This window comes from Sinohyriopsis cumingii, chromosome 10 (assembly GCF_028554795.1).
Source record: "Sinohyriopsis cumingii isolate HCF-2022 chromosome 10, ASM2855479v2, whole genome shotgun sequence".
Classification (NCBI taxonomy): Eukaryota; Metazoa; Mollusca; class Bivalvia; order Unionida; family Unionidae; genus Sinohyriopsis; species Sinohyriopsis cumingii.
Window position 1 is genome coordinate 12,267,144 of NC_142970.1, and position 124,313 is coordinate 12,391,456.

General features: G+C 36.8%; 1 protein-coding gene and 1 long non-coding RNA gene across 2 annotated transcripts; one reads left to right on the forward strand and one right to left on the reverse strand.

Annotated features, from left to right (window-relative positions):
• Nucleotides 1–43,327: 43,327 nt before the first annotated feature.
• Nucleotides 43,328–115,046, reverse strand: LOC149789606 (carnosine synthase 1-like). Its single transcript, XM_089971625.1, has 12 exons — nucleotides 114,903–115,046; nucleotides 86,254–86,412; nucleotides 84,119–84,301; nucleotides 81,246–81,431; nucleotides 60,591–60,829; nucleotides 59,349–59,615; nucleotides 58,639–58,819; nucleotides 57,239–57,327; nucleotides 55,483–55,714; nucleotides 52,159–52,421; nucleotides 51,093–51,309; nucleotides 43,328–45,496 (listed from the first exon to the last, which is right to left on the reverse strand). The coding sequence occupies exons 2-12, from the start codon at nucleotides 86,393–86,395 to the stop codon at nucleotides 44,472–44,474; spliced, it is 3,024 nt and encodes a 1,007-aa protein (XP_089827751.1). The 5' UTR covers nucleotides 86,396–86,412; nucleotides 114,903–115,046; the 3' UTR covers nucleotides 43,328–44,471.
• LOC149789607 (uncharacterized) lies at nucleotides 114,257–119,703 on the forward strand. Its single transcript, XR_016423680.1, has 2 exons — nucleotides 114,257–114,392; nucleotides 119,460–119,703. It is a non-coding gene; the product is annotated as an uncharacterized LOC149789607 (long non-coding RNA).
• Nucleotides 119,704–124,313: the final 4,610 nt, after the last annotated feature.

Genomic DNA, 124,313 nt, shown 5'->3' on the forward strand with positions numbered 1-124,313 from the left:
GTCTATTATTACAAGGAAGGAAATTGGTACATTTTGGTTTATAGAAGATGTAGTGAATTTGCTTTCTTCTTTTCTTTTTGTCTATCTAAGTATTCAGTGTTCAACGTATCTGAAGAAGAGATAAAACTACCATATCGTGAACTAAGAGCTGGTCATTTACTTTGTTACCACCACCACACACTCCACCACCATCGACTCTTAATATGGGATTTGAGAATTACTGACGTTAATTCTATCAAATAATTAAATTTCTCTTAATTGCTAATAAAAAATAAATTTAATTGCGAGACGCTACACAATCGTTAACATAATTAATGATAATTATATTAATTGTAATCGAAATTATGCTATGTTTCTTTAATCTCAGTAATATATACATTAAGGATACAAAAAATATTAAAATATCATGACTGACGTTTCGTACCGAAATAAGTTTACCTCATGGTAGATGCGTAGCAAATCCAGATTGTCTCCTGATCAATTTTTACAGAGATGTTTTGTACCTTAAGCTGTTTCACTTCTTGTAGCTAAATTCATGTATTTCCTTCATTTGTGAATTTTATGGGTTTTTCCCCTTCTATTATTTACAAGACAGGGATGTTGGCGGTATGTTGGTTAATGTGTTTCTCTGAGAGGACATTCTACGATGATGCCTTTTTAAACGCTTTCGTGGAGAGGACATTTTACTGACTCAAGTGTGATACTGACCGTTTCAACACGACAAAAGTGCACTCTTTCGGGCCAGGTTTCATCATGAACCGTTTGGTGGAGGGGAATACGGCTTTATTGTCAATATGACACTGCGTTCTGTCAGCAAATTTAATCTACATTGCTTTTAGTAAGAAGAGACAAGTCATTGACAAATTTGCTTCGTTATTATTATTATTATTATTGTTATTATTACTATTATTAAAAATCGTTGATATTTTTAAATTATTACTACAAGTTTCGGTAACAGTATCCATGATTATAGTGAGACTAATTGAATGATACACGTCTCGGTAATAAGATCCCTGATTTAAGTAGTCTAATTTAAAACAACACGTCTGGGTAATATGATCCATGATTTAAGTAGGCTAATTTAAAACTGCACATCTTTGTAATACGATTCACGATTTAAGTAGGCTAATTTAAAACTACACGTCTGTGTAAGACGATCCATGACACAGATGGGCTAATCACAACTTACACGCCTGCCTAATATGATATATGACCTAGGCAGGCTAATTTAAAACTACACGTTTGGGTAACATGATGGATTACTTAGGTGGCTTATTTTAACACTACACGTCTGAGTAATAGTATCCAAGACTTAAGTAAGCTACATGAAAACTGCATTTTGTGTAATATGATCCAAGACTTAGGTGGGCAAATTTAAAACTGCACTTTGTGTAATAGGAGCCAAGACTTAGGTAGGCTAATTGAAAACTCCACTTTTGGTAATAGTATCCAAGACATATGTAGGCTAATTTAAAACTGCACATTTGGTAATAGGATCCAAGACATATGTAGGCTAATTGAAAACTGCACTTTGGGTAATAGGATCCAAGACTTAAGTAGACTAATGTAAAATTGCACTTTGGGTAATAGGATCCAAGTCTTAGGTAGGCTATTTTGAAACTGTAATTTTGGTAATAGTATGCAATACTTAGGTAGGCTAATTTAAAGCTGCACTTTTCGTAATACGATCAAGTCTTAGGTCGGCTAATTAAAAACTGCACTTTTGGTAATAGTATCCAAGACTTAGGTAGGCTATTTTAAAACTGCAATGTTTGGTAATAGTATCCAAGACTTAGGTAGGCTAATTGAAAACTGCACTTTGGGTAATGGTATCCTAGACTTAGGTAGGCTAATTTAAAACTGCACTTTGGGTAATATGATCCAAGACTTAGGTAGGCTAATTTAAAACTGCACTTTGGTAATAGGATCCAAGACATATGTAGGCTAATTGAAAACTGCACATTGGGTAATAGGATCCAAGACTTAGGTAGACTAATGTAAAATTGCACTTTGGGTAATAGGATCCAAGTCTTAGGTAGGCTATTTTAAAACTGCAATTTTGGTAATAGTATGCAATACTTAGGTAGGCTAATTTAAAGCTGCACTTTTCGTAATACGATCAAGACTTAGGTCGGCTAATTAAAAACTGCACTTTTGGTAATAGTATCCAAGACTTATGTAGGCTATTTTAAAACTGCAATATTTGGTAATAGCATCCAAGACTTAGGTAGGCAAATTGAAAACTGCACTTTGGGTAATGGTATCCTAGACTTAGGTAGGTTAATGTAAAACTGCACTTTGGGTAATATGATCCAAGACTTAGGTAGGCCAATTTAAAACTGCACTTTGGGTAATATGATCCTAGACTTAGGTAGGCTAATTTAAAACTGCACTTTGGGTAATATGTTCCAAGACTTAGGTAGGCTAATTTAAAACTGCACTTTGGGTAATATGATCCAAGACTTAGGTAGGCTAATTTAAAACTGCACTTTGGTAATAGGATCCAAGACATATGTAGGCTAATTGAAAACTGCACATTGGGTAATAGGATCCAAGACTTAGGTAGACTAATGTAAAATTGCACTTTGGGTAATAGGATCCAAGTCTTAGGTAGGCTATTTTAAACTGCAATTGTGGTCATAGTATGCAATACTTAGGTAGGCTAATTTAAAGCTGTTCTTTTCGTAATAGGATCAAAGACTTAGGTCAGCTAATTAAAAACTGCACTTTTGGTAATAGTATCCAAGACTTATGTAGGCTATTTTAAAACTGCAATGTTTGGTAATAGCATCCAAGACTTAGGTAGGCAAATTGAAAACTGCACTTTGGGTAATGGTATCCTAGACTTAGGTAGGTTAATGTAAAACTGCACTTTGGGTAATATGATCCAAGACTTAGGTAGGCCAATTTAAAACTGCACTTTGGGTAATATGATCCTAGACTTAGGTAGGCTAATTTAAAACTGCACTTTGGGTAATATGTTCCAAAACTTAGGTAGGCTAATTTAAAACTGCACTTTGGGTAATATGATCCAAGACTTAGGAAGGCTAACTTAAAACTGCACTTTGGGTAATATGATCCAAGATTTAGGTAGGCTAATTTAAAACTGCATCTTGTGTAATGGTATGCAGGACGTAGGTAGGCTAATTTAAAACTGCACTTTGGGTGATATGATTCAAGACTTAGGTAGGCTAATTATTTAAGTTTTTGGTAGGCTAATTTAAAACTGCACGCCTAGGTAATATGCTCCATTATTTAGGAATGCTAATTTAAAACCACACGCCTGGGTAATAGGTTGCATTGCTTAGGAATGCTAATTTAAAACTACACTTTTCGATAATACGATCCGTGATTTATGTTGGCTAATTTAAAGATACACGGCTCGGTAATAGGATTCATGACTTTAGGTATGCTAATTTAAAAATACACGTCTCGGTAATAGGATTCATAACTTTAGGTATGCTAATTTAAAAATAGACGTCTCGATAAAACGATCCGTGATTTATGTTGGCTAATTTAAAGATACACGGCTCGGTAACAGGATTCATGACTTTAGGTATGCTAATTTAAAAATACACGTTTCGGTAATAGGATTCATGACTTTAGGTATGCTAATTTAAAAATAGACTTCTCGGTAATAGGATCCATGATTTAGTTAGGCGAATTTAAAAAAATCATATGACTCAGTAATATGATACATGATTAAGGTAGGCTAGTTAAAAAAATACACGTATCAGTAATATGATTTCATGCAAGTACGAAACGAGAATGTACCAGTTGTTTGTAATAATCACCGTAGGCTATTAAGAGAGAGATAGAGGGAGGATTCGAATACAGTTTAACACATCTAATGCATGGCCGATAAATTCGCTTTCGAATGTGTTTACAATTGACTCTTTAAGTACAGGAACTGCTGGATATGTTCTCAGTTTCCGACGATCTTCTTTCGTTATACAGAATGAACATCTTTCAGAAGCGAAGTAGACGACCAATAAAAAAAACTTACCTGAAATGCTAATATGTTCTACCCAACAACAAAAACAATACACAGATTGAACTGAGACTTACAGACGTTTAAAGCACTGATTTAAAAATAAATATGCCCTTTTAAATTTTATTACATGAAATGGGTCAAATAAAATCGGACAAATTTCAACGCTAAAGTTTGTCATCCATGCCTTTTTGTTACATCCGGTTCAGCAATAATCAATAGATCACTTAAGGCTCCTGATATAAAGAATTTAATAATGTATTAATTTCCAATAAACGCATGAAGGGCTCACGGTACTAATTCAACTCCAACAGTAAACATATGGAAACACTATCGTATTCAAAATTCAATAACTTAAAATTTCTGGGTGCTGATGATGAGACCTATAATTCTGCATGCACATCTAACCTTGGTGCAAGCTTATGTGTGAAGAACACCATATGAGCCGCGGCATTTTGTTTATCTACATGTGTATGAAACACATGTTATTGATTCTGCACCAAATGAATCAGGTGCTACTTTCATTACTGAGTACTCCTGAGTCAAGCCTATAAAAATGCTAAAATTGCATCAGTAGAAATTTGTCTATATTTATTTTAAATTACATATAGGAAAAGCTCTCAAAAGATATTTTTACTAAAATTTTAATTTTCATTATTAACCAATTATGGACCACCAAACCCATAAATACTCTATTATTTGTTCACCCATTTCTAGACTGGTTCACAGTTCTTCCGTATAATTAGTACCGTGTGTCCTGAAGGCATTCAACCAATGTGTTGTAAAGTGTATGATATATATAGTTCATAGTTTTATATTTTTTCAAACCATTTACCGGATAGTTTGTTTTTTGTGTTCCTGATTGACTGGGCAAAAGCAAAACATCTGAATTGCCCAATTAATGTAAATGGTAAAAGCAAATAATTTTTCTAGACATTGTGTTAAGAAGTCTCACACACACACACACACACACACACACACACACACATATATATATATATATATATATATATATATATATATATATATATATATATATATATATATATATAAAGATCACGTTCTTGCTATATTTGTAGATAGTAGGTGGTGGATATTTGTATGTTTATAAGTCACCTATATTTTGTAGATAGTAGGTGGATATTTGTATGTTTATAAGTCACATTACACAATGAAGAAAAATGTCCTAATTAGAGACAAAAAAATTCCACGGGTATAAAGTAACCAAGTGATGGTATAATTAGATATTATGCAGTAATTTCTCAATAATTTCTAACGAAGAAAGCGCCTGGGATACGTACGTGCCTGCCGTTGGTCTTTCCTACTATTTATTTCTACTGTTTGGTATCCAAGTGCAAGCGACATCCTACTTTATGGCGTTCTTCCCTTGACTGCATAGGTCAAAATTTACGTTGCAGCGATATTTTGGAATGTAAAAAGCATGTCATAAGTTTTATTTAGTTAACAGGTGTATGTACTAATAGTACTGTCATTGTTAATCAATCAACCTTTTCTTCTCAAATCAAGTCATAATCCTTGCAGGCAGATTTGTATGACGTCCATAAATACAGGGAACTTTGAAGATAGATGGCTGTGTCATAATCTTTTGTCTAGTGTGCAAACTTCTGAAGTACTATTTTCAGAACATTCAACTTGTTGCTTGCCTCGATGAAGTCGAGAAGATCGACTTTACTACTCCTGATAACAGGGTCGAATCATATAAACACATATACATATGTCATTAGAATAATGTTATTTCTCGAACGGTTATCATCATTCTTACCCAATTCGTTGCTTGTTCTGGAGTCGAATTTTGACAAACTTGGTCAAAACACATTGTAAAGACATTTTAAAACCAAAAATGTTTCTTTTTACCCTAAAATTGTAATTTTTTATAACTAACTTTATAATCTGCCCACTGTTTGCTATTGTTTTAATTAGAATAAATCTACATTGTAAAAGAATTGTAATACTCATTCAACGTTTTATTTAAGTTTTACCTATTTACTAGGCCCGTAAAAGTCACAATTTTATTAAAAAACCCGGGAAAACAATAATGTTACAAAAACCACAAAATCTCTGTCACTCAAATATCTGAATCAATCAGTAGCCTACTAGCATTCCAAGTTTTATAAACAACCATGCGCCACTAACATTCATAAATTTTGCAGAAACGACATACGTCTGACTCGCTAAAAATTAGGATAAGAAAACATTGCCACCAACACTCAATAGTCTGCAGATGAAGAGTAGAGTATTAACACTCATGATTGTAAGAAACGCCACAGTCAACATATCATTCCTAAATGGTTATTTATACGGCTTCTATTTTCAAATTTCACCGTACATTTTCAAACGTATCCTCGTTTAAAAGCCCTTAATAAAACATCACCTTGCGACCTATGTCGTCTTGGAGTTATTACACTCCTCAAATGGAAAAGAATCAATAAAAGGCTGAATGATTACAAAAGATCACGAGGTCACCGTATAAAAACAGGACTGAAACAATGACGTGAAGTCCTAACCTCGTAGTAATTGGATTGTTTTTCTTTAATATAGTCTGTAAATTTGAAACAAAAAATAATCAGGGCAACATGACCTATAAATAGGCGTCATGCTCCGATGATATCAAGGTTCGAACTACTGTCATGAAGTTATACATGGCGTTAAGTGGATAGCTTACATCAATAGTTCTTGCTGGAGGCTACAATTCTGTTTGTGCAATATACATCGATCGGTTCATCTGGTGGTACACTACATGGTTAATAATTTAAGAAGTGTTTTGTCCTATTTTATTAAATCGCTGACTTCGATAAATAAATGACACACATGTATGGCGATAGGACGTGCCATTGATAGGAATCATAATATACGCGAATTAAGCTTTTCACCTGACAAAAAGGCTGAAAATATACACGGTACAAAGTATTCATGTATTTTCTCAGCGGTATTCTCCACCACATAATGTTACGTTCCACGTCAATTAATTTACCACGAAATAAAGGAAAATGTACCACTGTCAGAACGACTACCACGACGCACTATTTAAAAACTCATATAGTATGACATAAACTTACACGGACTCTGAAACGTGTAATATTATGATAATATCAGATCAATTAAGTATAACCATTAATTATTCAGTTTCCAAATTTACGTAGTTTAATGTTAATTATTTGGAATAAGATTTTCAATTTTATGTGATAACAAAAATACAAAATGCTGCCGATTTAGAGCACACAACTAATATACCAGTGTGAGTTCTTGATCCGTCACAGACAAAGTATGGCCTCGAGCAATCTTTAGAACCATAACTTTGTTTCTGTGAACTTTTGAACATACCTAATTTCCACTCTTATAAGATGTGGTTTTGGTCCATGTTCGGGAAAGTGCATTCACGTAAATCAGTGTTTACAGCGTGATACCATGTTGGATTTTGACGTTTGAAGTAATCAATGTCAAATCAGTCGTTTGCAAACTTTTGAGTTACGTTTTATGGGCTATATTTGATATGTGTATTTCGAGAAAAAAATATTTGTTAGGTTTTATGGGCAATATATCAATATATATTTGGAACAAATCGTGCACGGAGAAGTAGATGAAGAATACGCAATAAAATATTGTTGTACACTTACACAAAACGACAAATACGTTAAAATCTAGTACCATTATAAGGAAAGCAGTTGATGAATACAGCTATTTAATAGTATTATTCATCGCATATACGTACTATTTTATGCACATGTAGATATTCAGTGAATATGTGTAATTAGCGTCAGCTATCAATTCTTACGTAAAGTGTGTCTGCTAATATTTTGCCAAAAGCCAATATTTTCTAATTCTCTACTTCGTACTTATAATATACACACACACACACACACACATATATATATATATATATATATATATATATATATATATATATATATATATATATATATATATATATATATATATATATATATATATATATATATCCATCCATCCATCCAAACATACATGCATGCATAAATCCATACATACATGCGTGCGTGCGTGCGTGCGTACGTACGTACATACATGCATACATACATACAAACATACATACATACATAGATACATACATACATTTTGAAGTCATTTACGTTTCTTGTGTTCCTGTTGTAAGTCTGCAGACTATTTTATGTTGTACTTAGATATTATTTCGAGAGGACCAATATTTTGGGGGGAATGTGCTGTGGAAGTAGAACGTGCTTATTATTTGGACTATAATATTATTCTGGAACTGTTATTCATACATCTATACATACAGCGAAATCATATTCAAGAAATCAACAGTATGCTACTTTTAAACGTCTTCCTTCTGTTACGGATTTGAAACCAACGTCATATCAAGAAACCCAACTTTTGGACGTAAGTATCTACTCAGTATGATGAAATTGTAATTTGCACGATACAAAGTTTCCTTAATTGATTTTGTCAACTATAATATAAATATAGTACTACATATATGGCCAGAATGTTGCTTGATGCGAAAGTAATAATATCTAACTGAAGGATATTACATGTGCATTAAATTTATCTTCCAGCTAGAAGAAGTAGTGCGCACATTTAATCCATGATATGCCAAATGAGAGTTCTGAGTGCAATGTGGTGTTCTCAGGTACACTTCCAATCTCAGAATGGAATACTGTTGCCAGTCTTTGCTGACTTTATCAACACTATCGGAAGTAATTGAGGCTTGCTGTCCTGTATGCTTTGGTGCCTTGCTTTTCTCTGAATGTAAGATTATGGCCTTTCCTGGGGTGAGTCGGGTATATGTCCTGGCTCCATCTCTCTCTAAAAGAGGCGTTTGTCGCTCTGAGTGACCTGGAGCGTGGGTGATCATTGTTTTGCAGCTCGCTAAAGACATTCCTAAATTTCATTCAAACGTTTGTCGAGTGCATCTCAGCTTATCTATCTTTTAATACTCACATTTGTTGTGTATCTGGAGAGTGGCAATGGTACCTGGTCCTCACTTTCTACATGTCAAGAGTCAAATTCCTTCTCTATATTGTTGGACGTGAAAAGAGCTGTAAATGCCAAAAAGTTTTCATCGCATCAAGCTGTCAGTCTCAGTGCATCCAAGTATACGTTTTAGTTCCTCATCGGACCATGATTGGCGATGGTATATCATTCACTCTCAGCGTTTCTAACTGACTTTGTTGTTTGTGGTTGCTTGCCACGCCTTACCCGCCTGACCTCGATGGCGAAAACTATCTGTGATGTAATATCGCGCCTATAATCTGGGTTATCGCTTGTATATCTTCGCCTCCTCCTCCTCCATCAGCTCGCTAAGGATGCCATACTACACCTGATGACAGGTACATTCCTTTACCGTAAACCCTGCTAAAACCCACCGAATGTTCTCAATTTCTATTAAATTGGTTGGTGTTGCGTGACGTAGTAAAAAGATATGCAAGATGAATTAAAACCCACAGTTTAAAACCGTGGATGCAACTTGCGAATTGATCGCTAACGGAATTATTTATTTCTGTTTTTATTGGGGGTTATTGTCGTGTTTTTGTTTAATGATTGCGTCATATGTGTCTGGAAGAGATAGGTCAGCTTATAATTATAGCATTTTGCACATAGTTTCATGCAGGTTACGTCATATGTGTCTGGAAGAGATATGTCAGCTTATAATTATAGCATTTTGCACATAGTTTCATGCAGGTTACTTCATTATTGGCTGAACTGAATTCAAGAGACCGGAATTATTGTCAAAATTAGTGATGTATCAATGCAGAGTAGCTTAGCATGTCTATTATTGCATTACGACCACAAACATGAAAATATATTTCTTTTCCAACAATGCTGTAATTCCTGAGTCCATTACATGTCGAAATAATTAACGTTGTAGTTAATAAAAAGGTGAAACACGTGATAGATTATAGTATGACCTCTTTACAACCATATATAACATTGGAGATATATAAAATATATCAGTATGTACATTAGCAACTCGTACAAGAGATACGAGAGACTCAAATATCAAATATGTATTATAAACATTATTAGTGAATCTATATAACATATTTAAAACATAGTCGCAGATTTTGGCAATTCTAAATTATATATGGGGGGTTGAAAATAAAAATACACACTTTAATTCCTCTGTCGTGTTCATAAAAGAATTGTCAAAATTATTATTTTATGTAAAACAGTCAGAATTGTAGATCTGTATATCAAGCGGGAAACATAAGATAACATGTATTTTACTTTCTACACTCTCAGAACTATTGCAACATGTCCGTTGTATTAGATAACATCCCCAATCACCCTGTTTTAAGTTGTAATGGGACTATGCCACATGAAATGGGTGAAAGTCACTTCTACATTTAAACGGAAAGATTGTTATACCTGCAATTAAGTATCATAAGCTGTTTCAACTAATTTATATATACGTAGTTTTTCCCTTCTTTCGAATCCTTCATTTTCCTAAACATCTTCTTTTTCATATTGTATAAAAGGCCGTTACATAAAATAAACAAGGAAAAATATTTTCCTCTAACCAATATTCGTTGTACTATTGTACCATTAAATGTTAGTTTAAAAGAAGTTTTTAATTAACATTTTTACACCTTCTGACACATGTTGTACTGGAACACACACAAATATAATTTGACATTTATGCAAAGTATTGTCTTCATTTTATGCTGCATGCTGAAATAGCACAGTTTCAGACTAAAGGAGACTGCTTGAATATTGTTACCTGCCACACAGATGAAATGAGAACCCATTTCACGCACAGGAAAACAATACTTACAGTTGATGACATAAAAGGCATTTTACAAAGAATCTACAGCCAAGATGGATCAAACGACAAAACATTAGAGGATGATACAAATGATTCTTTCGAAGTATTTCTACAAAACGGTATGGTAATGTTTGACTTTCATGTCATATAGTTTTCAAAAAACATTTTGGCAAAAATAGTTTCAGATTTAAGTAGAAAGTTATGAAATCAAATGATTTCTATAAATGCAAATAATTTGAGAACTGTTTTGACATCATATTCATTAAGTGCCATGTCTTAAACTACTTTCGCTACAATTCATTACAACTAACACTCATGAAGACCTATACAAATCATTTGGATACCTAAAATTTACATTCGTTCTTGTCAAACGTTTCAGCTAAAGTGACGCTCTGCGATTTACTTGCGTTCTAGACGGCCGCCAGAGAGATCCTGATTTTAGGATTCCATAAAATGTTTACGATCGAATTCGTGAAAAATGCAATGCAACTGTATGTAGCACACACATTTTGCTGACTTGCTGACTTATTTAATTTCTTTTGACAGGACATAATTTGTATTGCTTTTATATATTATTTTCCCCAATTTTTTGCAGGTTTAGGTATACAAGAAATTTCATGATAGGCTTCTTATTTGCATTGATATAAATATTTTCCTTCCAACATTTAAGCTTTACTAATGTAATTGATGATACGTAGTCTCTTAAGGTTACTGTGTGTTCAGAAGGCATAGATATTATTGCTTTCCATGATGTAAATCGACACTTAAAGGTTCATATTCTTCTTTGATTATTTTTGGCAAGTTGAAGTCAGCAAGATCAATTCACATTCTTTCCTTGCAACGTTTATGCTTCTTTTATATAGTTAATAATGACTTCTTTCTTTATTTATATTCAAAATAGGTGACTGTTCTTTCTTAAAGTGTAAATGGACACATCCGAGTATTTTATAAGCCAAATGTAATCATCTGTATGCATCGTTGCCTTGCAAATTTTATGTTTCAGGTTTGTCTTTGATGCCTTGTTTCGATTGATATTATTTTGTGTTCAAAATATCAGAAATCTATATTTTAAGGTTTAAATTTACATAATATAGCCTATGTTATTTTGTTTTAATTGTTTGGCCCTTGAAGTGAAACAAAGGTTCTGTAATTTGATGTCTACCTGCATCAGTATACATTGTTTGCTTGCAACTGTTATGCCTCATTTGTATAGTTGATCTAACTTGTCTCTTGCATTTGTTGTTTGCTCACAAGATGTTAATGTTGTTATTAGTGAGTAAATAGAGACATAAGTATATTGGTATGTGCTGATAATATGCATATTGACGGAATCAAATTATCAATTGTCTTTTTATTTGCATCAATACTAAAAATTATTGAACATCGATTCAGTTTTTGTTTTGATTGTCTAAATATTGGGCTATAATTACTGCTGCACAATGATTATTTTGCATCTAGAAAAAAAAATGTGTGCGTGTGTGATTTGGATTTTAGACGTAGCTTAAACAGATGCAGTAATGTCGGTGCGATGTCTGCAGTTTTTCAGTTCATAGTGATGTCTAGCACTTTGGCATTTAGCATCGTGTCCCTTCCAATCACTTTATTCTGACACCAGGCCTACCAGTCTTAACAGTAACCACTTAATGTTGAGTGCCAACCGATGCATTAAATGAAAAATAGTAGTAACTTTCAGTTACATATGCACGCGGTTAGCTGTGGATAATATCCCTTCGTAACCCATATGTTTGAAAACATCTATCCAAAATACAATGCCCAACTCTCAGATACTGCGCCACCATCAGTATATTCTCTACAAACGCTTGGCTATGTGTCAATGGTTGGGCAGTGTGTTTAATAACTCTTTATAGTGACCGCACCTACTCTCATTGACACACAATCCTGTGGCTACAAATTTTATGAAAAGGATATTGATCTGAAACATTAGCATGTGAATTGTCGTTTACAGTAACAATGTACACATTGATGAATAACTCACGGAAGGATCACCATCCTAATAAATATTTCTAAAAGCAGTAGTTCTATAAGTATATAGGCGCAACCTAAAATAGAAATTGTATATTGCAACGATTAACGTTTTCCTAACACTGTATGAGATTATAAGAACAACACCAGATTGGTTGAATATGTGCGCTCAAATCAATATCATAAAGGGACATTGTAATTTTACATTGATGACGTTGATTTCTTCAGAATGTTTGAAGTATTTGAGTTCTTCAAAATTATGAATGAGTGTAATTTCCCTTCCATTTCTAAATTATGTTTGGCATATCTTTTGAAGCCAATACATGTTGCTGCTCTCTAAATATCTGGCAATAAAATACAAAATGGTGTATTCGGTACGAACTTATTCTCTAATTCTTCTAGGTATGGTGTTACAATATTGTCCGAGAACCAAAGTGCACGATAATATTAATTTAGCAGAAGCATACTTCAAATACACAAGATCGTTAAAATTAATAGAATTTTTCTCACAGTCATGTATATGTTCACAATATGAAAGTAGTTTTCATCTACAAAATAAGACCTTTTTCAATAAAAAAAGAAACATCATTTACACCTTCTAGTGGATGAGATAGTTATCTCAATTTTTATATCGAATCAACTATAAAAAAAATTTTTTTTTTTTTTTATATCGAATCAACTGGGGCCCCGAGTGGCCGAGTGGTCTAAAGCGCTCGCCGTTACGGATCACTGCCATCTCACCTCTGTCTGCGTGAGTTCGAGTCCAGCCTCGGCTAACGTTGGTACGTGAGAAAGCCTGCCAGTAGCTTCTCGTGGGTCGGTGGTTCTTCCCTGGGTTTTCCAGGGTTCTTCCTCCACCAATTATACTGGCCGCCATGTATAGCCTATCTTGTGCTGAAAATGGCGTTAAACCCTACAACAACAACTACAACAACAACATATCGAATCAACTAAACAAGAAATTTTAAAAATACACTCCTACAAAAAAACATTTTACAAACACCTCTAAAGAAGAAGACGAAAGCATTATTATTAAAAAGCTGATAAGTATAACAGCAAAGTAATGCTGAAAAATCAGGATAATATTAAAGAAGTAGAAAGACGATTAAATGATGAAGAATACTATACATAATTTTCATATAATCCTTCTGATGAAATTGAATAAAAAATAAGCAAATGTATTAATCAAATCTCTATGCACAATTGCTCCATATATGATGAACATGAAAATATTTTATATTGTACCAAAATTACAAAAAATGGTTGATAAGTCCCAACCTTTAGGATATCGAAGTCGACCCATTGTTTCTACATATAACTCAATTACAAATAATATATCGCAATATATTGATCACAATTTACAACCACTGATGAAATCACTACCTTCATATGTCAGAGATACCTTTGATTTCATTATCAAATTGAAATCTTTACCAAAACTAACTGAAAATTCATTCCGAGTTACACTTGATGTGGTTTCACTCTACACGAATATACAACACAACGATGGCATCGAAACACGTAAATATAATCTTGAAGAAAACGAATATAAGTATAAACTATCAAAAGTACATGTTTGAGATTTAATAAAACTTGTGCTCGAAAATAACGTTTTTCAATTTGCTAATACAAACTATCTCCAAAAAGTGGGAATAGCAATAGGTAGTCCTATGGCACCTGCTTGTGCATCTTTATTTATAGGAAAATTAGAAAATGATTTTCTAAATAAATGCCTCTTAAAACCAGATGTATGGTTAAGAATTTTAGACGATATCTTTATGATTTGGAGTTAGTCATTAAAAGACCTTTATTATTTTATAGACAGTTTAAACAAATTACATCCAACAATAAAATTTACATTCAATGTGTCTAAAACTAAAGTATCATTTTTGGACGTAGATGTCGTGAAAAATGAAAATAATGACATCACTACCATGGTTCATGTTATAAACATAAATATTCATCAATATGTTGAATATTCTTCATGCCATCCTAAATCATGTAAAAACGGGATACCATATAGTCAAGCAAAAAGATATAGTATAATTATTTCGGATGACGCTGTTTGAAATCATATTTGATAGAGTTAGGTAAGCATTTTTAAATAGAAATTACCCTAGTGTCATCATTAATACTTCTTTCCAAAAAGTATTTTCTCTTACACAACTTGAATCTTTTCAATGTAAAATCAAACGTGGAAATGAAGATATCATTTCTTTTGTTATTGAATAAAATCCAGGTTTGCCTAATATAGGTAAGCTTATCAATAAATATTGTTATTTGTTAAAATTATCATGTAAAGCAAGTGTTAAATCGCTACACGAAAGGAAACCCACACTTGCTTATAAAAGGACTAAAATCTTAAAGATTTCCTTAACTAATTCTTAATTAGAAAAAAACATCATATAATATAGGATCACCAACTATATGTAATGGACCTAGATGTTCGCACTGTTCTTTTATTAATGAAAATACTTCTTTCAATAGTAATAATACTAAAGAAACTTTTAATATGCGTCGTGGTATTAATTGTGCAACATCAAATGTTATTTATTTGATCACATGCACAAAAGTGGCATTCAATATATTGGACAAACCAGTCAACAAATATTTAAACGTATGAACCAACATAGATCATCCAAAAAATTATATCGATCAATCGTTTTCATCACATGTTGCCGCACATTTTAACAAAAGTGTCCATACTTTGCAAGATTTTTCCTTTCAACCTATTGCTGAAGCTGATCTTAATACGGTATATCCAAAAGGTCGAAATTCAAAAACACTAAACGAGATCCATTAATCCTTTTTTCAATTATGTCCCCTGTTTACAATTAGTTAAGAATATTATTTTTATATTATTCTACTTTGCAGAATAACTTAATCAGTGAAAGCATAAACTAATATCATAACAATAAGTTTACCAATTCTTTAAAAATGAAAGTGCATTTTGAAATTAATTCTTAATACATTATGAATAATTATTTATAAAATACTTGAGAGTAAGTATTATGCACATCATAAGTTTTATTATATAAATTGAACATTCGTCAATAATATATCAAGATATAAAATATTATGATTTTTATCTGTATTTTTAATTTTTAAAATTTAATTTTGTATATTTTTATATTATTTGTTGGTATTTTGGTGGGGGGTTGTCTTTTGTCAACTTTTTTTCTTTATTTTATTTTTATTAAGAGGTTATTGTTAGCACTGGTCAAACTAGTGTCAGAATAATGTGACTGGGTAGGACATCATGCTACATGTCTGCGGCAAGAAGCCCCACTGATATACATTACTTTAAACTGCGACACTGCAGACATCGTATCGATATGACTGGAAAATTGTTAGAGCTACGTTAAAAATCTAAACCATACATACACTTCTACCTATATAATAACATGGCACTGTCCCCCACGGCTTCGTCGTGTCAGAATACGAATATAAACCAGCAGCAGAGGGGGCGAATCGGACATTTTGTCCAATCGTTATTTTGCTTAATTATTACTTTCTGCACTCAACGATCTAGTGTCGTCAGCGCCTGGTAAAAAAAAAACGACGACGTCGTTGGGGGATCGTCCAAACGTCATTTGGTTTAATTAACACCTTCTGCGCGTCGATCCCCAGCGTCGTCAGCGTCCGGTAAGCACGTCGACGACCGCGTCGATGTCATTGCCCCCTCTGCTGCTAAGTGGTTATTTACAATGAAAATTATTTACAACTAACCGAATATTTGGTCAAGTCCGATACGATATCGTGTCCGAGGATCATGTAAATTTATCGTTACAAATCCATGTGGGGTCGACTGAGCATGACTAAAAAAGTTTCGAAAAACATTAAAGTCCATGTCACCGCCGCACCATGTCTGCCAAATATTTCGTAGCGTGTGTGTATCAACGCCGTTGAACACAGCAAGAATATTACAGTTGTCTCTAATTACTTTTGGAATCTGAGTGTATCGTTGAGTGACATATATCACGTCAGTGTTTTTATGCCTGCCTCTGGAAAATATCCTAGCTGGGTTTTTTGATTGTCTAACATAACATCATCGTACACGACTAGATTGTTAACGTCGCCATCAATATCATCAATACCCGGTGCATCATTGATATCCGTAATAAACTCAATAACATTTTTTTTAGCGATCGCTGATGCATTCTCGTTGAAATCTTTCAACACCTCGTAGCATCGTTGATCATCTACGCTAGGAGCAACCAAATACAACTTATCCCACTTCATCCATCTCATTATTAAATTGAGTAACAATTGCGTCTTGCCGGATCCAGATGGTCCGATGATAATCATCCGGATCGAGTTTGGTAACGCTGCAACATGCTTAACTGGTTCTCTTGTTTTAGTCGCCGAAAAATCAATTATATTCATATCTCTATACATAAATTATGGATCTATATTGTGTGAAGTGTAGAGTACGTACTGGCACAAATGATATGACAACCGCTACAACAAGAAATAACAGATCGGCCCTTACTGGCAAGTGTGTACAATGCGGTACAAAGAAATTTAGATTTATTTCTATTAGACCCGGAGATGTTTTAAAAAAAAGCGAGGAGGTGACATCGCAGCCAAATTGGCAAAACTCCCCGGAACACCGTGGGCAAAGTATCCAGGAGAAAAACACCTCCCAGGATATAACTACTGTGGCCCCGGAACACGATTAGATATTAGACTCGATGATCAAAATCAGCCCAAATCCGGTGAGTATCCAATAAACGCTATCGATAAGGCGTGTCATGCTCATGATGTTGCTTACAAAAGTAGCGATCTGCAACAGCGTCATATCGCGGATGTAAAATTAATTCACGCATTAAATGCTATTCCTGATAAATCCGTCAAAGAAAAATTGGCCTCATGGTTGGTAAAATCGGCTATGAAAGGTAAATTAATGATTGGAAGCGGAGCTTCTGGCGCTGGTAATTGAAAACGATAGCGTTTATAATAACAACATGGAATCCATCTATTATTCTCCGAGAGGATACTGGAAGGGGAAGGCCGCAATTGGTAAGCTTGCAAGCGCTGCAAAGGTAACAAAGACCACTGCGGCTAATTGGTTATCCAAACAGGCTATATGGCAAATCTATCTACCACCGCCTAAACAAATCAACTTCTCGCGCTTTGATGTCAGCGTACCTAATGAAGTTCATCAGGCTGATATACTATTTTTGCCGCATGACAACGGTTACAAATACGCGCTAACCGTAGTTGATGTTGCGAGTCGATACAAACAAGCGGAGCCGTTAAAAACAAAGTCGGCAACTGAAGTAGCCGCTGCGTTTGAAAGAATTTATCGAAGAGGCCCTCTGCGCTGGCCAAATCTATTACAAGTTGATCCCGGTAGTGAATTTCGCGGCGCTGTTTTATCAACGCTGAAACATCATAGCGTCGCGATACGACGAGGTCATACTGCGCTACATCGTGATCAGGCAATTGTTGAACGATTCAATCGGACTCTCGCTGAACGGTTATTTGGATATCAATACGCGAAGGAATTCATCCAAGAAAAACGATCTCGTGAATGGGTTAAAAGGTTGCCAGGCGTAATTGCAGCGTTAAATAACGAGATTACCCGAGCAATCAACATGAAGCCCAGCGACGCGATTAAATACGAGTATATACCCAAAAGATCAAAAATAAATAGCGTTTCCAAGCCGATTCTTGGCGATGTCACTGTTAGATATCTATATGAACCAGGAGAGCTTGAAGGCGGTAAAAAAAGAGCTACTGATCCTATTTGGAGTGTTACCACACATAACATATCAACGATAACACGATCAACTGGTAGACCACCGATCTATAGACTGGATTCAACTGCTCCTCAGCGCGGATTTACACGCGAGCAACTACAAGTGATACCTAACGATACTCAATTGCCCCCACGTGGTCTTAACTAGCGCCGTTGCGTCTATTACACTCAAGACAGGTCAACCTCACATTGTTTTTGACATGACCGAGACTGTTATCGATCCTATCCACGGTAAATTGGCGAGTGTCTTTATCCGAATAACGCCAACTCATTATACAATTGCAACTCGCGCAGTGATTATTCTGTTGTTGTCGTAGCGAGATTATTAATTCGGCATCAATATCAAAACGCCGCTGTTTTTTTTTATCCTGTTGGCGGTAACCCGAGAGTTTTCTATCAATGACGCTTGCATCGATGGTGACTTTGTCGCCGGCTTCGTCGGTGGCTTCGTCAATAACAATTCTTCGAAGCTGATTTATCCTTCGTACTCTGGACACTGCAAGATAGACTAGATTCGACCATTCGATGCGATTATCAACTATCCAAACAATTGTGTCCGTGATGGTTAGTCCCTGCGAGGAATGTATTGTTGTTGCGTATCCTAGCGTCCACGGGGATTTATCAGCACGTAGCGCGTCCTCGACGACACCGATATCAACGAGCACGATATCATTCAGCACGAGAATTTGTTTTTCTGTCCGGCCTGGAATTTCAACTTCAATGTTCTGCCGCCGTGTGTCCGCGGGTCTATAACATAACGGCACTGGACGCGTTGGAAACTTTTCCTTATGCAACGTAAACAACTTCCGCTGAAGTGTGTCTCTGACTATCTTTCTACTCGCTACAATCAAATCGTTTGGTCTCCATGTTTCCCAGAATTCATTTAACGGCGTTTCCGGAATCACCTCGCGGATTATTTCACATTGAATTCTATCCGGCTGTAATCTGATTAATTTTTTAACCTCGCGCAGTTGTTCATCAAGTGCTCGGTAATCAGTATCGGTTTCTTCATAATAGTCCACGAACCCGCTCAACCAATCATGTGGACCCTCGCCGACAAATGGTGGTGGTTGGCCATGGTCCCCACACATGATTACCGCTGTATTCGCGCGCAACAACCACTCAAGAAACATTTGTAAAGTATCTAACGAAACAGTACATATCTCATCCCAGATGATAATGTCGGGAATAAATTTTTCACCCATTCGATCAGGAGTCCACTCACCGCCGCTGTATCGAAAAAAGCTGTGATAAGTAACGGCGTCAACATTTCGTTGTTTTATCTCTCGCGCTAGTCTATGGGTCGGTGTAAGCACGATTATACTTGCCCGCGTTCGAAATAATTCAATTGCCCGAGTCGTCTTTCCTGACCCGCCACAGCCGCTTAAATAAACCGTCTTGTGTCTACAAATTGGATCAGAACACGATGGTGCATTAGACCATTCTGACAATTTATCACCGCGTAAGTAGTTGTTTTCAACGGTGACATCTGCTGACGGGGAATAATCGCGTCGTATTTCATTTTTAATTCTCCATGTACCCCAACTCTCGTCCGGACTAGTAAACTCGGCTACGTTTCCCTTATACGCTACGTCAACATAAAACGAATCAACGGCTACTCTAACCGCGGTATCGGGGAATCTATTTATCATCGAGAATAAATTGATAGCGGCATAACCCAGCATAGACGCCCTCAAATGTGGATACGCCGGGCTGTCTCCATCGCTGTAGGTAACAACTGTACCCAACCTCGTTCCATTGGACAAGAAAGCTGTTTTGCAGTTCACGTATCTATTTTTTGCCACTGCGTCCTTGATTACGAAATCATATTCTGCGTCATCTATAATCAGCCGTGAGCAATATCGTTTGTAGTCGTGGTTTTTTCCACCTTGTGTGAACTTACCGATTATTCTTCTACCGAGATCTTTTGCCTCGCGGTTTCGTTGGTTAAATATCCTCCTGGACCATTCGATGATATATTCCTCGTCGGCATCAATGTTTTTTCTGGACTCGTCAATTATGCTATCTAGACGCTCCGGTTCTGGTAACCAGACTTCAGTCTGTGCCCGGTATGATATAATCGCGTCACTGACAATCAACGAAACTAGCATGCTACAATCAATCATATACCGTAGCAGCGCTATTGGCAGCCACTTCTTTTCAGCCATGTGTCTACCGATCCAAATATAGCAACAGCGATGGAGTCCTGCCGCGAATTCAAATGATACTATGCGAGCGAATCCGGTTAAATCAAAATCAGGCAGTGGTCCATTAATAGCAACACGAGTCATTTCATGTCTGGGGTGTCCAAATCGTTTGAAATACTCAGCGGCGGATCCATACCCGAGAAAACTCGCTGGATAACAGGCAACCATATCAACCGAGATCATAGCGTCGCGGTTGTATTCAGTGTTCCATAATCCACCGTGATAATACTCCAAACAACTGGATTGTACATCCGGCAGAAATTCCTTGCGCGTTGGTCTCCACGCATTTTTCCTTGCTGCAACATGAGCTACAACCGATGGAATCGTAAAACAATTTGTTAGCAGTTGTTCATCATGCTCCTCAAATTCTATGGCGGTTTTTTTCATCCTGTTGTGAAATGCTTCAGTGCGATATAATTCGCCGTTTGGTCTTACAAACTGATCAAAGGTATCCGCATCGTTTTCAGCGCTGCGAAGTAACCACACTGATACAGGGTCGTTTTTACACAAGTAGGCAATAGCATCAAATAGTTTCCTCTCCGCGAGAAAACCATCCCTGGAGAATTGTTCTCCCAGGAATTCTTCGGGTATATACTTTACTGTTCTATCCCGTGGAAATATTGTGATCGCGGGCGTCCATGCGTGTTCGTTATGATCAATAATTTTGATTGGGGCTCCCTTCGATTTATACTTCGATTCGTATAATACTTCACCGGTTATCGTTGTAACGGTTATTGGAAATCTCAACGACGTTTCTAATCTCGCTATGTCGCTGATGGTTGCTCCACGCTCTTTTACGGTTAGTTCCCACTGGTTGATTTTGCTACGTCGTAAATCAGTCAATTTGTTTCCTCGACATGCATTTGTAAAATGCTCTATTATTCGTTCTGCTACACAATTTATCCCAGTTGACTGTTTCATTGGTTTCAGTTTTCCGATATCAGGTTTCTTATTTAACGGGTATATTCCATAAACAACTGCTGTTTCAGGATACGCTCGTTCATAGTATGGTTTGTCAATTCCGGTTAACAACCCCGGCTTGGAGTCGCGGCTAACAGTGACTGTTTTCTTGTCGCTGAGAACTGGTTCAAATTTATCACGTATGATCCAATCACCTGATTCCACCCGGACAATGAATTTTACTCTGAAGAAATACTTTTTACCGTCAAGTTGTGATATTATCATTGCTGCGCGGTTGTCGTTCATGGTAGCATCAACAACGCCATCAATTCGAAATGTTGACCAACTATGAGATGCACCATCACGCTTGAATTCACCGATACAATCGCGTATTTTACTCAACAGGGTTTTATCGTTTATTAACGCTTTTGGTGTGTCCTTGAGGACTCTATCGAGATTAAACCTAATATTTTTCCAGGGTTTAATTACTGCTAACCTCTCAAACTCATCCATATAATTAAAACAAGTATTTAAATAAAAGAATATAGTATAATGAATAAATGCAAATGGTTGATGATTGGGTCGATAACCCCGTGCAATAAATCATGTAGAGGTGAATTCTGCGGGTATCATTTACAAAGCGTTCGTAATGGTTCTCTTGGCCCCCTCCCGTGCTTGGTTTGTCACGTTGGTGTAAGAGGAAAATCGCAGTTGTGTATTAATTGTGGCGGAAAGCGATACAGGGAACTAAAACGCTATTACGATAAACGAATAAAAAACGCCGTCATTGACCCCACCGCCGACTTCGTCATCAAAACCCCCCAAGACTACATTGAAAGGTTTATAATTAAACCAAATAATAAATTAGACAAGTAGTATTATTATATAAATGGACCAAGAATTTCAGCCGCATCCCCTGCTCGTCAATTACGAGGCATCTCGCGACGGTATTGTTAGAAACCGCAGACTGAAGAAGCCGGTTGGATGGAAAAACAATCACGGGTATTTAATGTTTACTGCTGGAGGGAAAAAATATCTCTGTCACAGAATCATCTATGAATGTTTCCACGGATTGATCAAAGATAGTCTCGTTATTGATCACATTGATTCTAATTATCAAAATAACAGACTGTGTAATCTGCAAGCTATCTCTCAGAGTGAAAATATTAAAAAAGGCCAGACTGGTAAGTACTCAAAAGCAGCAAGGGGCGTCAAATCATTTGATACGTCAACGCACGAGGAAAAAATATTTCAGTCAATGAATGAGGCAGGAAAATATTTTGACATTTGTAGCGCCTCAGTACGATTTGTTGCAGAACGAGTATATCAAACAGCTTTCTCAAGTAAAAACGGACATAGAATTCAATTTTCATATTTGAAGGGGGATAACTCGTGAGGGTATGACGAAGTCACCATGATAGAGTTATGCTGTCACGTGATTTGCAAATAGTCGTCTGTTTCAATGTAAATAAGTTACCTATGCGCGTTCACCTGGAACGCATTACGTGCTTATATTTTTTAAAAACTCGTTATTTGTTAGGTGCGGTCCGTAGTCCAATGCAAACATGTTTGACTATGAAACTCGAGTCAACAATTTACGGGTTCGCGCCTCGCAGCGGGCAATTGCCTGGCGGGAAACGGTCAGATGTTTTTTTTTTCTATATAATTGGGGGGGAGGGGATAAAACCCCCTTCGTTGAAGTTCAAAACGAACCAAAACGCAGCCCACACTATCATTCATAGTGTGCGCGGTTGGTTTTTTCCAACTACGCAACCATGATTGATTTTCATGGGTTGCGTTTTGGTTTGGTTGAGTGCAAACCACGCCCCCGTCATTGTTTGTACTGTCCATAATTAAGTATATGTATATGCCTGCAATCTGCCACAACACTCGAGTGGAGATTTACGGCATTGTACTGTCCATAATTAAGTATATGTATATGCCTGCAATCTGCCACAACACTCGAGTGGAGATTTACGGCATTGTACTGTCCATGTATGCCTGCAATCTGCCACAACACTCGAGTGGAGATTTACGGCATTGTACTGTCCATACAAAAAACGGGGTCAAAAATGACCCCCAATAATTTTATTAAACTTTAAACCTAGATTTTAATAAAATTTTTGATATTAGAAATAAGATGTTTATAAGAATATGGATTTCCAAGACATCAATAATATATTAACTGAGATTTCAAAATTAAAAAATCAAGGAATTGTATTATCTGATAGGCTCAACAGCGAGGAAATATTATCCGATTATGAGGCTATAAACGAACAATCGAAGCGAGGGCGTTTTACGCTAGCCCGCGAGTATTCTTTTATAAAACGATTACAACATACAATTAATGAGAACCTGTATGGCAATGACGTAAGCGTATTCATTGGGTTATTCACTGCCGTTGAAACAATACGAAAAAAACTCGGGCAGCTTTATGAAAAACGCCGCGAGATCTCTAGTAAGATTAAAAACATTAGGAGGATCATAGACGAAACCCCTGTGGGGAGCCTCAGCTTGAAGTTACCTGTGCCCACGTCGCGTGACGAAGTCGGCATACAAATGTAACATTATATATATGTGATGTACACAATGACACGATATATTTCTGCCACCATGGAAAGACCCGGCGGAAAATTTTATTTGAAATTGCAGATCAATTTACAATAATGGTAGGTGAATCACTTACTACTCGGCTAGCCAGAGAGCGGCTAGCAGCGCTTATAAAGTTTATACCGTTACGAGACAGAGTGAGAGAGAAACTTCAAACGCGACAACAAATGCAAACTGATTTTGCTGTTGGAAGTGAACAGTTATTTGCCCCGGTAACTAAAGCGACTAAGGATGTTACGGCGGTAACTGTACCCGTTCTTGGTGCGCTTGAAAAGATAGCGGCAGAGACAAAACAAACAAAAAGGTCTTTAGAAACACTCCCTGCAAAAATAGCGGCTGCTACAACACGGAGGCCACCACCACTCGCTATAACCGAACCACAAGAACCTTATGTTACAATGGCCGACGAGGAAGAACTAGGCGCTACTGCGAAAGAACCAGAAGAAGAAATACCAGAAGAAGAAATACCAGAAGAAGAAATACCGGAAGAAAAAGAGGGGAATATACCCCGTATTGTACTCAAGAAGAGCACAATAGATCAAATTAGAGGCTTCAGCAACAGGGAAGAATTAATTAATTTTACTGCCAACAATTTTGCTAAGAGCATACGAGATAAGAAGCATATCAATAGCGGTTACGAGAAAAATATAAAGTCGTTAAAGGACTGGGCAAGAATAGTGTATTTAGCAAGTAAACATAAAGATGCATTACCACATCGTAGTAAATCCGATTACGACGCATTCCACAAGGAAGTTAAGAGTATAACACCAAAAAAAGGAAAAGGATACTCTGTTGGTAAAGAATCCTACGGCGTTACCTGTCCTAATAGTGTTTTCAGTGATATATCACGGCTGGAAGTACTAATCGGAGGAAAACGAGCCGGAAATAACTCTACGGAAATAATCAATGAGGCCGCTGATATTTGCAAGCGTTTATTTGCAGGCGGTATTATGGACATTAATGCATATCGAACGCTCATAGACGAGCTCGTGGATGATTAAAAAAATTATAAAATTATAAAATTATCGTTTTTGTTAATTTTTTGACCGTTTTTTGACTGTTTTTGGCCATTTTTTGACTGTTTTTGGCCATTTTTTGACTGTTTTTGACCGTTTTTTGACTGTTTTTGGCCATTTTTTGAGGGCAAAAACCCAAGGAAATCATTTAGAGAAAATCGATGTTTTTCTGAAAAATCGAGAAAAAAACGACTATAGGCAACAAAAAACGACCAAAAATGACTAGAAATCAAGAAAAAACCAGAAAAAAACCGGATTTTTATCGAGGGCAAAAACCCAAGGAAATTTTGATAAAATTTATTCCGGTTTTCCACACGGCGGTGGGAAGGGGGTCAATCACTAATTGGAAAACTGGTGTTTTTAATAAGGATGATCATACACTACAACCATGATAAACCAGTACTCGTCTACGTGGTAAACTCGCGATTGCCTGTTTACCGCGCGTACTATGGAGATGGTCTCGGTAGCACCATTGCGGGGTTATTTACAAGAATGGCTCCAAAAGTAGCGCCGTTAGCCAAACAATTAGGAATGAAGGCTATTGATGTTATTCGTGATAAGGGAATCAGCGCTATTGGAGATGTTGCCGGAAAGGCGCTTTCAGCCGCGCGGAACAAACTAATGTCGTTGGTGAAATCCAAGAGATTTTCAAGAAAAAAACAGATGCCATCAACGACAGTGATGCCCGCAAATGTCAGTAAAGTAATAAATAACGCCGTGGAAGAAAAATTAGAGTCGTTGGCGACGACTCAGTCGTTGGCGGCGACTCCGTCGTTGGCGACTTCGCCATCCGCCGATGCGGCAACCAACGCGCTCATGAACGCGATAGCGGGAAGTGGTCTACGACGAAAAAATCGCAATTGAAAACATCAACATGATAAATAATAGAATGTTTGCGCGAACCGCTGACCCCGCGTTTGATATGGACGCCCCAGTGCGCAGGGATGATTCTGTCCGTGATTATCAATATTATTCTTATTATGCAGCGCAACCCGACCTACGATCGCGAATTGAACTTCAAGTCCAAGATACCAGTAAATATTTTTTGCCGTGTGAAGCGTTTATCGAAATTGAGGGAGAACTCGTGACAAATGCCGCCGATAATGCACCATACGCAGATGACCATCGTGTTCGAGTTGGCTTCGTCAACAACGGTATCATGGCGTTATTTGAGAGCGCCAGATATCTTATTGACGGGCGAGAAATTGAATCAATAGAACGCGAGGTTGATGTTGCAACGACGATAATTGGGTTGGCGAGATACTCGGATGATTATACAAGATCGGCGGGCCCATCTATGATGTTTGCGAAGGACACCACCAATAACGCTGACCATATTCAGTACATCAACGTACTGGCGGAAAGAGATACCGCAGTTGACCCACAGGCTGAAGCAAATAACCCAGACCGCAGAGCAAGACCAGGCGCTAATTTCAATATTATAAAAAGCACCAACAATGATTACAATCTAGGATTCGCAGCACGAGTAGGAATGTTGCAAGGACCACGCCGACAGTTTTCATGCTCGATTCCACTCCATCACATATTTGGATTCTGCAGAAATGTTAGAAAAGTCATCTATGGGGCTAAGCATACAATCGCGCTGACGCGAAGGGGCGATGATAACAATGCAATATGGCATGCTGCTGGCGTCGCTGCCGGTAAAGTCATTTTAACTAAAATGGCATTGTGGATGCCGGTGCTGACTCCATCAGTTACCACGGAAGCACGATTGCTAGCATATATGGAACAGGGAGGGAAATCGTTGTTGAGTTGGCTAGCGGTAACAACTGATGCTAAAGAGGATAACGTCGCCGATACGTTTACATGGCACCTGGCATCAAAACAGGGTGTTTCAGCCCCGCGTCATATATTCATAGCGCTACAGAATAGGGAACGATTGGGCAGTCAAGAACGCAGCCATATGATATTTGATCAATTAGGAGTCAGGGATGTTTCGCTGAGAATAAACGGACAACAGGAACCATCCGAGGATATACAGCTTAATTACGGCGACAACCATATCGCACGTGTGTATCATCGATTGCTGTCATATATGGGTCGTGATCAAAACGTTGACACTGGTTTGCAAATATCACAACTTGATTTTAAAAACCTGTATCCGATTTATTATTTTTCGCTGGAACATCTTGATTTAACGAGACAATCCGTCGTTGATATACACTTCCGAGCTCGTATAGCCCCGGCTGGTGCCAATTATAGAGCGGTTGCTGTCATTCTCAGCGATAAATCAATGCTGCTAGAAGGCGTTGGTGGACGAATGAGAATCGTTGATGCGCCAGTGGAAAACATGTAATTGAAAGCACAAAACGCGTTTACAATAAAATGTCGTATAGTGTCGTCAGTGTAGAGTTGACTGATGGTCAAGTCAAGAAATTACGATCAAAGTCGGCTAAACAATGCGGAACCACAATAACGCTGAAGCCGTCGCAGATGGCGGGTGGTAATCATAAGATATCGTTGACGGCGCGTCAAATAAAACATTTCAATGATGCGATGAAGAATAAAAAGGGTGTTCAAATAGATTTTTCAGCCGCAGCAATTAAAAACATGGAAAAGACCGGTGGGATATTTCCGCTGTTAGCTGCGATTCCAGCGTTGATTGCCGCGGCCGCACCAGCAGTGGCTAAGGCGGCGGCGTTAGGAGCCGTTGGTACCGCGGCGGGGATGGCATTGAAGAAGGCAACCGGGAAAGGCTACAAAAAAAAACGACCCGTGGCCGGAAAGGGTCTAAGACTACCGGGAACCTCGTATTCATGGTACTCGGGAAAGGGTCTAAGACTACCGGGAACCGTTTATTGACTCGGGAGTCTATGACTCCTGAGTCAATGACTCCAATGTCTAATTTTGATTTAATAGACGCCGCAAACGCGCTAGCGATAAAAAACTTCAGAGGTGTTTTTATGAGGGATCAATTACCGGCGGCACCAAGAAATATTGAAACCGGCATAATTAACCTCGATGGGTCCTCCGGAGCGGGAACTCATTGGGTTGCGTACGCGATTGATCCGCGTGCGATCGTCTATTTTGATTCATACGGGTTAGCTCCGCCGAAAGAGTTCATGCGGTATATCCGGGCGTGTTCAGCCCCGGCGTGTTCAGCCCGGGTTTTTTATTCCACGCTGCCAACGCAGCGATTAAGTGACCCACCGATATGTGGCCGTGAGGTATTGAACGTACTCGCGGCGATTTCATCATCGCGGAAACCACCTCATGTGGTTGTAAACGAATACACTAGTGGGGTCGTAGAAGCTCAACGGATTTTAGAGAATAACATTTACAATAATAATGATTGATATCTGGGGGCGACCGGTTTCGGCGCTGAAAGAATCCACGGAAACGACCGCCGCCGACATAAAAAAACTAATTGAGGATGAAATCGCTGATATGTTGAATCTAACAAGTGTTGACCCGGGCGAAATAGTTGTATTTCAAGACCGCCAGGGTAAATTGAAATCCGGTAATGTGTCACTGAATGACGTTTTAATACGACAGCGTGATGCCGCCGAGGACACTATCGCGCTGTATACCAGCGACGGACGACTCAAACCGGGTGAATCCATCTTGACGATAAATGGAAAAATAAGTACACTTGGCGACAATTATATAACCATGTCAAATTTGTTAAAAGGTTTACGTAGTGAAATTAACTTGCATGAAGAACAGCTCAGGTTGACGCTAACGCATTTCGTCGATGTACAAGACATTATCAATAGTTTTTTTCGGGGACCCCCGACGGCAACCGAACTGAATTTTGTAATGATAAAAAATGCTATTTCGGATCTTATGACGCTGCCGGGCCAATTTACCTCGTTACGAAAAAATGTTAACAGGATCGATGACAACTTTGATAAATTCTTTGGTAAAAAAAATACCAAGCCGGATGAGATCACAATAACTATAAATGATATCACTGCGTATAGACAGGAAATAGAAACAATCAAAACTGATGTTGCAACGAACAAAAAGAGTGTAGACTCGCATGAACGGGAAATAGAAACAATCGGCGCTAATGTTGCAACGATCATAAATAATGTAGACTCGCATGGACGGAAAATAGAAACAATCAAAACTGATGTTACAACGATCATAAATAATATGGACGCACATACACAGGAAATAGGAACAATCAAAACTGATATTGAAGCGAACAAAAAGAGTGTGGACGCGCATACACAGGAAATAGGAACAATCAAAACTGATATTGAAGCGAACAAAAAAAATGTAGACGCGTATTGGCGGGGAATAGGATTAATCAAAACTGATGTTGCAGCGAACAAAAAAGGTATAGACGTGCATACATATGAAATAGAAACAATCAAACTTGATGTTGCGGCGAACAAAAAAAGTATGACCGAGAATACACGGGAAATAGAAACAATCAAAACTAATGTTGTAACGATCATAAATAATGTAGACGCGCATAGACAGAGAATAGAAACAATTAACACTAATGCTATAGCGAGCAAAAAAAGTATAGACGTACATGAAGGGGAAATAGAAGTACTCAAAATTAATGTTATAGCGAACAAAAAAAGTATAGACACGCATATACAGGAAATAAATACACTCATTACTAGGGTTGCAGCGAACAAAAAAGATGTGGACACGCATATACAGGAAATAGGAACGATTAAAACTGATGTTGAAGCGATTAAAGACGGACTACCGAGAGTAGCAGAGCAATTCGAAAAAATAAAAATCCCTCATGAGAACATCATCAACACAGTATACACAATTCGGCATGGATCATTCGATTGGACTCCTACACAGAATACAGTAAATATTACCGCAACTGTTAAGGGTATTTATCGATTGACACTGGTTTCAATGATGCAGTTTAATATATTATCGTCGAGTTCATCCGGGTTTAACAATACAATATCAACAATTATAGACAGGAACGCAACTGAACAGTTTACAATTTATGCCGTTGATAGAAATCTAGCCCGGGCAAACATTACATGGTACGTGGAATTTGCAGCGAATCTAAGTAATTAAAAACACTAGCTCTTTTAAAATAAAAATGACCACCAAGGAAGTTGAATCAGAGGTATCACCGACGTCACATCAATATCGATTCGATACCGCAAAAGAATTTTCCGCGAACTTGAAAACGCTTTCCGAACAATACCGTGTAAAAATAAAAAAATACCGTCGTAAAATAACCGCCATCGACGCGGTCGTGTACTCGGTGTCGGGTATAATAGCTGGCGCCGGTGTTATTTTATCCACGGTGACCACGATAACCCCGATCGCTGTTCCAATCGCTGTCTCCGCAATGACAACAGTTGCTGGAGTTGCCAACGCAATCACTAGGAAGATATCATCGTGTTTTCAGAAAAAACTCAACGAGTATACAGTAAAACATCAAATAGTATCCGACGCATACTCGAAATTATCCGGGTTGATCTCGTTATCGATTGATAATTTGTTCGTATCCGATGTTGAATTCTCCACGATGGTCCAGTTGTATAGCTCCGCGATGTCAAAAATCGAGGATTTTCAACTGGAAGCCGGAACCACCTGGTTGTTGAAATTAGACACTAAAGACAACGAATAATAATAATGTCGCTGAACCCCGAAGGGTTTCAATTACTTCAGCGGATCGCGGAGAACACCACTCCGGTACAAACACATATGATATCGATAACATCAACGAAACCCGAATTCAGTGTAAACTTTCCATCACCGGTTCCAGTAAAGGAAATAGCACTGGCAAAATTGCGAGTATATCACAGTTGGCCTAATATCCGAGCGGACGCATTTAACGGACAACAACCTAATAACTCGCTGGTTTTTGCACGGACAAATAAACCCGATGGGACCCCAGACTGGGAGGAGGTTACAATACCAACTGGGTCATACCAAATAGAGCAAATCAATAAAGAATTTCAACGCAGGATAAAATCGATCACAGGAAAGGAATCAAAAATCGCTATTACGGTTCATGAACCGACGTTATCGTCGACGATTGAAATAAGCACACCGGGGTATATGGTTGATATTTATAACAGTTCAATAAGAACCATACTAGGATGGCCTGAGAATCCACCCGCGGACACCCCCCCATCAACTATCCTCAGACACGATAACGGAGATGGTGGTAGGCATATTGCTCCATACAACGTAAATATTGCATCGGTGATAGCGATTAATCTAGTGTGTGATGCTATCGAAGGAAGTTACCAGGTAGATACCAAGCAATCAAATCAGGCTCAACAGGGATATATCCTTTATTCGTTTTCACCAACAGCCCCTCCGGGATTTTTAATCGTTGAGAGTCCGATTAATCCGGTCTATATGCGATGCCATGATCGGTTTTTAACGAGAATTAATTTTAAAATTACCGATCAGTCAAATAACCTAATTGATCTGCAAGAGGAGGAGTTAGTGATCACTCTGTTTGTAAGATCATAAAGACTTTCATTGTAAATAACCACTTAGCAGCAGAGGGGGCAATGACATCGACGCGGTCGTCGACGTGCTTACCGGACGCTGACGACGCTGGGGATCGACGCGCAGAAGGTGTTAATTAAACCAAATGACGTTTGGACGATCCCCCAACGACGTCGTCGTTTTTTTTTTACCAGGCGCTGACGACACTAGATCGTTGAGTGCAGAAAGTAATAATTAAGCAAAATAACGATTGGACAAAATGTCCGATTCGCCCCCTCTGCTGCTAAACCCCCTTATATAAATATTATACTAGCCATCTGTTTAAGGAAAAATATATAAAACTACTTACTAGCGTCAAATACGTTAATGATGGCAAAATATACTAATAATCAAGTTTGCCTAAATTTTTCATTTCCTCCACGGCTTCCATAAACTTGCATTATCCAAAACAAATCATAAGGAACCTTATTTAAGTGACATGATCACCGTTAAAACATTATAATACGTATACTAGCCGTATAGAAAGAATGAAAAAGTATATTTACCTCATACCGACATTTCAATCAAGCTTTAAAAGCAGAAGGAATAGTTACTATTGAACCAGTTTCTTATCCGTTCATTAAGGGTAGCCTTTTTGTAAATTTTTCAAAGTCACGTGCCTAATGACAGAGACGTGTAAATAACGCGATGATGCGATGGAGCGATGAAATTACCATCGCTCTATTGCATCGTTCCATCGGTTCATCACATCGATTCATCTAACCATCGCATCGCTTGATCACTCCATCGTGTAGTATTTCACCAAGCGATGGAGCCATGAAGCGATGCGATGGAGTGATGTTCATTTTATTGCTTCATCGCATCGCTTATCGCTCCATTGAATCATAGGCATTTTGAATAATCTACAAATCTCATGACTTTTAGCCAATTTACAAAATGGCGTCCCTTGATGAATGGAGAAGAATCTGCTTCAAGAATAATCATTTCCACACGGATATAATTTTGTTTTTCAAGCTTGAAAGATGTGTGGGCGTGAGGTAAATATATTTTATCAATCTTCTGCATAAACTAATTAATGGAGATTTAAAGGTTTGCATGAAAGTTCAATAAGCTTCATAATGATCCTTTCTCTTGCGGTGGTTATTAAGCAATTAACTTCTTTTGGTGATCAGTATAAATTCTATTTCTCACCTTTATATATATATATATATATATATATATATATATATATATATATATATATATATATATATATATATATATATTTGTGTGTGTGTGTTAATTGAGTAATTTAGTAGTAAACGTAAGCCATGAATATGCTGTGAACTTTAAGGCGGAAAGAAGGATCGCAGCAAGGTTCATGGATATCGAAGAATGTAACAGAGGCTATTTTCTCGACATGGAATATCCAAAGGGAGGTAATACTCGCAATGATACTTCTTGTCTTTATTACAAATCAGAAGTCTACATACAATACTCTATTATTACTGTCTTTTTATTACATGTATGAAATACCCCTTTGACAACTCGTGTGTTAAGGAGTATTTCCATTGCAATATACAGGCTGTGTATTCCTGGATAGCAAATCAAATAATCTAATTCAACGTTGAATACATCACTAAAAATGTGTCAAATTGTTAGAACAAAACAGTATATGTGTCGTATGCAAGGACGGTGAGCTAACATTTATGTTGGATAACTAAATATCACTCAGACACTAGAGCAAGATAGTCAGTTAAAAATGAGCTTATTGCAAAAAGGGACAAAGCTATGTAGTACATAATGATGGCTATGTCACGAATATAAGACAAGGATTTGAAATTCATTGTGCTCTTTGTTTGTGAGATGATTCTTCCCTTGCAACGAAATGGATTTTGGTCCCATTGCTAAAGAATACATATAGATTACATTAGAACATCTGAGAACTATCTTTAAACTGAATGGAATGTTTCATATCATTGCAAGGTCCTGGAAGTAATTATGACTTGTTGCAATGATGAATATGTATGCCATCAATGTGAATACGATTAAATTATTTTAAATCTCTTTGAGATGAATAATGCGTATCTCTTAGAAGTTTGCAAATAACGATTTGCGGCTTATAGAATCTTCGTCATCTAATAGAATCATCGGGTCAAGTAGCAGAAAATGACAAAGTTGAGACAAGCCAGAGCAAAAATGTGGGAAATAGGCGTCATAAATGGATATTCTCCGTGACAAGTTATTAATAAAAATGAAACAGAGAAAAATATTCTAGTTTAGATGGATTATTAAAATTTAGCTGGTTATAGAAGGTTAATCTTGATAGGTTAAGCGAAACTAAATTGTTTGTTTCCAAGACGAAATTCAACGTTTGAAGTTATTTTCCCTTCGAAATTCGATAGTCCCAAGTTGTTCTGTTAAAAGAAAAGACTGAGGGACTTCGAAGAAATTAGCAACTTTTGTTCTCGTTTGATAACTCGTACAACATACATTATTCTTAAAGAGCTAGTCTCAAAAGGGCAGAACTATTGCTCACAATCTCATTCAATATCTTCATTAATGTAAGGTTATAATTATTTGTAAAATTTATTCATCTTAAATTCATTCTTCAATTAATCGTTCATTCGTCTTGAATGTTATATGGCTCGTTTATTGTAAGAATGGCATATAATATTTTAACGATAATGTGTATCGTAGTAATTTCATGCATTGCTCTGATACGAATTGTGAGAATTAATTTATCTGTTTTAAGTGATATATTATGTATGCTAAGAATCGTTTTTCTATGTCTGGAAATAGATATAAATTAATAAGTACTACAGTTTAGACAAGACGTGAAGTCCGTTATTTCATGTGTGTAATTTTGTTGTGAATGGTATCTAAGAGATCTAGTTATGTCATGGTTCAGATAGGAATGCAAGAATCCGCGAGAAGAGACATTGATGTTACGATAACATTGTAGTGTCTGTATCAGGTTGTAAACTGGCCATATTATCTTAGTTCTATTGAATCATGATAAGACAATATCTGACGTAAAATGTGTGAGGATAGTATTCGATTCAAAAATAAAAATCTTGACAAATATTTCGGTTGCGTATTATATATTATTTGGAAGGAAAATATATCCATATTTGTACTGCACAGTGGAAAAGATGGCAGTTTGCAACCAATTTAAGGTTGATGACTCGAATAGGATGGACAGTAAGAGAGAGAGAGATGGGAAAAGAAATATGACAACGTCATATGACCAGTCACTAGCAGTGATTTGAAGGGAACAGAAACTACCATGTTATGCTGACATGCCGGCAGTTTGAAAGACCTAATTGAACAAATGAGTTACTTGACTTTACCCCTTGTTCTAACTGCGTTATTTTGCCAATTAGCGATCTAATGGCATAGACATAGTGAAATCACTTCTTACCATACATGGTATATATAATTTAAGATATATAAATAAATCTCACAATTAGTATCAGAGTAATGCATGAAATCTTTATAATACATCAGTTCTATTACATGTAAAACAACTAAATCAAAACTAATTCATATAATATATGTGTCATGTAACATTTGACACAACGCATGCAAACAATTACTTCTGAACCAAACGAAAAATTGATGAATGAATTTCAAATGAATAAATTCGATAATTAATTACAAACGTACATCAGTGAACCAATAGTATATACAACTGAGACTAACCTTGTGCTTTTTCCAGATTTGTATATTTACATGAAGTCGAATCTGTAATTTCGTGTCCCTCACTTTCCGATGCGCGTTCCTTGAGCAATTTATCGAGAAAAGAACTTGATACTAATTCTCAAAGCTAAATTCTAACTTGCCTCAGAAAGTTTGCCTGATTATTTTTGAGGGCAGAATTTCATAAAAGCCTGAACTCCGTCTGGGACCCCAAACCCATCGTTTAACTTAGTCAATCAGGATTACCTTCTAAACCGCCAAAAAATATAATCACTGCAATAAAAGTAAGAAATAGGTTCTCAATACTGCCTTTATTATAATTATTCTTTAAAGTGTCATTTTATGACATATTTTTCAAATGCCAAATGGTTTCCTAACATTTTCTCTGGTTTGTCTCAATTCTTGTCATTTTCCGCTTTGACCTTACGGTAACATTGGCCTCCCCCATGTTAATGTCCGTTATCAAACGGACTCTAATTAAAATTTTAGTTTTATAAGTTTGCAATTACCTATTTAACGATATTTCGTCTTTTTTCATTGCATGGTGGTGCTCCGATGAAAACAGGCTCTCTAAATTGTGTTGCTCAACGTATAATGGAGCATTTTGTGCTTGATTGCAAATTAGCAAACCAAAACCCCTCAATTGCACTTAGCGATTCAGCAATTGCAATAGAAAAAGAAAAATATAACAAGTACCCAAGATATAAGAGATAACCAACGTATTTCAACCTAGTCGCTGTCACTTCCATTTGCTGTGTTTTTTAGATCAGATAAATTTGTCGGCTGCCATCTTGTAGGGTCGCCCCCATCCCACCTACCTCCCGTAAAATATCGTTAGCGTACTCTCATTGGCCTATGAATAGATTGATAAGTCAACATTACTTGGCTAAAACAAGATTTTTAGCCCCCACTTTGCAACAGGAGGCCGTGAAGAGGGGCTTCCCTAAAAATAGGTCACCATTTTGAGGGTATGCCAAACCCACCCACCCTCACCATTGCTACTCAACGACTTTATACTGCATAGCTTTAAATGAAACATATATTTCAGAAACTACTAAGATACTTTTCTACAAGGTGAATTATAATAAACGACAAAAACCTGAAATCCTATCAGGACATTGTTTGCGTTGAAGTTTCCCCGTCTTCTTAATCCAAGATGCGGCAGGTGCCGCTTGAAATATCGATAACTGTTAAAAAGTGCAGTTGATAATCATAACCTCAGCTACTGGACTCATTACATAAACACATAGAAAAATTGTTGCGAAAATTAGGAAAGCAAGGTCCGTCATCTAGAAGATCCTTCCATCCACCCTCAAGGCCCGTCATCTAGAAGATCCTTCCATCCACCCTCAAGGTCCGTCATCTAGAAGATCCTTCCATCCACCCTCAAGGCCCGGTTGACCTCTGACTGCTCAGTTATACAAAATATCAACACGAGTCTGTGTTACTTAAGGAGAAATCTATCCAACAATTTTCATAACTGTACATTACTTAAAACTAAAGTTATCCTGCAAAATCAAAAGTGTGAACGGAAGCACATACGCCAGGCGGCAAACGGGTCACTATTTATGCGAAATGAAAATGGCTAGTGAAATCAGAGCTCATTTATATTTCACTAAACAGATGTTTGCCCTCTCTTCTTGAAAACTTTTCCCCTCTCCCCATTCGGTTTACGAATACAAAACCCCGAAAATAAATGTAAGCTAATCATCTGCTTAATATAAAATTATTGTAATCTCCAGTTATGGTCTCGAAGAGACAAGTTACTCATAATCAAGACCTTTAGTGTTTAATACCCACCCCCACCAAAAGTAATACAGTGTCGAAAGGAGAATCATGTGTGAGCCTCTTCACCTTACATGTAAGCCTTTAATCTCTAACAAACATTTATTATTTCATAACAATATTGAAGAGATAGATTTACCTCATAACTACATCCTTTCCATCTTTACAGGCATTATTTTTTTGCGTGCATGAATAGCTATTGTTGATCAAGCTTCTTATTCATTCATCACGGATCGCCTTTTTGTAAATTAGACAAAAGTCACGTGATGTTGGGTGACAACATGAACCGTAATGAAGGTATATCCCAGTATTAAAACCGTAAAAAATGTATTTACTATAATAAATACCAGAAGAAAAGTAATTACCGGAATAATTGTGTAATATCATAATAAAACGAAGGTTTAGGATTTAATTCTTATCCATTTTTAAAGGAAATTGAGTAATGCTTGCAACTCACGTATTTGTAGTCAATATTTAATTTAAATTACATATTGATTACAGTAGGTACAGTCTAATGACTTGTTTAAAAATCTGACATTAAGTGCACTTTGTGGCAAAGTTGTTGTTGTTGTAGGATTGAACGCCATTTTATTTTATTTTCAAATTATGTTAAACCACATATATAATAATAGACTGCATTTAAAAGGCAATGAATCATTAAATTGATCAGACCATTCTAGTCAGATACAACTCATGGTAAAATTTGTTGTACGGTGTCACTGGAATAAGATGGCGTATATTTGTCAGCATATCCATTCTCTTCTGTATTGTGTTTTGCACATTTTAGTAACGTCACTTTGTATACCTGCAATGTGCTTTAAACTAATCACATGGCATATTTTGCTGCTTAACCTTTCACACTTTTATACATATTCTTAAACGAAGATATATAACTAAAATGCCTAACTCTGCATAATCGAAAACTATATATTCAAATACATACAAGTAAAAGGTATAACACCATGCACTACGATGAAACATCTAGAAGATTACACCATCCACTTCGATTTTATCCTAACAACTACATACATTAATTTTGAATAGTACTAATTCGCTAAACAATACATTACGACATGTTGATAATTCAGCTATACATGGAAAATTAAATGTATGCTAAGTTAAACGCACATAATAATTTATGAATATTACGACACCTAGTTAGAAACTGAGACAGATTCGATCGAAGATATTTTACTTCATAAGCCTTTGTTAAAATCTCGTCCGCAAGTCATAGAATTCCCTTTTCCGCCCTTTTAACGAGAGCGCAACTTCAGTTCTCGGAGCGCAGTCTAGTGTTTCCAACTTCCCTACGTCTGCTTTCGCCAATCTCCAAGACAATACACTGATCCGATCACAATGGATGTAATAGAATAATGACTGGCTACGAGAGAAACCCACCAAACTTCGATGATCTTAGTTCCGATTGGATATATGTTGTCTGTTTGAAAACGGTATGTGGGTAGTATCACTAAGGTGTTACAATATCAGGTTTCCGGCCTCTAAACCTAAACCGACCAGTCACATCACTGTTAAGTGCAGCAAGCAGAGGAAGTAACCGCGAATTTTTCCGTAATGCAATGGCTAATTAACGGACAGGTAGTTTGTTTCAGTATCGGTCTAAAGTCGCAATATTATATAACACGTATTTGACATTACACAAACTACTTTGAATTACGAATTCTATCAGAAGATGTTTATAAACATGAATTGTTAGCAAAATTTTCTCACACAACGTGTGTGTGTGTGTGTGTGTGTGATTTGGATTTTTAACGTATCTTTAACAATTTGTCTGTCATATCGCTATGATCTCTGCAATGTGGCTCGTTATAAGTGATCTTTAGCACTGAGGTATCATGCCGCAGACATATAGCATGATGCCCCACCCAGTCACATTAACCTGACACCAAGCCGACCAGCCCAAACACTAACCTCTTAATGCTGAGCGCCTAGCTAGACAGCTGTTAGTACCACTTTCATGTTTTTGGGATCACTCGGCCCGGGTTCAAACACTCGACCTACCGCATCCCAGGCGGCCGTTATAACCACAAGGCCACTGGCTGACTTAAAAAAGCGATAGAACTGGGTTGACCTAATCTGTCGAAGCAAATTACATCTTTGTTAAATTATATACTATTTGAGCCAATCTGAAAATAACGAATGTTCGTTTCAGCATTGCATCTCAGCGGGTTTGTCTTAGTGGTCAAGGAACGAATGTTAAATAGCTTCAGAAAGTAGCAAATCACATTTATTTAAATTCCTTTAAAAAAGCACTTTAACGGTAGATCTCCCTTATCTTTACAGAGTCTAAGTAAGGATTCCAACATGGGAGTTGACAATATTGTTTAGATTTGTATCTGGCAATCCAGTGGGAACAGAAAAATACAAGACGTCTAAACACCTAAACTCCACAAGTTGAGGACATCGACTGAGTATGTGTATGTTGAGTACAAGTTGAAGACATCAACTGAGTATGTTTCTTTTAAGTACAATTTGAAAGACATCGGCTGAGCATGTTTCTGTGGTGTTTGTGTCAATACTCCTCTGATGGGATGTATTTTCTCCCTGGTTATGTCGCTTGCATAAGAAAAGGTTATACAGGGTATAGTCTCTAGCGGATCAGTTCTTGACACTGAGCTCTCCTTCTCTATAGACGGGTCTTCCATCACCTAAGACATCAAGAACAATAGATCTTGCACGTTTCTAAGACATTTTCTCCACTACTATCCATTAAGACATCCTTTCGCTGAAATTGATATATTTAGGCTGAATGGAAAATCTGTTTACAAGTTACTATATTAGGCGGATCCCATCGCTGTCACCAAATATAGGAGACACATGTGCGAGCGATCTCTAACTCGAACCAGGGATATCCTAGCCCTAGACAGGTGCACGAGCTTCCAAGACATTTTAACAAATGCGTTAAACATGCTTATAGGCAAAGAGATAAAGATGTAAAAACTTTCAAGATGTTCTATTATATATATATATATATATATATATATATATATATATATATATATATATATATATATATATATACATATATAATAAGCAACATGTAACTAGGGGTGATAAGAGTCATCATATATGAAGAGGTCCCTGGTGTATATTCTTGGCGCTGACAAACATTTTCCTGATGTGAGTAGTTAACAAATACCATCACGATCTCATATCAGACTGTAACTTCTCGAAATCGAAACTCTGAGGGCCACAACATTTTATCTGAATTGAGAAGTTGTCGGTTTACCGATATCGTATGTAAAAATATGTCTTCTTCTTGTGATGAAGAATAGAGAGAGACGGAGACAGAATGTAATTGTGACAGTATAAATGTCAGTGTCTATAAGAGTGCACAAAACAAAGTATACTGTTCTTTTCTTGTAAAAGAAAAATATATTTAATGAAGAATTTTAGAAACAATATGCTGTCCTTCAGACAATAATATCCTGTGGCATTAATAAATACATTTTTTCCACATTAATAAAAACAGTCCTCGTCATAAGACGTCTGAGGAATTAGATAATGTTATAATTTTTTATACGTCCATCTAAATTATGAATAGTCCGCCACCGCTCCGGTGGCCTAAGTGGGTATAGCGTCCGCCTCGGATGTGAGAGGTCGTGGTATCGAACCCCGGCCGAGTAATACCACAGACTTACAAAAAGTGCACTAACAGTTGCCTCGCTTGGCGCTCAGCAATAAGTGGTTAGTGTTATGACTGGTCGGCATTGTGTCAGATGACGTGACTGGTTGGGACAAGATGCTTCATGTCTGCGGCCTGATCCTCCAGTGCTAAATATCACTATAACCTGCCATACTGCCAACATCGTAACGATATAACTGAAAGAAATGCTAAAGCTACGTTAAAAATACTAGTCACACACACGCATGAATAGCTTGCCAGAATGTTTAAATGTTTTGTAAAAATCACGACAGTTCACAAGCCTGGTGTAATGATGGCTTGAAAGACTTCGCTTCAGGTATCGTGCCGTCGTCAAGCAACGCTCATGCTTTACAATACATGTAAAAGACGTAAATCTGCAGGTCAGTCACTGAGTCAGTGTGACATTCAGGTTGCTGATTTCTCGGCCACTATCGGCGAAAGATTAAATGAGAGGCCATATACCCTGTTAATAAAATCCTGATATTTACTTTACGAAACAAGCAAACAATCATACCCACTAAATAAAATCCTTATATTTCCATAAAGAAACATGCAATAATTGTTTACTAATTATGTATGCGAAATGAATATCATTAGTCACAATAATATACTACATAAAAATAGTCCTTCTGGAATGGCTTACCTACAAGAATTTAGTCAATGATAATTCGCCGTAAACTGTGAATCTCTGGTATGGTGCTAAGACATCAGTTATACATATTATAACTACTTTTCAGTCGGCGTCTGTGTCAGGTATTGTTCTAATTATGCGAGTCTGTCTGACGTAGTATATATATATATATATATATATATATATATATATATATATATATATATATATATATATATATATATATATATATATATATATATATATATATATATATATATATATATATTAGTTTTTGGCGTTAAGTGAAAGCAAGGATCAAAATTTGCTTCGATATATCTGAGTTACGGTCTTTCAGTTTGCTGGGAACAATTACGACATTAAAAAAGGAAGAATGATGCACTAAAAATTATTCCGTCTTGAAGATATTAAAATATACTGCCATTTTGGTTTTGAGGATTTTCGCTGTATACATGTGTGTGATTGTTGGTTTATACGTTCGTATGTGTGTTGAAATCCCGGTAGTGTCTCCTGTGCACAAATGTTGTTTTGTGTAGATGGAGATAGTGATTTCCTTCAACAGTTTGTTTTCGAAATAAGTCTTGACTGTTAAATTGTGCTTTCATGAATGTGTCAAATGGATTTTATGAACCTCAAACAAGCAATGGCTTCGTATCCTAATACTTAATATCAAAAGCAAAACTGACGTGACATACATATTTAGCATCGTAGCCAAGTGCACACTGCATACTCCTTGTTTTTCATACGTTCGTATCGTGCCTTATAACCTGTCATTAGTATGAGAGTCACGATATCATTCATATGGTGCTCAATGAGGATTATCTCATCCTATTACTATCCAACATCAATCACAATTCTCGAGAATTCTCGTACTCAGTTCACATAGTCTTCTGTTCAGATAGTATTGGTGTGTATCAGCGAAGCATAGTAAAACATCTGGTTTTGGTAGAATAAATTCCACTTCTGATGTATGGTCCCTAGTGGTTTTACTTGGTTGACATTCTAAAATGATTGTAAATTGTAAATTGTCTTATCCAAGGAAACAACATGTCAGCTAACTTTAGATGCTCTTCTAACCAACACCAGGAATCCCGACCTCCAATTATTTCTTAAATCATTTTGTATTATTCCAACCGTGTCTAAATATGTCAACGAGTCCTTTGTTTCAAAAGCAATATATATATATATATATATATATATATATATATATATATATATATATATATATATATATATATATATATATATATATATATATATATATATATCTGTGTGTATTTTCCTCACCTAGACTGGTACTTTCTATATTACTATTTTATATCTGTTTCCCAGGTATACTTTAGAAAATATTGTTTTTAATTCCTAAGTTTTGAATATATCTTTTCATAAATTCATTCGTTATAGCAAATGCTTCTTTTCTATGTCTAATATTTAAAATTATCCTCTTTTCTTGTTTTTTTCAACAGGAAAACCTGTTTACTAATTCCAAACTTGTACGTTTCAAAGTCAATATATTGGCTTACTTTCCTTAATGTTTCTTTCCTTACAGAGACGGTACATTAGAAACAAACCATTCTGATTAAAACGAAAGCGAAGTTACTGACTACTATTTCTAACAGCACTGAATTCCATTAACATGTAAAGGCCTTGTTAAGTGTGGCCTTCATAATCTTAAGACGCTCACACATATCGGAAGCAATATATATTAATCAATACGTGTAATGTCTGTATAACCCATGTTGATATTATAATTTTTGTTTTTTCTGATATTGTTTTCGACATCCAAATGGAACAAATGAATGTGAAAATAACGCGCAAGTGAAATACAAAACCCTGAATATCACGTAGCAGATTAAAAAAATAATCTGAGCAAAAAAAGTAATGAAAGACACGAAAATAATAACCTGATTATTTTAATGTGTAAGACAAAGCCAACCACGCAAACAAAGTGAGAGAAAAAACATTTTATGACACTGCTGGCAATCTGTCAGCAGTATATTTTTCTTCTTTATATAAATTATAATATGCATTACATATCAAATTATACAGATTCAATTCCACCATAAGCGTTGTAGGCACATGAGTTCAAGTCATATAAACAGATTAAAACAGATCTTTTTGTCGTTGGGTTTAACGGCATTTTTCAGCACAAGATAGGCTACACGTGGCGGCCAGTTTATCTGGTGAAGGAATAACCCTGGAAAACACCGAGAAGAACCACCAACCCATGAGAAGCTACTGGCAAGCTGTCTCACGTACCCACGTTAGCCGAGCCTGAGACTCAAATCCACGCCGACAGAGGCGAGATGGCAGTGATCCGGAACGGTGAGCGCTTCAGACTACTCGGCTACTCAAGAGCTCCCTCAAAAATATGTACCTAGATGCAAGATTACTTCTCAGCACACTCTTAAAGGTACCGGCGTGATATATAGATGAATTTAATCCAGTTCCCACATTTATCGAAACTAAAATCAGAAATACAAACTTTCAAATAGTAACATGTTCAGCCCACTCGATGCAAGATAATTTCTTTAATCATGAAGCTCTTGCTTATTATCGAACTCGTGCAACATCTTGATAATAGATACATGTTTCCATGATTAATAAAACGTATTCATAAATATGACATCTATGATGGTAACAAGCTCAGCAAATCCAACGCAGGATCAGTATCTAATACGTGTCTATTTTTATAATATAAGGTGGTTTTTATTCTTTCTCATCCTGTCCGATAACCACTGTCAACCACTAAAATACCAACCCGGTTGTAAGGTATTGCAAAACTTTTGCATACAAGATTAATGAATGAAGATGATAATGTCATCACCCTAATAATATTCTATATGAAACTACCAATTAAACAGCAAAGTACAATTTTTTATGTCTCTACATACATTCAAAAAATACAAAACACGATATTAAGTGCATAATATTCAAAGCGCTACGAATATTTTGTATCTAACTCTAAGCCTAAAATAACTGTTAATTTCATAAAAATTCTGTATAAAATAAGAGAAAGATTCTTATGAAAATTTTCTGATCTATATGCTCCAGAAATCCTCCAGGAAACTGTTAACATTATAGTCAGGATGGACTATATTTAGATCCTCAGCGATTTCCATAAGATTTTGTCGGGCTGTAGGGAGATCCTCCGCCATCACAGCAACATTTGCAAACGGCTCCTCAAAACCACCTGCACGAACCGCAGCATGATGGTCGAATAGGTTGAAGTGAATTTTTCCAGCAGCCTCTAAATCCAACCTTTTGGATATATAGTATGGGTCTTGAATAATGTGTCTATGCAATGAAGGGACGCACATGATTCCCATCATCTGTCCTCTTGGCAGTCGATCTGGTATATACGGTTTAATTCCACAGGCGATCTCGAATGCAGACATCAGCAAGTCTATTCCATAGATTTTTCTGATCCAGTCCCTGTGATAGAAGCCACCCATCCTGCCGTTCACCTCAATCAGTTTTGGACCAGTAGCTTCCATCTTAAATTCCACATTAAAAACACCGTTCTTCAGACCAAGCTCTAAGCAGCATTGGTAAGCGGCTATAATAAGTTGTCGTTGTTTGTCATAAGGAAGCGCACTTGGCATACAAGCGGCAGTCTCGGTGAAGGTCTTACCTCTTGTTGGACCATTGTCTGAGACAAAGGCACCAGCCAGCCTTCTTCCATGGAGAATGACATCTACATCATGCTCTGTACCCGTAAGATACTCCATAACCATCAAGGTGTTTCCATGACCAAGTCCAATGCCAGAGTAATCTTCAGGTTTCTGTAGAACAGCACGAATGTCCTTATATTTCTCTGCCATTTCATCAGCATTTCTCACTAGTGTGACACCAACCGCTCTGGATCCATATTCCAATTTCATGATCAAAGGGAACTTTCGTACCTTCTGAATATTGTCGATGTCTGCTTGAGACCTCAGTGGCAAGAACCATGATGTGTAGAGGTTCATTAATGGCCAGTGCGGGCTGCTGCCAGGCACTTTATTCAGGACAGCCAGTGTGTCGCTCTTACTTTTGGCGCTCAACGCTCCTTTCTCGGTCGACCCTTGCAAGATAACAGAATATAAAAATCGAATATTGTATGAAAAATAAAAAGACTTCGATAAATTGCTTTGCTTAAATGCTAAAGAACCCTAAGGTATGTATCAACTATGTATAGCTCTGCTACCAATGAATGAGATCACTTATGAATCTATTATAAAAGGTATACGTTGTGTATTAACAGATCTCAAAGCAAATATGTTGCAATCTTCCAGTATTATTATTCGTATATTTTACGTAAACAGTAATATATAAAAACCAGAAATGATTTGCTTATTTAAAAGTAAAAGTAAAATTGCTCAACTTTGTGCAGAATGGTTAGAAAGGCAGTAAGAAACCTTGTTTGGATGGAAAGCATTTATCTGGTGGTTTATGATTCTGCGAAAATACCCTATGACCCTAACATTGGGAAAACCTTCTACTATCTCTAAAATCAGGTGATCGCGGTACAACGAAATATTATGTTGTTCTTGTCTATATTTCTTAATGACTAAGTAACAAAAGTTTTCCCAACTCGCACATAGGTTAAGCAGCTACGATTATCAGGATTACATTAAGAGATATTTGCATTAGCGGGCAGGTGTGTGCGGGTTTTACAAGCATTAAAAGGGGTAAGTACTAATCAAATTGATTTATCCTTTGAATATATTATTCCCAACAGGGCCTTTCGAAAACATAAAAGGATGAAGCAGCACTTATCAACTTAAGTCTATCATCGTCACCTTTAGGGGACACTTTTTTCCCAATATGAAAGTAAAGCATATTCCTGATACATAATCAGCAAATTTGACAGTAACAGAAACCAAGTAAAATCACCGGACGAACCCTGAAAATATGTTGACTTCCAACGTGTCTGATGAAGTTATGGGTTGCATCCACCAGACTGGATTGAACTATTGTCTTTGCAATGTCAGATTACGCAGACATTAGCTTGAGAAGGTTGACCGTGCGTGCCAGCTAACTCCATTTATCATATCCCAGATCAGCTTTATTTCCGTTCGACCATGTGTTTTGCAGAGATGGTTCTGATTTCATGAGTGAAGATTTTTAAGTTGCGTCTTGATATGATGTAATCATGGAATATGACAAATATATAACTCACATTAACCATTATCCCATGGGTTAGGTGTTTATATATCCCTTTTCCAGCTTGATAGACAAAAAAAAAAGAGACGTTGCCGAATTATATTTCATTTTTTCGTCAGCTTAACGTGGTGCTTGAGCCCGTGGAATGTATTTGGCATCAAAAACCTACCTAGACTAATCCATGGAGGAGAGGGTACAGATCAACTCGCACTGATTTTCAGTTGACGGAAGCCTGCTAATCCATATGAAGCCTGCTTACAACAACTCGGATGGTGGAACCAGTTGATTTTATATGTAGATATCTATAATCCAATGAAAAGGCATTAACTTTTTCACCCTACGTGTCGAAGCTACAGCTACCCAGAAGCATGTTTCATAGTCCAGTGTCAAGGATGAGAGCTCTAAGAAACCATATCGATTTCAAATAGCCATGTGAGCTGCCACGACAAATTCCATTCGCGGGAGACAGATTGACCGAATTGGGTCTATTCAGTTCATTATTTGCTAATATCTCTGATACACAATTATTGTAAAATATATCCGTGATGCCTAAATGCACCTTGGAACGTTTATTGCGGGCAGCAGCATCGGGTATTGCTAGATGTTAATTTGCGCTAGGATGTGTGTATATGATCATGGTAGTATCCGACAGTTAATATATACACTGACAGCAAATTCTCATATTGTACTAAATGCCTATCAGATCCTGAGGTCACCATTTGGAACCTATGTGTGGTCATATATTTGTTGAGTTGGTTGCCCTCTCTGACAAGTCTACAATTGCCGTTAGCAATAAGTACGAGAAATAGTCTGGAGGCAGTCTGGGTTATGTGACAGATCGACTACCATCTTGTCAAGTAGCGACTACAAGATACATTTTTAATTAAATTCTGCATTCTGCTGATTGGAGGACAAGTCTCTCACGGAAGTCCAAAAGGGAGAGAGTTGATAACTGACATTTTAAGCCCCGTTAATATAACTTCGGTGATTCGTCCATTCTCGGAAAAATGGCGAACCAGGCAATTCGAAAAATAAGGAAGCCTTGCTCCCATGGAAAAACTATAGGCGTGAAAGGCAAGATGAAGCTACAGTTTGTGAATGCCTGTTTACGTTCTTCCTTATTTTTCCACCAAACAGCAACGGCGTTCCTAATGTATCCGTCCTAAGGGTCAATGAATAATGCGGCTTTAGGTTTGACATGCGCGGGCAGACCTCTCGTGTCATGAGATCAAACTTAGCCGAAGACGTCTGGGTCTCTGCCGCCAGTGATGCACTGCCCTGTTAATCGCCCTAACAATGCAAGCAGTAGATTCCCATGCACCATAGCTTCATGTTTTAGGTAAGTCGAAAAATTACAATTGTACCCAAAACTAGCCTCGAGAAGGTAGCATTTATAATTAATTTAGAAGGGGTCTGAAATAAAGATTTGTCCAACTTAGGACACAGAGGATTTTATTTTAGACTACACGCCCTACTCAATTACTAGTTTGATGTCCAGATTCAGGAATCGCCATGATGGTATGTGTGGCAAAACGGACGGACGGGTTACAAGTTCCTCGCATTTCCGCATGGCAAGAAGGGGGCGACTAGACCTGTTGGTCGGCAGCCGGAACAGCATTATTCACACTTGTCTGAAGACCCCGAAATAACGCTCATGAATGGAGGGAATTATGCCCACTAGACTAACTAAAATTCAAAAAAATGAAGAACAATCTCATGCAAATTCCAGGTAACCATTGACAACTAAGAGTTACAACGTCGAAGAGATTTACCTGAGTCAAGCAACTGAATAGGCGCATATTTTACTAATTGCCGCATCTGCCACGCCGAAAAAACCCGTGGAGAAAAGTTTGGTGACAATTCCCAACGCCTTCCTCTTCCAGCTACAGTTGGTCCAACGTAATGGGCTCAGTGGAGAGTAAGTTTCGATGGAAGAGGGAAAATTAAAGTGTCAAGACGACTTCTGGTGCAAAGTTAGTATCTGACGTTCTGTATTTTATTCATTGTGTGTAACTGCAAATGAACATTTGGTACAAGTAAGGCATGTTCCATGTGTGTCCTCAGTTGTTTATGCCCCTTGCATATTATGCATTTCGGAGACATCAATTAAAGATTTTCTGAAAGACAAGACTGTCGAAAAGTTTTGAACAAGTAACAAAGGGAAACCATTCAATCGCACAATTAATCAACGCTTATAAATACCAGAGGTGTGCTTGATAACTTACAATATTTGACACCCACAATAAACTTTTGCAAAACATGGTCAGACAAACAAAATACCCACAACTGCGAGCAATTCCTATTCACATCAAGAAAGGCCATTTAAAAAGTATCGCAGCATGGAGTTTATACACACGTATAAACCAAGTTTGTCGACAGATTCTAAATAATTCATGAGATTAATTTAAATCAAATGAGAATTACGCGAACCGAAGCATTCCACTAAAAACTGGTAAAAAACGTAGCCACTTATGGGCCGGGAAAGGTAAAGTGAAAAGTTTGGAAGAGTGCTTACATTCGTCTAATAGAATATGGAATATAGACAAGAAATATTTCGAATTTAATCGACCGCTAGATCAAACCATCTTCCTCGTGTTATTACTATCTCGTCTGGGAATATATTAATTGGATAATGTGATGGAGTTACTTCTTTCTGCTCAAGATTACAATTGTTTTAAAGTAGTGTAAATATGGTATATAATAACAAAAGTGATGTCTGTATTAGTTCTTCATATATCTAAAATAAAAAAGAATTAATTTCATTGCAGAGACGTATATATAAAAAATTCCAACAAACGTTGAATGTTCATATCAAGTCTAAGCTTGTTCGCATGAAATCGCTGTAGATCAAATACCCTTTCCTAGCAAAGCACTAATATCTAATTGTATGATGATCACTCAGTGGTGCATCATATAGAATAGTATTTAGTGCATTAAGATAACTGAAGACCGAATAGATTAATCGATATTCATGAAAAATATTCAATGCAATGAAGTTTACATCGAATCGCTCATAATTTAGTAAATTCGAATGCGGCATATATCATTCATTCTTCACTTATATTCGTAACAATGCATATTTGTACATTTTTTAAGACTGCTATATTGTACTACAGTCCACGTCTAGAATGACATGTGGCTAAATTATTTCTCCACAGTTGTATATTAGATTAGTATCTAACTTAATATGACATTCATCTTAATTTACTTCGCTGATTGCACCTGCCTTTCTGGTTTTTGTTTCTTGTTCAAACTGATGAAATGACTGTACGACATTGCACACGAACACCATCACATCAATACAAGGACGGACGCCTTCGAAGGGGTGAATGATACATCCCTCTCTGGTAGGCATGCGCCATTTTGATATTTATATCAAATGATTACACATATACTACATTATGTTATGTATCTTTAATTTAATTGTTTGTTTGTTAGTTTAATTTTTAATTCAATTACATGTTATTGTAATGTAACGTTGTATGCTGAACTTGTCCTTGTCCAAAATTGAGTTCATCTCAGCTTGACCTGACTGATATTTTTAATTTCATTAATGTAAACAACTAACAATAGGTTTATTATTTTATATGTGTTTGAGCTTATTATCGGGGCTATTATTCAGGTAAACAAAGAAGGAGTAAATATGTTGATCAGGGTCAGGGTTTAGGAGATTTCTAAGTGCATTTTTTAGCATACTGTGTTTGTAAAAAATCAAGATTCATTAATTCATTCTAGAAGGTTATTTTCCATTAGGTAATGGTTGTTTTTAGAAAATCCTAATCTTGACCTGAGGTTAAGCAGAGAACTATATTATCTTTTTACAGTGAAGATTTTACCAGTCTTGCTTTAAAATCTAACACTTTAAATTGTACTATGTTGTGACCAGTTTACGCTGAATTTTATTTTCTTCAGACATTATTAAATTCAACCGATTATTTTTTCTGAAAATACAAATGTGCTCTGATAAAATTCTTGGATAAAGATATTCATTAAAATTCATACTGAATTTAAACTTGGAATACTATTTCTGTGATTCAACAAGAGACTGATGACACATCAGCACTTCGCAGAACATAACAGACACTTCATCGCCTTCAATTTTAAATCGTTTTTGGACTTGAACTGAGTTTTATTCAGGACTCTTTATTATTAGGACATTTGTCTTTAATTTTTTGATATTTTTTTATTAATTAGCAATACCGTAATTTCTTTTTTTTTCTTTTCATTTTTCACTTTGCATTCTAGTAAAATAAATTATTTGTTAAAGTTTACAAAGCTTGTTGTCTTCGTTCTTTTCTGTTACTTATTTTAAGAGCATAGACTGGTGAAAATACTTATGGAGTAACCCTACAATAATCAATGGCGAACAATTTTAAAATATGTGATACAATTCGTACTTGAAAATAATGTTTAACACTTTATGATTTCATGAATAATTAGATCCGAGTTGTCACCTCAGGCAAATAATAAATCGCATTAATGTATCATAAAGCAATATCCTGTAAGATCCTTACCTGGTAAATTAAGAAGATGGCACAACCTTGCGACCAATGGGACGCAGTCTTCCCAGAACGTGAGGCAGCCATCAAGCTTGATCTTGTTTTTCCTTATGTAATTGAAGATCTTCATGGCATGCTGGTCATCCTGAGTATGATCCGAGAAGTCAAAACGGATGAACTCATCAACATCGTCTTTAGCGAAATGATTTGGATCAGACTCAACCAGCATGACCTGCATAAAAAACTACGTTTGATCCATTTATTCTTAAAGATTGGACTAAGGTACATAACGAAAATTAAATAACATATCATTTTCTCACTTTTTGGACCAAATATCTTTAAAAGCATGATCGCTCTTCCACAACTTTCTATCATTTTCAGCTATGTCGAGTTAAGGAAAAAGATACATATTTCTCCATGTAACAACAGAAATATCACATGCGATTCAGCAGTACCAGTCAGTTAGCTTTATTGCTTCAATATTCATCCGCGCATTTGCTTTTAAATCGTCAGTCTTTGGGATTGCGCATTACAACTAGTTTGAACAAAATTTTTAGAACACTAATGATCATCCACAGCCACTTACATATCAACCTAACCAATTTAGAGAGACAACACTCATCCTTCATAATTGTGAAGGGATATTATTTTGAATTGTCGAGTGCGCTTAAGATAGTTTACTCAGTTTGCAATAACAACGTGCACTCTATTCATGGTAAACGCACGTACTAGTTTCTAACAGACAACAAGATCACAGTACAGAGAAAAATGGTTATTATCCCAACTGTTAAAATTTGAGAACCTATATCAGACAATACGGACTGCTGGTGAGATGAATAACGTAAAGTGACTTTTATTTTTAGTTTCAAGTATACTTTATATTATTAACATCAGATTTCGTCTTGGTAAATATGAGGTAAATAAACATCGGTGCTTTTACTGCCAAGTTTAAAACCATGACACCATATCAACAGCAGACTTAATGGGCAAACAACAATGCTGCCGTAGATGTTCTGTCTGGATTTCTAAATACATCTCTGACTGCCTATGAAGCGGTTGATGAAAATCTAGGGCTACTTGCCTTTATACCCATTTCCTCAGCAGCTGGCCAGACGAAATGCTTGCTGTAATCACCCCCTCCAACAACAAGCACCCACTTTCCGACCATCAGGAAATTAACAGACCTTGCTATCATGGTCTCTACATACGGTCCAACTGTTATCGCCTTCATCTTGGGATAAAAGGTTTCGAATGTGTGGCAGTTGATGGTGCAGTCATGGCTATTTACCTCAATGCAGACAGGAGTAAGAACACCATTGCGATTGGCAATTACAAAGTCAATACCTAAAATTACAATTCGAGTAAGTAAATTTGCAAAAATGTAAAATTGAAAGAACATCGATGTTCGACATATAGACGGTATTTTTCATTCAGACAACACGAATATTTAAAGACAGAGTTAGCTAAGATTATTGTTCAGAGTTGACAGAGACAATAAAAAGTTTTGAACTTGATGCTGACATCACCTTATAGTTTTACAGCAGTAGCACAGGAAATTTTGTGTATATAATTTACATTTTTATTAATGAACATTTGAGGACAGGATGCACGTATTTGTCCTGTCGCGTTTATTCAGGGCTATGAAATAATTTAATAGTGAGGTTAATCTAAAATATGAACGGAAGCACGGGCATATTAATCTAGACTATGAACAGAAGCACGGGCAGATTAATCTAGACTATAAACCGAAGCACGGGCAGATTAATCTAGACTATGAATGGAAGTACGGGCATATTAATCTAGACTATGAACGGAAGCACGGGCATATTAATCGAGACTATGAATGGAAGCACGGGCAGATTAATCTAGACTATGAACGGAAGCACGGGCATATTAATCTTGACTATGAATGGAAGCACGGGCATATTAATCAAGACTATGAATGGAAGCACGGGCATATTAAACTAGACTATGAACGGAAGCACGGGCATATTAATCTAGACTATGAATGGAAGCACGGGCAGATTAATCTAGACTATGAACGGAAGCACGGGCATATTAATCTAGACTATGAATGGAAGCACGGGCAGATTAATCTAGACTATGAACGGAAGCACGGGCATATTAATCTAGACTATGAATGGAAGCACGGGCAGATTAATCTAGACTATGAATGGAAGCACGGGCAGATTAATCTAGACTATGAATGGATGCACGGGCAGATTAATCTAGACTATGAACGGAAGCACGGGCAGATTAATCTAGACTATGAATGGAAGCACGGGCAGATTAATCTAGACTATGAACGGAAGCACGGGCATATTAATCTAGACTATGAATGGAAGCACGGGCAGATTAATCTAGACTATGAACGGAAGCACGGGCATATTAATCTAGACTATGAATGGAAGCACGGGCATATTAATCTAGACTATGAATGGAAGCACGGGCATATTAATCAAGACTATGAACGGAAGCACGGGCAGATTAATCTAGACTATGAATGGAAGCACGGGCATATTAATCTAGACTATGAATGGAAGCACGGGCATATTAATCAAGACTATGAACGGAAGCACGGGCAGATTAATCTAGACTATGAACGGAAGCACGGGCAGATTAATCTAGACTATGAATGGAAGCACGGGCATATTAATCAAGACTATGAACGGAAGCACGAGCAGATGCCCATGCACATGAACGCCAAAATGATATTTACGTCCAAGCATCCAACAAGGCAGACTCAACCATAAAAGACAGCAAACGATGGTATTATTTGCAACTGATTGCCATAGATCTTAAATAGAGTCTATAAGATTCAGGTTAAAAATCGTTCTTCTTGTCCCCACAGCTATATGCATCCACACTCCAAGTAAGAATCCTCTTCTAGATACCAGATTAGTAATTTCTTAGTAAGTAAAAGTAATATGGTTTCTTGTATTGGACTCGTACATGGTGTGGGGATGCATATAGCTGATGGGACAGGAAGAACGATTTTTAACCTGTGCAGCGGATATTGTTGCGTTAGACGACTTTTAAACAGTTCCTTTTGTAAGTTCTCGGGTTTATTTCAACCGCCACCAGGTGCCAAAACCACCCTCACTGGTTCAATTGTAGAGGCTGAAACTCAGATAACGTAGCTGAAGTAGCAAGAGATTTCTACATAAAGGTTAGAAAGGTGTATGCCAAATATATTCATCACGAATGCATCTTATAAGGATCTGCATTCGACAGAAATGCAACTGCAAATACATCAAATTAGCCGTTTAAGTAGAAATGTTTGCTTCGATATTCTGTCACACTTTCTTGCTGCTCTAAATTCCTTTAATATTGATGAATTTGAGTGTTTTGCCTTGTGCATACAGGGGACAAGCAGCAATTTTCTAATGAATATATTATATAAATCCATTTTCATCCGTTTTCTAAGCCTACATGCCAGACAGCTTGATGCACAGACGTATGATAGAGTCTGCATGCAAACAAGCCGTTTGACCGATGGTGCATTGCGTGTAAGAATAATGTTTTGACAGTATAAGACGCATTCATGATGAATATATTTGGGATGCATTATATCTACTGAATATACCTTATGTAGAAATTGCAGTGAAGTATCCCCCGATGCATCATCGGTCAATCATCTTAAAAGAATGTAAGCATGCAGACTCTGTCATATGTCTGCGCATCAAGCTATGGCTGGCATATTGGCTAGGAAAAGCGGATGAAACAATGGATTTATAGTATCTTCATTAGAAAACTACCGATTGTCCATTATCAATATTAAAGGCATTTAGAGCAAAAGAAAGAGTGACAGTATATCCAAACAAACAATTCTACTTACAATGCTGATTTAGATGTATTTGCAGTTGCATTTCTGCTGAATGCAGATCATTATAACACGCATTTGCAATGAACATATTTGGTATGCACCTTTGCAACCTTTTGTAGAAATTTCCTTGCTACTGCAGTGAAGTTATCTGAGTGTTCAACGTCTACGACTGAACAAGTGAGCGTGGTTTAGGTACCTGTTAGTGGTGGACATAACACCGAAAACATACGAAAGGAACGGTCTAAAAGTCGTCCAACGCAACAATTGTACCTGCACAGGTAAATTTTGACTCGGGAAGATGGCATTAACATATATAAAAAATTGAGAGTCATCAGTTGTACAGAATAATTTGTCCAAATGCGAATTTCATGCACACTTTGGTTCAAGCACGAATGGTTTGATATTGGTAAATATTGATTGCAGCTTTTTACATCTGTATTTTATTGACTGTATGCGTTATATCTACGCTACTATATATATATATATATATATATATATATATATATATATATATATATATATATATATATATATATATTCGTTCTACTTTGTTTTCTTCTAGACTTTAGTGCAACGTACCAATAATATCAGTCTGGGCAAGAAGACCCCCTCTTTCCGAAGTGTCAAGGTCACTCTCGTATGACATGATACTGTCAAGAATAGCGGCAGATGCTTCTTTGACATCTTTTTCAAACTGGTCTATTTCGTCTTCGTCAGTCACACCATATGCAATCAGAGTGGTTCTCAGTGGCTGCAAAATCGCAGTGGTATCTGTTACTGGTTCTTCTACGAAAGCAATCCCGCAGTTGATCTATAGGTAAAAGAGGGCAAATATTTAATATAGCCTTTCGATTGGTCTTTTCCTTTGTCAATCTGGAAGGTCTGCCATCGTGACAACCATAGAAATAAGTACTGGGATTATATGGAGGAAGTTGAAGCAGTATTTACGGATGAAGGTAATGAATGGTCTTGATTTATAAAGTATTTCCACAAAACAGCAAATTGTAAATAGTTTAGGACTAAATGATGAATAGAATTATGCAAGCAAAATAACTTGACTGTATAGTATATTGAGGAATCATGTGTATTCAGTATCACTTAAGGACGAGAATTAATCATACTGAGTAGATATCAACTGTATACATGAAATATGTGAAGTGATCTGGTGTGTGTTCTAATGAATGTATGACTATTGTGAGCAGGAAACTTTCATATAATGGTGACTGCTGCTAACGGTAGTTTTATTTCAGGAGATTACGATGCCAACAGCCTGGCTAAAAAGCATTTGTTTTACACGAACAAAGTAGAAAGCAGCGGGATCTAATTCACTCAGTAGTGAACTATTATTATCTGCATCAAACAATGACTCTAATAGAATGTCATTGTGAGAAAACTACATTTCCATTTAGTTCCAGCTAAAAATTGTAAGACATCTTCTGCTGAAAGCCCCATATCAAAATGACTGTCAATTCAAGAGCAGTATCTGGACAATTCCTACAAGATGGCTTCAGGTGCAGCCACAGTGGATGTTCATTCGAAACGAGTCTCTTTTTGCTCTAACAAGAGATCAGACGAATTCTTTCAGTGGAAACCTCATGTTGATTTGACCATCAATTTAGGAGTAGTGATAACAAGACGAGGAATGGCATGTAAAGATTTCTAGCTGTTGTTTGTTTTGTTTTTGGCGACCATGCTTGATACTTTAGAGGCACCATTTTCATGTATGACTAACTAGACTATTGCATGAATGTGTATATAAAGTTTCATATCAATCCTTCAAGCAGATTAGGAGGGATAGCGTTAAGTTATATGGTAAGCGACAGACGAATGACGACGGAAGAAAGAGAAACCCAAAACCTCTTTTTATCTTTGACGTGTAAAGCTAAAATAAAACCTTCAAATATTTGATGTACTTTTGTATGATCCTATTTTAATCACAAGCTCGTAGAGAGACAATAAAGCATGTAAATTACATTTGTCAGGAAAAGTGACTGCCCATGATTGACTTCCCAAAATCTGACAGTCCTCAACCTTTCTTATCAAGTCGAGAATTAAATGTCAATTATAATTAGTCGCCATTGAAAACTATATTTTGAACTAATTTTGATCGCAAGGCACAAGGTGGAAGAGGAAGGAGGTATTGACAAAATCGTATGATTTTTCCTGGAACATCTCATTTGGAGCACTGTGCCAGAGATAAATCACTAAACATGTCAAATCTGTCTGTTTCCTACATCTCTGAAGTCATATCGCGACAAGACGGAAATGACTGTGTGCTGTTCTAATTGCCGTTTCCCCCGAATCTGGGCTCGACAAAGATTGAACAGAAGCTCACATTTGTCGTCACAGGTGTATCGTCACTTCTTCGACATACAGTTGATCTGAGATGAACAGCACAGCTTTCTGTGCATCCCCATCTAGGAACTGAAAAACAAAAGGACATATATGATTGTTGTGTGAATATCACGTTTAAATGTCTTTACAAAATATATAGCGCTCTGTCGACATTTGTCCATTTTCGCACCTTGTACCATTAGTGTTCAGATAAAGGAATGTATTATATTTCCCGATACATTGGCAAATGGATAGTCTTTGTCCGCTGATCTGTCCGTATGTTTCTCTGACCAGCTTTTAATAACGACTACAATCCTAAACCGTATGCTGAATAATCTACAAACATGCTTCTTATGTTTCCATCAAGCGATCGTCAGTAAGACTGGTATACATTTTGGATCCCTCTCCTAGGATCACATGGATACGGTGAATGGTCAAATATAACTACTAGCAACCACGCTGAGGTTGTTTAGAATATCTTAAAGAAACTGCGACTGCAACAAATCTAAATTTGTCTCCAAACCCCCCCCCCCACAAACAAAAATATGCTGATGTCACAGATGAAGGTATCATCCTTCTGATGGGGTGGTCGATATAATAGCTTCTCCCATAAGATTCATAATTGATTCTGTATTTGGATGTTCACTTAGTACATCCATACTAGTTCTTTTCCACTTTTCTCTTTGCCTTTTAATTTTAGCAGAATGGCTGACCAGGTGTTCTCAGCTTACAAACCTCACATGCTGCAAGGAGAAGATGGCTTACATTTTGTACACTCCAGGCACAATTTGTGCATGTCGCCCCTTGCTTTGGATTTCTTACATTTACAATCCAGTGCCACGAGTCAAAAAGTGGAAGGGAAATCAAAATAGACATCTGTATCAACAAAACATAGATAATGTTTTTGCCCAACTGATGAAATTTAAAAGAGTGAAATTATCATACGTCTAATGTGACAATGTTACGAATGTTGATTGGAATACCCTATAATTGTTTTCTTTTTCTAAAAATATTTAACTTTTGTGGAAATCCATAGCAAATCATAATAACCAGCTTTCGGTTTGCTGCTACCACCTGCCAAGAGTGATGGATGGGTATAAACATGTTATAAATGAACATATATATATATATATATATATATATATATATATATATATATATATATATATATATATATATATATATATATATATATATATATATATATATATATATTATATTTATCGGAAGAGCATACATACTATTTTAACACATTTTTTGTTGTGATCCACGAACCATGGTCATACAGGGTCAGCCAGGAGTGGACCGAAGAGTGGGATAGTGATGATGAAAAAGAAAAACCTTGGTAATTTTCGAGAGATGAATCTCTTGTATTGTAGTGTACGTGCTGCCTCTACTTACCCTTGGAGGTTTTGATGGGTTTGATGGTCTCAATGAATGTTTCCACCAGCACAGCGTCTCCTTGATCAATCAGGGTAAAGAATTCGAGGATTACTTGGATGATTTCTTCGCGGTTATGAATCCAATGGTACGTCACACCGTTACTAGCATGCCACATGATTCCAGAGGGTTTCACCACAATCTTAATAATGAAAAAGATACGATATGCTGGTTGTGTATTTATTTTATTATTAAAAAATGACAGAAAATTAAAGTGGTGGAAATTGAAGATTTCCAGTACGTAATGCTTGCAGAAGAAAACCAAATAAGAAAAACACTTCACTAGTGGGTATCTTCTATTGTGGAAAAGTAAAGGATAAACAAATTGAAGGATTTTTATATATTCCCAACCTCGCTAAACGTTCCAGAACTGCTATTGAAATTTAAAATAATGGGTCTAACCATTTTACCAAGGATATTGTCGAAGTATGTCTTTGGGGATAAATAAGAAATATGAAAAATATGACTCTGATAAATTGTAATTTACCAGCAAAGATACTATTTTCTCCGGATAGCTGCCTTATATCGAGCCCTAAATAACCCATAATCAGAAAACTCTATATCCATCAACAATTTGGATGTATTGTCGTAACAGCATATCAGCAAAAAGGTCAAACCTTAAATCACTCTTCATTTGCTTGCATTATCTGCCAAACAAATAATTTTCTTACCATTTTCACTTCTTTTCTAACACATCTATCCAGGAATTTATTGACTTCTACATCTACGATCTCTTCTAAGTTTGTTTTCTTCTCATCTATATGAACAACACGGATATCTGGTTCTTGCTTTGGATAAACAGTATCTGAGTTGTAAGCGAATGCCACAGTCTCCGGAAAAGCTAGTCCTAGCTCAGACACGATGCTGCGAGTCCATAGTTTGTCGTCCACCAGTTTTGTTAATTTCAGGGAGCTACTCATTGGGCAGTCAAGATATGCCTGTGTTATAGGAAGAACAAACTTGAAGGTATGTCAACATATGCCTGTGTTATAGGAGGAACAAACTTGAAGGTAAGTTAAGATATGCATGTGTTATAGATAGAACATACTTGAAGGTAAGTCAAGATATGCCTGTGTTATAGGTAGAACAAACTTGACAGTAACTCAAGATATGTCTGTGTTACAGGTAGAACAAACTTGAAGGTAAATCAAGATATGTCTGTGTTATAGGTAGAACAAACTTGAAGGTACGTCAAGATATGCCTGTGTTATAGGTAGAACAAACTTGAAAGTAACTCAAGATATGTCTGTGTTACAGGTAGAACAAACATGAAGGTCAGTCAAGATATCCCTGTGTTATAGGTAGAACAAACTTGAATGGAAGTCAAGATATGCCTGTGTTATAGGTAGAACAAACTTGAAGGGAAGTCAAGATTATGTATCAATTATACTTCCTGGGCGAGCCAAATAGATCTGTACTATGTTGTAAACAGACGATACGAGTTGCTTGGAAATTCGTGTGTTAAATTGTTGTACACATTTGAATGCATACAATGTATGCCCCAGGATGTAGCCAATACCCCGTTAAGAATCGGGTTAAATATTGAAATGTTCATAAATAATTGTAAAATGATTCAAAATCATGCTAATGCTCCTTTAGAGTAATTTAGGTATAAAAGCCGTTCTCAGCTTTTTCTGACTGCTGCGACAAAGCCTGATGTATGTACAATACGAAGTTCACAAGACTGTCTCGATACTTTGGCAGGTGCAACGTTAGACTGAACCCTCGATATAAATTCCGGGTCATTAACTCATGGCCGCGTTCTAGAGAATTATGGGAGTTGCATTGCAGGGATTACAGTGATATACATGTTTCTTTTCGAATCGAAATTCTTAAGTATTTACAGTGACATACAAAGAATGACTTAAATCAAAAGTGCATAATTTTAAAACTAAAGAAAGTAAAAAACTTACCTCGACTTCTTTGCCATCATGTCTTTGTCCATTCGTACAAGCCCTGGTGAAGAAGTTGACAAAGTAAGTGACTCTGCGTGGAGGATCATAGGTCTCCAAGACAGATTGACCACCAACACCAAAAGCAATTGCCTTGTGGACGTAAAGCGAATAAAAGCCATCCTTCGTCTCAGATTTCCTCTTCGACAGCCAGGTAGTTGACAAGACCAGGAGCATGTTACCGGGACATTGATTGCCACCTATGTAATGTTTGAATATTATGGGTTTATAAGTATATACAGATAGTTACATATATATAGCGCCACCTGGTTACAGAAAGCAGTTTACTAACGAAATAATGGTTAATTCCTGCCTTAAGCTGCCATGTGAATATATCGACATCGACGGCTGTGTGCATGCAAATTAAGTTTTGTTTGATGAGGAATGCGTTGTGAAAGGTAATACAATGTGAATCGATGTGTAAACATTTCAGATATCGCGTGAACTTACCGCCTTTCAGTTATTTGGGCAGTAAACTTCAGGAGTGTCAATAGATCCAATTTGAAATTGATTATGTTTTAACATAGAGGGTCAAACATTTCGTTTGCTGGTTGTTGGAAAAAGTATTTGTGTAGCAGAAATGTAAACTGGCCATTGTGCCAGTGTTGTATTTAGCTCCTTCTCTACCTCCGTTATATTTGACTGTAAATGAAAGCTTCCTATAAATAAACAAAGCTAATTTATGACGAGAAATACAACTTATATTCGTTCTTGTTTGATTCAATGAACAAAACATCATCTTCAAAACGTGTAAGGGAAGGCGACATTTTGGTTCATCTATTAGTATGACATAGATTCATGAAATTTCTTTTCATTCATTTCATTATATCGTCATCATAGGCCTTTCACATATATCAACTGTCTGTCCAGCAACCGGTTAAGCTAGATATTGTTTACATTCTGAATAATTGTTTCTTAGCTGAATTAAATAAGCTGACTTAACAGAGAATTAGCCCTCTGTTTTGCAGTCGTATGTAAGCAACTCGCGCTCGGCAGTGAACCCCAGATCCCAGGAAGAATTAAGGTTACCTGCAGTTGCATAATTATATGCTATATTGTGTACACCGAAGGTGATGACGTAGAAAACAACCACCCTATAAAATCAGCACCAAATTAATGTGTGTCTTGGTGCACAAGCCTACCTAACACGTGATTTTTGTTTATTTTCATATTGGGGATTACGGATGTAGGCTTATCTTTAACAGACAGTGAAACTGACTTTGTAGGATCAAGGAAAACAAACAATATAGAGAATTATGTCATAGTACGTGCAATTTCATATGTGTGATATCATAACGTGTTACATATTATTTTGTGTGATTCTGATTGGTCCAAATAAGCCCACGAACTTATTATGCAGTATTCTCTTTACTGATTGGCTGCGATAGTGGGAAAACATTTTTAACCCGGCCATCTCGAATTCTTTATTTGACTGAACATTTTGGCGGCCTTTTTTTATTCGAGTCACGAAAGGGAATTGGAAAAAATGGTATTGTCTGTCTTAATATGGCCACTTTACCTCCACTGAGGCTTGTTATGTCATGTGTAACATATCATCACATGAAACATGGCATAAAACCCCAAGACAAGAAAAACAACGCCAAGTAGAACTAAGGGTATTGCTCAGTTGAAAGCCGGCGTTTGGAGTGGGGATGGAAGGGCGGTATACCTCTGACATGGAATACACAAACGTTATTTAAATATTAAGTTATAAAAGTAAATAAACTCAACTCTGTTCACAGAAGGATGTGGACATAAACCGGTCCCCCAACGGACAGAACTATATCCAACCACAGCATATTTACGTAGACACATGTCCAGGACAAGTGACTTTGGAAAGTTATTTATCATGGCTACTATTTTTTTTTCTAGTTGATATTTTCTTGTACTTTCCAGTATCTAATGCCTATAATGTCATCAAATGGCAACCTATCTAATCATGTGAAATGTGTTGTCATCCGTACATGCAGTTTTTGTGTTTAGAATCACTATGTTCATTCTAATATTTCCTTGCCTATATGCCTATTATAATGGTTATTTTTTAATTGTTTAAATCATTAAACGTTAAAGAATTCTTATATTTTGTACTTGACACCCGATTCTCTGTTACATACACGTACAAGCATAATGGAAGTGAATTTTTCCTAGACATAGATGGAAATAAACGGAAACGGTATTGCAAACTCTGTCAAACTGAAGGAAAATTTATATTTCTACTCTGCTGAAATATATTAGATTTTGTTGCATCTAATACGATTAAAGGATGTTTTAGACAAATTACTCTAGGTCGGCATGCCAACGTTGAAATAGCGGCGGATAGTATGCCCACTTCGTGACAAACGATTAGACTGTTATTAATGTTAGCCGATCCAATATAATTTGCCTAGTACATTCACAAATCACATCAGATGTTCAAAAAGAAATTTGATACTCAGGACGATTAAACGTTGTTGATCCTAAAGATTCATCTTATCGGTCACTTTCTTTAACATTTTCTGGATGTACTCCAACGGTGACAAAGAGTATATTGATCTTGAGACGGCTGTTTCTATGAGATCTGTTAGGATCGAGACTCCGGCAAAGCAGTCAAATTATTACTGATTCGGTTCTCTTTATTGTATTGGCTTTCTTAATTGTATTCCACTCAAGATGAATAAGGTCACATTTTGCATGCGAATATCTGTTTTGCGCCGATGTTTGGAAAATCAAATTTTGGGACGCCATATTGAAACGTAGCAAGACACAATTCCTGACCGTGCGTTGTTAATAAGACCGTAACGATTTTAGCAAAACCAAACATATCTTGATACGAAAGCGGACGGAATCGAAAAACCGGGTGCATAAATTCTGCGAATAAATAAACTTTGGTCATTTCGTTTTTCAAAAACAATAAATATCATGAAGAATGATGACTAAACCATACAACTAGTGGACAATATAATTTTCCAAGGTGGTTGTTGTTGTTGTTCCAGGGTTTAACGCCATTTTGCAGCACAAGATAGGATATACATGGCGGCCAGTATAAATGGTGGAGGAAGAACCCTGGAAAACCCAGGGAAGAATCACCGACCCACGAGAAGCTACTGGCAGGCTTTCCCACGTACCCACGCTAGCCGAGCCTTGGACTCGAACCCACGCAGACAGAGGTGAGATGGCAGTGATCCGGAACGGTGAGCGCTTTAGACCACTCGGCCACTCGGGGCCCCATTTTTTCCAAGGTCATTTGTACTCTCCAAAATGAATGCCCCATAAAGTTTCATGCCAAGAAAACAGTTTAAATAAAGGGAATCCTTGCAAAAAACTAAACTCTAACAGGTGCAAAGGATGATGTCATGCCAAGAGAATAGTTTAAATAAAGAGAATCATTGCAAAAACTTAAATCTGACGGGTACACAGGATGATGTCATCCAAATATTGATCACAATATCGCACCACAATTTGCATGTATGGCGAATATTTCTAGACCGTAAAATAGAGGTCACAGTGACTAAATGATACACCAAACAACATGTTACTAGCTTATAGTTCTTTGTAGGCAATAATAACTCATAAAATGCGGTTTTGTCTGGATTTGTGAAGCTTAACAACATTTTTTAGCAATATATGGCAATCCATCCATAGCAATCTGTATATTTTGGGAAAACCTCGCGAAAGACCAACCACCCACAGGAAGCTACTACTTTATTATATACGTACAATGTCGATCCGAGAGCAGCAGGGAAGTTCTACAGACCAGACGTTCCAGACCAAATAAACCTTCCTACGAGAACTTTCTCCGTAGAAGCCTCAGAAAGCCAAAATAAACCTTCCTACGAAAAATAATTTGCGTAAATTCGTTACTGATTGCAATTTTTGTGTGTAAATTTCGATGATTTTAGACAAGGAAAACGGGGGGGGGGGAATTTATTCTGGTGTCGATGAAGTTTGCAAAGTTTGGCTGCCAAGTCTCATGAATAAATTTGATCAAGACCGATTCGATATCTACTACGCGGATCATGAAGATTAATCGTGATAAAACCATGCGGTGTTGCCTGGGCGCGGCTGAATAAATTTTTGAATTTGGTTATGTCCATGTCGCCATTGCACCAAGTCTGATGAATATTTCTCAGCGTGTGAGTATCAACGCCATTGAAAACCGACAAAATGTTACAATTGTCTCTGATAACTTTAGGAATTTGCGTATATCGCTGCGTCACGTAAATCACATCGGTGTTCTTGTGTCGGCCACGCGAGAATATCCTAGCCGGATTAGTTTGCTTATCCAACATAACATCATCGAATACGACAAGATTATTAACATCGCCATCTAAATTTTCCACAGATGGAGCTTCATTGATGTCTGTGATGAATTCGATTGTGCATTCGTCGGTATTGTCGCTAAATTCTTTTAACACTTGATAACAACGCTGATCATCAACGGACGGCGCAACCAAATACAATTTGTCCCATTTTAGCCATCGCATTATCAAATTTAGCAACAGCTGCGTCTTTCCAGAACCAGACGGGCCAATAATTATCATCCTTATCGAATTTGGTAACACCGCGTTGTGTTTCACCTGCTCGCGTTTCTTCGTGGCGGAAAAATCAATTACATTCATGTTACTAGAATACATGGATCTATATTGTGTTAAGTGTCGCACGCGCACATCTACGATAAATCCAACCGAAATCGTCACACGCAATAACAGGAACGCAATTGCAGGAGAATGCGAAGTTTGTAATACACGCAAGTTCAGATTTGTAAAAAAAAAAATAGAAGAACCGGAGGAGACATTACCGCCTCCATGAAAAATCTACCTGGGTTGCCTTGGGCGAAATATCCCGGAGAGAAGCATCTGCCAGGATACAATTACTGCGGACCCGGAACAAGGCTCGATATAAGACTCAACGATAATAATCAACCAAATCCCGGTGAAGATCCAGTAAACGCCATCGATAACGCGTGTTACTATCACGATCTTGCGTATCGCAGCGGAGATTTACAACAAAGACATCTCGCTGATATCAGGCTAATTCACGTAATAGACGCGATTCCTGACAAAAAATTCAAAGAAAAATTGGCAACCTGGTTGATAAAAGGCGCGATGAAAGGTAAATTAGTATTCGGCGCTGGTAAATAATAATGGAGCAAATATATTATTCTCCGCGAGGATTCTGGCGAGAAAAATCAGCAATAGCCAAACTCGCCAAGGCCGCTAAAGTAAAACAATCCGTTGCTGAATCGTGGCTATCGAAACAGGCAGTCTGGCAAATATATCTCCCCCCGCCTAAGAAAATACCTTACGCGAGTTTCTCTGTCAGTATCCCTAATGAAGTCCATCAGGCTGATTTAATGTTTCTTCCTCACGATACCGTCGACGGAGTCACATACAAATACGTATTGACGGTTGTTGATATCTCAAGCAGATACAAGGAGGCTGAGCCGTTATCGAATAAAACAGCAACGGAAATTTCAAAAACTTTTGAGAAAATTTACTCGCGATCTCCGCTGACCTGGCCGAAGCTTCTTCAGATTGATCCAGGACGAGAATTCCTCGGCGCGGTTACTTCATTGATGAAGAAGAATAATGTTAAAATCCGACGTGGTATAGTTGGTGTTCATCGCAATCAGGCTATCGTTGAAAGATTCAATAAAACACTAGCGGAACGATTATTCGGATATCAGTACGCGCGTGAATTCATCCAAGATAATCGATCTCATGATTGGGTATCGAGATTGCCTCATGTGATTAACGCGCTAAATAATGAAGTAACTCGAATAATAGCAATGAAACCTGCAATTGCGATTACAAAAACAAATATACCCCTAAAGCGAGATTCCGCAATTCCGCCTGTGCTAGGTAGCGTCACGGTCAGGTATTTATATAAAGAAGGCGAGGCCGAGGGAGGAAGAAAAAGAGCAACAGATCCAAATTGGAGCGTTACAACACACAAAATATCAGCCGTAACAAGATCATCAGGAAGACCAGCAATTTATTTCCTAGATTCGCTAGCGCCACAACGCGGATTTACCAAGGAGGAATTACAAATAATACCGAAAGATACTCAACTACCACCAGCGTCATTAATGTGAAATCGAATTCTACCTAACTGAGATAATTTTCTTACTCTTGACACGGCCAAATATACCAAATTTGACCAGGAAATTCTATCATCGACGATCCAAACTTGACCATCCACGGTTAATCCCTGCGATGAGTGTATCGTTGTTGCATAGCCTAATTTCCATGGCGATCTTTCTGCGTTTATCGCGTCATTGACAAGATTAATATCAACAAGAATAATATCGTTCAGTACCAAGATCTTTTCCTCTCCGCAGGGTAAAGTAACACTGATATTTTGTTTCCTGGTATCAGCGGGCCTGTAACACAACGGCACCTGCAGCGTTGTAAATTTCTCGTAATGAAGCTTGAATAGCATTTCCTGAATAATATCACGAACAATTTTCCTACTAGCAACGATCAGATGATCGGGACGCCACAAATTTAGAAAAATATCCATCGGAGTCTCGTCGATTATTCTTCTCATCACGTCACATTGAAACTTATTCGGTTGTAATCGAATTATTTTCTTAAATTCAGTCAGTAAAATATCATCGGATCTATAATCAGCGTCGATTTCCTCATAATAGTCAACGAAATTCCTGAGCCATTCGTGAGGAGATTCACCATCAATAGGATCAGGCTGGCCGTGATCTCCGCACATTATCACGGCGGTATTTTTCTCCTCCAGCCAGGTTAGGAATGATTTTAATACAACTAAATTTACTGTGCAAATTTCATCAAATATTATAATTTTGTTGATATATTTGTTTCCCATGCGAGCCGAATCCCATAATCCACCGCTGTATTTGAAATAACTATGATACGTACCAGAATCAACGCCGCGTTGCCTTATTTCTCGCGCTAATCTGTGAGTTGGAGTCAGCACTATCATATCAGATTTCGCAAATAAATTTATCGCTCGCGTTGTTTTCCCGCTACCACCAGGACCATTCATGTAAACGAATTTACTACGTGAAATCGGGTCAAATGCGGATGCAGCCATCGATATTTCCTCGCATTTATCTCGATGAAATTTATCGCAATCTTCGACATCGGCGTCCTCACAGTAATCTAGAATATTCTCGTTTTTTATCCGCCAAGTCCCCCAAGAGCCATCGGCGATTAAATTATCCAGCCTATACTGGTATTTCTTATCGATATAAAACGAGTCTGTTGCGACCCTTACCGCGATATCAGAAAATTTATTTATCATCGACAGTAAATTTATACTAACATAAGCGAGCATCGAAGACCTCAAATGCGTATACTGCGCTGATTCTCCGTCGAGGTAACTAATTACGGTACCTAACTTTACTCCATCAATAATAATATTCTCTCTGTTGCAGAATATTCCTCGCGATACTGTATCAGCGATAATAAAGTCCATTTCGGCGTCGTTGATAAATAACCTAGCGTGTCGGTGTTTATGATCAACGGATCCTCCTTGAGTAAATTTGCCAATTATTTTTCTTCCAATATCTTTCGCGTTTTCACAATCCGTCGGCAACCACACCTCAGTTTGTTTCCTGTATGATATAATTGCCTCACTCACCGTCAACGATATTAACATTGACGAATCCAGCATATATCTCAACAACACCGTGGGAACCCAACGACGCTGCGATAAATGCCGACCAAACCAAATATAACAAATTTTATGTAAATTTTCAGCAAACTCGAATGAAGTGACACAAGCGAATCCGGTCATGACAAAATCAGGCAACGGTCCGTTAATTGCAACTCTCGTCATCTCGCTGGTGGGATGGCCGAATTTAGCAAAATAACCGGCACAATCACCATATCCAAGGAAACTTCCAGGATAGCACGCGCTCATATCAACGGATATCATGTCTTCGAAATAATATTTGGTATTCCACAATCCGCCATGGCCGTATTCGATACAGCTAAGTTGAATATCAGCGAGGTATTCGTTCCTTGTAGGTTTCCACGAATTTCTTTCTCTGGCAGCATGAGCAGCAACAGATGGAACCGTAAAACAATTCGTTAATAACTGATCGGGATTTGACGAATATTTCACCGCGATATTTTTCATAGATTCATGCAATTTTTCATCTCGGTAAATATCTCCGCGCGGCAATATAAATTGATCGTATTTTTCTTCGCTCGAGAATAACCAAACTGATATTGGATCAGACGCGGCTAATATTTTGATATATCGGAACATGGCATCGGAATTGTCTTTTGCGCCTTCCACGGGATAAAATTTAACAGCGCGATCTCGCGGGAATATCATTACCGATTGCGACCACGCATGTGAATTATGATCAATAATTTCGATTGGAACTCCTCGAGATCTATACGGAGACGAGTATAATATTTCTCCCGATAGCGTTTTCACGGTAATAGGAAATTTAAGTTTCTTGCTCAACACAGCAACATCGTCAATCGATGCGCCATCAACAACAGTCTTCGCCCATGAATTAATTTTATTCAATCTCAACTGAGTCAATCCAGATCCACGACGGGCGTTTTTCATATGCTCGATAACACGCTCAGCCACGCAGTTTATCATCGGTGATTCTTTCATCGCAGGTAGATTTTTCATGTCAGGATTATTATTTAGCCGATAAATTCCATAGACAACAGCGCTAGATGGATACGCCCTAGCATAATAAGGACCGTCAATTCCCAATAATAATCCCGGCTTCGAATTTTTATCAAAAATAACATTTTTCTTACCGCCACGCACGGGATCTCGTTTATCGCGAATAATCCAAGTGTCGTCAGGCATTTGTGCAATAAATTTTATTCCAAAGATAAATCGCTCTTCGTTGTGTTCGAATTTTATATGCTCGATTATCTTCTTGGCCCGTTCCAGATTCATCGTAGCATCAACGGAGTTAGTTTTCCATGTCGACCAAGTGTGAATTGCTCCATCATCGAGGAATTCTCTCTTCGCGCGATCAACCTCAGGAATGATATATTCTGCCTCATCAAGATCAAATGTATCCATTATTATATTTTAGACAAATATCTAAATTATAATATGCAATGCAAATGGATACCAATCGGATCAACAAAATCATGCGACAAATCCTGCAGAGGCGAATATTGTGGCGCTCACATATATGCGATTCGACGAGGCAGTAAAGGACCACAGCGATGTTTAGTTTGTCAAGTTGGCACGCGAGGAAAGACACGGTTGTGTTTGTCCTGTGGAGGAAAGAATTATCGAGAATTGCTCAGATATTACAAAAAGAAATATTCGGCTAATGTGGTTATGTGAGAAAGCTTGCCAGTAGCTTCTCGTGGGTCGGTGGTTCTTTCCGGGGTTTTTCCGGGTTCTTCCTCCACCATTAATACTGGCCGCCATGTATAGCCTATCTTGTGCTGAAAAATGGCGTTAAACCCTACAACAACAACAACAACAACAAAAAGAAATCTTCCTCGATAATAACATGCGAAGAAGATTATATTAATCGATTCAAGGCAAATTACGATTTAGACAGATAAATATTATATAATGGAAATGAAATCAACGATTCCTCCAGCAACAATGACATGCGAGTATAAATCTCATCCAATCATTGAGGGGTACGAGGCATCATCGGATGGTGTCGTTAGGCATATCAAAACGAAGAATCCTGTTGGTTTTGTTAGTAATTCGGGGTATCTTAATTTCACCATCAGTAAAAATAATAAAAGAAGAAAAACGAATTATATTTCTCACAGATTTGTTTTCGAGTGTTATCACGGACTCATCAAGGATAATTTGGTCATCGATCATATTGACGGAAATAAACTCAATAATAAACTATCCAATCTACGCGCAGTGTCTCAGAGTGAAAATTGCATCTTTGGTAATTCTGGTAAATATCCGAAGTATGCGAAGGCGGTCAAATCGATAAATCAAACAACAGGTGAGGAGATGATATTCACGTCGATGACTGCAGCTGCGAAATATTATGAAATTAATTCAGCATCGGTGCAATTTGCAGTAGAAAGAATAAGAGCGACTTTTTCCTACAATTTTGACACTTGGCTCAAATTTTCCTATATACCAATAATATTCGATTCGGAAAGTGACGAAGAAAAATAATTGAATATTAACAGAATTAATATAACATGAACGAACAAACCATAAGCAACATCATCGAAGCTATCGATGACCTGAGAAATAAAAAAATAAATCTTCCCTCGGAGTTGGACGCGAATAAAATCCGATCCGAATTCGAGACGATTATTCAAGGAAAACTTGAATATAAATACACGCTACCATCGGAATACAAATTAATAAAGAAAATCCAAATCGCGATGTATCAATCACTTTCGACAGTCAGCGATGATCGCGTCGAGGATTTTGTTAAATTATCGACGCTAGTAGAGAAAGCTAGATTGATTTTATCAGAAGCATACGAGTCAAGAAAAATTACAAGCTCGCGCGTCAGACAACTGAAAAAACTTGTCGATGAGAGCAAAGCCAAGGAAATTTCTTCCTGAAGATAATTCCGCAACAAAAATTAAAAAAATATATTAATTTTGAAAATTTCCCTGGATTTTATTTATTTTTTTGGCTCATTTTTCCCTGGCAGACAGATTTACGATTTTACCAGCAGATTGATACTAAGCGTTTCTCCGCGTATATCAAGCAAATTTCCATTCTGATCTGTTAGTTTGAAATTTATCCTTGACAACAATCGATTATGACATCGCAGGTAAAACGGATTAACCGGCTCTTTTATTATCAAATAACCCGGAGAGACGCTAGGTGAAAACGAATACAAGATAAAACCCTGCTGCGCCTGATTTGACTCTGACGAATCAACATTATAGCTGCCTTCGACAACATCCGCGTGAAGATAAATCGCGATAACTTCTGTTATATTAACGATACCTGGCGAGATATGCCGCCCGCCTTTGGTCGGATCATTATCATGTCTGAGAAACAGCGTTAATTGTTTTTTCTCTGTCCACGCGGCATGTAATTTCGGAAATAACTCATCGATGGTATCAGTTACAGATTTTCTCATTTTATCAACATCATAATCGGGAAATTTGAAATTTGGTAGCGTTTCCTCGGTTAAACCAAATACTCTCATGAATTTTTGTTTTTCTCCTGAATTTCTGATCAACTCGAATTTGCTAATAGGAAGAACATAATCGGCAATTGATATATCGTCGACTATCGCCTGAATAAACATACCATGATAATATTCAACATCATTCGCGAGGTGATTTAAAATTTTCACGCGTCCGATAATTTCGCTACATGAGCCTGATTTATTTAAGATGCATTCATGAAAAGATTCCCGCAATAAATTTAAATATAATTTATGTTCTTGATTAAATTCGTTGATGGTTTTTCTTATTGAGATGCCTTCTATGGGGAATATTTTCCAGTTAATGCGGGTAGCTTCGAAGATTTTCACACCGGGGGAAATTTTAGGAAGAACCAACCACGAGAGAATTTTTTCATTCCTAAAAGTAAAAGCGAACGTTAACATGTTAAGTTTGTGGATGTTCACGTAGCTGATGGCAGCGTCGATTAGAGACTTGTGTTTGATATCTCCGTACCATCCTTCGTCGGTGGTAAAATCTTCCTTTTTTGGTTCCGGTTGCTCTGGAGGAGCTTCCTCGTGCCAACCTGGAATAATAAAATCTGGTTTTTCTGGTTTTGCCAGAGGCGCGATTTCGGGCCAACCTAATATAGACCTAATCGACGATTGGTAAATATCTACCATGTACGGTGATTTAACTTCTATCATCGATGACAGCGTTGGATCGTGCGCAGATATTTTTATTCCCGGATTAGCATCGCCGGTTATATTTGATATTCTGGTGGTAAATTCCTTACCTAGTTGCTCAATTTCGTAACTGCCTGTTGGTATGCCAACGACGATCCAATCAGGTGTTCCATCGGGTTTGTTTTTGTTGGCAAAAACAAGCGAATTGTTTGATAATAATTTGCCAAATGATTTCGATCTAACATTGGGCCAGCTGTTATAGACCCGCAATTGTGTTAACGCAATTTCCTTGGCGCTAATTGGCGTTGGAAAATTAATACTAAATTCAGGCTTGGTTGAGCTTAACGATATTAACGTCGTTGTCGGTGGTGTCGTGTTTGTCACGATCTGGGCTAGTTCGGACATTATTAATATTCATTTGTTCAATCTCCGAGTAAATACTTATCATTGCCGAAAATTCTAGATCGGAGATAACGCCGTCATTGAGACCCTCGGAAAGTAACGATGATAATTTCGAATACGCGTCGTTGACCTTGGATAGTTTGTTTTTGTATAATGATAATTTCTCACTCGCGCACGAGGATATCTTTTTCGCTACGATATTGAGAACACCAGCGATTGTCGTTGTTGACGAGATTATTATCGTTACTACGATTGGCGCGATTGTTGTTACCGCGGATAAAATTATTCCAGCACCGGCAACTACCGCGGATACCGCGTACACGGCAATATTAATGGTAACTAATCTTCGTTGGTATTTTTTTATTTTTGTTTGATACTCGTCGAGGAGTTTTTTTAGCGAATCCTGCCATAACCGCGCCTGATTGTAACGGTAATCCGATGCGGTCATTTATTAGTTATTTATCTAACCAATTCCTTGGTAAAATAGACTTTCCTTTTTCAAATGGTCGGGGTTCTCTATCTCGGCAACTTTAACTGGCTCGGGTTTCTCTATCTCGGCAACTGCGACTGGTTGGGGTTGACCAATCACGTCCCAACCAGATAAATATTCGAAAATTGTAAAATAATACACTGATCCCGTGGTGGTTCTATCCGGTGGCGTTAGTTTAAAAGTTTCAGTGTTATTTTCATCCATGGAAATAACGAAAAATCCAGGATAGTATTCATGAATTTCATAATGATCGGTCGTCACGTTAAATTTTGTTGAACTCGAAATAATATATACTCGATATACACCCCGAATTGGCGCGGTAAAGTTAAAAGAATCATTATCGGGTGTCCAGGTAATATTTTGTGCCCTCAACACAAATGATGCATGGTAGGGAATATTTTTTGTTATTACAATCTTTGGTATGCGAATTAGCGCTAATATTGGAATATCCAACGGTGATATTTTTGTGTTGATTTCGTCGACGCTTGTTGTTGCATCGAGAAATTTCGCGTTGATATTTTGAATTTCTCCGTTGTACACTGATGTATCAACTTTTTCGTTTACGATTTGGCGTACCGCGGAGGTTTCCTCGGATATTTTAGTAACATCTTCGCTGATTTTTTTTGTTTTCTCGCTGAGGTCATAGTGTGATGTTTTATCAACTTTTTCGGTTACGATTTGGCGTACCGCGTTAATATCGTCATTGATGGATTTTGTTTTCTCGTCGTGTGATGTTTTATCGACTTTTTCGTTTACGATTTGGCGTACCGCGTTAATTTCATCGTTAATTTTAGTAATATCCTCGTCGATTTTTCTTGTTTTCTCGCTGAGATCGTTATGTGATGTTCTATCGGCTTTTTGAAATATTAATGCACGTGACGCTTCAATATCTTTGTTGATTTGGGCGATATCCTCATTGATTTTTCTTGTTTTCTCGCTGAGATCGTTATGTGATGTTCTATCGGTTTTTTGAAATATTAATGCACGTGACGCTTCAATATCTTTGTTGATTTTAGTAATATCCTCGTCGATTTTTCTTGTTTTCTCGCTGAGATCGTTATGTGATGTTCTATCGGCTTTTTGAAATATTAATGCACGTGCCGATTCAATATCTTTGTTGATTTGGGCGATATCCTCATTAATGAATTTTATTTTCTCGCTGAGATCGTTATGTGATGTTCTATCGGATTTTTGAAATATTAATGCACGTGACGCTTCAATATCTTTGTTGATTTGGGCGATATCCTCATTGATTTTTCTTGTTTTTTCACTGAGATCGTTATGTGATGTTCTATCGGCTTTTTGAAATATTAATGCACGTGCCGATTCAATATCTTTGTTAATTTGGGCGATATCCTCATTGATTTTTCTTGTTTTTTCACTGAGATCGTTATGTGATGTTCTATCGATTTTCTGACCCATCGCGGTATTTATTTTGGTAATTTCCTCGTTGATGGATTTTACTTTCTCGCTGAGGTCGTTATGTGATGTTCTATCGGTTTTTTGAAATATTAATGCACGTGCCGATTCAATATCTTTGTTGATTTGGGCGATATCTTCGTTGATTTTCTTTGTTTTCTCGATGAGATCGCCGTGTGTAGTTGAGGAGGTATCGATGATTTTTTTTATATCCTCGTCGAGTTTTTTATTGAGATTTTTTTATACCTCGTCGAGTTTTTTAAGATCGTTAGTTAGCTTGTTAAATCTTTTTGTCACTCTGTCCTGAAGATCGTCGTGTAATGCTTTATCGGCCTTTAGCAGCATCGCCGCTGATAACTCCTTGTCGGATTTTTCCACATCCGCGATATTAGCCTTTAGTGGCAATACCGCTAATAGATCGGTAATATCAGCAATAGATTTTAATACCATCTCCGATTGACGAGTAAACTGACTGATATGACCATTATATTCTTCTCGCTTGATTATATCAGTTATTTTGACATTGCTGGTTTGTAATCGCCCTTCGGTATTTTGAAAAACAGCAACTTCGCCAGGGTCCACCTCTGACAGCGATAGAAGATTGTTAATATCGCTCTTGGTTGCAAATTTTGATAGATCAACGTCAGTCACTTCTGTTTTTTCCTTCCTGAAGAGGGATCTACCGTAAATATCAACCATGATATTTATCTATGGCATATTCAAATACAATTTTGTGATACGGACCGGTTGATTTTGAAATCGCATCGAGGACGTTAATTGACTCCGGGCCGCATATCGGTGGATCCGCTAATGTTTGTGTTGGAAACGTCGAATACCAAATCGGAAGTCTCAGCGAAGACACGTAGTTGATAAATTCATTTGGCGGTGCTAATCCATATGAGTCAAAATAAACGACTTCGCGAGGATTAATCGCGTAGGCAACCCAATGCGTGCCAGGGCCGGTATTTTTATCGAGATTTATTATTCCTGTCTCGGTAGGGTTTGGTTTTTCTGGTAGTTGATCCCGCATAAATACGCCTCTGAAAAATTTTATTTTTTTATTCTTTGCTTCGTTGATTAGATCTAAATTTGAATAGGCCGTGCTAATCTTAGGCCGGATCCGTATTGGGGGCGTCTTAGATAAAGGCCGTTCCCCTTTTTTTTTACCGTATCTCCCTCCGGTAATTTTACTTGTTAATGCGGAACCTAATTGGGAACCTATACCTGTTAGCGCACCTAATCCTAGTGTCTTTCCAATCATCGGAAGAAACATTTTCGCTAGCCCCAATAAAGGAACAATTCCGCCTGTTTTGACCATGTCTCTGATGGCGCCTATTGAGAGATTCACATGAACGCCGGAATTTAATGATTTGGCCTTGGTAAATCGTTCACGCTGACCTCTAGTTAGCGATAGTTTGTTAGGCCCACCATGAATTTGATCGTTTTTCAGTGTTAAATTCAAACCGCTTCGCCTTGCTGTTGCTGTTTGGAGTTTTTTTATCTGACCCGGGGTCAGAGTTACACTGACGTGTTCGTATGGCATATTAATAACCGCTTAGTCTAAATCTGGAATTTGTCACATGTTTTCAACAGGAGCATCGATGACTCTCATTCTGCCGCTGATGCCTTCCAAGATCATTGTTCTATCACTGAGGATTACCGCGATGGCTCTTGCTGCTCCGGCTGTGTTAATTCTAGCTTTGAAATGGATATCAACGACGGATTGTTTTACCAAATCGAGATGCTCCAGGGAAAAGTAATAGATGGGATAGCGAGTATTAAAATCCAACTGTGATATTTGCAATCCGGTATCGATATTTTGATCGCGACCCATGAAACTTAGCAAGCGATGATACGCTCGGGCAGTCGAGTAATTTTCAAAATCAATCGATATTTCCTCCGATGGTTCTTGCTGGCCGTTTATCCTTAGTGAAACGTTTGTTGCATCGAAATTATCAAATATCATGTGACTGTGATTTTGATCGTATCTATTTGCGTTTTGAAGAGCAACGAAGATGTGCCTAGGTGCCGAAACTCCCTGTTGTGACGCAATTCGCCAGGTAAATATTCCGTTGATATTAACATCGCAGGAGTCGGTCATTGTTGTCAACCAGGACATGACGGATTTTCCACCTTGATTCATGAATGATAATAATTTTTCTTCCTCGAGCATCGATGGAACTATCGCTGGCATCCACAGGGTAAATTTAGTTAGGATTACCTTGCCTGCATCACCAGGATCTCGCCAGATGGCTTTGTTACTGCCAGCAGCGTCTCGAACGAAAGTTATCGTGTGTTTTGCTCCGTAGATAACTTTTCTGAAATGCCTGCAAAATCCAAAAATGTGAGATAGCGGAATTGCACAGGAAAATCTTCGTTCATCTCCCCTTAGCATAGCTTTTCTCGTGGCAAATCCAAGGTTGTAATTGTTATTTGGGGCGATCATTACAGGGGCGTTGGTGACGTAAGCATCTCCAACGAGATTTCTCGGCCTACCGATATCATACGGTAAATGTTCAGGTTCATCGGAATTATCCTTGGCGAACATCATACTAGGACCGGCTGACCTGGTAAAATCATCCGAGTATCTCGCTAGGCCTATAATCGTCGTTGCTATATCAACGTTGTCCGTAATTGATTCGATCTCTCTTCCGTCGATCATGTAAGTGACGCTCTTGAATAATGCCATGATGCCGTTGTTGACAAACCCAATACCAAAATTTAGATCGTAGTTGGTATTATCTTCTTTTACAATTCTCCCAACAACCTCGATATATGCCTCAGATGGAAGAAAATACCTTGTTGTATCGTGGACTTGAATTTCCAAGCGATTATTTGTATTTGGGTCAACTGCATCGTACGAGAAATACTGGAAATCCCGCACGGATGTGTCTCTACCCACAGGCTCGTCCATGTCAAACACTTCATTTGACACTTGTGCGAACATTTATTATTAAGAATATCATCTAAAACGAAGACCACTGCCTGAAATGAAGCTTGTGTTTACTAGATTTGTCTTAGCAATTTTCTTTGCTAGATTTGTGTTAGCAACTTCCTGCGCTAGATTTGTCTTAGCAACTTCCTGCGCTATATTTGTATTAGCAACTTCCTGCGCTAGATCGTTTATTTTTTTATTTGCTGCGTCGTTTATGGCTTTGCTGATTTCGGGTGGCATTTCTCTGGTGCTAGGTAATTTGACGGGTTGTTTTTTGCGCATTAAATTTAATATTTTACTTTTGACAACATTGAAGCCTTTACTGGCTAAATTACCGATACCAGAAATGGCAGTCTCGCCGATCTTTCCTATTGCTTTTAACCCGAGCTGTTTGATCACGGGTCCAATTTTAGGTATTATTCGCGTAAAAAGACTTCCAATGATATCGCCGAATCCATTGCCGTGTATATATCTGTATACAGGTAATCTAGAGTTTACTACGCGGACCTGTTTGGGTCTGCGCTGATGTTTATGAACAATCATGTTATTTCAATTGTGTTGTTTTAATCGATGAGCTCATCGACAAGTTCCTTGTAAATGTGAGAGTTAATGACACCACCGCGGAATAATCGCTGACAAATATCTGAGGCCTCGTTGATTACTTCGCGAGAGTTATTTCCTGCTCGTTTTCCTCCGATTAATACCTCGAGGCGAGACACATCGTTGACAACACTGTCAGGGCAAACGGTATATCCGCTTCCTGTTTTTGGTTTTGGAAGTGACGATAGCGATTGCGCGTCCTCGAATTCTTCCTCTTTGCTAAATTCTCTTACAGCTTTTTGAAATTTTTTGAATCCGGGACTATCAGAATCTATTTTCTCTCTCCTTGCGGCAAAATACACAGCGGGAACCCATTCCTCGGGGGTATATTTTTCAAAGGATGCGGGACGTAAATATTTGCCTTTTTCATTGTAACCGTATTTGGCAATTTCAATCAGGTTGCCTTGATTTAATTTTCCAATTCCAGTATACGTAAAATCATCGGCGGGATTTCTTCCAACGAGATTAGAAAATTCCATCGGTTCAGTAATCGGTGTATTTGCATAAGACTCAAAACGAACAAAATCCGGATCATCTATCCTGGCCTGAGATTTATCAAATTTTAATCGGTATATTGCCTTATACCATTTTTCTCGTGAATTATAAAAATTTGATCCCTCTTCCGTTAAATATTGATATCTTTCATTGAAACTGCGCCTTGCAAAATATCCGAGTTCTTCAAGTTCATTAAATTTAATTACGGACAATTTTATATTCATTTCGAGAATACCTTGTTCTCTAAATTTATTTTTTATATTTGCGACAGGATCGATTTCTTTTTTCTTCTTTTTTTTTCTAATTTTTGAAATTTCTTCTGATCCTTCTTCTTCTTGCGCTTGTTCTTCTTCTTGTGCTTGTTCTTCTTCTTGTTCTTGTTCTTCTTCTTCTTCTTGTTTCGCTTGTTGTTCTTCCCTTAATTCCTCCAAATACCGCTCCATCTTATCTTCTCGTTGTGTTTGTGCTTGTTCTTGTTCTCGTTGTGCTTGTGCTCGTGCTTGTGCTTGTTCTTGTTCTCGTTGTGCTTGTGCTCGTGCTTGTGCTTGTGCTTGTATTTGTGCTTGTGTTTGTGCTTGTTGTGCTTGTGCTTGTGCTCGTGCTTGTGCTTGTGCTTGTGCTCGTGTTTGTGCTCGTATTTGTGTTTGTACTATTCGCTCCGGCAACAATCGAGTGTGTTGCTCGATATCCTGTGTCATGGGAATAAGTCCGCGCTTCCTAAGTTCCTTTTCTTCCTTTTTGTCACCGTATGCGACTTGTTCGATCGCTCCAGTGACTGGACTCAACAACTTTGACGATATCTCGGTAATTCCATATTGCGTGTCTTCGTAATCACGAACCTTTTTCTTAAATAATTGTTTTGCCGGGATAAGTTTCCTTACTGCCGCTAATTCTTCTCGCGCTAATCTGGCAGAATGAGGTTCTCCAACTCTACTAGCTTTCCGACTCATATTATTTTCAACTATATTGTTTTAATGTGAGGTAAAATTAGGATCAGCAGCCAAACTTTGCAAACTTCATCGACACCAGAATAAATTTCCCCCCCCCCCCCCGTTTTCCTTGTCTAAAATCATCGAAATTTACACACAAAAATTGCAATCAGTAACGAATTTACGCAAATTATTTTTCGTAGGAAGGTTTATTTTGGCTTTCTGAGGCTTCTACGGAGAAAGTTCTCGTAGGAAGGTTTATTTGGTCTGGAACGTCTGGTCTGTAAAACTTCCCTGCTGCTATCCGAGACTCGAACTCGAGTGGACAGATGTGAGATATGTGAGTGATCTTTAAGGACGAACGACTTAGAACAGTCTGCTATCCGGGGCCGATTTCTCAGCAACGCATATCCCAGGTAAGGGAGGAAATTTTCTCAATCACGAAAATCCGTAATCACCAGGGCAAATATAATACATGGTTCTTAGTGAGTGTACTTGGTTGGGGACTCTGGAAGGACTATTTTTGCACGATTTCTCGTACTCATACTCTTCGTGGATATGTCCAGTACATATTCGGGGAGGATGAAGAGAGACAACAGCTGATTAGTTGACACACACTGAAGGAGCCAATCAGCTGCACCATTATGATTGGGCTGGATTGGGACTCCTGATTTCCCTCAGTTACGTACATGCAATTGAAACATAGCTTGTTCTTTGCATTGGTAGTACGCAAAACAGCAAGCTGTGATCCGAATCAAAGGTCGAAGAGATTTATTGATAAGAATTTAATAAATTGGTAATTTACTACATGGTTGTAGAACTTTTTCAAACTTCCATGAACACAATTAAACACACAACTTAAGGTACGTGGCTTAGTTTTTTGTCAGATCTTTTAAAATCGCAAAACGCCTCAGTGACGAAAACTAGTTAAGGATTTGATTTATTATTTCACACCGTTTAACAGAGTATTCTAACAGTGATCAATTATTATCATTTCAAACACGCTATCAATCAACATATACAGTTCTCTCGGCTGGAACAATGCATTGAAAATTTCAATTTATGTGTAAATTGCTCATATAGTTTGCTTATAAGCACTAAACATGGATTATCGTAAGCTTTCATACCCATTTCACCAGATTAGTAATTATGAACTGATGTATAATTTTATTCAGAGAATGACACAAAGTTCATACAAAGTAACTAATATATGAAGCGTAGGCATCTCTGTTAACTTTAGTGCTAACGGCAGGCAGATGGGTATCATTTGGCTAGAATTCCTTCGCAGTCCGGTTAATATACAGGGCCGGCCGTAGGCCGATTGGACCATTTAGACCATTCGGACCTCGCGCTCAAAGGGGCCCGACACGTTAGTAATTTTTAAAAATATATCTATAGAAAGTAATTTTAAAGCTAAGAGAGAAACTTCTAAGGTCAATATGATATGATTTAGAAGCTTTTTTCGAAATGTCGTGTTCAAAGGGGGTTCCAGGCGTAAATTCAGGGGTCACCGCCAAAATGATCCAAATCGGGTGCCACGTTTACCAATGCCCGTGCTGTTAACATATGCAAACTAGATACAAATTTATAAAATAACCTTCAGTTAGAGTGGACATGCATTCCACAGGGGAAGAGAGCATACAGATGGTAATATCATCCTTTGACGCAGTCCTTGGCTGACTTGTTCTATCCACAGTTTCGGGATATCCAGTCTCGTATAACATATACTGTAGGGACTCGTAGTACTTCATGACGTATTTGTCCTCAGGTGGGATGGGCATGCCTATAAAAAAAAAAACATATGTAACAGACGGAATGTTTCTTTCATTTAAAATAATTGATGACAGGTCGATAAACACTATAATGTATGACGTATATGACAACCACAATTACTAAACTAAGCAAAAGTCTGTTTTAGCGTGTACATTTTTTCCGCTAGGAAGGAACCAAGATACAGTTAAAACTAACAAGATTCGCCGAAACTGTCAGCTGATTGGACACATGCACGTGTTACTTACTGGCGCTTTCAGGGGCGGATTTGCAAGTTTGACATCATAAGAAGATTTATATATTAAAGACGATTGCAGAGACGATATTTAATTATCGCAGATGAAATATAATAGTCGAAACCGCATCTTATAGAAAATACATGGCTTTATTTGAATCATTTCTTTATGCAGCCGTCGTAGATCGCTGCCATTGCTGTTTAATAAATCGCCGAGCACGCGCAGGATAGGTTCTGTATAGTACATCCGTACGGACACATATAATTTATACAATTGCAGTTCATCAAGGATTTTGGATAAATATTTTCATAAATTATTTTGCCTTGATTTTAATTTATATTTTTGTTGTAAGTAAATTATTATTTAGCCATAAATGTATAGTCTCAAAACAAGTTAGGGTGCCCCAACAGTTTTCTTCTCTTCCATCCCAGTTCATGAATCAACACAAGGCAGAACAGAGAGTGATTGAGGACAGTACCACAACTTAAAGCTTGCAAGATCTTATAGTCGAATATATACCGGTAATGTCCTAACAGTTCCCCAGGAAGATTACAAGGTAGACAATACAAACCCAGAATCATCTACTTTACCAGACGACAGTGTTTTCTTCCAACAGTTGTGGCCTCACTGGAAAGACTGTAATTACCGTTAAAGATACATGGAACAAGGACACAGCAGAATGTCATCAAAAGCAAGGATGTGGAACTAATTAACACATCCTTGCAGAAACCAGCAGAGCGTACGCGTACGCGAACTATCACCGGGATTATGTAAGAAATTAATGCTAGAATAACCATGACCAACCAAACAGGGAAGCAGTCAAGGCTCATGTCGCCACCAATCGCACCTCCCACCAAGGAGATCAATGCCAGTCGCAAAGGAGAAAGGAATGACCACAACATGAGGAGATCATGAGGATACTTAAAGCAGGAATAGTTTTATTTTAAAGTCTGGTTTCTTTTTCGGTAACTGATGACAGTTCGTGAAACACTATATTGTTTGACGTATGAGATTAGCACAATTACTACACAACACACAACTTTTTAGCATTACATTTGTCAGATGTGAAGACAAAAGTTAGTGCAAAGGCTTGTAAGGGTCTCCGCCTCTACCAGCTGATTACACACTGTGAGCACTTGTACGCGTGGTTTGCAAGTTTGACATGACACAAGGAGAAATTTGATAGATCGGTGGTGATTGCGGAGATAAAATGTGGCTACCGCAGATGAGATGCAATATTTGCAACCGCTTCTATTAGAAATTACTGGGCTTCGTTTGATACATGACTGTTTTTAGCCTTCGCAGATCTCTGCCATTACTGTTGATAGCTCACTGACCATGCGCATGATAGATCCTGTATGGTACACCTGTATGGAGGGCAATATTAGTTACGAAACTGCGGTTCAGCATCAGATGTTGGATAAAATTTCAAAAAAGTATTTTCCCATGATATTTTATATTAGTTCACCGAATGTGTACGTTTAGTTGTAAATAATTATCCTTTTTTGCATAGATTTCTAGCCGCAATACGAGTCAGGGTTTTCCACAAATTTCCCTACTTTTACAATATCCTAAAATTGTCCAACGGTATTCCAACTTTCAATAGTTTATCATTAAATTCCAACACTACGATATTTAAGGCCCTGGATAGTTCGAATCGGAAGCCAGCCATCCGGTGCGCAAGCACAGAAATTACTGAGTATTTGTAATCCGACTTCCTTGTGTACGTATAGAAAAAATTTAACAGGTTTAAGAGTCAATGTAGCAAGACATTGTTATCTACTTTACTTTTAGATTTCAATTATGATTATATTTTAGTCAGTGTTTATTCTCTACCTCATTAATAACTTTCACTATTTATCAAATTGTAATACACATATAGCTAATACTATAAATTCAGTATTTAAGTGTAGAACTTCAACAAATAGGATGTAAGTGTGTGTGGTTCTTGTATTAAATTTTGAATGAAGAAGTATCATACGGGCAAATTGTTACACATGCATATTTTCTCCAACGTTTATTCTTGGCAATACAAAAGTTAACTGTTCCGCAGTATGTATTCCTGGAAAGTTTAGCTAGGTGGTTAAAAATGAGACAGCTTGAACTTGAAAAGAAACGAGGTTTTTAAGCGGGTTGTTTTCTTGCAAATTGAATGAGCATTGATAGGAATGTTGTAGTTCGCTTTATATATTGCATCTAATAGGATTGTATATCAGGTTAGGAAAATAAATATAATGTGTTAATTATTGTTAAGTAATATGTATGTATGTATGTATGTATGTATGTATGTATGTATGTATGTGTGTGTGTCTGTGAGTGTGTGTGAGAGAGAGAAGAAACAAGCTTTCAACTGATGCTCATGTTTAAATTCTGTATTTGCCTAGAGTAGCAAAGGTGACAGTTGTAGTATTCGTAGCAAAAAGAGTAACGGTGACCTTAGCAGTAGCGGTTGTGGTGTTGTTACCTTCACGGAAGGGTCCAAGATTTACATTGGTTGACCATTCCTTATATGACCCAGTCCAGGTGCTGTACCTTTCAGGTGTTGATGTAATTTGAATGGTGTTCAGCAACTGCCTCTCGTCCTTATTTTCAATAGCCTCATCAGCATTGTTTTTGTCATCGGGATCGAACTTCATTTCGCAAGAGACTGAATGTAAAGAAAAACTAAACCGTTTAATGACTTGGCGTTTAATGCCAATTACAAACCTGAAAGAGTGTGCGATAAGCATAAAAGTGTGATCATAGACGAATATACACCAATAATGTTATAAAGTAAGGGGGCCGCTCCGGTTACCTAGTGGTTAGAGCGTCCGCCTCGGGAGGTCTTTGGTTTGAACCCGGCCAAGTCATACCAAAGACTTATTAAAATGGTACTAACAGCTTCCTCGTTTGGCGCTTTTGTTAGGACTGGTCGGGCTGGTGTCAGGATAATGTGAATGGGTGAGACATGCTGCTACATGTCTGCGGCATGATGTTTCAGTGCTAGACATCACTATAAAATGCCACACTGTAGACATCGTAGCGATATGATTGAATTTGTTTTTAAAGCTATGTTAAAAATCCAAATCACACATACACACATAAAGGAAGGGAGAGGACTGCACCCCCATCAAGTTAAAAAGAGGTCAGAAAGTATCACAGTGTTTCCTCAATAAAATGTCTCATGAAACCCATGACCAAATCAATTGTATAAGGTAAACTTAGAGTAAAGGATGCTTTTACAGAGACTGCGTCATATGGTCGGTTCTTTATACTTCTGTATAACTAGTTTTAATTAAAGAAGTAAAACTGAGTTTAAAACATGATCGTAGCGATACACGTAATACTTAAATACAGTATATGGCCCCAACCCCGTAATTGCAAGGGCCACACCATACTAAGGAGCCATGATGAAGGAAGGAGTTTTATAGCAGGTGTCATAATATAAGATGAAGTTTTATAGTAGGGGTATGATATATTAAGGAGCGTTATAAGAGGCGTAATGATATACTGCGGAGCTTTACAGGACTGACCATGATATACTGAGAACCTTTATGGAACTGACCATGAGACACGGAGGAGCTTTATAGAACGGGCCATGATAGAATAAGGAGCTTTATAGGAATGACCAAGATATACTGAAAAGCGTTATAGGACTGACCATGATATGCGGAGAAGCTTTATAGGACAGACCATGATATACGGATGAGCTATATGGCACTGACTATGATATACAGAGGAGCTTTATAGGACATACCATGATATACTGAGGAGCTTTATAGGACTGACCATGATATACGGAAGTTTTATAGGTCAGACAATGATATACCGAAGAGTTTTATGGCCTTGGCTATGATGCACAGAGGAGCTTTATGGTACTGACCATGATATATTGAATAGCTTTATATGATTGACCATGATATACTGAAGAGCTTTATAGGACTGACCATGATATACTGAGGAACTTTATGAGACTGACCATGTTATACGGAAGAGTTTTATAGGACAGACAATGATATACCGAAGAGTTTGATGGCCCTGGCTATGATGCATAGAGGAGCTTTATGGCACTGACCATGATATACTGAAGAGCTTTATAGGACTGACCATGATATACTGAGGAACTTTATGAGACTGACCATGATATACGGAAGAGTTTTATAGGACAGACAATGATATACCGAAGGGTTTGATGGCCCTGGCTATGATGCATAGAGGAGCTTTATGGCACTGACCATGATATACTGAATAGCTTTATATGATTGACCATGATATACTGAATAGCTTTATATGATTGACCATGATATACTGAAGAGCTTTATAGGACTGACCATGATATACTGAAGAGCTTTATAGGACTGACCATGATATACTGAGGAACTTTATGAGACTGACCATGATAAACTGAAAATATTTATAGGACTGACCTTGATATATGGAGGAGCTTTATAGGACAGACCATGATATATGGAGGAGCTTTATAGGACAGACCATGAGAAATTGAGGACCTTTGTGGGACTGATCATTATATACTGAGGAGCTTTATAAGACTGACCGTGATATACTGAGGAGTTTCATACTTAAGAATATTATAGTGAGGACCACAGTACAGTAATATACCTGATTCAATGGAGACCACTGTTTGATGTATTGGAAAAGACAGGTTCTCGGGCAAATAAGGCTCATGTAGGACCTTCGCTGCCGCCTTTCCCTCTAGTTCTGGCGGCCTTTCGTAATTAGCATCAGCGACTTTAACGTCCATCTTGTCAGACTGCTTTCCTAAATTAAATTATAAACAAAACGTTTATAACAAAATGAAACTGATCTGGTAAGATTTACCCACGATGAATTTTCATGTAATTGCGGACTGCGCATAATGTGTTGACAGATCACGGGCTACACGATTTTTTATATGATCATATAAAACCAACAACATATGATCCGATCTTATTGTCCCTATGCAAGGGAGATATGGGTGTTTAATGTTGACTGTTGTACATGATGTGGGTGGAAACAAATGATTATTTCTTAAGCAGTGCGGGAGGTCGTGGGTTCGATCCCCGGCTGAGTCATATCGAAGACTTATAAAAATGGTACTAACAGCTACCGACTTTGCGCTCAGCATGAAGAGGTTAGTGTTAGGACTGGTCGACCTGGTGTCAGGATAATGTGACTGGGTGGGACATCATGCTACATGTATGGGGCATGATGCCCCATGGCTAGACATTATTATAAACTGCCACGCTGCAGACATCGTACCGATGTGACTGAAAAATTGTTAAAACTGCGTTAAAAATCCAAATCACACACACACACACACACACACACACACACACAAACACACACACACACACACACATTTTTTAAGCATACCAATGAGGAGTGTATTATATCGCCTGTGAATTGTTATGATGTTTCTTTCGCATGATGTTTCTTTCGCATTAAGAAAAGCAGAATCACTCAGGGTACTATGGCAAAAGTTTTCACCCCTGTATTGATGTTGTATGGTACGTGTTAGTTAAATTGTTGTTGTTGTTGTTGTTGTTGGGTTTAACGCCATTTTTCAGCACATGGTAGGCTATACATGGCGGCCAGTATTAATGGTGGAGGAAGAACCCGGGAAAACCCCAGAAAGAACCACCGACCCACGAGAAGTTACTGGCAAGCTTTCTCACATACCCACATTGGCTGAATCCGAGACTCGAACCGCCGCAGACAGAGGTGAGATGTGATCCGTAACGAAGAGCGCTTTAGACCACTCGGCCACTGGGGGCCCGTTAGTTAAATAAATGGATTTATGTTGAAGATGTGCGACCCTTTAATTTCCGTATTTAAGCTCTTGCTTTTCCAGCAATTCTAAGCAATTCATCACAGATTTTTTTTATTGTAGACATATCATCATAATAAATATGAAATATCTATGTTCTATAAATCTGCTTTGAGCAAGAGACCAAAGTGAGTAGATATTGCTCGCATGGCATGTTTAACCCATCGCATGATATGGTCACCAAACAATATCTGTATCTATGCTGCATTGCAAACCAACATTTTTTCGTCCAAAATCGAACAAAAGTATGTGTTGTACTGTTAAAGTTGTAAATTCTGTTACGAGGGGTTTTCTTCGACAAAGTTGTGTGAAAGTTCAACTATTTTTCTTAATACGCCCATGTATAATAATGGATAGGCATCCTTTTTATACATGTAATAGATCTTTAAGCTCTGAAAATTATGTCAGATATGGTCAAATTCTCGTGAGCTGCAATTATTATTATTAGTATTAGTAGTAGTAGTAGTAGTAGTATTGTTGTTGTTGTTGATAATGGTAATAAGATTAGTATTGTTGTTGCTGCTGTTAATAATGATAATAATAATAATAATAGCAATAATAGTAGTAATAGTAGTTGTATTAGTAATAGTAGTGGTGGTAGTATTAGTAGAAGTAGTAGTAGTAGTAGTAATATCATAATCATTATATTTATCATTATGACTTTAAATCAATTTCATCAGCATTGCAATCTATACATGTATAGATGACAGTGTTTGTATATTGTTGTTTAAGAAGGCAAACGTTTTAGTTCGTGGACTTGCAGCATACCTGAAAGAAAATGCCCCCCCCCCCAAGAATGTATATGGAAGTAAAGATAATTATACAAAAGGACTACAGTGTGGCTATGCCTAACCCAAGACAGACCAACGTTAGTGTCTACCAACCACTATCCCACCAATACCCACCCAAACTGAACGTGGTCAATTCTTAACAACGGAGCAAGATATTGCAAGAATGGAGATGATAAACAAAATATTTTACGTTCTCTCCAAGTCGTTTGTAAGGAGCCATCAAAATAACATATAAATTCAAAGCTAACTTAAATTGGCACTCAAGCTGGAACCAACGATTCTCTTGAAAAGATGCAAAAGAGATTGAAACAAAATATTTCAAAAGTGGCTGCAGATTTTCTAAATGACTTTAAAAAATTTGTGGAGAACTGTTTTATTTTTTACGGTAGGCAGGAAAAACGTTTTAAGCAAACCTAATCTATAAACTTGATGCAGAACATACAAAAATCAGAGAGGAAAATAAAAAAGTATGTTGCATAGTTATATCTGTTAGAACGATATATTGTTTATATCCCACAATTGTTAGCATTTAAATACAAGGTGACCGCTTTGTTATTCGTAGATGATGAGCACATTTGTTTTGTAAGCTATGAATCCTAGGCGCTTTGCCACTGTAACATGTCTTCGTTTATATAAAGAACCTGTTTTACTCAACTCTCAGGTCAAAATATCGTCATATTGATAGTTGTCTTTTTATTATTATTATTATTATTATTATTATTATCCGTTGATGTAGTAGTAGTAGTATAAACGGCAAGTAATAGTATACCCAGGCAGGGGTGACGGGCAAAACTGATAGACGGCAAGCCACTTACATCGCTCAAAGAGAGTAAAATGTGGTTCCGAACGTTACTCACGTGTTAGAATTATATTTGTGTACACAGGCGATGCATTTCCAACACGTACAAAATTTTTCAAATCTCTTGTAATTATCACTGTAATGAGACTAACAAAAATAGATATATAAGCAGAACGCGAATCAGGCTTTCTGTTAGTGATTTATACATTGATTATGCTTGAGTGTCTTGTTCACAATGGTAAGTTTTTGGTTGTCGCATATAGGAGAAACTGCTATGTTGCCTATCGTCCAGGTTAAATAGGCAGAATTTCGTCTGCTAGTGACCGTATTAACGCTCTCAAAACATAAGACTTCGCTAATGGAATTAATAGGGCTTCAGAAGTTTTAAATTTGCTTTAGCAATATCGAAAATGAAAGAGTGTTGTTGTTGTTGTTGTTGTAGGGTTTAACGCCATTTTTCAGCACAAGATAGGCTATACATGGCGGCCAGTATAACTGATGGAGGAAGAACCCTGGAAAACCCAGGGAAGAACCACCGACCCACAAAATGAAAGAGTGAAACATCGCCATATCTCCCATCTGCGTCATTGTGTTTATTCATATTACCCCTGCATCTGACACCAATAAACTTTCACAGAAATCTTTAACGTTATTGATCATAAAGAGGTAAAATAGGAAATACATGACTGTATTTTCCAGTGTTGAATACCCGTGTAGAGCAGATGTATCCCACTTCGCACGTGACCTTTATCGTGACTCGTCGGCCGTTTGACCATCTACATGATGTACACAGTGTAGCGGACAATGTCCATCCTCGTTTTTTTGTGGGTTTTTTTTTCATCATATTCACCATGAACATTAATTGCAACACATTTACGTACTAACAAGAGCAGTGGTTAACGATAAGCGTCCCGCGAACATGCTACATCGTACGTGTACGAATTTCGAGTCGTAAAGGTCGGTGTGTGTGTGTGTGTGTGTGTGTGTGTGTGTTGGATTTTTTAACGTAGCTTTAACAAGTTTTCAGTCATATTGTTATGATCTCTACAGTATGACAGTTTATGGTGATAACTAGTACTAGGGCATCATGCTGCATACATGTAGCATCTTGTCCCAACCAGTCACATTATCATAACACCAGGTCGACCAGTCCTAACCCTGACCTCTCAACGCTGAACACCTAGCTGATAGTACCAATTTGGAATGACATGGTCGGGATTCGAACCCTCGACCTCCCGCATCCGAGGAGGACACTCTAACCACCAGGCCATGTGAGCGGTAGATAACATTGTAAGCTCTTATTCTCATTATTGTTTCTCAAGAGTACATCAATTCTAGACCAAAGATGAATCATTGACTGTTTGATTAATTTATTTTATTTTTTTGTTGCCTCGGAAAATCTTATGGATACGGTTGGATTTTATCTTTTACCTGTTTACATTTGTATTACTGCGCAAGCAAGCTGAAATATATCATTAGGACGCTGTGTGTGTGTGTGATTTGAATTTTTAACGTAGCTTAAACAATTTTTCTGTCATACCGCTACGATGCCTGCAGCCAATGTGGGTATGTGAGAAAGCTTGCCAGTAGCTTCTCGTGGGTCGGTGGTTCTTTCCGGGATTTTCCCGGGTTCTTCCTCCACCAATAATACTGGCCGCCATGTATAGCCTATCGTGTGCTGAACAATGGCGTTAAACCCTACAACAACAACAACAACAACAACGATGCCTGAAGTGTGACAGTTTATAGTGATGTCTAGCACTGGGGCATCATGCCGCATACATGTAGCATGATGTCCCACCCAGCCACATTATCCTGACACCAGGCCGACCAGTCCTAACACTAACCCCTTAATATATATTTCAATTGTTTGTCAGTTTTATTTTTTTTAATTGTATATTACATGATATTGTAATGTAAATTTATTCTCTAGAGATGATCCTTTTTTCAGAAAATAGTTTGACCTTGACTGTTCGCTTGATAAACACCAGGTGTTGATCTTAATCATGACCTTGATTCAAAATGTGTAGCAACCACGTAAACAAGTTCTATTTGTTATTTTAAAATGATTGGTTGTTGTCAAGGTCATGACTGGATTACGTGTTGAAGATGTAAACAAGTTTGTTTTATATTTCTATGAGTAAAATGATTGGTTTTCGTCAGGTCATGCTGGGTAGACGTGATCTTTAACAAGTACTTTATTTCTATAAGCTTTTAGAACATGATCACGTGATCCCTTGTTTACGTTTAGAAGATGATATAACATTTGTTTTGGAGAATTATTCTCAGTAGAAGCTAGGCTGTCACACTGGAAGCTGAATCTTGTGCTGTTTGGAGTTAGATCAAATTACTTGGATTGGAATTATTTCAAATTACTTGGATTCAAAAGGATTAATTCTGCTTATTTTCTGGAAAATATGTGTGCACATGTAAACTTGTTGAACAAGGACAGTTTTTTTTATAAAAATGTATTCAGCTATCAGAAGCCGGAGTGATAATTCTTGTTTCTACATTAACTGTAGAATTCAACACTACAAATTTCACCATACGTCATCGTCTTCCATCTTGGACTCTTCGTCTGGATTCGAACTTGAAATCAGTAGAACATTTTGTTCGTGGATTATTCTTGGATTATTTTTGGATTTGATTCTATAAAACCGTAAGTTCATATTTTTTCATTTTTACAGAATTTTTCCAGGGAATTAAATTATTTTATTTTTCAAAACTTGTTGTTTTCACTATTTCTTGTGTTACTGTTTATTCGAGCCTAAATACGTGACATAAGAATATATATATATATATATATATATATATATATATATATATATATATATATATATATATATATATATATGCAAATACTCTAGAACTCTCAAAGCCATTCTGTGATTCCATGCAGGTCTGTAATATCAGCAATTTGTAACGAAATATCTTCAATAGTATTTTAGGTACGATTTCTTGCTTTTAAACACTGTTTATAATAAGAAATTGTCTTTTAGTAATGTTGTACTCAACTCTCTGATGGCTACGTATTTTTGTGTCCTGATATACACAAACATGCACACACACACACACACACAAACATATATATATATATATATATATATATATATATATATATATATATATATATATATATATATATATATATATATATATATTAGTATACCTGAGTTATTGGGGGGGGGCGGTAGCTCGTTTGGTAGAGTGTCGGACCCATAATCGATACCCACATACAAGTCTACTAATTATGATTTAAACGATTTAATTCAATATTTGTCTGTGATGTCGTTCAAAATGCGACGTTGAACCGATTTTCGTTGGTCGTTCAAAGAGGATGGGGGTCAGTATGAACGAAGTGAAAAACAACCCGAGACATTTTGTCATCGACTTCTTTGTATTCTTCCAAGCATAAATGTCTATGCATGTATATGATAACACTGAAAAACTTTTCAACATTGCACACTATTCTAAACTGCCACTGATCCTGTGAGTCGCGTGGTAAGATGTCGAGTAGCATGGCGGGAAGTTCGTTTGCCCCGTCAGAATAACAGGTAAGGATTTTTATGTGGACTTACTGACTGGAAAAAAGAGAATTAGTGAAATGCAGTATTTTTCACGGTATGTATTTTTTTTTTTTTTGTTTTATTTGACAAATGATAATAGTTCGATTTTCGACAAATGTTTCTATCAGCATGACTCGATCTGGATCAGTGTAAACAAATGTGGTTATGGCGTCAATGAGATATGCGTTCTCCGAGAACTGAGTTTACGCATCAAACAATGTCTGAAAGCGCCATATAACGTATACGTAACACATAATCAGTGATAACGAACTCTGTTAGGAAGGTTTTATTTAATCATTCTTTTAAAATGTCACTTATGAATTCAGTCAGTGGAGTATACAAATCAATGTTTCTTTCGCATGAAACTGTGTTCAGCTATATGTAGAACAACAGATCCGAATTTAAATGCAAGCAATTTATCAGTTAATAATTTAGTGGTAAAACCAGAAGAATGGCTTCTAAATAGATGACATCATTTTTGTTTGATACAATTACTCCCTCAGTGTAGCCTTAACTGCCCTGAGTCACCTAAATACCATGGTTTACTCTTGACCGATTATCCACTGTTTTGTACTGTATTGTGCCATTTCATAAGTCTATCCTAAATCTGAATAGCAGAAACAGACGACAAATTTTGACATTTGCTTTCTGTTTCTGTGAACAAGGTCGTTGAGGAACATTGACCAGAACTGACAAAGTTTATTACAAAAATGCATATCCGGTCGACGCAGTCGTGTCATCTTCGCTAGCCAATTCCCGATAAGTTAACCCATTCTTCACCTTGGCAGAGCGATCAGCTCTTTCTGTGCATCCAATCAAAATGAAGTTGTTCAAATTTGAATAATGTTTCTACATCATCGAGACAAGGGGAGCACACAAATGGAATTGACTCAACTAAGTAATTTTCCACTGACAGTCCGCGTTTGTACAAATACATCCTTTCGTTCAAATCGCTTCCGTGGCACGTAGTCATGACTTTGATATTAAAGTTACAGGCATCCTTTTGAAGTCAGTTGTATCCACCATTTTCCGCAGATGCACCGCTGATACAAGCTATTGGTTAGTTGACATTACATACTAAGGGAGGCAACTCATGAGATCCACTAGAAATCGTTAGGACAAAGCACTAAAATATCAATCTGATCGATCCACCAAGGTGTATATAGGGTTAAAATATCGGAACCTTGGTTAGAGAAGATCCAACTGTGTATGAATTTTACATTATGAATGAGCCAAATTGCGACGAGCTAGCTCCGATGCGAGACGGAAATTTAAATTGTGTAGCGACTGCGTCGTTCAAACATTTAAACAATGCTTTTTTTAAAATAAGAATTAAGCGAGTTACGACATGAAAAGATTTAGCAATGTGAGTCTAATGTTAGAAAATGTGGTACGACAATGGAGTACTCTGCTGTGCTTGAAAAGGGTATTAGTTATCAAAAGAATCACAAAAGAAATGCTGTACAGCAAGAAAAATTATCGAAAATGATGGTTATGCATTGGTCTTTCAAATACAACGGAGACGCGAATTTGATATATTTTTCTCGTCTGGAACATGTCTTAGTCCGACGGTATACACGATGAACATACGGTCTGTTGCACACAGATGTGTAAACGATGATCAAAAGCAATACAATGAAATCGCAAAGCAGTCTTTTACAACCGCATTAGGCGCGTCATGGACAACAGAAAGAATAAATACATAACTAGTCGCCAAGGCTAAAATCATTTCTTGTAGCTGTCGTACTACAGTCTTGCATAGAATACGGTCATGGATTTCTTCGGCACACAGAACACAATATCAATGACGTCATTAGTTTTGACACAGTTGGTTATTACCCTACCACTTTTCACGGACAAGGAAAGTGTCAACCTCACCATTGCACGGTTTGGTCCTCATACGCTTGATCTCGTTCGAGGTTCCATCAACGGACATAAGTCTGACTTAAATCTTACAAAATTTGCTCAAATCGCACGGTTTGAGTTTTCGCCAAACTGCCGTCCAGCCATTATTGCGTGGTTTGGACGTCAATATATTAATCCGTCAGTGAATGATTATGTAATTAATAAGTAATTAAAAACAAATACGGTTAAGACAGCAATGTTAACTTGATTTCTAGGCCACATCGAGTTGTCAGCATAAGAGGCCTGAAGTGTCGAGTTATGTTCCGGATTTTCTAATGCTGTCAACAAGACGTCATGTAGTAATCAATATCTAGTAACTATCATAATAATGTGACGTCTATGTATTATTTTTTAGTCTATTAATAAAATCCCCAAAAGCAATTAAAGAAAAAAATCTTGCTTGTAATTTGACCCGTTCTGAAATTAACTTCTTAAGTCATAAACTGAATTTCGTCTATTGTGAAGAGCAGACATGCGCATGAACATTATTTTTATTTGTGGGGGTTCCCGTCTGATCTTTACAGACCATTCGGGTTGACCCCCACCCCCCATTGTTACAAATACCGGAAGGCTTATATTGTATTGCATTAACCGAAGGTTTATCTGTATGTTGAGATACAATATACACATGTAGTGTGTTTGTTCTTTTTATCTATTCATGAGCATTTATGTGCTGTGATTATATTATTGTATATATTTATATATATTTATATTATTTTTAAGTTTTTATTTTATTCTTTTGATTCCTTTGATTTTTTATTTTATTTTTTATTTTATTTTTTTTGAATTTCAGATTACAATTTGCGATTTAGTATCTCTATTGCATATTCAGTTGTGTCGAGTTCTTCATTAAATGTCAGTTTATATTCTTCTCTAATTTTCCTTTTCCTTTCACTTTCCTCAGAGGTAGATAGCGATAAATCACTTTGTGCATCACAATGTGAGGATCTCCTTATTTTCTTCTTTTTCTTTTTCTTTTTCTTTGTTTGTTCCATCTGTTTCTGAGCTTGTTGTGCTGCCATTAGAGACTGTCCAGTTTTTTGTTTAAGTTTATTCCTTAATTCTTGTTATTTCTGCTCTTTTTCTTATTCTTGTTTTTGTTGCTGTTCCTTTCGTTGTTTCTCGTTAAGTTCTCGGAGTACTGATATATTGTTTGATTGGTTGCTTGATTCGTCTTGTTGGATTGTTGGTTCCATTCTTTGTTGGTTTTGTCTAGCCGTCCCTTTACTTTGTGTCGGTGAGTGTTTACCCTTTCCTTTACTCCATGGTTTAGGGACTGGTGCCACCTCTTGCTGCGTTTTCTTAAGCTGTGTGATAGTTGTAGATACCCCTTCTATGTTTTGTGTTACTAGACATTTCCAAGGGGTATGCCCTACTTTCCCACATTTTTTACATTCCCTTAGATATATACATCCTTTGTACCATGTTCTGAATGGGAATCCATGAAGAAAAAATAAACTTTCTTTATTGTCCTAAGTTTGTCTCTGTCGATTCTTACTCTATTTTTGATGGCGTATCCTGGGTGAGTGTCCATTCTTGCATTTGTCACTTTAATTGAAAACTTTCTCTCAAATTTTTCCACTATAGCTCCGAGTGGTATCTCGAGTGGAATATCAGATATATGGATTTCTGCTGTTCGTTTCCTTATCTTTCTTAGGAAGTGATTTTGGTTTCACATCATTTAGAGTGATATCTCCGCACTCTATTTTCCCCGTATGGTAATACAGGTGTATTCCCTTTTGGTCTTAATATGTAGGCCTCTTCTCCTCTCCTATTTAAAGAGTCCATGAGGTCAATTAATGATTTGTTCATTATTGTGATAAGCGTCAGTATTTTCGCCATGCTAGGTCTTCTATCTGGTTCTATTTCTCCCAAATGTATCTCTTGTGCACCGGATTTGTATGTACATTCAAGAAAATTGCCTTCCTCTGTTTCTCTCCTTCATGTTTCAAAGTACTTTTCTAGTTCTGTCACTTTTCTATATCTCGACATCTTGTTGCTGCACGTGCAAATTGTGAGTTCTGTTCAAGTTGAATATTTTTTTTGTCTTCACAAAATTATTTCTTCTTCAATTTTGTAGTTTTAGTATTCTCATAGTTTCAGTTCTTCCATTCTGTGAAGTAGTTGCAACTTGGATTTTCAACACGTTATCGCCTTTTTGGCACCCTTGCTCCCACTTGCTTGCGTAGGCGGCATTGTACTGTGCTGTACTACCGATTTTTACGAACGAAGCGTGTATAACTAACTAGGCACTCATCTTCACTGCTATAATTTTTAATAACACGAGTCCTTCGAAACATGGGGCCATGAGACCACCAATACATCTGATTTACAGTGGACTTTGCATCGCAACGACGACATTATTTTAAAAGTTGTTTTCAGCAGGATTGGATAAATTGCTGAAAATTTACTGATGTGGATTAGTTAAAAATAATGCTACTCGTTTCTGTGTTTGAATGACAAGTGAAGCTTCGACATAGCATCTTCAGCTGCAAGTAGGGAGCCACGAAGGAAACATAGTTTCAGCCTTAATTGAGAGTATGGTAACATGGGATCAGAAAATGACAATATCGTTTTCCTTCTTTTGGGGTTTGACGCTATGGTTGCTGCTCATTCATGGGATGAAAATGTATAGATATGTACTAAAAGTACAAATGAATCATAAAACAAGTTGCGCTTCATACACTATTGCGTGACATAGCTTCGAGAGAAAGATCAAACAAAAGATATTGGACTAAAAGTAATTGATACATGTAACGTTGGAGTCACCGATCGCATGAGTGACTCCGGACGAGCAGTTGTAGGCCCTGACGAGCTAGATGTTCGTGACTGTACATGCGCCGGTAAATTATTTCGATTGCACTTGTGAGAAAATTTCTTCGCGATGCACATGTACATTACATTTCACGATGCTTTTAAACCTCAATACACAAAACTATAAGCTCCAGTGCTCACGTACTTTAGCTGTAAAATGATCACGATGATCAAAAGATTCGACAATGATCCGAACAGAACAGAATAGAGTACAATTGTTTTGATCTGGCGTATGCAAAAATGTACATATGCAATAAAATGTATGATCCATATACAATACAGCGTTGCGTTAATGAATGAAAGGATAATGGCGATACAAACTTTTGTGCACACAAAACCTGAGAGAGAGAGAGAGAGAGAGAGAGAGAGAGAGAGAGAGAGAGGGTGAGAGTTGTTGTTGTTGTGGAGTTTAACGCCATTTGTCAGCACACGATAGGCTATACATGGCGGCTAGTATTAATCGTGGAAGAAGAACCCGGGAACACCCCAGAAAGAACCACCGACCCACTAGAAGCTACTGGAAAGCTTTCTCACATACCTACATTGTCCGAATCCGAGACTCAAACCCACGCAGACAGAGGTGAGATGGCATTGATCCGTAAGGGAAAGCTCTTTTGACCACTCGGCCACTCGGGTCCCCCAGAGGGTGAGAGAGAGCGAGTACTAGACAGTGTGAGAAGATAATCTAGATGGAATGCATTATATACGTATTGATCAAAGTATTTTATTTTCTTCATTTTTTTAAATTAGTTTCTATATGCTTGTTTCTTCCAATAAGAGGGATCAATATATGATTTTTAAGTGCGATCTAAACAGAACAGATGAAGACAAAATGATATTCATCTTCGATCTCATCATATGTATTACCTACATGTCAACCAGTCTCGATATTCAATGGGTGTGATGAAACCCATCATTTACTTGAAGCCTTTATGTGGCTGGCATTATCAATTGTTTCTTAAATAAGAAGCAGTTTCTAACATATGAACTCCAAGCAGAATTATATATTTTTGTCCTTGGCTAAAAAGCAGTAAAACGCATCATGTATGTACTGAATTAGGTTGATACCGGAATTCACCAAATTCTGATATCAATAGTACCGTTTTCGCGTTAGAAAACCCAGTTTTTATAATTATTTATCTCTAGTCGGTAAACATTAATTGGTACACTTTCCGAACAATTTAATTATTTGGGTTTAGCAAACTGAACCGCTTATTAATGATGCGCACATATCTATTTAGGTTAAGTAGATAACTGCCCAGCTCTCCATATAAAAACCAATTGTTCCTGGAGAGTTTAACGCTTTTGACCGCTTGCAGTATTTTCTAGGTACTCGTTCTATAGTGTTTGCTCTGAAATTTCCCAAGAATGAAACTTCCCAAGACTAAGCAAACAAAGCACACATTGTATTCATTGGACACTGTAAATTATTAGTAGTGTTTTAACACCTTATTAAGCAAACATCTCTGTAGCAGATCGAAACGAGATTCTGTTAGTAAAAACAAGTCCCAAATAATTCAGATTATTCCTAAAGTCTAGTAATGCGTTATCATGCTTAAATTATACATCTAGTATTCTGACTATTTTGTTAGAAAAGGTAGAAATCATAACTTTTGTTTAATCAATATTTACAAATGTATTCCATGCACTTAACTTATTTAAGTATGCTTGTGTGGACCATCGCATACTCCTGAAGATATCACAGCATCAATATATATATATATATATATATATATATATATATATATATATATATATATATATATATATATATATATATATATATACCCGCCTCTATACCTAATTGTAATGTGAACTGATATAAAGGGCAAACATAAGTGGAGACAGTGTCTCTCCTGGTAGAAGCCCAAGAGAACAATCGAATAGTCTGAGTGCGTGTTTCAGTACACATGATTGTATTGAAGTGTCTGTAAATATTGTTAACATTTTCTCAGTCACTCTTCGTTTTAGTACTTTATGCCACATATTTGTCCTTTTCCATATAATCAAAATACTTTTGAAAATCAATAAAGAAACAGAAAAAAAGGATTTTCATTTCATCAAGTACCTTTTTAATAAAAACAAATTAATATAAAAATGGCGTCTACTGTACTAGTATTCTTTTAAGACCAAATTGTTCATCAGCAATAATATCATATTTAATTATGCAAGTGGACATTCTTTATTTAAGATGCAAGTGGTAACCATTTTATACACTTAAGCAATGTTATCCTTCAATAATTATTTGTATCGGATGGATTACCTTTTATCAAAGTTGGCATAATAAGATAACTGCTCCATGTTTGATGGATAAATACGCTGCAAAATATATTAAAGTTTTCAGCATGCATCTGATAAAAGTCGATATGACTTTAAACGTATTAATTCAAAAATGTGCTTAATTTTTTATAACATTTTCAATGGCAGAACTAACGTCTTTATCTGTAATAAAAGCTTCCAATTCTGTAGATATGTGTTCTCATACATTCCCACCTATCCATTCGTCTTGTAATTTTATATACTTTGCTCTAATTGACCGGTATTGATTTCTAATAAAGCTACTGAGTTTCTTAAAGTGTTAATGTAAATCACAGAAGTCATTCAAATGATTGTTAAATTGTATGGGGCTTTTAACGAGACACTATTTCGTATTATTAAATTGGTTCAGACTTTTAGCGAGATGCTATTTCGTATTATTAAACTAGTTCAGACTTTTAACGAGAAACTATTTCGTTTTTCGTACAAAATGCGTCGTTTTGCTCTATTGTAGAGTAACGTACTTGTTCAGCAGAAATCTTTGTATTATTTTTCTTCATATGCAATTTTTTCTATTTACGTTTGTTTTGAAGGAATATTAATTAACCAAAGCAATTTTGTATAGTATTTATTTTCCTTACATTCATCATTAGACCAAAGCGAATTATCAATATACAAACATTAAATTTCCCATCCTGAAAATGCCAATATTTTTTCAAAATAGCTATTTACATTTACAACGTAGATGCTTATATTTTTTCATCGACTGATTTCTGGTCTATGATTCCATCTGTACCACTATTACAGCGTTATTCCAATTCAACAATGTCTCGTTGTAGCCTTATATATCAGCAAAGAATACGGTTTTAAAATCTGGACCCCTTATATGTTTTATCATTTTAAATTGCACATAATTCCGCTGACTAACTGCGGGCTGATCAAAGATAATTGACCATGATTTGGAAATTCTGTAAAACTACCTACTCTGAAGATTTAAGGAAGGAAAATCAAATCATAATCAATTGTTCTTTCTTCATTTGTCCTGAAATATGCGTACCTACATCGTCACATAACCTATCATTTGGAATCGGGTCACAATTAATACTTCCGGCTCAGTACCCACGAATGTAGTTCTAGTCTATTTTTAGGACATTTTTTTCCTCTCTCATTTTGGTGGTGATAGAAGAGTTTTATTTATGCATTTTTGGTAGGGATTTAAAGGTAACTGTTTATTCTTGAGCTCATGGTGTCGTTGTCTGTGTGTACTTCGGCGACAATGCACAGTGAGTAATAAGGCCTTGGTGATGATTCGGAAGTGAAATCTGTTTTCTGTTTACATGCTGCTATGTTGACAGTCCAGCATCTCAAAAAAGAGCAGGTCAACCTTTGACAAGAACTTCACTGTAAAGTTATCTTCGAAGGTATTTTAGATTAACATATGATTTGCATTGATTGTCATACAGTGGAAAGATCAGTATTGCGAAACAAATGTAGAGAACATAGAGTAAAATGAATTGTGTTATATGTTCTTTTACAACGTTAATACCAGTATTCTTACGTAACACTAATATGGGATTTCCAAAACTGTTGCTATTTTGGTCATGATTAGCACGAGGAATTGGAATGTCGGTGGTATTTATCTCGTCATGCATCATGACGCTAGAGTCATTTCCTACGTAAACTTCCTTTAGACCAGTCCTACTACTAAGATCACCTACTGCAACTGTTGCCATATTAGTGTAATGAATCACTTTTCATGTGCAGTTTTTTAAAAAAAATCTAAATGAGGAAAATTATGTATTGGTGACTTTTCACGTGGAATATAAACAAAGAAAACATGTACATATCGGCTTCAAAAACAAAGTAACCCTTGTCAGATCAAACTGTTTTTGTTTTCTTTAAATGATCCTGCACGTACGTGAGAAAATTAATATCAATATCTAATAGTCCATATGGTCATTGGAGAAACAAACAAGAACCTGTCTATGCTTACCAAAATTTAGCCGCGTACATCGTGCCGTCAGAATATATGGAACACACAATTAATAAGCTAGCGTCAGCGTTAATTACAACGCAGGTACAATATCCATTTGCACCTCACACACTTTGTTATCCTAATGGAGGAGGAGTATCTGGTACAACCACGGGAGCAATCGAATTATTTCGTTGTTGTGATGTAATGTTGTTGTTGTTGTTGTTGTTGTGGGGTTTAACGCCATTTTTTCAGCACAGGATAGGCTATGTATGGCGGCCAGTATTAATGGTGGAGGAAGAACCCCGGAAAACCCCGAGAAGAACCACCGACCCACGAGAAGCTACTGGCAAGCTTACTCACATACCCACATTGGCCGAATCCTAGACTCGAACCCACGCAGACAGAGGTGAGATGGCAGTGATCCGTAACGGAGAACGCTTTAGACCACTCGGCCACTCGGGGCCCCTTGTGATATAACGTCTTGCCACAAAATGTGTACACCCACACAGACATCGCTATTTCTTTCGATGAAAAGAGCAAACACATGTTCCTAGTATGGTCATCTAGGATCAAATTAGTACTGCCAGTCAAGACATTAGAATTGGTTATTACGTGGCTTCGTCAAAAAGACGTTGGCTTGATTACTTGTGGTGACGAAGGACAACCAAAACCAATCACAAACTAAGATATCTACGATGATTGCCGAGACAAGATGAGGCACTGAAACAGTTATAAAAGTGTATGCCTCTACAAAAGGACTTCAGACGTGTACGGACATGCGTTACTTTATTCGAAGATCCCCCATGGAGGAATTAATTAAACAAAACTTTGCCGTTATCTCATGTCATACCAGTCTTGATAAATTTCAACAAAAGTAATTTAGGCTTCATCGATAAAACCTCCCAACTACGCTATTTCAGGTGTTATATCATCAAGATACCAACGAAAATCCCTGCAGCAGACCAAACATAGATTCTAGTGCTCGCGGACCATGTACACGTCGTCGTAGACTCGGTTTAAAAGCGATTGCGTCTTACAATTCGAATCTTGGTTAAACATTTAGGTTACATAACGCACATGGGTTAACCATACCAAATCCTTTGCGTATCTGGATCGTCGAAGATTGTATCGAGTGTCATACCTCGTGTATCTTGCTGAATCCCACAAGGAATATATGTTACAGCTGCGCAGAATTATCCTTGAGGCGTAATCCCAATTCACAAGCAGATCGAACGGATGAAGCCGATCGATAAGACAATAATACTGTTTTGTGAGAATCCTGCGATGATTCGTACACATATTGGAAAACAGGTATTATCAAATCGTCGGTACACTTTGCCTATAGTGTGTGCAGTTTAATATTTTTTTATATTATAGTACGGAAACATATCACTTTATGTGACAGTGACTGGTCCAGATAAGCCCATGAAAGTAATGGTTGGCTGCGATACTAGGAAAGCTTTTTCAACACCGATTTTCTGGAATCGTTTGTTTTCAATGAACATTTTGGCGGCCATTTTTCGACTCTAGTAACGAAAGAAATTTGGGGAAATAGTCATCATTGAATATAGCCAATTTACCACCAGATGAAATTGTTATGTCATGTATAACATATGATAAAATGAAAAATGGCTAAAACCCAAAGACAAAAACAACAACAACAAGTAAAACTAATGATATTGCTCAGTTGATAGTGGATGTGTGGACGGGGGTGTCAGACCTGTAGCATGGAATCTATTCAAGCGTGCTGTAAATGTTAAACAAAAAAGTACGTAGACGTACTTCTGTTCACAGAATAATGTGGACATAAAGCGGTCCCCAAACAAACAAGTTTATCCAACCACTGCATATTTACGCGGTATATATGCGATGCAACTCCGACTCTTAATGAAATTATTTTACATATTCTGTGTCTTCTGTTCCAAATCAAGTACTGTAAATATCCGATCACAAATACATTACAGTAAATATGGGAATTTCTGCATCCGGTAAACCTCCTTTCACGTGAATATTGCAACAATGTGATGTTTAGCTGTGAAAGAGACACTAGGTTACGTAAACATGGATCGTCTAACGCGTAATGCGTCAAACAATGCGACATGACGCTCATTGGACGTTCTGGGTTGAAATATGATTTTATCTGTGTAAAATGTTATGTTTATTCGAAATGACGCTTGTTCTTTGACTTATAGTTTGTAAGAAAAGTATAATCTACTTTTAAACGCTAATACTAGTTCAACTTTTTGGGACTATTTTTTACGCACAAACAATGAAAGGTGCAACGTCTGTCAGAATGAACGAAATTATTCGTTCTTCTTTCAATCTAAATAATTTCCACTGAAATAAAAACTATTTCATAAAAAGAATCACAAATGGGTAATGATTTGATATTAAAGTTTTGAAACTCGTTACCAGTTTCAGATCTGTATTTCGTTCAAACGCGCTGACGCAGAACATAAACTGGTCATTGGTCTGAAAGTCGACGACGTTATTACGTTGCCGCAAAATAGGGGCCCCCAGTAGCCGAGTTGTCTAATGCGATCACCGTTCAGGATCACTGCCATCTCACCTCTGCCTGCGTGGGTTCGAGTCTCAGGCTCGGCTAACGGGGGTACGTGAGAATGACTGCCAGTAGCTTCTCGTGGATCGGTGGTTCTTCCCGGGTTTTTTCCAGGGTTCTTCATCCATCAGTTATACTGGCCGCCATGTATCTTGTGCTGAAAATGGCGTTAAACCCTACAACAACAACAACAACAACAGCAACAACAACGTTGGAGCATCGTCAAAATAATCATTGTGTCAAATGTAATAGTGAACTTGCATGAAATTCTACATCTGGATAATTTAGGCAGTTTACCGTGGACAGCATTGAAGGACACACGTTATTAATTATATGGAAAAATAGGTACTAATTATATGGAAAAATGGGAACCAGCCTGGAAATGGGTGAACATAAAATAGAGTATATGTGGGTTTGGCTGGCCAGGATTGGCTAATAATGTAAATTATGTTTTAGGAAAAAGAATCTTTTGAGAGTTTATCGTAGTTGCAAGTGAAATAAATAGGCATTGTTTTATTTATGGAATTTTAGTCCTTCAACAGTCTTTCAACAGTCTTGAATTTGCAACATTCATTACTAAAATTAGCACCTGACTTGGTGCGGAATTGAAAGTACATGTTTCAAACACATGCATGTCCAGAAAATGCCTCAGCCCATATCCTTTCATCTACACAGAAGCTGGCATCCAGGTTTCTTCTATACAGATAAATATAGGTTTGATCATGAAACTGAGAAATTTTAAGTCATTGAATTTTTAATATCTTGGTGTTTGCATTGGTTTACTATGGTAACTGAATTAGTACCTTGAGACTTGAAAGCCAACGAAGTGGTTATTGTGTATCCACGGAAACGGCCTATGAGGTTTCTATTCCGATCCACTAGAGGATTGACTGAGCTGATCGCGCAAGATAATATGTTACAGTGTATTATTACTACGACTTGACAGGTGCGATATCTTATTTGTAGTTAGGCTGCAAATAGGACCAGTAGATCCCCTCACTCCAAGTCGAGCTTTCAAGGTGCTATGTCCTAGTTCAGATTCATTTTTTTCGAATTCCTTACAATTGGATGTTGGCGGTAAATGTCGATGCGAAAGTAACGATTCTATTCATTTTTGTTTTCTTTCAGCTGGTATTAACCCGGTCGTGCGTGGAAATTCAATATTTAATGCCGATATAACCGCGGAAACCCTTGTTACTCACTTGGGAGATTTATCATCCGGCTACCTTAACATTTATGCGCCTATTGATGTCCTCAGTAACCATTCCGCAAATGTAGGGTAAAATCTTTCAACGATGTCTTGATCACGATGAAAACTGATATGTTCACGATGAATCTATACTTGATGTTGTTTCGTCAGCGTCAAGACTGCACTGAGAAATTCTTTGCCAAGATCCACCAGCAAAAGTTTTGGCCACGTTAGTGGTACGCACGTTTGAATAGTCTGAGATACTGATTTAATCTTTAGACCTTAGTGGATCGGCTTCATTATATCAAAATGCGCAAATAACGACCTTTACTGCGTTTGTTGTTCTTTATAGATTGCTTCTGACGAGATCGTGTTCGAAATTCCTAATATCTGACTGTTAGATTTCATTTGAGCGTTTTAACAATAAACCCCATCCATATATATATATAATTATTTAGTCTTGTAGTTGGCATTGTATTAGACAACACTGAACATTTTTATATCATTTTAAACTGTCTTTATATATTTTAATATTTCTTCTTGCGTTATACTCGGCTATGAAATATAAGCACATTTGTATTGACTATCAATTCATCACCTAAATTCACAGTGGCGGGGAGGGGTCGTGGTTTATATTTATCGGCAAAGTCCAGCGAAGCAAATAAACCCTTTATCGAGGATAATAGCGTGTTGGAAAGCTTTCCATAAATCACTAGCGACAAGGTGCCCTTGGTATCCAAAAAATTTAGCTACATAACCGTTTGTTGTGAAATTGTATTTGCCTCTGTGGTTGTAAATCTGCTTAAAATAGACCTAAGTTGTTCAAGGGCAAGTTAAATATTTCTCGCAGGTGAACGGTATTTTACAATAATGTGTCACTACATATATCCTTTATGGAAAATTCTACTGTAAAATAAATGTTGCAAATAAGTGTGTATGGATGCATGAGTAGAATTAGGGTATAGAATTTAGTCTTTTAGCAATCGGTTTGTGTATAAAGGGTAGATAATTTAGGCAAATTACACAAGCTGACGACAAGATTAACTCAACATCAGGCCTGGGACAATTTACGGAAATGCTTTTTTGACATCTGCTGATTTAATTGATACATCGATCGAGGTCAGCCACAGTGCATGGGAGTCAGCTGGTGGTTATATAGAGAGAGAGAGATGTGTGCGTGTGTTATGTACAGAGAGACAGAGATGTGTGTGTGTGTGTGTGTGTGTGTGTTATACACAGAGGTGTGTGCGTGTGTGTGGGTGGGTGATTTGGATTTTTAACTTAGTTTAACAATTTTTCAGCCATAACGCTACGATGTCGGCAGTGTGGCAGTTTTATAGTTATGTCCAGCATTGATGCATCATGTTGCCGCAGACATGTAGCATCATGTCCCACCCAGTCACATTATCCTGACACCAGGACAACCAATCCTAACACTAACCTCTTAATGCTGAGTGCCAAGCAAGGCAGCTGTTAGTACCATTTTTAGAAGTCTTTGGTATGACTCGGCCAGGGTTCGAACCCTCGACCTCCGACCTGAGGGATAGTTCACGATTAAGCTGGATACTCGCTTTATTCATCTGGACACACGCTTTATTCATCGGGAAACTCGCTTGTCAGCTTGATACTCGCTTTGCTGTACTCAATACTACATTGTTTTATCTAAGGTTTCTTATGTCGCGGTCTTTTAATCTATCCAACTCCTACCAAACAAACTTTTGTTTGAAAATATGAAGAAGAAAAAAAAAAGACCATAAGACCTACTTGGAACTTACTGGTCTTAGTATTTAAGTTGTTGTTGTTGTTGCTGGGTTTAACGCCATTTTTCAGCACAGTATAGGCTATACATGGCGGCCGGTATAAATGGGAGAGGAATAACCCGGATAAACCTCGGAAAGAACCACCGACCCACGAGAAGCTACTGGCAAGCTAGTATTTAAGTAAACGTATTAATGTTGCTGTAAAATAAAAGTACATTTGCCTCAAAGGATACAAAAACACGATCATTGGTGTGAATAGCATCTGTGAATAATATGCATTTATTTGTTTTTTTTTTAAAATAACGAATGAACGGAAAGCATACAAATTATAGAATTACCTACCGTAAGAATAAACAAGAAAGGTAGTGCCTCTTCATGTATTGTTAACTTTGAGGTAAACAACCGCGTTATCGCGTCGTAGGAAGACGATCTCTTTCAGTCACAATTCAGTGTGTATTCGTGTTCTATTTGAAGGTCATTGTCAACACTGCCGTTATTACACGGTATACATTTGAATATTCTCACTCATCATATATGGTGTTTCGCTCATCATTTATAATTTAACATTTGTCTTCTATGGTTGTTAATTTCGTGTGTAGGGTTTATTGATTATCACGTATGGTTTAGCTGTTGTTGTGTACGGTTTCTCGTTTATTATGCATAACGTACATTTGCTGACTAAATGCTTGCACTATAACATTCTCTATCTCTCTCATCTACCCACTCACACACCGAATGTTATTTGATATGTCCAGCCATTTACTTAGAATCCTGGCCACTGGCCGCGCAATTTCACATTTATCGCATCGGAATTAACCCCAACAAAACATAAATTGTGGCCATAATGTCTGAGTTATTCCTTGTACATGCGAAGCAGGCGAGACATTCATAATTCAACACAAAAGATCTGTTGATTCATTGTTGGCACAAAGCATCCGTTTATAAGCCTGGAAGAAGTGCAACTCCAGTAAGGAAACACACGCCATCTTTGCTACTTTCTGAATGTACCTCCTCTATTATTGTGGTTAAAGCGTCCGCCTCTAATGCGGGAGGTCCCAGGTTCAAACCCCGGCCGAGTCATACCAAAGACTTATAAAAAGGGTACTAACAGCTGCCTCGCTTGGCGCTTAGCATTAAGAGGTTAGTTTTATGACTGGTCGCCTGGTGTCAGGATAACGTGACTGGGTGAGACATGATGCTACATGTCTGCGGCATGGTGTCCCAGTGATAATCACTATAAACTGCCACACTGCAGACATAGTAGCGATATGAATGAACAGTTGTTAAAGCTACGTTAAAAATCCAAACCACACACACACACACACACTATCCTTGTGCTTATTCGCTTAAATTTTGTGATCGTAAGACGAGACATGCAAATCACACTGTTCAACAAACATTAGGGCTTTATGTATATCGTTAAGCTATTGTCATCATACGATACACCTTAAAGAATACTAGTAAACATTGCATACTTTTCAGTCTCATCATACGATAAACCTTAAAGAATACTAGTAAACCCTGCATACTTTTCAGTCTCATCATACGATACACCTTAAAGAATACTAGTAAACATTGCATGCTTTTCAGTCTCATCATACGATAAACCTTAAGAATACTAGCAAATATTGCATACTTTTCAGTCTCATCATACGATAAACCTTAAAGAATACTAGTAAACACTGCATACTTTTCAGTTTATAACTAAGTACACCTTACTGATTCGCAAAAGAAAGAAAAAAAGAAAGACTGTCATAAATACAGGAAAAGGACTTGACCGTAATGGTTTGAGTCTCTCTCTCTCTCTCTCTCTCTCTCTCTCTACCTCTCAGGACATAAGTAAAGATGAATATATAATAAATTTACTTTTGACTTATTTTGTGAAAATTGTGCAATATAATCAGAACGTAAAGAACGATATTTCTTTTACTGGTATCCATTTGCTAATGTGTGACTTATATGTATTCGACTAGTCAGCAAATATGTCACCAATACTATCAGTAAAGAAACTGAATGTGCTTCAATGTTCTTATCATTGATTTGACTTAAATTCTTTCTCCATCTCATGCACACACACACACACACACACACACACACACACACACACACACACGAACGCACATACATACATACATACATACATGACACACCGACTTACAGGGACCTCGTTTGTAAGTCAAACACGCGCTACTCGTTGCCACTGCTTGAACTTGGCTTTATACAAGTTGCTGAATTTTTAATAGCATGGTCTTCGTATCGGTTTACAATGGAAACTGAATTAGTGCTTTGACTCTATCTTTTTTACACACATACAGAAACGCACATCCATCCATACATACATAAAACGATGTCACTTACACGGACTTACAGGGACTTCGTTTGTGAGCCAAACACGCGCTATTCGTTGCTACTGCTTGAACTTTATACAGGTTACTGAATTTTTAATATCATGGTTTTTGCACCCGTTTACTATGAAAATTGAATTAGTACTCTCTCTCACTCTCTCTCTCTCTCTCACACACACACACACACACACACACACACACACACACACACACACACATATATATATATATATATATATATATATATATATATATATATATATATATATATACAGACAGACAGAGAGAGAGATGAAGTTGGTATACAAATAGTATGTATCATACACTTTCCCTGTGCCACATCGTTTAACTCTGTAAGTAAACGTTTCACGTGTATGACTACAATTCAATACCTCTTCAGTGTAAAGTGTGTCAGATGTCAAGTTGGCATCCGTATATTGCCCTTTTCTGTGTACGAAACTCATCAGTGGATTTGATGGTGTATGTGGAGATTAATTACAACAATTTCCAATTCACAAAATCAAAGTTTTGGGGCATCTTTATGTGTTAGTATCGCGAAGGGAACTTAATTGTATCGAACAAATATATAAAGAGGATATCTACGATTTTTGTGTAGATATACGGAATTATTTCACTCGTGAAGTGGGAACCTAGCACTCGTGAAAATACGTTGCCTAGTTTTTTTTCTCACATGGTTTTCAAAGGCAAAACTAAATGTTACAATAATTATGGGATAGGTAAAGTTTTACAAATTTAGTTCGTTTATATCATACTTGAAAATGTGTAATTTGTCCAAAGAATGACTGTATTAGTACGAAAACGAATATATTGTTTTTTAAACATTTATGAATACAGTTCACACGCAGATTGATAATAGTTTGGTAGGGTAACTATAAACAAGCCAGATCGGTTGTATCTGACTGTTGTTGTTATTATTGTTGTTGTTGTAGGGTTTAACACCAGTTTTCAGCACTAGATAGACTATACATGGCGGCCAGTCAGTATAACTGGTGGATGAAGAACCCTGAAAAAAACCAGGAAAGAACGACAACCCACGAGAAGCGACTGGCAAGTTAATATTTTAGTAAAGGTATCATTGTTGCTGTAAAAGAAATTATCTTTGTCTCAAAGGATACAGAAACACGATCATTAATTTGAATAGCGTCTGCGAATAATAGGCATTAATTTTTAAAATATATTAATTCACGGAAAGCTTGAAAATTATAGAATTACCTACCGCAAGATAGGTGGTGCCCTCTTCATGTACTCCTAAATTTGAATTTTGCACAAAGCATCCACTTATAAGCCTGAAAGAAGTGCAACCCCACTAAGCAAACTCACTTCCTGTATGATACTTTTCAAAGGCACCTCCTCTATTCTTGTGGTTAGAGTGTCCGCCTCTGATGCGGGAGGTCTCGGGTTCGAATCCCGACTGAGCAATTCCAAAGACTTATAAAAAGGGTACTTTCAGCTGCCTCGCTTGGCGCCCAACATTAAGAGGTTAGTGTTATGACTGGTCGTCCTGGTGTCAGGATAATATGACTGGGTGAGACATGATGCTGCATGTCTGCGGCATGATGCCCTGTTCTAGGTATCACTATAACCTGCCACGCTACAGACATCGCAGTGACATGACTGAACAATTGTTAAAGCTACGTTAAAAATCCAAAACACACACACACACACACACACACACTATCCTTGTGCTTATCTGCTTAAATTTTGTGATCGTAAGAGGGGACATGCAAATCACACTATACAACAAACATTAGGGCTTTATGTATATCGTTAAGCTATTGTCATCATACGATAATCCTTAAAGAATACAAGTAAACATTGCATACTTTTCAGTCTCATCATACGATAAACTTTAAGAATACTAGTAAACATTGCATACTTTTCAGTCTATAACTAAGTATACCTTATTGATTCGCAAAAGAAAGAAAGAGAGAGAGAGAGAGAGAAAGACTGTCATAAATACAGGAAAAGGACTTGACCGTAATGGTTTGAGTCTCTCTCTCTCTCTCTCTCTCAGGACATAAGTAAAGATGAATATATAATAAATTTACTTTTGACTTATTTTGTGAAAAGTGTGCAGTAGAATCAGAACGTAAAGAACGATATTTCTTTTACTGGTATCCATTTGCTAATGTGTGACTTATATGTATTCGACTAGTCAACAAATACGTCACCAATACTATCAGTAAAGAAACTGAATGTGCTTCAATGTTCTTATCATTGATTTGGCTTAAATTCTTTCTCTATCTCATGTACACACACACACACACACACACACACACACGAACGCACATACATACATACATACATACATACTTGACACACCGACTTACAGGGACCTCGTTTGTAAGTCAAACACGCGCTTCTCGTTGTCACTGCTTGAACTTGGCTTTATACAAGTTACTGAATTTTTAATAGCATGGTCTTTGTATCGGTTTACAATGTAAATTGAATTAGTGCTGACTCTATCTTTTTCACACACATACAGAAACGCACATCCATCCATCCATCCATCCATACATACATAAAACGATGTCACTTACACGGACTTACAGGGACTTCGTTTGTGAGCCAAACACGCGCTATTCGTTGCCACTGCTTGAACTTTATACAGGTTACTGAATTTTTAATATCATGGTTTTTGTACCGGTTTACTATGAAAATTGAATTAGTACTCTCTCTCTCTCTCTCTCACACACACACACACACACACACACACACACACACATATATATATATATATATATATATATATATATATATATATATATATATATATATATATATATATATACACACACACAGGGACAGAGAGATAGATATGAAGTTGGTATACAAATCGTATGTATCATACACTTTTCCTGTGCCACATCGTGTGGGTTTAACTCTGTCAGTAAAGGTTTCACGTGTATGACTACAATTCAATACCTCTTCAGTGTAAGGTGTGTCAGATGTCAAGTTGGCATCCGTATATTGCCCATTTTTGTGTACGAAACTCATCAGTGGATTTGATAGTGTATGTGGAGATCAATTACAACAATTTCCATTTCACAAAATCAAATTTTTGGGGTATCTTTATATGTGTCAGTATAGTGAAGGGAACTTAATTGTATCGAACAAATATATAAAGAGGATATCTACGTTTTTTGTGTAGATATACGGAAATATTTCACTCGTGAAGTGGGAACCTAGCACTCGTGACAATACGTTGCCTAGATTTTTTTTCTAGCATATTTTTCAAAGGCAAAATACTAAATTTTACGATAATTATGGGATAGCGAAGTTTTACAAATTTAGTTCGTTTATATGATGCTTGGAATTGTGTAATTTGTCCAAATAATGACTGTATTAGTACGAAAATGAAGACACCTTTTTAAATACTTATGAACAGAGAGATAATATTGGGGTAGGGTAACTACAAACATGATAAAGCAGTTGTATCTGACAGACGTCAACGCGTAACATACTCAAACAAACGATTTTAATGATCGTGTGTTGAACCGTAAGGAATTTCGTTTTCTAATAAACACTAATCAAATCAGTTTTTAAAGTGGTATCGCAATTTTGCGATATCATTTTTCTCCAACCGTTACGTTTCAATATATCACTGTGAAATAATTGTTCTAGATTGCAATATATTCAAGCACGATGGCACTTTACGCACGTTTAATGTTGATGATACCATGTGGTATCCTACTGTCGTTATTTCTAAGACAGTAGACGACTGTTAAATAATACTGTTAAATAATAATAATAATAATAATAATAATAAATACCTTACTCTCCAGTAAGATGTAAAAGATATATGTTGATCAAGTATAAATTCTTTGTAAATCTTCAAATATATGCAATTACATAATATAAAATATATTTATATTACAGCATTTAAGAACAATGATGCTGTCAGTTGTCAGTTGCAGGAAAGTAAAATGTAGTCTGTGATGAGTCACGAGCGTTCTCTTTTATCATACTTTTACAGGATCGATGAACTGCCATCTCACCTCTGTGTGCGTGGGTTCGAGTCTCGAATTCGGCCAATGTGGGTATGTGAGAAAGCTTGCCAGTAGCTTCTCGTGGGTCGGTGGTTCTTTCCGGGGTTTACCCTCCACCATTAATACTGGCCGCCATGCATAGCCTATCGTGTGCTGAAAAATGGCATTAAACCCCACAACAACAAAAACAGGATCGATGAAACAATTCAATGGTATACTGGCAAAGTCAAATTATGCCTTATTTTCCTTATTTCAGATTATACCGTTCAATTTGTGGAGTATAAAAATTAATCCAACCACCATTAAAGGATGAGTCTGCACTGAACTGAAACCACAGGACATTATTTTAATATTAATGTACTAACGGGAGCGGGTAGGACGGAGTTGTTGCCCCGAGCGCCAGAGGTCCTAGAGCGCCAAAAACCCTTTGGGTCTTCATTGTCGCCCCGGGTGCCATTTACCCCTAATACGCCATCGTATACAAACCTCAATGATCGTAATTTCATGTGTTTGTTTTGCATGATCCCTTAAGACTTCAGTTGCTAAGCATTTTCCCTTTTCACGTGAATCCATTAATTTACTACGATCATTAATATTAATAATTACAGACTGTGACTTTATATTCGGGGACATTTGGCCTACATTTCTACCATTATAACAATTATAGATTCACAGGAAAGAAATGTATCAATTTTGAACTATCATAACGATAGTTCAAAATTGACACATTTCTTTCCTGTGAATCTCTTGATTCGCATTTGTGACTTTTTGTCTCGGAGATTTCGTCCTGAGATGTTCTGTCCAGTTACCACACGAGAAGCGTACACGTATTGAGATATTTTAAAATGACAGTGTCCAATGCATCTCGATATTCGTACGCTGATAAGGAGTAGTCCAGTGGCTCCTCGACATTCAAATCCGTTGCGGAATGAGTTAAATGAAACCTCGACTTTCAAACCCAGGTAAGAAAGGCATCCAATGGCACCACGGCATTGTTTCCTGTGTATGCCTATACAGAGACCATTTAAGATTATAGCGTACTTAGTGTATAGGACATCTTTCCCAAAAAAAATTTATAGCGTTTTTTCTTATTGTCATTTAAAGCCAATATATTGATACGATATACAATGTCACCATGACACACATTTATAAATCTCAGATTTAATCACACCAACATTAACCGGAAAAGGTTAATTTCCATGCAAATTACTTGCATAAAAAGAATATACCCGCGACGACGTAAAATGTGGACAAGTATTTATTTGTATGTTGAAGATTGCCTTGCTTTCGATCTCAATGAATGCTTTGTCCGTATTGTCATAACACGTACCTAACTGCTTGCAAGTACATGTAGCAGATGACATATTTCCCGTATAAGCGACAGGCCTCAATGCATGTTTCGTAGCGTTATTTTCCGTTGAACTGCTGTGTATTCTAATTGTCACGTAACAAACACGACAATGATAACTTACCTTCCTTTTACGACGTTACTCCTTTTGATGTCGTATTCCAATACTGATATGTCCGAATTGTAGCCTAGTGGACGAGCCAAGCACAGACCGCTTCCTACTTTTCCCCTAATACGGCTTGTATACTATGTGTCGTAAATTATTAATTTGCTTCAAACCAGTTAGGGTAGGATTCGAAAGAATAATCAGGTCATAAGTGAGAAATTTTTAATTACGACACGCTCAGCCATGCACATTAGGGACCGATCATTTTCTTTTTGAAGGGCAATGATATGTCTTTTAAACCAGAATATTTTTTCTTTAATCTGTAATTTATTTTGTTTTACGTCCAATATAACCAATAAAACTGTTTTGTTTTGTACAAATTAGAGCAAGATTATATTTTTAAATATATTTGAGGGCGGGATTTTTTTTTTCAAGAACGTTATACGTCCATTCGTTTCAAATGAAATGGTAGGTCCCTAAAATATATTAGGCAATACAAACTCTGATATGCCTAATCTGTTCCTCTTTGATAAATTAAGGATTAATTAAGAATTAATTAAGGATTAATTAATTAATATTCATGTTTTTGTTTTTTCTTCAATAATTTCACTATTGGAAACAGTTTGTATCTTCCAAGATCAAGTCTGTTCATATTTGTCGAAAATAGTAATTTTAATACAGTTCTTGCCAGAACTCCTTTCGATTTTGATAATGTGCTTAATATCGTTGACTGGTTATTGTATGATATTTAGTATACAGATCTCATAGTAAGATTGAGATTGTCTATGCATACCATTCTACCCCATTAACAGACCATTGCTGCGTGCTTTCCATTAAGCCGATGAGTATGTTGATGGACATAATTTTCACAAATCTATACACATGAAGGTACTACCATAAAATTTAGATCAATATATGCTTTGCAGCTTTCTTTGTTTAGTTCAATAACTCAAACACACTGGTTGGCTAAACTACGACTTAAAAACTGGACATTGTTGTTTTTGTTCAGAACTGAATCTTGCAAACATTAAGAAATCTAATAGACATAAAACTTTGTATAATGTTACTTCAGAAACATAAATTTCTTTGTTCGTTTAGCACCTTTCATGGACCTCTTTGAAAGACAAGGAATAGTCACCATTACGCTATTAATTTCTTCATATAATGGACTGGAATATTGTACCAAGTAAAAACATAATTTCACTGTACATTCTGTTCGTATCATGGATATTTATATCATGGTCCTATCAGCAAGACCAATCTGAATAAAACCAGATCTCCACTGTCCAACGTGAAGATGTGACAGCAACCGCTTAAGGGTCATGTTCCAGCAACATTTGGATTACCCATTGGAACTGCAGCTTTTAGAAATTTTAAAGAGTTGTTGTTGTAACGCCATTTCTCAGCACAAGATAGGCTATACATGGTGGCCAGTATAAATGGTGGAGGAAAAACCCGGGAAAATCCCAGAAAGAGCCACCGACCCACGAGAAGCTACTGGCAAGCTTTCTCACATACCCACATTAGCCGAATCCGAGACTCGAACCCACGTAGACAGAGATGAGATGGTAGTGATCCGTAATGGTGAGCGCTTTAGACTACTCGGACACTCGGGGCCCCAGTTTTAAAGTGATTCAAATCGTTCGGCAACACCGATGCTCTTCAACCGTGCTATTCAGTCTCCTAAATACAAAGATATAAGACTTTGTTGATTGGCTGATAATATTAGCAATTATGGTAACAACGTAGGTCACCAGTACGTGACCGCTAAGCGGTTGCTGTCAGACCTTCACGTAGAACAGTCGAGATCTTATTTTACTCAGATTGTGTGCAAAGATCACAGACATACGCGACCCTTTCTCACGTTTTGTATTAGTACCGCAGCACTAAGGAAAACGTTGTGCGAAATAACATATATCTGTATCATAACTTTAGAAAGGGTCCTTATTTTTCATGACATTTCTATGAAAACAAAGATGATTTCATCATTATTTTTATTTTTAGTCAGAAATTTGGTTTAGCAATCGTCAAGGTGGGACGAAATATGATACACCTTTTTGTGTTTCAGCTCTCAAGGTCAAAATTAATTTTCATGGTTTTATTACTGCATTTTGTCGCCATCCCCTTTACTGCATAATAATGTATTATGGCTTCATTTATGTCATTCATTTTAGATGATTTGAGTGATTCAAGTGTATTACTACAACTGGAACCTGCACATGCGTGCATATTGAAACCTTGCATGGAAACAAACAACGTTTATTCACAAAAATTAAACTTGCATGGGTGATTAACCTACTATCTCTAATGTCAGTGTATCGCTGTGTCCTCCATTTCTAAACATGGTTTACATACCGCAACGGCGATACCAAATTTAGTATTATTTTTATATATTTTTATATGAATTGTATAATACAATTCAACAATATTCCTCCATGCGTATATATATATATATATATATATATATATATATATATATATATATATATATATATATATATATATATATATATATATATATATATATATATATATATATATATATATATATATATATATATATATATATATATATATATATATATATATATATATATATATATATATATATATAAAGAAAATGATAATCCAAAATATAAAAATCTGGTAAAAGAGAACTCATTATTAACACATGTCGATAGTTAACCCCCGTTAATATCGACATCAGAATGACCGACTGATATAATTGAAATTCAGTTACTAAGTTTTATTTTACATAAAGAATTAATATTCTTATTTTATCAAAATTATCTAAAATAAAACGATCAAAGGGTAGTATTTATGTTAGGCAAAGTGGAACATCCAACTGGTCACGTACGTATTTTTACATAACTTCCGATGTGTTTATTCTTTTATTTCGCGAATAATTTACTGTTTAGTATAAAATCGCATTACATAGCAGATAAATAGCAGACATTTTAATAAAGTTGCCGATATGCAGTTAAATGATGCTTTTCATCCATTTTGTATAACAAATATTCTTTACTTCGTCAGATGTCAAAAATATCGAGAACCACCACAATTTGCATGTTGTCTGATGTACAATATTGATGTTGTACGTCAATAAACTTGCAATAGTTTTCACACATTTTACTTCCATTTTGATGTTAACTTTATCTCAGATGATTTTAAACTGCTTAAACACTCAGACATATCGATGATGACATAATAAGCCGATAAATCATCCCTACACCCATGATGGTATAATATGTATGGCGGTTTAGGGGCTGATATCGCATATTTATTGAAACCTGGAAAAATCAGCAGCCAATTTAGGCTGCACGTATCGATGTACATTTTATACACTTACTGGTATGTGACGCGGCTGTGGAGTTACCGTAGGCTGAAGGGTTCATTTGGTGACATGTACATTATATTTCCGGAGCAAATCCTATGTTTGGTGACTTGTAAATCCACGTGGAAAATCACAACCCTCTGTCCTGTGGCCATTTTGAATTTCGCGTTAGATATGGTTGTTACCAATTAACAGTATATGTCTAAAGTCTACGCAGGTTTGTTCCGGAAAGATTTGCATGCAGAAATTGCACATTTTAATGAACAAGAGATATCAGACCCAAATCTCGTCCATCAGTATCAACATATATATATATATATTTTTTTTTTTTTTTTTTTTTTGGTGGGGGGTATCGGACTAATGTCATCAGTATTAGCATCTATTATAATGGTGATTTCAATATGGATTATCACAACGATAATAATGACAGTGAAATTTTGTTCGCTGGGTGTAGCCTTATAAGCGATGTTTTGTTTTTTTTTGGTGATAATTTTATCAGTTCCAGTATCAATAGTGACGAAACGTCATCCTTTGCCGATGTTGTTGTCTAATATATTAATGCTTAGTCCGATGACAAATGTACTCATAATGCGTAGATTTTTTTATTATCTGATCCAATGGAAAATTTAACGGAGTCATGAAAGTCAAAATGGCTGGAAAGGTCAAGCATTATATCAAGTAATCTCAACCTGGTGGATATGGATTGATTTATTATCGTACGTTCAGTGCCAAACCATGCCATTGATATGCCGAAAGAATATTATCAAACATAGTAAGTATTTTGCTATCTAATGAACACACACACACACACACACACACACACACACACACACATATATATATATATATATATATATATATATATATATATATATATATATATATATATATATATATATATATATATATATATATATATATATATGTATGTATGTATGTATGTATATATATATATGTATGTATGTATGTTTGCATGTATATATATATGTATGTATGTATGTATGTATGTGTATATATATATGTATGTATGTATGTATGTATGTATACATATATATATATATATATATATATATATATATATATATATATATATATATATATATATATATATATATATATATATATATATAATTGAACAATTAATTAAATGGTACATTGAATATACCTTTCACCTTTCGCATCACCTCAGCTATAACAAACACAAAAAATATAACTGAAAAAGCTGAATAATTTTTTTACAGGGAGATACTCATTGAAATAGTCTATGCCCAGCAAGGCCATTGGGTGGATTCCAAATCTGGATGAGATGTGGTACAAAGTGGATACATGCCCTGGAACTGTATTTGGGGACAACTGATTCCAACTGTGGACCTCAAATATATCAGAACGTAATGAAGTTATCGGTGCAATCTTTTTTATTTTCAAAGCAAGATTTTGAAGTAGAACCTTGACCGTTCACGTGTTATTAACAATGGTTATACAACTACGTGCAATAATTTGAATAACAAATATCTTTTCCTGCTGGTTATATTTATTAAACACTTTATGTAACGTGACAAATAAAGGTATTGAGTTTATTTATTCTCAATTTCATTTCGTTGTTAGGTTTTAGGGGCGAGAGTATTGTGAGAAAACGTAACCTCGTTATTCCAGTATGGCGAGATAAAAAGCAGGTATCTTGTTCTCTATGTTCAAGTTTAATATCGTTTGCTATATTAAACCAAATAATTGATGAAACGGGTTATTGAACGAAACCTCCAAAGGGACGAAAACGACAGCAATTATCAAATTGAAGTAGAAACAGTTTTATGTACAGCAAGCATTGACAGTTCTCCATAATCTGTACCAGATCGTGGATCTTATCGGACAGGAATTAATTTGGAAACATTATTTACAATCGAATTATTTTTTAAATTTGCTGTTATACATATCGCTAAAGTTACTAAATTGGACACATTTAGTGACATCTCGATTATTCATTTTTCAAAGCACAGATAATTGTTTATCACAGTTTTAAATTTAAATTTAAATTCCATTTTTTGTTAAGTAACACTGACTTGCTCGGAGAAGGACCAACAGTCCATCGATTTGCAGGTGGAAGCTTAATTTAGTCAAGTTAGTCGTCGACCTTCTGAGGAAATGACAGCAAGCTTGTTGTAGTTATTCCAACTCAAAATTACATCTATACATTTAGAATCTTGGCAAATCAAATTTCTACAATGAAGTGAGGCAGGATAATAAGGACTTTAAAAAGAAATCAGCATATAATTATTGGAGGTGACTTCACTAGTTATGAATCAAGCACTCAAAACATACAATTACAACTCACTAATAAAACAAAGGCAAGAGATGCATTAATTGATATTTGCGCTGAATAAAATTTAACTAATATCTGACAATAAAGAAATATGGATTCATAAAGATATACTTTGAGAAAGAATAACCGCATCTAACAGGCAAGGTTAGATTTCTTTTAGTTTACTGGTTTTTTTTACAATGGCAAATAATGTCTGTATAGAACTAGGTTCTATAATTCGACTAACTTTTACTTTTCGAAAAACAGGATATTTCGCAAATTTAAGAATTCTCTATTGAAAGATTTATAACACACAGCGCTTCTTGCCAGAATAAATATGTCTCCAGATTCTAACTTGGAACCAACTACAGCTTCAGAGAATGGATTCCCCATTAATGACCAATTATTATTTGAAATGCTTTTATTATAAATCAAAGACAAAAATTTCTTACGCTTCACAAACAGGAAACAACTTGCAAACAAATGAGACTGCTGTTGTAGAAAAGAATCAAAATAAATATAAATACACTACATGACTTTTAAAGAACAAAGGGTCAATTAGTGGAAATTCATGCCCCAAAAGATACATGGGGCATGAGTAAGATCTAGGGCAGAAAGGATTAAGGATATGGAAAGGGTTTCAAAATAGTTCTATAATTTGGAAAACCATACAAGTAAGATGATGCCAAATTTAGCTAAACATGACGGAACGTGTGCACGAACTTAGCTTGAATCTTTAACAGCACTAAATTATACTATATAAAAAAAAATTCTTACTACAATGTAGACAGTTTATCTCGAGGATTTACAGAATTTTAAAGACATCACTATATTGGGCAATACAAAAAGGAAATCCATTGATGACACGATTACAACAACAGTAGCAACAGCAGGTCATAAAAAATGTCCAAAATTTCATGATCTCGGGGATTTTCAGTAGAGTTCTTTAAAGTTACTTGGGGAGATACTGGTCATTAATTTATTAGAACAACCAATTTTGCCTATAATAATAGTAAGATATCGTCAACTCAGACACAAAGGTCTTATAATGTCCCGTAAACGACTTTTTGGAAACTGGAGACCCATTTCTTTACTCAAAGTCTCATACAACTGCGCATTAGCACACACTACAAATAAACTTAAACCTATACTTCTATTAGTTAAATGATGTGATCAAACAGGTTTTATTAAAGGCATACACAGAATATATATATATATATATATATATATATATATATATATATATATATATATATATATATATATATATATATATATATATATATATATTCTTACAGACCTTATGTTTTACTCGAACAAAGCAAGTTACTTGGACATTTTATTTTAATTGATTTTGAGAAAGCATTTTATTCTGTTCCTTAGCCTTATACTGTATTGATAAAGTTTCAAACATTTTAAAAATTGTATTGAGGATTTTCAAAGTTGGATCCATCTTCTTTATAAGAATGATAAATAGTGTGTCACTGTAAAATGGTCACTCTTCACCATGGTTTGAAATCAAGATAGGATGTAAATAAGGTGACACCCTATCCCCAAATATTTGTCTTTTATGTGCATAGATATTAGCTCATTTTATTCGGAAATATCCAAGTGTCAAAGGAATCAAAATGAAAACAAAAACACAGAATATATATTTCACAGCATACAGATATCACCTCATCTGGATGTCTCCGATAAGTCCCTTAAGTCAGCTTAAGATCTTATCTACCAATATTCTAAATTCTAAGGGCTCAGTATAAATACTGAAGAAAAAAATGTCAAAGGATTGGAAGTATTAGTAGATTGGAATAAATTCCTTATACACTTAGACGATATGGTCAAGTTCAGTAATGAAAGCAAACTTGGAGAATTTAAATTTATTTTTACAATGGTCGAAAAGACCACGTACCCCATTTGGAATAATCGTTGCAGTGAAAAGCTTGACCCTATCCAAGATCACTCACCTCTTTCCCACCTAAAGTCAAGCTTCAAGAGTTAGATGTGCTTTATTGTACATTTTTGTTGGGTGGTGGAAAAATAAAGTCAGAAAGAAAATTTTATGAAAAGAGTATTACAAGGACATTTAATTAAGTGAGTCGAACACGCGCTATTCGTTGCCAGTGCTTAACTTGGCTTTATACAAGTTACTGAATTTTTAATATCATGGTCTTTGTATCAGTTTACTATGGAAATTGAATTAGTACTCTCTCTCTCTCTCTCTCTCTCTCAAACACACACACTTACACACACACACACACACGTATGTGTGAGAGATAGAGATGAAGTTCGTATAAAAATCGTATGTATCATACACTTTCCCTGTGCCACATCGTGTGGGTTTAACTCTGTCAGTAAATGTTTCACGTGTATGACTGTAATTCAATACCTCTTCAGTGTAAAGTATGTCAGATCGCAAGTTGGCATCCGTATATTACCCTTTTCGGTGTACGAAACTCTTCAGTGAATTTGGTGGTTTATGTTGAGATCAATTTCAACAATTTCCAATTCACAAAATCAAAGTTTTGGGGCATCTTTATGTGTTAGTATCGTGAAGGGAACTTCATTGTATCGAACATATATATAAAGAAGATAACTACGTTTTTGTGTAGATATACGGAAATATTTCACTCGTGAAGTGGGAACCTAGCACTCGTGAGAATACATTGCCTAGATTTTATTCCTAAACATATTTTTCAAAGGCAAAATGTTAAATTTTACAATAAGTATAGGATAGCGAAGTTTTACAAGTTTAATTTGTATATATCATACGTGAAATTGTGGATAGGGTCAAGCTTGTCTGTAAATTGTTGTTAGGTGATGGAAAAATAAAGTCATAAAGAAAATTTTATGAAAAGAGTATTTTGAAGGTTGTTTGAAAATGATAGAAATAAATATGTTTGTACATTTGTTGAGACTCTCTTGGGCGATAAGTTAGTCACCTCTACACATGAAAGAAAGCAATGTTAACTTTCATGACAAATATAGACATGTATTTCTCATTTGGCATATATTTTATCACAAAGGGGAGAAATACTTTGAATGCATTCAGGACTGATGCATTGGCAATGTTTGTTGAATTACATAATAATAAAAATAATAAATTTACTATCGAAAAATCAAGATTTTCTTAAAAGTCCAATATGAATGAATCCTACATGCACTGGATTAAAAACGATATTTATTGTGTAATTATTTAGTCCATGAAAACTGTTCTTGGATTAATATAGACGAGTTTTGTTGCAAGTTTGGAATGTATGTCAACATTCTAGGATTTTCCAGCATGCTCAGAGCCAGTCAGCTTTTTTCAAACAAACTTCATATAGACATTAGTGTATGGCCCTTTTTACATAAATATGTAATGTTGTTCCTTAAGGAAAAAAAGGGCTGTTAAAGGATACATAGAAAATTATAAGTTAATTTTTCAAGGCCAACATTAATACTGAAACCGAATCAAGAATATGAGTTTTGTATTAGAGTGATTGGAATGAATACTTTTTCTTGCCTTATAAATTAGCAAAGTGTCCTAGACAGTTTCAAAATAATTTGATTTTACCAAAAATACATTATTTTGAAAATATAGATATGTGTGTGTGTGTGTGTGTGTGTGTGTGTGTGTGTGTGCATGATTAGGATTTTTAACGTAGCTTTAACAATGTTTCAGTCATATCACTATGATGTCTGCAGTGTGGCAGTTTATAGTGATGTCTAGCACTGAGGTATCATGCCGCAGACATGTAGCATAATGTCCCACCTAGTCACATTATCGTGACACCAGGCCGGCCGACCAGTCCTACCACTA

What these genes read in the sequence shown, in the direction of transcription:
- LOC149789606 (XM_089971625.1), bottom strand. Translation starts at nt 86,395, where the DNA reads ATGGACGTTAAAGTCGCTGATGCTAATTACGAAAGGCCGCCAGAACTA. An exon ending in TCTTGGACCCTTCCGTGAAG is followed by an intron (nt 81,432 to 84,118) that starts GTAACAACACCA and finishes TTTTTTTTATAG; the next exon opens with GCATGCCCATCCCACCTGAG. An exon ending in CATGTCCACTCTAACTGAAG is followed by an intron (nt 60,830 to 81,245) that starts GTTATTTTATAA and finishes AACATTACATAG; the next exon opens with GTGGCAATCAATGTCCCGGT.